The sequence below is a fragment of the Vipera berus genome, assembly GCF_964194415.1.
Source record: "Vipera berus genome assembly, chromosome: 3".
NCBI classification, from domain to species: domain Eukaryota; kingdom Metazoa; phylum Chordata; class Lepidosauria; order Squamata; family Viperidae; genus Vipera; species Vipera berus.
In genome coordinates, this window is record NC_138204.1 from 193,672,318 (window position 1) to 193,816,496 (window position 144,179).

At 38.5% G+C, this 144,179-nt stretch overlaps 4 protein-coding genes across 9 annotated transcripts in view; 2 read left to right on the forward strand and 2 right to left on the reverse strand.

Moving 5' to 3' along the window:
- POLR2K (RNA polymerase II, I and III subunit K) overlaps nt 1–871 on the forward strand; it is a 2,648-nt gene extending 1,777 nt beyond the window's left edge. For both annotated transcript variants that reach the window (XM_081322426.1, XM_081322425.1), the window contains exon 4: nt 745–871. In XM_081322426.1, the coding sequence (XP_081178552.1) occupies nt 745–767 (23 nt within the window). In that variant the 3' untranslated portion in view covers nt 768–871. The remainder of the gene's footprint in view (nt 1–744) is intronic.
- Nucleotides 872–5,541: 4,670 nt separating this feature from the next.
- Nucleotides 5,542–34,930, forward strand: SPAG1 (sperm associated antigen 1; the record flags this gene model as incomplete). Its single annotated transcript, XM_081324060.1, has 18 exons — nt 5,542–5,666; nt 6,219–6,378; nt 7,453–7,578; nt 8,201–8,265; nt 8,533–8,642; nt 12,395–12,500; nt 13,593–13,723; nt 14,800–14,906; nt 20,083–20,236; nt 21,213–21,629; nt 22,052–22,151; nt 24,965–25,117; nt 29,208–29,383; nt 30,031–30,172; nt 30,748–30,874; nt 32,155–32,319; nt 34,213–34,587; nt 34,698–34,930. The coding sequence occupies 18 exons, from the start codon at nt 5,542–5,544 to the stop codon at nt 34,827–34,829; spliced, it is 2,871 nt and encodes a 956-aa protein (XP_081180186.1). The 3' UTR covers nt 34,830–34,930.
- Nucleotides 34,931–37,702: 2,772 nt separating this feature from the next.
- On the reverse strand, nt 37,703–77,933 carry RNF19A (ring finger protein 19A, RBR E3 ubiquitin protein ligase). 5 transcript variants are annotated; one of them, XM_081324065.1, is made up of 12 exons: nt 77,736–77,933; nt 74,260–74,383; nt 61,801–62,579; nt 57,438–57,646; nt 55,456–55,600; nt 53,923–54,085; nt 53,545–53,659; nt 50,266–50,427; nt 48,869–49,079; nt 48,112–48,255; nt 47,351–47,550; nt 37,703–37,795 (listed from the first exon to the last, which is right to left on the reverse strand). In XM_081324065.1, exons 3-12 carry the CDS (start codon nt 62,394–62,396, stop codon nt 37,764–37,766), a joined length of 1,977 nt encoding a protein of 658 aa, XP_081180191.1. In that variant the 5' UTR covers nt 62,397–62,579; nt 74,260–74,383; nt 77,736–77,933; the 3' UTR covers nt 37,703–37,763. The 5 variants fall into 5 exon arrangements, with proteins under 5 accessions (XP_081180191.1, XP_081180190.1, XP_081180187.1 ...); XM_081324064.1 differs by lacking the exon at nt 37,703–37,795 and adding an exon at nt 77,085–77,171 and having other exon boundaries at nt 45,451–47,550; nt 77,736–77,837; XM_081324061.1 differs by lacking the exon at nt 37,703–37,795 and having other exon boundaries at nt 45,451–47,550.
- A 64,284-nt stretch (nt 77,934–142,217) lies between these two features.
- LOC308666380 (ankyrin repeat domain-containing protein 46) overlaps nt 142,218–144,179 on the reverse strand; it is a 15,473-nt gene continuing 13,511 nt past the window's right edge. Inside the window, exon 3 of the mRNA XM_081325174.1 lies at nt 142,218–142,450. Coding sequence (XP_081181300.1) covers nt 142,234–142,450 — 217 coding nt within the window. The 3' untranslated portion in view covers nt 142,218–142,233. The remainder of the gene's footprint in view (nt 142,451–144,179) is intronic.

Genomic DNA, 144,179 nt, shown 5'->3' on the forward strand with positions numbered 1-144,179 from the left:
GCCAGCATTTGCTGTCCCAGTTTAATGTTTCCTTTTATAACATTTTTAAATCAATTTCTCTTCAGGCTTCCAGCCATCTAAGGAGTACATTCAAAACAGTGTGGGTAGGGAATTTTTACATGTAGCACACCCATTTTTCCTCATTGCAATGCCTGAAAATGCCTGGGCTTTTATTTATTCATAATAATAGTAAATATCACAGTTGTGAGATTCTGGCTGGTATTAAGGTAAAAAGTAGAAACAACAGATTAGAACAATATAAAGATGCATACACAATGGACCTCTACAATTGCTTTGTTCAAAAATGTAATAAAATAAAAATATTTTAACTATTTTGCAGAATGTAAGGAAGGAAGTTTCTATTTATACTTCCAGGGGAATCAGATTCCACAGCATTGGGCCACTGTCTCATCCAAGCCCTTTCAGAAACACTTTTGAGATGGGTTGCATGGGCAGAATCAGTTTAATAGTTTTTAGATCTGATTTAGAAAATCTTATTTGCCAGTTTTATCTTTTAGTGAAGAGCAATAGGAAGAAGGATATAAGTAAGATAATGGAATTTATGTATAGGCCTCCAGTTAGGAATAAATTTGTGAACTACGAGAAAATATACATGTGACAAAAGATCAGCTAAGGGACAACTGCACTCTTATTTATAGATTGCAAATTATAAAATTATTTGTCTAATTTTTATTATAGTTGCCATTTTTATACTTTCCAGTCATTTCTTTAACTATGTCACAGTGGTTGTATTTGATGCCCGATGAAGAGAACAGAAGATGCATCTAATTGATCTGAATTCATATCCATTCTGTGTTGATTTTATTTAAGCAAAGATTTTGGTTCTTACAATAAAATTTTATTCAAACATTTTGTTGACTCTGTTTAGGAGCAAAATTTGATTAGAGTTAAACCTACATGTTTAAAATTACCAAATTGTGTTTGGTTTGGAATGAAATAGGGAAGGTTTGGAGGAATGAAGTAGTTCAGGCATGGATCATAAAACAACAGCTCAAGTCTTCCAGCTTTAAGCATTAAGCTCACTAATAGATGCCCAATCATTTATTTTTAGGCTTCTTTATCTTGTTGACTGGTTACAAATATTGTATGCCTAATACTCACTTCCCGCCCCAGTGTTCCAGTGTTGGGGAAACAATATTATGCAAAGTACAGAAAAAGTAACATATCAGTTTAATATGTGTACATATTAAAAATCTTTGATTTCTTGGGAAATGAAGGCTAAAATGACAGAAGGATTTTAAAAGTGAGAATCCCTTTACAGACATTTGGCTTGATTTTTATGGGTTTTTTCCAATTATAACTGCCACCTCCCTTATTTTTAACTTTATTGAAGCTTTAAATATTTACATACTTTATTTTCAGATGGACAATCAGTCTTATCGTTCTAAGACAGGGGTCTTCAAACTTGGCCCTTTTATGACTTGTGGACTTCAACTCCCAGAATTCCTCAGCCAGCAAAGCTGGCTGAGGAATTCTGGGAGTTGAAGTCCACAAGTCATATAAGGGCCAAGTTTGAAGACCCCTGTTCTAAGAGATAGGCTGACATTAGAGAATACCCATTGAAGGAAATTGAGTCTGATACTATATCATACTTTTTCAATAAGCAGATGGATGAATTCTGAATCTAATTTTCCATCTGCTTTGCATTACATTTATATGAAACCTCGTTATCTTTCTTGGATGTACTAAGGACAACAAGGCCCCTCCTCTTAAGTTATTTTTTTTTTCTGCTGAACGACTTAATTTGCTGTGAGCCATTTTTTTTCTTGTTCTGTTCCTTTGCGAAGCTGCTTTGCGTGGAAGGAGGAACGGGAAAGAATATGTAAGCTGAGTAAACTATTCAACCGATTCCTTCTGTTATCTCACGCCCTTCCAATGGCTTTAAAACGGGAGGAGCGGTTTCTTTCCCAGCGTCGCCATAGCGACCGTCCGACGACGCCACTCCCCAGGCTCCTATGGAGGGTTTCCTGGCTGGGGCGGGGGTTTCCACGCATGCTCTTCAGGTACTGAATCGCATGCCTAGCGCTAGAGGGAATCTCTGCCAGGTGCAAGCGCGCGCGTTAATTGGCTGCTGACGGCGGGTGGTCGCTCGCCTCGCAGCATCCCTGGACCGGACTGTTGGGAAGCGGTGGGGGGCGGGCGCTGGGCTTTCATTGAAACAGGTAACCGTCCAAGGAACGAGAAAGGTAAAAAAGGGGTGGGATGCAGAGGAATTGGGGAGAGCGGGAAAGATTCCGGGTGGGGGTGGGATATCAATGGGAACAATTAGAGCAGGGGTCTTCACACTTGGCCCTTTTATGACTTGTGGACTTCAACTCCCAGAATTCCTCAGCCAGCATACGCATACGCTGCATACGCTGGCTGAGGAATTCTGGGAGTTGAAGTCCACAAGTCATAAAAGGGCCAAGTTTGAAGACCCCTGAATTAGAGGATGCCCTCGGAGGGGAGGGAGAGGCTTCCCGTGAACACCGTAAACAGGGTCTCGTTTGGGAAGGAGTGGGGAGAGGCTGAGGGGCAAGACCAGTCCATTCATTTCCACCTACCTACCTTTTCTTCGGGGTCTTGGATCCTAGATGTATTTGAAACAACTCCCAGCATCTCTTGATGTGGTTGGGAGTGGTAATTGAGGGGGGAGCAAGGAGCAAATCTGGCCTTGCCTTAAAGAACGCTAGAACAGTGTTTTTCAAACTCAGCAACTTTTAAGATGGGTAAACTTCAACTCCCAGGATTCTCCAACCAGCATAATTCAATACAATGCTAGCTGGGGAATTCTGGGAGTTTAAGTCCACCCATCTTAAAAGTTGCCAAGTTTCAAAAGAGACAGCTCTAGACAGATTCCTATTTTAGCCCTGATCTCACAGGAGAAGACTGATGCTCCTGTTATGCATAGGGTACCAAATTAGTTTATTTTCTGCATTCACTCTCAAGCGTAGGAATTCCTTTGACAAAAGAGCTTAGTGCAGCCTTGACAAGTTAGATCGGTATTTCTTAATCTTTGGTTCACTCCGAACCTTCCCACTTTAAAAATGATGAAGGGCCTCCAACAAACTTTTGCTTATATGGGTTATATTATCAATATCTATCATATTAAAATTGACATTGTTTGATGGGTTTTAATATAGTAGTTTCATAGAATTTAAATTCTGGCAAATAATTTCAATTTCACAGTCTTGACGAACTCCTAAGCATCTTAGATCCACATTTTATGAAACTGGAGTAGGTTAATGGATATAGTGAAGCTGTGCAAAATTTCAGGAAGCCATACTTTTCAATTTAGTACATAGCAACAGTTGCTAATCATTTGAAAAAAGGCTGCCATATCATTTTTGAACGACAGAGGGCATTTACTTTCTTAACTAAAATTGTGCTTTGCTGCTAGTCTATACATTTCTCCTGTTTTCTTTGTGTGTCTTTGGAGTTCAGTCATAAAAAAATAAAATGGAGTAAATTATTGTACAGAAGAATGAATTCCATCAAGATCCATGAAATCTGAATTTTAAAATTGGTTGATTCCAATTTCATTGGTTTTCAATTAATTCTTTATTGTATCGTTTGTAATGAAACAATTTAACTGCTTTTTGAGTGAAGGATATAGCTTGTGCCAGCACATTTCTGTACTTTAACATCTGTCATAACGTGCAGTAGTTCCAAAGAAAATAAAAAATAATTTCCAAGGTGGCCATATATTATGTTTAAAATTTCATAGCAGAAAATACTTACTTGCAGATGAATAGGCATGTTTGCCTGATAAGGCAAAAGCTACAGTAACATGATGTTCTGCTACAAAATATATAGGATTGTACACAAAGATGTATTATAGGAATTAGTACTCCTTTGATTTAAATCAGCTGTGTAACTTAAGAAAAAAGACTTCTCACTGTACTTCTTTACTCAATGCAATTGTAATTAGAAACATGTACACTGATGATGATACATTCAACATAATACATTTGCAATATAAGAATTCCACACACACTTATTGCATTGTCTTCAGTTCTTTAACTAATAAAGGCTTAAAAGATATAGGCAATTTATTCCTTATGCAACATTAAACCTGAGCAATTATCTTATGGGTAAAAAATCTCTGCCGATGCCAGAGCAGGCAAAGGGGAAAAGTGATAATTGAGTGGTACTTCTCAGCGTGAATAACTTACATTCAGTCAAAGATGACAATCCAAAGAGCAACTGGATCATTTTACACTCTTAAGTTTTGCAGAAACATAAAACTAAAATAAGCTATATAGCTCCTAAAATTCAATATGCTGCTCATTGTGATAGCTATACTTACCTGTAAACAGCAAAAATGAATTTATATGACTGTTTTTCATTTTCAGTTCTTTGTTTGCTAACATCTCATGGGCTTAAGGCAAAATAGTATTAAAATAATTATTTGATAAAATTATTAAATATCTCATTATACAAATTGAAATCTGTACAACTTGTATAATATGATCTGAAAAAGGTGTGCTTTTATCAATAGAACATATTTCTTTTCTGACCATTCATAAATCTACTCCCAAAGATTTAGTGACCCTTCAGATCAGATTTATGGGATTCAGGAAAAAAAGCCCTGTAATATCAGCAATAGTCTAATTGTCTATTTTTGAATAAAATCCAACATGCTGTGTTTAACTCCATCAGAGTCAGGTTATTATCATCAATACTTGACTCTTTGTATGGTTCATACACAGTATTACCTTAATAGAGTGCATCATATCCTCATTTAATTCTAGCTTATTTGAAATACAGAGGGAAGTTGGTAACAATATATCATTCTACTTGGTTTTGGATTATTATTTTTTGGGGGTGAGTTCTTTAAGCGCTGAGCATAAAACAATATGGCTCTAGACTAGTCCCAGAAATGGTTCCATGTGAGTGACTTCAAATAAAAAAGGTATGTATAAAAGAGGTCCATGAGGAAAATCTGAAAGTATTTTGTCCTGTGTCTCTGTGTTCTCTTTTCCTGCTCCTATTATTTTATTTAAATTTTGTTTTAATTAAAAATAAGTGAGAAAACATAATGTAAAGCAAAAGAACCTGGAATTGGTATTGTCTTTATTTATTACAGTATAATTAAGGTCACATAGGCTTCCTTGAAAACATTTGAATAAAATATGCAGTTTTGCTTGACAGTATGCCCAGAATAAAAACTGGAAATAACTTGGAGTAGTAGAAAATATTTAGAGTGGAATATGGAGCAGTCTCACCTGTTTTCCTTGATTGATAAATGGTTGTTTATAATTAATCACATCTATACAGCTGTATTTTTGTGAGAACATCAAGAACATGTCTCAGATTTAGATGGAACTACGGATGCCAAAGGGTTATATACAGCTGTTGATCTAGGTCCAAATTAAGATTGAGATCGACACCTTTCTTCTATATTTGAAAATAGTTTCCAAAAAGCTTGGCCAGATTTATAGCATTTTATTTTATAACTTGGGCAATTTCATAAATAACATTGAGAAAATATATTGGAAATAATTAAATTCTATCTTTTTAGCTATAAGTTCTGGTCAAATGTCATCCTGGTTGGGCCATGAAACGACGAAAAGATACCAAATTCCTATTGACCATCTGGACTACAAATTCATTGAAAAATGCACTGATGTTAAGTATTTAGAAAAGATTCTTAAGATATTAAGGTAAGCATTTAAATGATGTTTCTTTCCCCCCCCAGTAAAAATAGATTAATAAAATGAACTGATGATCCCTGTAATGAACACTTTGCATTTAAGAAGGCCATCATTTACTTTTGTAGTTTATATAAATATATATAAGGATGTAACAATTTGTAATTAAAATTGTATCTGCCATTAAAATGATAGATTTTTAAAAAATTCTTGCCAAACTCATTCGTGGTAGTAAGAACATTTAGGTTTGTACAAGTCTTATTTTTATTTAGTATAGGTGGAAGATTTAAATCTGATTGTTAACAAAAAGTAAAGGAAAATGTACAAAACAAGAACTATAGCAAAAGTAATTGGCAATAATTATAATAAATCAAATAATAATTGACTCTAGATAGGTTTGTGTGTGTTAAGAGTGGCGATGTTACAGAAATTCCCCAAATTGAGGGGTTTTATTCATGATTGGAAGGGAAGGATAAATATTTCATGCTGGTGTTGGTATTTATGCTTTAATTATTGGAATAGTATTGTGTTCAAATGGTTATCTAATATCCTGTTTATCTTAAGGTCGGGTGAAGAGGGGTTTTTCCCTCAGCTTAATTCATTTTGTGAAAATCGCATTGAGTCTTTGGCTCCAAATAGCAGAGTACTTCGGAAAGAAAAACATGTAGCCAATGCTTCTGATTTTACTACTGAAGAATGGAAAAAAATAAATGATGACTTGACGGTAATTCATTCTGTAATTTGAGAATTTTATTTTAGGATTTTATCTAGTCCCTTGTTCAATTCCCCACACACACACCTTGTTCTCCTCAAATGACCACCTTCAGGAGACTAAGTTCATCCCTAGTGAATTACAAAACTTTTATTAATTCTTGGTCTTAAATCTTAAGATTATTGTTAAACAAAGCACTTTGTCTGAGATCCTGTTTCTTATGAGATCTAGGAATATATTGCTTGTCCTTTTATTAGCTCTCCAGCTGTATTACATTGCAAATTCTATATTAGCCAGCAGGTTATTAGAATTGTAGTATAGAATATCATCTCTATATATGCGCACACACAAGCATAATATTGAGTTGGTTTATGTTCTTATTTTCTCTCTTGATGAAACTGCAGTAAAAATATTGGAAAGTCATTTGTGCATCTGTAAAACATGTTACCTAGAGCAGGGGTCTCCAACATTTCTGGGTTGGCAGCCCGGTGGGAGAGGGAGGGGCAGGCACCTTACACACACATGCGCAAAGGTGAATGTGGCCATACGTGCACACGTGCACACAAACAGGTTGCAAGCATGAGCAGCATGCAAATGGGGCTACGATTATGTGTGCAAGACTGTCAGCGACACTGGCACCTGTGTGAGGCTTTAGTGCCTCCACTACCAGGCTCACAGAGATGCTACCACCAGCACAAGGATCGCACTGCCGCCCCAGCAAGAAACTCATGCAGCAGCCCACCTGCTGCTTGCAGTGCTGCTGCCACCCACACAAGGTTCATGGCAATGCCGCATCTGTGTGGCGTGCCACTGCCCACCTGCTTCTCACAGAGCTGCCACTGCCCGTATAAGGTTCATGGCAATGCCGCCACCCACTGCCACTATCCACGCAACACTCGCAGCAATAGTGGCATAATGAGGGGTTAACATGTGCATATGTGCACTGCCCAGCTACTCACGCAGCCCTGTGGCCAAGAGGCCAAGGCCCGGTAGTGGGCCGCGGCCCATAGGTTGGAGACCTCTGACCTAGAGTTTTTAGGCTGCAGATCTTCAATATAGCAAATCAAAGTTATCTGTTTGTTTTAGAGCTGGATTACAGAAATGAAAGAAGATGAGTATAAAACGCAATATGCTACAACTGAAGTTGTCAAGGAAAACGTGGAAAATTTACCACCAATTCGTAGTTCAGAGAACCATCTTTCCTTAAGTCAGGTTATGCAATATCAATATGTGAACTTTATACTGTAAGGGGCGAAGGGGAGACAAAGGGCCATTCTTCATTAGAATATGTGATATACCGGTACTTCTAATTTAAAAATTTTTAAAAGCTCTTACATTGCATGTCTAATTTAATACATGTATATTAAGTCGACTAGCATGCATGTGCTGGGGAACCTTTACCTTTACCTTTTATATTAAGTTGTATTGTTAAAACAAATTCATTGATTCCCCAGAATTGTATCTTGAAACAATTGTTGAACATATTTGCTTATTTATGTTAGATTTATATTCAACTTTTCCTTTATGAGCTCAAGGCAACATACATGGCACTGGATCCTTCCCATTTTTTTCCTTAACCACTAAGAGTTGATAAGTGATAACAACTAAGTTAAAGTTATTCGGTAAAATTTCAGAGGGAGAGTGAAGTTGAATCAGTATCTAACCAGTTTCAACCAATACACTAAACACTAAAGAAACTTAATTTGGATCAAGAATTACTGGCAGATGTAAGCTAGCATGACCATGTAGTAAGAGAGTTGAGCTCAACTTGAGTGAATGTGCTGAACAATAGTAAAAATATATATATATTTTTAATAATGTCTGACTGTTACAGAATAAAACTGCAAAAACAAAGCAAAAGAAGAAAAATATACCAAGGGACTACAGAGAATGGGATAAGTATGTTGGATACCTTCTACTCATTACTTGGTATGGAGAGATGCTTTTAGTTATATGGGTATAACCGTAGACAAAATGTCATCCTTAAGGCCCAGATTCAGTCTCTGATGTTGCTAGTAAAGATGGCTGCCTAGGATTGTGAGGGAACATTGCTTTAATTAGTTGGCAACATGGGCTTGTGATAGATCACTGGCTTTCAAATAAAGGATGTTGTTTTGCCCTTGATTACTGTAATCCAAACATATACTAAATCATTTTGAATTTAAGGTTTGATGTAGAAAAAGAATGTTCCAAAATTGAGGACCAGGAAGACAACTACTCTAAAACCAGCATTAACAATAACATAAAATTACCAAAAGCAGAGATAGACACAACAGGTAAGTAATTTCTAAGAAATATATAGTTTGATGTTAAAGTGTATGAGGTCAAATACCATAAGAGCAGTACTTGTTTGAGAAATAATCAATGCCCTAAAACCTATGGTATTTTTGGAAACTTTGGATAATGATATTGTATATCCAGGGCTTTTTTTCTCATAGAACGCTCAGAACGGCGTTCCGGAACCTTTTTTTTTTTGCAAAAACAAACAACCCAGCTCCCTTATTGGTTTTCCTAAGCCTATTGCAGGGCTAGCAATCTTGGCTCTTTTTTATGACTCGTGGACTTCAACTCCCAGAAATCCTGAGCCAGCCATGCTGAGGGGAAAGGGAGAGGTTTCCAAGCTGAGCCATGCTGGCTCAGGAATTCTGGGAGTTGAAGTCCTTGAGTCATAAAAGAGCCTGCACTAGAGGAGGACATTAAATTTATTTACAGGATTACTTCTTTAGGAACTAAACTTTTAGAATCTAAAACAGCTAATTCAGAAAAGCCAACAGGAAAGAACCTCACATTTTTCATCTGCTTCTGTCTTTTGGAAGGTAAAATTAGATAACAAAATAATCTATTTCTTATGTTAACATCTCTGCAATGAAATCAAAGGTAACAGGAAAGAAATGAGAAACATTTTTCTCAATGTAATATGTCTAATTTAGCTGATTCTAGAAAAAAATAGTATCTTTTGTACACTCTTGAAAACTATTTTGAATCTAAACAATTCTTAAGAATGAAATATTCTTAATTTGGACTTTACTTTTACTGTTTGGACTGTTGTGTGTTTTGAAAAATAGATTATTTAGAATCTAATTATGTTGCACTTCAGTCTTTAAATAATTAACCTAGTATATACATAACAATATATGATGTTTTCCCTGGTGAGCTTAACATCAATAACAACATTTATTAAAAAGGCTAAAATAATTTCTCGGGGTATTATCTGTATAGTAAAATTTTGGACAATCAGTGATCATGTTACATATGTGCATAAGCATAGTCAGTAGCATATGCCTTTTTAAAAATATCAAACATGCAAAGAAACAAAAATAAGTCCAAAATATCTGTATTACATCCAGAAATGCCAACTTTACAACCAATATTTCTCATCCATAACTATGGCACCCTAAGGATACCTGCATACATGCAAATGTTTCTCTGGGATCAGTAACGCAACAGGGATTGCTTTTTCCTTCCAATAACATATACCTAAAACCAGTTTATTGCATTTGGCAATTGTACTAAAAAAAATCTCATTCATTTAATTTGAAAACAAGTGAAAAATTGATTTAAATTATTTTATTAAAACAAATTAATGGCAATTCTTTTATAAAAAGTTGCCTCAAACAAAATGAGTTTGATATGCCTGCTCTAGATAGTTGAATGCTCCAAAATAAATTCTATACCAGGCCTGTACATGCAGCTTACCAAGCACCCTTGGACAGAGCACAGACTTTTTTTAAAAAAATAATAAAATCACCACCACTGCCCTGAAAGTCATGTTGCCTAGTGCCTCCATGGCTTACCATGACCACAAGCTCCAACACTGTAGATGCTTCTCTAGTCACCAAATCATTGATTAGCCCACCAGCATTCCTTTTCAGACCACAAAGATTTTTAATTTATCAGTGTGGGCCTTTCCTTTCTACAAGATAATAATAATAATAATAATAATTAATAATAATAATAATAATAATAATAATAATAATAATAATAATAATAATAATAATAATAATAATAATAATAAAGTTGGAAGGGACCTTGGAGGTCATCTAGTCCAACACCCTGCTCAGGCAGGAAACCCTATACCATTTCGGACAAATGGCTATCCAGTCTCTTCTTAAAAACTTCCAGTGTTGGAGCATTCACAGCTTCTGGAGGCAGGTTGTTCCACTAGTTAATTGTTCTAACTGTCAGGAAATTTCTCCTTAGTTCTAGGTTGCTTCTCTCCTTGACTAGTTTCCATCTGTTGCTTCTTGTCTTGCTTTCAGGTGCTTTGGAGAATAGCTTGACTCCCTCTTCTTTGTGGCAGCCCCTGAGATATTGGAATACTGCTATCATGTCACCCCTCACCCTTCTCTTCATTAAACTACACATTCCCAATTCCAGCAACCGTTCCCTATATGTTTTAGCCTCCAGTCCCCCAATCATCTTTGTTGCTCTTCTCTGTACTCTTTCTAGAGTCTCGACATCTTCTTTACATCGTGGTGACCAAAACTGGATGCAATATTCCAGGTGTGGCCTTACCAAGGCATTGTAAAGTGGCATTAGTACTTCACGTGATCTTGATTCTATCCCTCTGTTAATGCAGCCTAGCACTGTGTTGGCTTTTTTGGCAGCTGCAGCACACTGCTGGCTCATATTTAAGTGATTGTCCACTAGGACTCCGAGATCTCTCTCACAGTTACTACTATTGAGCAAAGTACCACCTATACTATACCTGTGCATTTGATTTTTCCTGCCTAAATGTAGAACCTTACTTTTTTCACAATTGAATTTCATTTTGTTAGATAGTACCCAGTGTTCGAGTCTTCTGGAGTATTGGCTATTCCTGCCAGCTTGGTGTTGTCTGCAAATTTGATGAGTTCCCAATCTATCCCCTCATCCAAATTGTTGATGAAGATGTTGAAGAGCTGCACAGACCTCTTCTAGATTTTCCTCTTGCCTTTCCGAGTTAACTCCTTGGTCTGTCATTGAGCAAGAATTGACTTTGTAGGGAAGCATATTATCATTTGATGTATATTTAACATATGTTCTACTTTTATTTACCCATTATATAATATTTGTATGCAGTCCACATGGCGAGGTTTGGGGAAACTTACAAGAGAAAAAATATATTTTTAAAATCATAAGATTAAAACATCGCCTGGCCCGCACCGCCTCCGCTGCCCGCATTGCACAGCCCCGCCATATAGAGTGGGCTTTGCTGCTCCCACAGCACCAGCCGTGCCGGCTCCGGCCCCAGGGAGGGGAGCCCGCCGCCAACACCCTTCGCACCTGTGACTGCAGCAGCACTGCCCCCCCACCCCCCCACCTCCTGTGTCCGCCAAGATGAGAGTTCCGGCACCTTTTTTTTTAGAAAAAAAGCACTGTGTATATCTTAATGGCATCTATACATATCAGATGTTTACATTCCCATTCTCAAAAATAGGTTCCTGCCACTTTCTTATGCTTTGCCTCTGAAGATATAGCCTTGATCTCAGTAAAACAAATAAACAAAAAGAAAATATTTTCTGTGATTCTATATATTTACTGCTGAAGTAATTAAACTACGTAGTAGTAGAAGCCAGGTACTTTGAAAATGAAATTTTAAAAATTATTTCTAACCTTACCATGTTGCAAATTACTAGATAAAAAAATAAAAGGTTTGAAAGAAGAGCATCAGCTCTTCTCATTTCAGTCCTGACAGAGTTCACTGGCTCAAAACGTCTTAAATACTGAATGAGCTCATAGGCTTCTAATTTGCAGTTCATTGGTTGACACTGTTCTCTAATGTCTCAGGCACAAGTATGTTCCACCTTTGCTACGTGAGAGCCTTTTAACTGGAGATTCTGAGAATTAAACCTATGACTCCCCCCAATGCAAAATCTATATCAAAATCTATATAAAATCTGTAGGATTATTGAAATGCAGGATTACTGCTTGCCAGATCAGTGCACTTTTTATAAGATACCTTCAGCTATGAAAGTTAAAATATTTTTATATAAGTGTTTTTGCCTGCAAATGTTATTCCTCTCATTTATAATAAGAATTATTCTAGGGATGACTACAAAAGAAAAGACATTTGCTGCTCATCGTGAAAAAGAAAAAGGTAATGAAGCATTTGTCATAGGTGACTATAAAGAAGCAATTGCCTACTACAGTCGGTAAGTTACTGCTCTTTGAATTTCCTTTCTGATTTATTAAAATAATTTTACTTTGTCTTTGAACAAAGTAGGAACCTTAATTTGCTTTAAAAATAACTAGTTTCACAGATGGGAGTTCTTATGTTCCATAAAGAGTATCTATCAAATTAATATTCTGAAACTGTAAAAGTTTTAGGACTGAGAAAAGGCTACAGGCTTTACTAACAGACATCACAATATATAGAATCACTGTAAAGATTAAGGGGAGATTTGAGAATTTTCAGTAAAGAGCAGTATTTTTTTCCCTAAGTGCCAAGTGCAAAAATAGGCAGCAAGAGCTTTCCCCTCCAATCTGAAGTTGGACACAACAATGGGAAATTTCTGCAATATCTTGTATGATGAAGCTTAGTCAAATGCCAATAAATGATCTCTGCTCCTTCCCAATTCAGTGTTGGAGATGTCACTATCACTAAATAAATTAAAGATAAGAGATGAAAGGGAATCAAACTAGGTCTGTTTTACACCTTCCTGAATGTTTATTTTGACAAAGCTAGTCAGTAGAACAGCACTTTGATGTGCTTTTCTGAATTTAGTCTTTGTTTTATGGTAAGATATTACATTAATGTTTATATTATGACAGAAATTCCATTGAAAGTTGAATTTATTCAGGCTCCTATATCAAGAAATACAGGAATGCTGATTTCGCTATAAAAAGTCATTTCTATCTTCAGACTTTTATGTGCCCTTTTCAATTTGCTTTTTCCTATTAATTGTTTCATCAGAGTTGATTGCATCCACTCTGATTGTGTCGTTAATTTCTTTCCTACTAAATCTTGCCCTTGAATTGCTATGCGTAGCAATATGCCTAAACTTTTCTTTTGCAGTTCTAAACTATATTGGAATGCAATAACAGTTCCTTTCAACTCGTTCTGATTCTTCTTTCTGTAGTAATTCAAGTAAGGATTTGTAAACTCTAAATAGTGTTGCTTAACATCTATTAAAGTGAATTTTTGGCTATAACATCTGATACAACAGTGAAATTATCAAGCATTAAGCTGCTAGTAACTATTTATTAAAGTGTCTGGACTGATTGATACATTTTGCTTTTTGAAGAAGCATATCTGCCCTCCCTACTGTGGCTGCATATAATAACAGAGCTCAGACAGAAATTAAACTCCAGAACTGGCAGAATGCGCTTCAAGACTGTGAGGCTGTGTTAAAAATGGAACCAGAAAATACAAAAGGTAGAATTTAATATATTTCTGAACACATTAAGTGCTAAAACAGGTGCTTTATAATTATGGAAATAAGGCTAGTATGGTGTATGTGGCAATTTTAAAGAAAGGGTGAATTGTTTTTGTATTGTCTTCGAGCCTTTACAAATAGATTTGGAGAGGGTAAGTGCAATCGCAGGGGGTCTATCAGTGTTTTTTCAAAAAAGATGCATTTTTATCTAACTGTGTCAACAGTTGCTACATGCCTGTCCTCAAATGATCCAAATTACCTTTTGTATTTCAATCTAGAACATGCACAATCCTACAGTCAAATAAAATAAATGTAATACTAGTAATTTATTACACAAATCTGTAAGGTAGAGTAGAAAATGTACATGCTTATTATTTAGAATTAATGAGAAATTATTTAATAGCTGAGATTTATAGACAGTTCCAAATGAAAATTATTTTAAATATTCACAAGTTTGTTGCTTAGTTTTCACATATTTCTTTGATGAGAAAAAGCAGTGACAGCATAAAAATATTGAGCATTTCCCTATTATTATCCTATATTCACTTCAAAAGTTTATTTTATGCTTGATCTGAAACAATACTCACTAGACAATGAAGAGAAATACTCATTTAATACACCAGAAATTCATTTTGGTTATTTGTATAAATGATTTTTTTTAATTGTCCACAGTAATAAATGAAAAAAATTGAGGCCAGATTGAAATATGTGTTTCTTTAGCTTTATGCCAATATTTAATAGTGAGATTGCAAGTTATCATTCATACTTCTTTAATTCAAATGTCTTATCTGACACCCTCATTAGAAGATGAGATGTAAATAGCCATGATATATTTATACCCAAATCTCTTTTCTCCACCCTCTCCACTACAAAGAAACCCCAATCATTTTAATGAAATCTGAGTAGTCTTCAGATTATGCATATTATGTCAAATGAGATTTTTAAAAGCCATTTGCTATTGAGACTGATTGTATATAATGACTACATAATAACTTTACATTTACAGTATATATGCAGCACTAAAATCTTGTCATTCAAAAGAAAGTGATAACTATATTTATTAATTAATCTGTAGCTCTTATCCGTCGTTCCACTGTTTATAATAATCTACAGAATTTTAAAGCGGCTGCTGAAGACTTGAGGAAAGTATTACATATTGATCCAAAAAATGCCATAGCTAAAGTAAGTATTAATACTTAGTTTGAGAATCATAGCATTAATATGTAATGGTACTTGCGTTGCACTTGTTTATTGTTGGACATAGGATTATAGCTGGTATATTAACCTTTATTTGAGTTCTGTTAACTTAGAGCCTGTTGGCAGAATTCTGTTGGAATGTGGAACCTGGGATTTCTGATCAAGATGTATTAGACAGGGACAGATGTATTCCAGGATTCCTTGAAATTCTATTAGCCTGATAACTGTTTAGAATTAGAATAGAATAGAGCTGAAAGGGACCTTGGAGGTCTTCTAGTCCAATACTTGCCCAAACAGGATAATCTATACTATTTCAGACAAATAGTTTTCTAGCCTCTTCTTAAAAATCTCCAGTGATAGAGCACCAACAATTTCTGAAGGCAAGCTGTTCCAGTGGTTAATTGTCCTCACTGTCAGGAAGTTTCTCCTTAATTCCAGGTTGCTTCTCTCTTTGGTCAGTTTCCAACCATTGTTTCTTGTCCTGCCCTCTGGTGCTTTGGAGAATAATTTGATGCCCTCTTCTTTGTGGCAGCCCCTCAAATACTGGAATACTGCTATGATGTCACCTCTATTTCTTCTTTTCTTTAGACTAGCCAAACCCAAATCCTGCAGCCATTCTTCATATGTTTTAGTTTCCAGGCCTTTGATCATTTTAGTTGCTCTTCTCTGAACTTTTTCCAGAGTCTCAACATCTTTTTGGTAGTATGGTGACCAAAATTGGTTGCAATATTCCAGGTGTGGTCTTACTAGGATTTTATAAATCAGCACTAATACTTTGCATGATCTTGATTCTATGCCTCTGTTTACACAACCTAGGATTGTATTAGCTTTTTTGCCTGCTGCTGCATACTGCTGGCTCATATTCAACTGATCGTCCACTAGGACTCCAAGGTCCCTCTCACAGTTTCTGTTTTTAAGCCAGGTCTCATCCAGTCTGTACTTGTGCCTTTGATTTTTCCTGCCTCAATGTAAAAGTTTGCTTTTTTCACATTGAAATTCATTTTATTGGATAGGGCCCATTGTTCAAGTTTGTCAAGATCTTTTTGTATCCTGAGCTTGTCTTCTGGGGTGTGGGCTATTCCTGCCAGTTTAGTGTCATCTGCAAATTTGATGATTTCCCCATCTATTCCCTCATCTAAGTCATTTATGAAGATATTGAAGAGTACTCGGCCTAAGACGAAGCCTTGTGGTACCTCGCTGCTTACTTCTCTTCATGTGGATGTAATACCATTGAGGACTACTTGTTGAGTATGGTTTGTCAGCCAGCTACAAATCCATCTGGTGGTGATGTTGTCTATCCCACTTTTTTCTAGCTTACTAAGCATCAGGTCATAGTCTACTTTGTCAAATGCCTTACTGAAATCTAAGTATACTATGTCCACAGTATTTTGCTGGTCTACTAATTTAGTCACTTTAATTAGGGGTTCCTGTTGGAAATAAAAACTGATTATAAAAATGGCATCTAAGGAGATACTGCCACCATTGTCCCTCAAGAGACAGCCTCATATTGATAAATATGTAATGTTTCTCTTTTTAGTGATATTGGAGTGATATAAACATACAGGAATAAGTGTTAACTCTATAAGAACTTGTTTGGATGTGTCTAAGAATAGAATCTCACTGTTAGAAATCTGAGAAAATCTGTTGTCACATTTATTGTTTTTTTAAATGACCTTGCAGTCAAGACCAGTTGAAGGGTTTAGGAGGGAATAGGGGAATGCAGAATTCCAGAGAATAGCTAGAAGAGATAAGAATGCCTTCTTAAATGAACAGTGCAAAGAAATAGAAGAAAACAATAAAATAGGGAGGACCAGAGATCTTTTCAAGAAAATTGGAGAGATGAAGGGAACATTTAATGCAAAAATGGGCATGATAAAGGACCAAAACGGCAGGGACCTAACAGAGGCAGAAGAGATTAAGAAGAGGTGGCAAAATTACACAGAAGAACTATACAAGAATGAGCTTAATGTCCCAGATAATCACAATGAGGTGGTCACTGACCTCGAGCCAGACATCCTAGAATGTGAAGTGAAGTGGGCCTTAGAAAAGCTGAGCAACAACAAAGCTAGTGGAGGTGACAGTATTCCAGCTGAGCTATTCAAAATCTTAAAAGACGATGCAATAAAAGTGCTACACTCAATTTGCCAGCAAATTTGGAAAACTCAACAGTGGCCACAGGATTGGAAAAGATCGGTTTACATTCCAATTCCAAAGAAAGGCAGTGCCAAAGAATGTTCAAACTATCGCACCATTGCACTCATTTCTCATGCTAGTAAAGTTATGCTTAAAATCCTACAAGCTAGACTCCAGCAGTATGTGGATCGAGAACTACCAGAAGTACAGGCAGGATTTCGAAGAGGCAGAGGAACCAGAGATCAAATTGCCAACATACGCTGGATCATGGAGAAAGCTAGAGAGTTCCAGAAAAGCATCTACTTCTGTTTCATTGATTATGCTAAAGCCTTTGATTGTGTGGATCATAACAAACTGTGGCAAGTTCTTAAAGAGATGGGCATACCAGACCATCTTATTTGTCTCTTGAGAAATCTATATGTGGGCCAAGAAGCAACAGTGAGAACTGGACACGGAACCACTGATTGGTTCAAAATTGGGAAAGGAGTCCGGCAAGGCTGTATACTGTCGCCCTGCCTATTTAACTTATATGCAGAGCACATCATGAGAAAGGCAGGGCTAGATGAATCAAAAATTGGAATTAAGATTGCCGGAAGAAATATCAACAACCTAAGATATGCAGATGATACCACTCTAATGGCAGAAAGTGAAGAAGAACTAAAGAGCCTCTTGTTGCGGGTGAAGAAGGAGAGTGCAAACGTTGGGCTGAAACTAAACATTAAGAAAACGAAGATCATGGCATCCAGCCCGCTCAATTCCTGGCAAATAGATGGGGAAGAAATGGAGGTAGTGACAGATTTTATTTTCCTGGGCTCCAAGATCACTGCAGATGGAGACTGTAGCCAAGAAATTAAAAGACGTTTGCTCCTCGGGAGGAAAGCCATGACAAATCTAGACAGCACACTAAAAAGCAGAGACATCACCCTGTCAACAAAAGTGCGTATAGTCAAGGCTATGGTCTTCCCAGTTGCAATGTATGGCAGTGAAAGTTGGACCATAAGAAAGGCCGAGCGCCAAAGAATTGAGGCCTTTGAGCTATGGTGCTGGAGAAGACTCCTGCGAGTCCCTTGGACTGCAAGGCGATCAAACCAGTCAGTCCTAGAGGAGATCAACCCTGACTGCTCTTTAGAAGGCCAGATCCTGAAGCTAAAACTCAAATACTTTGGCCACCTAATGAGGAGGAAGGACTCACTGGAGAAGAGCCTAATGCTGGGAAAGATTGAGGGCAATAGAAGAAGGGGACGACAGAGAATGAGGTGGCTGGATGGAGTCACTGAAGCAGTAGGCGTGAGCTTAAATGGACTCCAGAAGATGGTAGAGGACAGGAAGGCCTGGAGGAACATTGTCCATAGAGTCGCGATGGGTCGGACACGACTTCGCAGCTAACAACAACAACAAAGGGGAATGCAACACTAAAATTCTGTCCTGGTCCTACATATGGTAGCTTTAGCTGCTTGAAATTTAAATTAAGGTGAGAAGACCAGGACTTTCCAGACCTAATCTAAGTTAGCTCTAGTTGCTATAATGTGTCTTTGGATCTGAATCTTGAACATAGGAAGAGTGAGCTAATAGAATATTCCTTTCCTGGTGTAAAAGCTTATTATAGAGCAAAGCAAAATCAAAACTTCTATAAAATTAGCTCTATCTACCAAAAGGATTTCCTTAGTCAAGCCTTCTCTAGCTGCCATTTTATACAGTTTTAAATCCAATGTTTTTAGTTACTAAAATTATTTGTGTATTTTTAATACTTTTAAGTGTGTATTCTGCTTCAAGATGTTTTTGACTTGGAAAAGTGGTATAAAATATAATAAATAAAAAAGCAATGGGATTTGTTCCTGTGGTAACCTGGTAGAAACTGACACAAAGGACCATATTTTGACTTTTTTTGATTTGGAAAAAAAACTGGGAGAAAGTGGCTCCCAGATATTGATGGTTTATGCTTACTAGCATTGTCAGACAAATGGCTAATATTGAGAATTGTACTTCAACAAAATTTGGAGCCTTCAAATGTAATTTTGCCTAAATTAAATGGATTTTTGGGGGGTGGGGAGCAGCATATAGATTTATTTTTGGTAACACACAAAGTGGCACTAATTACATAGTAACTGGATTTTAATGGATTTAAGACAAAAAGTACAAAGCACATCTTGCTTTTTATAAATAATGGATTCTACCACCATGGTATGTTACAAACATTACAACTTTTTGAAAAAGGGAAAGCAAACTAAACCAAATTATAAAATATTTATGGAGGAACTAAATGGCTGTATATTGTGAGAAAAATTATAGAAATTCCATATTTTCTTGTAAAATACTGGCAGTTAATGGAACTATGATGTCTTATTTACATTAGTCGGGGTACATGTAGCTAAACATTGCAGGAGATTGTTCAACTTAATATTTTTTTTATTTTCTTCTTGATGTTTTTGACTAATAACAAAAAAAAAATCCATCCTTGCTCCACCCAGAAGCAAAAACAAAACAAAACAAAATGCTAGTACCCACTTCCATTGTTCAAAATATCTATGGTTTGATGCAAGGAGAAAGCTATCTGCTTATGAAGATGTGATCTTTCTGGTTATAAATTTCCACTGGAAGTTGCTATGATAACTGCTTTTCTTGAAGGCAAAGCTTTGGATTTGGGTTGCAAAATAAACTTTGTGTCTGTGAAAGAGAGTTCACTTTAGCTCATGAGACTGGCAGACAAAGTGAAGCAAGAATTCAGAATTGATTATACAGAAAAAAAGAATTGATGAACAGGTGCACTGTAGAAATTGAAAAACCAGTTAGAAGTACTAACAATTCTGTCATGATTAAATGACATGGATCCAGATCTAAATTATGCTTAAAGAAACTCCATTAAAAGAAATTAATGTATTTTAATAAGGACTCCTACAAATTACTGGATTTCTATGGGCTTATAACCATAACTAAGTTTAAATCCAGTCCATACTAAGATTTGTACAGTTGAAAGTACAAATTGTAATATTTTGCACTAGTTAACTAAAATATTACTGTTATTCTACAGAAAAAGCTATCAGATATTGATAAGAATCTGAAAGAATCAGAACCTGTATCTCAGACCCAAAGCAAAGGAAAAAGAATATTCATTGAAGAAATAGAAGAATCAGAAGAACAAGAGAGAAATGAAGGAGAATTTGTAAATGGTTCTAGAGATAGAAGTAAGTTTATTGAATGTTTCATTTCAGAAGCAGTGAGTAGATTGCACTGTGGTTTTTAAAACACTGTCATTTAATCTAGTTTAGGATTTTTACGAAGAGTGTAAGAACTCTCCAAGATTTTGGAAATTTCTTTAAACCCTACCTAGTAATATCAGGGACTTGAATCTGAATGTTTCTATGTGCAAAGTATTAATCTCTTCTTGATCTAAGCCTGCGAAAATGATCACATGCCTATCGCTTTGATCTCCTTACAGTTTCAGTATCAATAGTTTTCCTTTGATGACTGTTCACATTAATTGCTTGAATAACATTTGGAATATAAATTAAAGCTAAGGGCAAAGTATTTCTGTTCACATTGGCATATTTAAATAATAGCTAAAAGCGTACAATTCAAAGCAATGATATTGATATATTCAACTTTAGTGTTTTGTGCAAAATAATATTTGAAGGTGATGGTTCAGAATTTTTTTTACTTGATAAAGCTTTTAAAAGCAAATAATTTATCAATAGTGGTATTTTCTTCAATAGAAGTGGGGGGAAAACCTAGATTTTACAAAATAGTATATGTATTAAAATTGCCTTTTCTAGTTGATATAGTTCAGTAATGACACACAGTATGTTTACTAATATAGTTATGACTAGCTAATTCCATATAATCCAGTGAGGTTTTTTTTTTCACTGAATGCCTAGTATTTAGATAGTTAATTCCAGGTGAATTGGATGTCATTCAAAAACAGGGTCCCACTCGTTTTGAAATAATAGCAGACTTGACAGTTTTAAATTTCTGTCAATAGCAGTTGTTTGGATTTTTATATTCACCTACAAGGGATACAAATGTTGGGTTAAGTGCTTTTCAGTAAGCTAAATATATTGTGAACTTTCTGATGAACATTTCGGTTTCCCCCCCCTGTTTTGTTCCGACAATTGTTCCTTCCGATGATGCACAGCCTAACCCAGCTGATTCACTTCCTCGTAGAGACTGCAGTGCTGGTGGGAAGGGAGAGCGCAAGCAAGCCGGCAGAAATGGGCAATGTACAAAAGAAGTTCAGTAGCCGAGGTGCCTGGAAACCAGACCCTAAAGAAGCCCACAAGCCCAGAGACCCTTCAGAGAAAACTATTAAAAAAGGCATATCGGAAGAAACGATACAGGAATCTCTGCAAGGTGGTAAAAAGGAAATAAATGGCTACCTGAGCAGCTGTATAAATGGAAATGAAATTGGGGAAGGAAAACCAAAGGATGTAGAATCATCAGTGGCTGGAATAAACAGTTCTACTCTGCTGCCTGCTAATGCCGCAAAACTGAAAACTGAAGGAAATGAATTATTTAAGACTGGGCAATTTGGAGAAGCTATGCTGAAATACTCCAGAGCAATTGAAAGTGTGCTCAGCTCAGGTGAGATACATATTTTTATGTATAAATTTTTATATACAATGATTGGCAGAGGTGATTTTCAAAATACCACTAAGCTTTTTTTTAATATATATATTTCCTCCTTTTTTGTTTTGTTCTAAGAACTAGCAGATGAAAGGGTTCCTTTGCAGGAACAGCTAATTATAAAACTGAATTCAAATTTGATAAGTGAAAGCGATTTTGCAATGTAGATTTCCTAGAAGCTGAATTAGGGTTACATATTTAAAGTTAACTGCATAAATAAATAAAAAAATTCCTTGGGCCAACTGAATTACTGCAATTGTGCATTTTAAGCACAACTCTATTACTGCAGTGAAACTTGGGGACCTACTGAAGCATATTTTTATGGTATCAGCAACTGCATTTCACTAACCAATTTTCCCTATAATTATATGTAATTCTAGGAATCCAAACTCCAGAGGATTTAAGTATTTTGTATTCAAACAGAGCTGCATGTTACCTAAAAGAAGGGAATTGTGCTGATTGTATTCAGGATTGTACCAGGTAAATAACAGTTGTTAACAGGGAAAAAGAAACCTCATGATTACGACAGTATTTGAAGTAGATTTTTAATCTGATAATTTTTTAATAAATTGAAAGGTGTAGCCTGTATTAATGCTATCACACATTCCATTGCATCTAACTTTTGTAAGGCAAAAGAAGGAAGATGATGAATAAGCTAGTTAATATTTCTTCCAAATTGCATCACAATGCCTAAAAGGTTTTAATGTTAAAGGAAGTTCATTATAGAATTTGGATGGGTATTTATGCATGAATTTCCTGTTTCATATTTAAACCTGCAATCATGTGCAGGGCATCTACAAAGAGTTGTATCATAATTACAACATAGTTGCAAATTATGTAGAAATGTTTCCTGACACACTAATACAACCATGAAGTCGTTGCTGAAAGATAGTGCCATTAGCATCTCCTCTACTCTGGAACATCCTGCCGTGTTCTTCCTATTTTTAAAAAATCTTCTGTTTTTGTGTTCTTAATTGTTGTCTAGTGAATCAGATCTCATGAGGTAGACATACATCAGGGGTGTCAAATTCAATTTCATTGAGGGCCGCATCACCATTGTGGTTGCCCTTGAGCAGGGTGGGTGTGGCTGGGGTGGGTGCAGCCTACTGGGTGGGCATGGCTGGGGTGAATGTGGCCTAGTGGGTGGGCATGGCCAGCTCGACATCACTTGCATCAGGGGTGCCTGTGGGGGCCTGGGCAGGACTGGGGCAGATCTGAGGGTCTCCAGCGGAGGGGTGGGTGGGACCGGGGCGAGCATCGGGCATGGTCCACTGGAACTAACCTGACCACCCCCAGATGACCTCACCTTCCCGCTGGCCTTCTGCAAACTGCCTGGCATCTAGTCTTGTCATCTTGCTTCTCTTCCCTGCCGATGGCCATGGCTTTCCCACACAGGGGCGAGGAAAGAGAAGCGCTTGCAGGCTGTGAGGCCGGGCAGGTGAGCGGGCCATGGAAGTGCTGGTGGCGGGGGTGGCACTGATCTAAACTTTGTGTCGGCCATCCAAAACATGATAAGTTTTAGATCCGCAGGGCCACCCTGGAGGAGGACCGAAAGAGGGGGCCCAGCCCACCCATCACCCAGCCTGTGGGACAAAAGGCAGTGAGATCGGAGTGCGCAATGGCACAAGCCAAGTGTCAGCTGGTTCCTGGTCGCAGTCTCTGCTATGTGGTAGGGCCAGAGAGGGGACCGCTGCACTCACACCGGATGCAGAGCTATTTACACACAGTCTACCATATATTATTAAGAGCAATAGGCCTGCTAACATGAAAATCTTTAGTGCTTTGCTATATCATTCGTAAGTAGAGCAATGTAATGGAACTAGGATATGTGAATTCTTGTTTGTACTTTGCAAATGCAGTCACAGAAATGCTATCCTGTTAATATGCTGTATTTCAAAATATATACTAATGCCTTTATGGATATAGTGGACATTTAATTTAATCATACGGTAATTAAGAAAACATTGAAAATAAAGAAACAAAAAATGAAAACATAAAAGATGGAAAGTAAACAAAAAAATATATAATTTGGGAATGAGTACATTGAATGAATGAATGAACCTTTATTGTCAAAGTACAACATGTGTACAGTGAGATTGGCTGAGCCTCCCTTCGTGCCCCCCCAACTCACAGTGACAACAAACCCGCCATCTTGTTACACCATGTGAGCTAATTGCACAACACACTGGCCGATCAGGAGCATGACAGCCCATGGATAGAAATTGTTCTTCAGCCTGTTGGTATGGCTGGCTATACTTCTATATCTCCTACCTAATGGTAGGAGAGTAAAGAGGTACTGACCAGGGTGTGAGTCGTCCCTGAGAATTTTCCTTTGTAATCTTGTTATATTTGTAATTTTAAATATTTGGCATGTTACTCTAAAAGGTGGAGTAATTTATTAAGAACAATTTTGCTGATGTAACTGTAACAGGAAAAAACAAATGTGAATCCAAAATCTTTAATTAAAGGCTTCTTAAAGGCTTTTTGTTGCAGTGTGAATTTTTTAGCCATGCAATTTCACACTTTAATTTTCCAATGTATCATTATAAGAAACTCTGGTAGTCAGCAACAAATAATTAATTTCCTGTGTTATATCATTTAATAAATCCTAGGGAATAACAACAATAAAGCTAGATTAGCATTAATAGCTGAAAATCTATTGTGCAGTCTTTTTATCCAGAAAGGGGAATTTCCAACCAAAAGGTTTCAGCGTCTTTATACAGTATACTAGCCGACAGAGTTTAGAACTTTGATTAATATAATTTAATGTCATATGGTAACCATAAAGAATTTATCTTTAGAAAATATAGTTGACTTGCCAAAATGCTTTTAAAAATGTTATTCTATAGAGTTTTGAGCTAATTCATCTGCTTCAAATTCCTAAGCTTTATTTTATGTAAGATTTTTATTAACTGTCAAAGGTGTTTCTTCGGTTTAAAATTCTATATAGACACCCCATTCTTCAAACTTTTTTAATGTACTTTGGTAATTTTAAGAAGAAATCACTGCTGCAGAACTTTACTGACTAAAACAAGAGTGGGCAGTTCTGCATAGAACAATTTTATCTTGTGAATAGAGCTCAACAAATTTCAGTAAGAGTATCATGTGAAATGGTAATAACACCATTTACCAACTGGTAAATCATTATGCTTATCCACCCTCCCTCCTAAAATTTATTTCATTAGAATCTTGTGATTAAGATGAAATTAATGTTTAGAAAAGGTTAAACTCTGCATCTTTCCTATATGTTTTTTTTGTCCCTGCATGTAATAATTTTAACATTTGTTCTTTAGTGCATTGGAACTTCATCCATATTCTATTAAGCCTCTTCTACGTCGAGCAATGGCCTATGAGTCAATGGAACGATACCAACAGGCATATGTGGATTATAAAACTTTATTGCAAATAGATAGTGGAATCCAGGTTGCAAATGACAGTGTTAACAGGTAAATATTTATAATGTTTAAAAGAACACCAGTATGGAGCACTTTGATAGATTATGTTATATACACACATTTATACAACAATTACTGTCATTATAATGATATGATTTCTTTTTTTTTATGTAGCTGTCCTGTCATATTTTTCTTTTAAATTTATTTATTTATTCTTGAGATTTGTAAGGCTGCCTAACTCAAATACTGTGACTTTGGGCAATGATACTTTTAGATGTTGGTATTCAGGTACTTAGCAATTGATTTTACACAAAACTGGGAATGCCTATCCATCTATATACTGACATATTAATGCATCTTAATCTGCAGAAGGTTAGCCAAGAAGCATTACTTGCAGTTTCTAAACATCTGGTAATAAAAAGAGAAATGTTGTAGCCAGTTGAATCAGTGATTGTATACTCGTAATATGTATACCCTTGAGTATCATCAAGCCAGTGGCAGAACATTGCTTTTGTTATTTAACATGTCCCATTTTGTGTACTACAATATCCTCTTTGGCATCAGTAGTAATCTAGTATTCAAGAATAGACAATCAGAGTTGCATTACCCTCTGATGCCATTTATCGAATGCCATGTCTGCCAGTAGTGTATATATTTTCATGAAATAGATTCTATAATATGAGAGAGGAACTGTTTTTATGGTAATAGTCTATAGCAGGCATGTCAAACTCGTGACATCATGTGGCGTCGCACGGTGCATCGGGACTTTTTCCCATTGCCGGCAATAGGGTGGCGCGGTTTCGGCGTCACACATCCAGCCCATGGGCCGGCAGTTTGACATGCCTGGTCTATAGTGATTGGGATGGCAATACATTCTATCACAGTCTGCTCGGTATAGTTTTGGCCCATGGAGCTGTTATAACTGATTAGAATCCTAGCATTTCTGCTCTGGGAAAAGCAAATGAACACCTGGTAGGTTTTACAAAACCTTTCATGGATTATGCTGTAATTACAGAAATTTCTGAATACTTCTCTTAAGGTGTATATCATGATATTTTTTAAGTTCATGTCAGTTTAAGAAAGTATGTAGAAATATAAAGCAGTCTTTTCCATCCTTCCTAATTTAAAGAGCTAGAAGTGTGAAAGTTTGTTAGATATATGAAAAAGTAAGTAGAAATGCATAATACTATGGTGAGACTTTGCTTAAAGGCCATCCTTAGATACTACCAATTTGGACCATTTTTGGATTCAGTTTACCACAAATGGTATAGGTTTGACGTAAGAATATACTAGTCAGGTATTCCTGGATGATAGATAATCTGTATTATTAAGGACAAGTATCAAATAAAATAATAGTCTCTTAATTTCCAGTATGATTTTGAGTCAAAGATAGTCTAATTTTCCCTGGTGGATGACTAGAGGGGATAATGTCTCTAGTGATTCTATGGAGTCTCTAGGTGACTTTTGATACTATGGATGATCACATTGTTCTGAACTGTCTAGCTGAGATATGATGGAAAAACAATGGTGTAGTAATGCTTGAAACATAGATTCTGAAGAGGGTACTAATAGTCTGCTTTTCAGTTTCACAATTATTGGCTAATGAAATTGTTCTCCATTCTACTTAGTATTGCTATAGAACAGCCTGAAGTAATCATCCAGCAAATTGGATCTGGGTGTCACAAAATCCCAGTGAGACCCATTCTCCATATTAATATTAGGCACCTACAGAGACTGTAGAAGTCCTGAACTGTTGCCATTTGGTAGCAACGTAATCCAGACAAGATGACAAAATGCTAGTTGTAGAAAAACTAATCTGCAGTGAAATGCCTGGTTTGTGTGAGGTGGCACTTCTCTTAGCAAACCTGTTATTTAGCCCGGGAGCGCTCCTCAGCAATGCTCTTAAATGTCTCAAGATACTTGCTGCTAAAAAGTTTGGCATCAGGCTGGGGTGCCAGGCACACCCTTTCTGGAGTATGCGAACGTATCCAGTGTTACACAAATGCTAATCATATCCAGGTCAAATGCTTTGCTGGGGATTTTGAAACATCAATTGGTGAAAAAACGCAATAGTCAGAATTCTGATTTTTTTTTCCTGAATTCATGATTTAGGTTATTATTTTTGCTGTCTCAGTAATGTAAATGGACTGTGGGTGAAAGTACTTTTAAATTTGAATTTTTTAGTAATAGGCTGCTTGAAAAATATCAAGTATCCCATATGATTCTGATGCTATTGCTGAGTAGAATGGAAAGCTTTTCTCAGGTGGGTTCCCAGCCTTTGAATCTTTGGGCCAGATAGCATTTGAATTTTTGTTTTTGCTTTCTGTTGTTACAAACAAACTACAATCTGCTTTTTAGACTAAGGGGGAAAATATTCTATTTGCTATCATCCCGTGGCATCTGATCTCTATTCCCTACCTTCCCTCCCAAAGACAATGTGAATAACTGATAACTGATGCTAAAAATGATAGGGGGGGGGGAAGAAAGGGAGGCGTGCAAACAACTTTTACATGGATGTTTGGTAGGACAAGCAAAGCAAAAGAATGGCTTAGCTGTATTTGTTTTATTATGTAGTATTTTAAATATCTGGATTTAACTGATATTTAAATTTTGAATTTGTTGATTTAGTAGAATATAAATAATAAATACATTGATATTGCTTAGTTGTTATTTCAATGTGAGTAGTTATTTTTAAAGGATTTGCATTTGCCATAGTGGTAGATTAGGTGGCGTGTTTTTTTTTGCTGTACACTAATCAATCAAGTTGTATTAATATTATACCACATCCCCCAAAATTAAAAGAAATTGTTATAAGCAAATCCAGAGCATCACTTTCTTCTTATTTCCACATATTGAATGTTGGAGATTTAACTGTCTTGACTAGAAAATGTGGCTTCCACCGTGCCCATGATCAATATAGTCACACCTTACTATTAAGTATTATGTAAATAAAGAAATACGCTTAGTCAGTATTTCCAAACAGCATAACTAATTTATATTGAAATAACTTTAAATTCTGGGCTTAGATGTGGTCATTAAGCGAGCACTACCTCTTGTGCCTTGAGATGCACAACTGAAATCGCCATTTGACTTAAATATAATGAAATGATAGATGACTGACTGCATACAGGAATCACCTGAGTGAGATACAACATTATCCATCACCTTTTGAAAATATATTTCAGACTGACCTTTAAACAAAGAAAATGCTTTCTTTAGCATTTGCTCTAAGATCTCATAGCGTTGTGATACAAACTGAAAAATCTAAAGAACATGAATTATGATTTCCAAGTTTTTTTATTTTTATATTTCAATATACATGCTTTCAGAATTGTCCAGAACAGCCTAACTCCTCGTTTATTGACTGAGTTACATTCCAACAACCAGGTCATTAAACAAAATGGTGGCTAAGTGAACATGTGACAAGTAGACGCACTGTGAAGATCCTTGGTTCAGATATTTCCCTACAGCTATACCAGCGTTATTTTCACTCTGGTCTGTGCTGTCGTCAGGCATACAACATTTGTTGTGAATATCTGCATTGGTCAGAAAATGATTTTTTTATTGCTGTCATATTTGCAAATAGTAATTGCTAAATGAAGAATGGGTATATTTCTGGTTTCTGGCTTGTTATTTAAAATTGTTTCTGTCTGTCGTGCTTAACCCAATGACTTTTTCCCCCTTTCCAGGTCTTATTTATACTTTTCCCTTCACTGCTTATTACTCTTTTCTTCCTGGCAACCCATCTCCTTATTTCAGCTGCTTCCTTCTCTTCCTCTTCCTCCTGCTGGTAATTCTTTTTTTTTCAGCTTGCTAAGTATTTGTTTCTGGACTTTGTTAAACAGACCTAAATTAAATTGAAGTGACCTAGGTATCTCAGTATGTTTAAAGTTTTTTGAACTGATGTCTTATGTTGTTCTTAGAGTTTCTTAAATGTTACTATTAACATTTGCACACCTAGTGAGAAATGAGACTAAGCATCTTAAGGATAGCATAATCTAAGTGGCCAATACTGATCTGAACAAAATAAAGGTTGGGAAGACTTTAAATTTGTACATGTATAGATCTGAGGTAACACTGAGTGTTGTGAGCATTTTAAATAAAATCAGTATTATATATAATAAAACTTGTTTTACTTTAGGATAACGAGAACCTTAATAGATCTGGATGGTCCAAATTGGAGAGAGAAGATACCAACAATTCCTGTTGTCCCAGTTTCTGCTCAGTTACACTGGTGGGATGGAGAAAGCTTTACTTCAGAGTTAAAACAAAAGAAAGCTGCAAATATTTGCAGAAATCAACTGTCACAGATTCCAAGTATGTGCATATTATTTTAGTATATCAGTAGAATCGTTAGTGAACTATTAAGGAAAAAAGTCATATTTGAGATTTTGGTTCCATATCCACAGAGATTTTTATGTAGTGTTTCATTGTTTATGCTAAGGGATTCCTAAGCCTTCTTTTCCCTGCAATTTCTCATGCTACAAAAAAGCATCTCAGAAAATCAGAACAAGTTCTGGAGCTGACCAAATCCAACATGCTGTAGTAGTTAGAAGAAGTAGAAATTAAAACAATCTGCTAAATGCAGCATTTAAATGTAGAGTTTTTCGGGATCGCCTTCATATCTCCTTCGTTGGAAGTAAATGTTTACTACTGCACTCCGATTGATCACACACCACTTTTCAGCTCATATATTGTTTCATATTCCTCACGCAGCATTGGGAAGAGTGGCTATATGTATCTGTTTTAATATATCTTGAAAGTGTGGTGCTTAGTTTGACTTTTTGGTGGCAAAGAGGTCTTGTGAGATCATGAGGTTAGCCACACTGATAAGAGAATGTGAAACTCCCTTATTTAAGTAATCAAAGGAATGTTCTGTAACTATTTGAACTTGCTTCCTGACTAGGTAAAAATAGGTATAGATATTAATGAATGGGCATCTATTTATCTTTATTGGCAAATAGGTGATAATGCAGAAGAGAAATTCAAGCTATTTAAGAATCAAGGAAATGAATTTGTGAAAAAGGGTAAATATGAAGAAGCATTAGTGAAATATGACGAGTGTATAAAATTAAATTCACAGGAAAAGACTATCTACACTAACAGGTAACAAGATATCTAACTGCATCCAAATCCTAGCCAGCTTTGTTCAGATTGTTAGGCAGTTATCATTAGTTTTAGTGGAGAAAAGCTGTTTATAGCTGTTTCATTTTTGTTAATGAAATTTAATTCCCATTTTGTAGACACCATAGTTTATATTTCCTGCAGGAGCTCCAAGTAATATACATGGGTTTACTTTATCATTTTAATATCCCTTATAAGGTCAGTGAAGTAAGAGATAATAATTGGCCCAAAGCCATTGAATGGACTTCATTCTCCATGTAATATACTATCTATTATATTGCACTATTGCAAATTGTATATTCATATTACTTATAGCACCATATATCAATAGGAATATGGTATTTAGGTCCATAATTTGTTCAGCTGAAAATACTCTACAGAGTTGGGCAAATGACCACAAAATGCATTCTAATTGGAAATGTGACACTTAAATTCTTGCTCTTGAAATATACACATATTTATTTTTAGGTATAAAAAATAATAGGAGTATAAGGACCAAGCTGTTTTGAGTGTTGTAACACGATCTTACCCTCTTGTTTCTGATTGTACTATATTAGGGCTCTTTGTTTTTTGAAACTACTTAAGTATGAAGAAGCCAAAAAGGATTGTGATTATGTTCTCCAGATAGATGGCTCTAATATAAAGGCTTTATATAGAAGAGCTCTAGCATACAAAGGATTAGAGGTAAGAACAAAGAGTAATATATCTGTTAACCCATCAAATGTATGTAATGGATATGATAATAAAAATGATGCATTGAACATAGGTGATTATATAATAAGTAAACTTAGCTTGAAGATTTAAGAATGTCAAAATGAATAATGCTGAATTTGGGTGCCCATGACGTATTTGGGTGCCCAATACAGTAAGAACTATTTTAATATAAACCAGGTGGGAGACATTTTTAAGGAAGTATTGGGAAGCTGCTAACATCAAATATCTCCAGGACTTGCCCTTTCATTGGCAGGAAGGATTTAAGAGGCATAGCCATTACAGGTTCAATTGCTAGAGTTCAGTAGAAACCAAAAAGCAGTGGATACATTTGGCTGATTATATATGAAGAATTCCTGCAAATGGAGCAGCTGGAGTCCATAGGAGTGTAATCAGAGGCATGTAATCGGATTGGAGGCATGCTAGATAATAATTCTCAGGATGTAAAAGCCAAGGAAAGAGAGCATAGTGACAGGGCATTATTTGTAGAAATAATTGCTTCTACTTTCACATTTTTAATTATTGCTCTACAGGTAGTTCTCAACATTTGACCACAACTAGGAATGGAATTTAAATTATAAGTTGTTACGTATTTAAGTACCAAGTCACGTGGTTGTAAGTGGAAATCCAGCTTAGCTAATAGCACTTTTCCCTGGCAAAACTAGCAAAAAAAATCACAACCACATGACAGTAGGATGCTACAATCAGTGATAAATGCATGCCAGTTGCCAAGTGCTCAAATTGCAATTGTCACCATGGGGGCAGGGCAACAGTCATAAGTTTGAGCTCAGGTCATAAGTGACTTTTTTTTGCAGACTTCTGTTAATTCAAACCACTAAGTGAATAGACATGTCGAGGACTATATTGCTTTTGGAATGATTGTTGGAACCCTATCTTAAATAAAATGAACCTTTAATATATTTGCCAGGGGACCTGGTATATATTTTTGTAAATTCCATGAGGTTTTGGTAAGAACAGAGATATGTATCTTCCTCCTTACTTTGATAACCAAAACCTCGTATAGCAGATCACTCATCACAGTAATGGATTCTTTAAGAACATAAGAATGCCCCTGCTGGATTAAAGATTAGTCCAGCAAATAGTTATAAATATAGTAACATTTAGAAAATGTTTGAAAAAAATAGAAAACATGAAAGTAAGAATCCAGTTTATTTTTTTGACCATTAAGTAAATAAGGTAACTTTTCCAACAATTTCTTATTTAAGCCAATGTTCGATTTTTCTAACTTTCAGAACTATGAAGCTAGTATTGAAGATCTGAATAAAGTCCTTCTAATTGATTCCGGTATTGGTGAAGCACAGAAGGAGCTAGATGAAACAACACAACTATTTAAACTTAAACGTGAATTTACAGCCAACAATCAGCCAAAGCAAAGGAAAAAAATTGAAATCCAAGAGGTATTTAAGAAAAACCACAGAAACTTAAAAGCTTTAGATTAAATTGCTAAATTTTATTCTTAGCTTTATTTTTAGCTTATACATTCTCTGAATACATTTGGCAGTTTGGAGATATTTTGTAAGAATGTACAGCATGAAATATAGAAGTTAGTTTGAACTGCACTTTTATAATTTTCCCCACCTTGTTCATGCTCCAGACCTACTGTGTTCAACTAGTAAAATTCTCCACTGGGAAATAAAATCCCCATGAAGAGTATACAACTTTTCTGTTGTGAAATAACCCGAAAACAAATTTTCAGTGATAGAATGTTTTAAACACATTTAGATGATACAGCTGGAAAGCATTCCTGGTTGGAGACACTAGTAGTTGACTAATGACCTTGATAAGATGTAAGCAGAAACTGCCCTCCCTTCAGTCTGATTTTAGAAAAGTGGTGATGGATGATATTAGTCATTTGTCTATGATGTCTCTCAGGATAATACCTTGCCTTTGTTTCCCTGATATTGTTTAATGTATATTGAAACTGGTAAGTACATTTTGGATGTGGTATTCCCCATATGAAGGTGACAGTCACTTCCATGTTTTTTTACTGAAATTAGTGAGGCTATTCTAAATTCTGCTGCAATGGCTGAGATTAATAATGGACTAGATCAGGGTTGTCAAAGTCACGATGTCATGTGACATGTCATGACGTATTATTACTTTTTTTTCCATTCCTGGCAAATGGGGTGGGCGTGGTTTCGCAATGACGCATCCAGACCATGGGCCGGCAGTTTGACACCCCTGGACTAGAGGAATGCAAACAAAATGCATCCTAATCCTGATAAGACAGAATTTGCATATACCTGGTCATGAGGGATTCTATCTATTTTAGAGGAAGTTGTACTTCTCTTGAAACCTCTTTCATAGCTAGGGAGTCTGTGTCTGGACACCCATTTTTTATGGTGTTCAGGAGTCCACACTAAAACTAGCATGTTTATTCCTGTGCATGTGAGATTCAGTCATAATGTATAGATCCTGCTTACATTCCAGTTGTACTATTTTAACGTACTGCATGTGAGACACACACCCGCTCGAGAAACTTCAGTTTATACATAATGCAGGCTCAACTGCTAACTATAGCCAGTTATAAGCAGCTTATACTCTGTGATCAAAATAGGCACTAGTTTTGTTTCTGATCTGGCATGATTCAAAGCTGATGATGCTTTTTATGACTTGGGAACCAGACCTTTTCAAATATCATATTCTAACCTACTAATCTGCCTAAGATTTAACATCTTAGAAATGGTTTGTTTGTTTTTGTTAGTTATTTTATTCCTGACAGAAACAAATTCGGAGGAAAATAATAGATGGCCTCTGATGATTTTACCCAGACATTGATCTTTATTAATGCTCTGTCTATTCCTCCGAGCAGGACTTTGGCAACAAAACTGCTGAGTTGATTTTTTGGTTTGGTGTTTTATGGATGCTGTATTTATTTTTAATGTTTAGCTTTGCTTTCAATTAATTTGTGTATTTTTATTGTTATTACTGTTAGCCTCCTTGATTGACATTTTTGGAGAAAACTGAACTATAAATAAGTGACTACTACCAAGTCACTTGAGACATATCATATGGATCTTTTCCATGAAATTAGAGAATAATACAGTCAGCCTCTGTGTGATCAGCTGCAGGTTGTATATATGAGCAGGAACATTTTGGAAGATAATTTAGGAAGGAATAAATGAAAATCTGATCATTATGAATGAAATTTTCTTCAGAGACACATTTAAACCACAGTGGTGGCTGCAAAAGTTCTTATGGCTTGCCTCCTGCTTACTGTAATTATGAAATATTTTATGTTGAGTGTATTTATCAAGGCTGACCAAATGCATGGCTATTTCTTTGTGAAGGTAAACGAACAAGAGGAAGATGATACAGAAACGTGTTCTTCGAAGAATACAGCAATACACCCTTGCAGAGCTAAAGAGGAGCTTGAATCAACCGTGCCGTTGAATAGCTCAGAAAAGCTAATCATTTCTAAGCCATCAAATGCCTATGAATTTGGGCAGATAATGAACATTGTGAATGCCAATAAGGACATTGCTGCTTGTGCAGAGCTCTTAGCAATGATTGAGCCAAAAGATTTGCCAGTATTACTAAGCAACAAATTAGAAGGAGATATTTTTCTCATCTTTATTCAAGCTCTGCAGTCTGATGTGTTCAGCCAAACCCCTAATCTGGTATACCAACATCTTTTCTACCTAAGTAAAGCTGAAAGATTTAAGGTGAGCAGAGTAATGTCTTCAGTGTAAATGATTTTTCAAATAACAAAGGTATTTAGATAAATGTTATTCCAAGTACTAATTAAGTGCACATACTTTTTTTCCCCCCTCAGGTGGTGCAGACACTTCTTGGTAAGAATGAAATCGAACAGGTTCAGCAGCTCCTGGCTTCTCTGTTTAATGCGCAAGACCAACAATTTTCTTTGAATGATCTTGAGAATCTTAAAAAAAGCTTTGAACTGTAAACAGTTTTTTAAATTACTCCATGCAAATATGCATAGTGTTTATGTCCATCTTACACCAAGGGAAGGCAAATAGTTTTACCTGGGTTGTTTAATATGCTGCATATTTTACATACACTTCGATAATCAGCTCCTTCATCTTGCTGTAAATGTTTAATTCTACAATTGTTTTATTTATGAGAATGTTCCCTACTCTTTGGCACCTGCACTTATATCAACAAATAGATTAGAAGTAGGACTGGGGCTTGAACAACTCATTTAGATAGGAAAGAAAAAGAATGAAAAATACTCTCGGTTTGCTTGAGGAAGAAAACCTTGAGCCCTAAAGACACAGTCCCAGAAGGCCAAGCAAATAGTCTAAAATGTTCCTTTTATGAAGGGATATAAAGCAAATGATAATACTTATTTGAAAAGTGTTCAGACAGTTATCTGTAGCTGTTTTTGATTTGCTGTTTTTGTTTCATTTTCTTCTAGCATAGGGGATTTTTCTAAAGAAAAACAATGTTCAAAAATGGTGACTGACACTGCAATGAAAATGTCTTTGAATAAGCCCCATTAAATAAGGAATTGTGATCTTATTTTAATTGGGCATGTGTTGAAAGACTTTAAAAGTGTAGCATGGTGATAGCACTTTGTTTTTGCAGCTGGAAAAAAACCTACAGCATATTTCAACTTCGGTTTTGCTGTTCCAGACAAATTCATCTGGCTTATATTGAGTATGGCTTTCAAGAAACCATGAGTCATTTCTTGTCTTACTCTTACAGAATTAACATGCTGGAGGGTTCTGAATGTGTACAGCTGTGTGAACCTTTTAGCAGCTGGTTGCAGCAGGAGATGTTTGAATCTCCTCTGAATTCCTTCCACTGAATATAATGGAGATTTCTCTGAGCTAGTGACTTACTACAGAACAGCAAAGATGAAGCAAAATATGTAATAAATAATAAAGTAATAAACGTTTTGAAGCAATACAGCTATTATATTTTAAACTGGAAACTAATTTATTAATAGTATGCAACCCAAATTATATTACAGGAAGTCTTATTTGGTACTTCTGCTATTTTGAATTAAATGTTTTCTTGGATTAGAAACTATAAAAAAAGGTTAAGAGTTTATCCACTTGAATTGTTTCCTTGAAAATTTTTTGTAATAAGGCATTGAGCTGATTGATATAAAAATACTTGTAATGAATAAATATTTTAAAAGAAAGATATTGGGCATATTTTTATTATTTGTTAACAGCTTTGTTTTCCACAGTGCCCCAAATTATTTTTGTAAGATACTGCAGTTCTACAGTTCCTCTGAGGTGAACATTTGGCCTCTAACATAGAAACTGGTTTTGCTGCTTATGGATTAAAATATAACTTTGCTTCACAAAAATTGGTCACTTTAATTTGATACGGTAGTACCAGTTGTTTGTGGGGTGGGCAACTATGGCCCTTTTATGACTTGTACAGTTCAACTTCCAGAATTCCTGAGTCAGCCATACTGGCTCAGGACTTCTGGGAGTTGAAGTCCACAAGTCATAAAGGGGCCATAGTTCCCCACCTTTGTTTTAGGGGAGCCATCATAACCTAGTAAAAACACAATATGGACTATTAGGATTACTTCAAACTTGGCCTTGGCTATAGTAGTCTCTCCTAAATCAATGCATCTTTGATGTTCCATACATTAACATTGTGGCTTGTGAAACTTGTCTTTCCAAAGATGTCTTGTCTTAAGGTAGTTAAATAGGCAATTTTATTAGTAGCAAAGTTAGAACTTAGTATTCTTTCAAAGGCCCCACCATGGTTATGAGCAAGTTGGCTAATCCCAACATCTCCTGGTGGTCAAATCTATGGAAAATCTCTGTCCTGAGGTTTCCTTGTAAGAAGGAGTCTTCTGGAACACATGTGGGTGATCTCCTGTCTTCTCCGTCTCCAGAGAGGTTCCAAAAACAAGTATACTCGCTGTTTTTTGTTGTTGTTTTGTCTTGCTGCAGTTGTCATCTCTGCTCTCCATGGACAAGTACTGCTTTGCTTTCAAAAATAATATTTCTATCCTAACAGCATCCCTAAATCTTTCAGGCAGAGCTCAGCGAAGTATCAAAACCCAGAGAAAAATGGTTTCGGAAACAGCTAGCAGTAATATCCAATGTAATTCATTACTCATTCCTTGATTTATTAGATGCCTTTTGGGTTCATGATCATAGCATTTTTGATCGGTTGGAATAGAACCCTGTGCTTATTTTTTGTGACTGCTGGAGAAGAGGAGAGAGTACAATATTTTCCTTACATAGTTTACAGTATAAATCATCTTATTTACATATCAAGAATATCCAGATTTTAGCATTTTACATTTTAAAAAATTCAGTTGCTTTAGGCAGCATTTCTCAACCATCATCTTTAAGCTGTGTGGATTCCAACTCCCAGAACTGTCCCCAACATGCTGGCTGAGGAATTCTGAGAGTTGGAGGCCATGCATCTTGAAGTTGAGAAACACTGCTTTAACGAGTCCATTCCTTAAAGTTGATATGACTCCTCAAAATAGCTGCAGGAGAAACTGGAAAGTAGAGGGGCACTGTTAATGAATCACAGAATGTTGCCGTGCTCACATGAGATCTGTCTCTTGTTTTCAAGGTATGCACACCTCAGCCACAAACCACAAGATTCTTTAGATAATGTAAACTATAAATATTGGCTGACCAAATACAGCACTGAAGCAAGAATAAGTTTAGGAGCCAAACCTGTACTTGTTCTAAAACATGACCTTACCAATCCAAGGTATTTTCAGAACAGCAGTTTTAATGTATAGCTTTGAAAAGCATGGGATGGAAATAATTGCTTAAAACAAATCCAAATCAAGAGCTATAAATTCAGACTCAATGCATTCTAGCACAAAGTCACGTGTCCTTCCATTTCGTCAGAGTAAGAATGAAGAAAATACACAAACGTTTTCCAATTATGGCAGCAGCTTCTTTCCTAGCTTGGATCCTGCAGTCACATAAAAGTATACGTTTGTTTTAATAAAAATAAAGATATGTACATTTTATGATATCAAGTTAGAGATCAAAAACTAGGAATAAATAGCCAATAAATACCAAATGGGTGGAAATTTGTCAAAAGGAAGCCAATTCTTTATTGATATTCCGAGCTGCTTTCCAAACTTTCCAAATTATGTTATTGTATTAACTTTCTTATGTGATAAAAGAAGACTAAAACAAAATTCATCAGACCAGCTTGGGGCATTTAACAAAGGAACAATTAGAAGAAGCCTTGTTATTTCAAAGAGAACAATGGAACAACTCTTGGAGGAGAGATTCACCAGAACAAGTTTGACATTATTAAGTTCCTAATACAATTATATAAATGAATTGTATTGAAGAAGGAAGCTGTAAAAAAAACTGAGGAACTTTGTTGAAATTGGGTGACAGGTAAGTGAAGTAATATAATTGGTCGGTTTCCATCTGCAATGGATTCAAAATAAGAGTTTTTTTTAAAAATCCCATTTATATCCCGCCCTTCTCCGAAGACTCAGGGCGGCTTACAATCTAAAGCACAAATCAATGTGCTTAGCAATAGCCTTCATTCTATGTATATGCCTGCTTATTATTAGGGCTTTCGGGGGGGGGGGCAAGCGGCATTATTACAAAATCAGCTTATTGCCCCCAACAATCTGGGTCCTCATTTTACCTACCTCGGAAGGATGGAAGGCTGAGTCAACCTTGAACCTGGTGGGACTCGAACCTGCACTAATTGCAGGCAGCTGGTATTACTTAAGGAGGCATTAGCCCACTGTTCCACCAAGGCACTAAGATACTTCCTTCTTAGTATCTAAAAGGCTTTCTCAAATTATAAATATCTGTTACAAAAATATGTAATATTTTTAAAACGATGAGAGGATGCTGTATGGAGCCTGGAAAGATTACATATTAATTCCCCAAGATTTCACTTAACAGTAATATTTGAAATGTATATATTACTGGGTGACAATAGTCATTTAGCACAAACATAAGGCTCTATAGTCCATAGATGTTAAATTAACTACAACCTCAAGTGAGGGAGTGTTCCTAGAAGGCGAGGTATTGCCTGTTTCTGACTGACAAATGATTGTGGCTTCTTACGTTTGCTGTGAAGTGAACTTACACAATCAGGACAGGATATTACTTGAACACCAGGAGGCACTGTGCAAAGCAAGATGTGTCTAATTGCATGCTAAGCCTTAGTAGCCAAACAATTCTTGGTCACCAAAAGGAGCCAATGGAAAAGCATTAATGGCATCTTTTCTAGTTGAATTGTGTGTTATTTTCTGCCCCTTATCTATTTCTGCCTCCTAAAAGGAGCAACAGTTTATTTCTTGGCTCTACTTTGAGGACCAGGAAAAAAGAAAGAACTGTGGCCAAGGAGTTTCAAGTACATATCCAGAAGATGGATATTCTGGCAGCCAGAAAAGTTACAGAAGCCATGTGGGCAAGCCCAGGCAGGCAAGTTGCAAAGTGTGTGGGAGATGTGCCAAAACATAAATGTCAAAGAACCAGCACTACAAAAATCACCAGGAATGCAGACAACAGACTCTGTCAATTCCAAGCACCTAAAAGGTGTGGCAAGTGGCATGCAAGAGGGACCGAAACAGAACAGCCCCAGTTGACCAATCCAGCAACTGTTTCCAGACACCAAAGCAAAACAATGGTCAATGTACCAGCTGGTATCAACTGCAGTGGCTTTCCAGCAAATATGAACATTGGGCAACATCAATAGAGGAGACCCTTACACATTGGTTCGTATCAATAATGGCAACCATCTTACAACAGGATTCCTTGCAGAGGTTAACAAGACAGCATAGGAGTGGCAAGGATATGAGTTGGATCCTCCCTCTTCTTCTTACCAGAATGGCAATACTAGAATTGCTGAATATCAGGGATGGTGAGAGCCCTTTGGAGTGTAGACACAATCCAGCTTGATGGCTTTCATGAAATAAGTTCCTGTTGGGCACATCTACTCACACAAGACATGGGAAATTTCACCTTCATCTTTCTCCACAAGTAAGGCAGTTTCAACAGTAGCAGTATAACCAATTAACAGGGAACAACAGCTGTTCCAGAGCATACAGGAAGAAAGGCAAGGAGGCTGTGTGCAGAAGCTCAAGTGGATCCGGCCCTTTTGCTACCTGTGCCTACCTGCAATCCTTTTCATTCCCATTCAATGGGAAAACAAAGGAAGGAATCACAAGAGACATCAGAAGCCTAATTTTCATGACGCTTAGACCAAGAGGAAAATCCATTTACAGGTGATGATCACACAACCGGCACCTTCACATCAGTCACTGTACTAGTACTAGAATATTCGGAAGGAATCTTGGAGATTATTGAGTCCAAAGTCCTTCCCTGTGTAGGAATCCACTACTACAGCATGCCCAAGAAAGATCATCCATCCTCCATTCAAAGCTTCCAGTGAAACAGCCTACCACCTTCCAGAAATTCTATTCCATCATTCATTTAAAAAACTTTACGTCCATACAAAATTTGATTGGTTGTCATTCAAACATGTTCTAGTTTGCTAATGTGCATTCTGAATTTCAGTGTTCTAAACCGGTCACTATTTTAAGCAGGGAGTAATACAAATTGAAAGGAGCAATGGTTTCTCTTGATCTTTATATTAAACTCCATGCAGGCTTGGATTTCATTTCCCTTTCAGGAAACTGCATCATTCTATTGGCTCATGTTCAGCTTGTGATCCACCAGGACACCAAGATCCCTTGCGGCATACTGTAAACTGCTGCCTGGTATGGTTTCTGCCAATCCATTCCATTCTTGTCTTTTGATTTTTTTTTCTTCAAACACAAGATTTTTTGTTTGCCCGTTGAAATTCATCTTGCTAGATTCTACCCATTGTTCCAGCTTGTCAAAGTCCTTTTGAGTTTCCTCTGAGGGGTTTGGTATCTATATTTTTGTGTCATCTGCAAATGTGACTATACTTTTTAACCCTTCATCCAAATAATTTATAAATATGTATTGTTGTTGTTAGTTGCAAAGCTGTGTCCGACCCATCGCGACCCCATGGACAACATTCCTCCAGGCCTTCCTGTCCTCTACCATCTTCTAGAGTCCATTTAGGCTCACGCCTACTGCTTCAGTGACTCCATCCAGCCACCTCATTCTCTGTCATCCCCTTCTTCTCTTGCCCTCAACCTTTCCCAGCATTAGGCTCTTCTCCAGTGAGTCCTTCCTTCTCATTAGGTGACCAAAGAATTTGAGTTTCAACTTCAGGATCTGGCCTTCTAAAGAGCAGTCAGGGTTGATCTCCTCTAGGACTGACCGGTTTGATCGCCTTGCAGTCCAAGGGACTTGCAGGAGTCTTCTCCTGCACCATAGTTCAAAGGCTTCAATTCTTTGGCGCTCAGCCTTTCTTATGGTCCAACTTTCACAGCCATACATTGCAACTGGGAAGACCATAGCCTTGACTATACGCACTTTTGTTGACAGGGTGATGTCTCTGCTTTTTAGTGTGCTGTCTAGATTTGCCATTGCTTTCCTCCCCAGGAGCATCTTTTAATTTCTTGGCTGCAGTCCCCATCTGCGGTGATCTTGGAGCCCAGGAAAATAAAATCTGTCACTACCTCCATTTCTTCCCCATTTATTTGCTAGGAATCGAGGGCCGGATTCCATGATCTTGGTTTTCTTAATGTTTAGTTTCAGCCCAACTTTGGCACTCTCCTTCTTCACTCGTAACAAGAGGCTCTTTAGTTCCTCTTCACTTTCTGCCATTAGAGTGGTATCATCTGCAAATATGTATTAAATCAGCTAATAGGCTTGGTACAAAGTTGGCCACAGCCATAATAGTAGTAGGGACTGCAAAGTGGTATGGCAAGCTGCAATTGTATTTTCTTATCTAAAATCTCAGTGTCATGGTTCCGATTAATGAGACAGTTCAAACAGCATTCAGGCATTGTTTTTTCTAAAAGTCTATAATAATGAGAACGAAGCATCGGGACTCATGGATGCCAGAATCTGAATTCTCCTCCCCTTAACACATCATATCATACAGAATTCCCTCCCTTAATTACACATCATGAATCACATTCACCAATTAGTTTAACACACGAAGTTTCACTTCCCTTCTGAAGCGCACTATCCCTTATCTTCTCAAAACATCCGGGTTGAATCCCTCCTGCGCTTTAGTGATTCTAAGCCAAACAGTTAAAGCAAAAGGCTGCCTCTTATATTGTCAGTGCAAAAACATGTCAATGTTTGCAGCATTGACACTCAGATTTAGATTGTCAGCCAACTAGATGGATTGGGGGAGTCATATATTCAGCTGGAGCTTCCTGATTTCCCTAGAAATTTGGAAGCAGGCAAATCTGCCATTTATTGTAAGATTTCTTAGAAAGTTTTGTGCTTTGGAATCTGCTACAGATGCATCATTAATCTCTACTGGCCCTCTCTAGGGATGCTATTGCAGAACATTCCTTTCCTGACAATTCCATCTTTGGTGATTGAAAACAGTAGAAGAACTTACCATGATCTACCATTCTGATCACTGAATGATAGACCTATTAGTCTGATCCTGCAGGAGAGAGAATTCATCAATGCGAACATTAAAAATCCACATTATTCAATCTTTCTGTTTTATTTTTATATATTATTTTTTCATTTTTCTGATGTTTTGCAATAATTTTTATAAATTAAATTTAAACAAGTAATCCTCATTGAGCAACTGCCTCATTTAGCAACTATTCAGTTGTAGCAGTGATGAAAAAGTAATTTTGCTATCAGTCCTCATGTTTACAACTTTTGCAGGTCTGTAAAGCAAGGAAAGCTGAAGTAAGATCATAACCACAAATGCAGTTTCACTTTGCTCCCACTTCATTTAAGATTCCAATCCCAACTGTGATCACTAAATGAGGACTATCTTGTCCTAACTCAGTATTCATGAATATAAGGGACTTTCCTTCTTAGAAGGATTTTTAATACCTGTCTTCCAGATCCATCCTTTAGTGATTCCAATGGTACTTCCTGTAACTATTGTTTTTGCTGTTTAATTTGATTTAAATTAGTTGCATGAATTAGTTCCATATGTAAATTAGAGGATGTTGTACATACAGCTGGAAGTTACTTTGATTTCTTGTTGAAATAGCTCTTAATTCTCAATACTTACCGTATTTTTCGGACCATAAGACGCACTTTTTTCCCCCAAAGTGGGGGGGAAAACAAGGGTGCGTCTTATGGTCCGAAGGTGATCCGTATGGCCAGCCCCAACCTCCGCAAATGAAAGCAAGGGAGATTGCAATTGGCTCCTGCAATCTCCCTGCGGCCCGGCTTTCTCTTGCAGAAGGCAGGCTGAAACGGAGCAAGGAATGCGAATCGGCCAATCTCGCGCTCCTGCATTCTCCTCCGCTCGGTTTCAGCTTTTCTTGCTACAAGAGAAAGCAGGCTGAAACGGAGCGAGGGAATCTCCCTTGCTTTGTTTCAGCCTGCTTTCTCTTGTAGCAAGAGAAGCTGAAACCGAGCGGAGGAGAATGCAGGAGCGCGAGATCGGCCGATTCGCATTCCTTGCTCCGTTTCAGCCTGCCTTCTGCAAGAGAAAGCCGGGCCGCAGGGCTGCCTCCGTAGGTACTGCTCTAATGCGGAGAGGGAAGGACAAAGAGGGAGGGAAGGAAGAAAGAAGGAAGGAAGGAAAGAGGAAGGGACAATGGCAGAGGGAGGGAGAGAGAGAGGGAGGGAGAAAGAGAAAGAGAAAAATAGAGAGAAAGAGGGAGAGAAGGAGAAAGAAAGAGGGAGGGAAACAGAGGAAGAGGGAGAAATAGAGGGAAAGAGAAAAATAGAGAGGGAGAGAAAGAGGGAGAGAGAAAAGCAGAAAGAAAGGGAGGGAAATAGAGGGAGAGAGAGAAAGAGGGAGAGGGAAAGAGGGAGAAAAAGAAAGGGAGAGAGAGACAAGGAGAAAGAAAGAGGGAGGGAAATAGAGGAAGAGGGAGAAATAGAGGGAAAGAGAAAAATAGAGAGGGAGAAGGAGAAAGAAAGGGAGGGAAACGGAGAGAGAGAAAGAGGGAGAAATAGAGGGAAAGAGAAAAATAGGGAAAGAAGGAAAGGGAAAGAGAAAGAAGGAGAGGAGAAAGAAAGAGGGAGGGGGAGAGAGGGAGAGAAAGAGAAGGAGAGAAATTAAATTAGTAACATGATTGTTAAGTGAATCTGGTTTCCCCACTAACTTTGCTTGTCAGAAGGTTGCAAAAGGCAATCACATGACCCTGGAACAATGTGACCATCATAAATATGAATCGATTGCCAAGCATCAGAATGTAAATCACATGACCCTGGGGATGCTGCAACGGTCATAAGTGTGAAAAATGGTCATAAGTCACTTTTTTCAGTGTCGTAACTTTGAACAGTCACTAAATGAATCATTGTAAGTCGAGGACTACCTGTACTTTATCATTTTTTTCCTTTTTTAGGGGGGGGGGCGTCAGGTTTTTGACACGTTGCTGGGTGACATTGCCTTGTCCTAAAAGTGGTACAATGGATGAAAAGGTTGAAAAGCCCTGTTTTAGTATACTGGTACTATTTGGTTCAGAATATTTTTTTCTTGTTTTCCTGCTCTAAAAACTGGGTGCGTCTTATGGTCAGGTGCGTCTTATGGTCCGAAAAATACGGTAATTCATTTATTTCTTTGGATATGGGAGATGTTGCAGAGAAATCATAATTAAGCCTGAATTGTAAATGAAACTTGCATAAAATTACATCTGACAGCAACCTAGTATATTAAGATGCAAAATATATTGTTCATTCTAATGTTGTTTCTGAAATGTGTTTAGATAGGGATATTTAAGAAGTTAGCATTTTATAGTATTAAAATATATTATTGATAATTTATAATTTACATATTATAAAATATCATTTATCCTATGACCGGAAACTATTACAGAATAGTATTCTGGCCCAGATTTATTGTAGTTAGCAACTTTTTAAGAGTAAAATACATTTAAAATGTGTTTTTTAACCACTTTATATGTTCAGCTGGTATGACACAAGCTGAAATTTTGCTCTACTTTTTCTTAACTTTTTATCACAGCAAAGAAACTTTTGAAAAAATATTACTTTCCAAATCAAGACAACCAAATATAAGACGTAAGATAAAATAAGACTGGCGGACCTTTTACAACAGAATGGATCTGGAAATATGGGCAACTAGTGAAAATCGTCTTCTCCCTGCAGCCAAATTTCAATTCAATTACACAAAGAAAAGGGTGGTGATGTACATAGAATGGCAAGTCTGGATCCAATTAATTCCACGTCTTATGAGAGTATACTTTATAACAAGTATATGCACTCATCAATTCAGTTTGGCAAACTGGGTAGTGATCTTTTATTACATCTAACAAGGCATCTTCATAACACTAACAGTGGACAATTTTAACTGGAAAGAGCTGGAATCTGGGCTGTTTCACTTTGGAAAGCTTATGTATGCTGAACAGTCCTTCCCCAATACGAAACCTGATTCTTATAGAGAGGTTCTGCTCTTCTGACACCAATAAAGTAGATGTGAAAGATGTCTGGAGGAGAGAATATAATTCAGAACAATGCAACATAACATCAAAGTCTACAAGTGTTCCATGCATTGTAAAAAGCCCTTTGTTCTAAGGAGAGAAGACAATAAAATAGTACTCAGACATTTATTTCAGGTATGTAGTTTACACACTCCACTGAGCAAACAAAAAATAGCAAATATACAAATATCATAACAAGCATTACCAAATAATGTATCTGACTCTAGTGTTATAAGCTGATTAAAGAAAATAATCGAGGAAGCCAGAGAAGAAGGCTGTGGCCCATAACAACCTTCTTCTCATAAATTTTCAGTAGCACCATAATGGCAATACTTACAAAAAAATGCCTCATTCACACATACACACACAAAACCAAATTACTGAAGGCTTCTGTGCCAAAATCCAAATCATTTTCTCTCTCTCTTGTAGGAGGGGAAGAGAGCATACATCATTATGACTTGTGTGGCAAACATTTAACAGTGCAGGCGCTTAAGTGAGCTTCAACTCGTGTGCAGCTGAACCATAAGCAGGACATGTGGCCCACCCCTTGCTGCAAGCCAGCCATTTTTAGAGCCCATTTTCAAAGATGTGCAAGCTCTGCACTGTGCTTTTTTTTCTGTGCATGTGATTTGCAAAATGATGTCAGAAAAGTTATCTGCTAAAAGCCTGAGTGAATCTTTGGTAGGCTAATACTTCAGTATTATGAATCCTATTAATCTACCACAGTTAGTTGATTCGCTGCAGTTTTCCTCTAGGTTCCAAGAAGGTGGCAACTGACAACATTCTGGAAAACTTAGCGGTGAAATCATGAGACCAGGCACTTATAAACCCAGTCTTTTTTCAAAGGCACCAAGAATTAAACAGCATAACTGAAGTCCCCTGGTGAAGGTGACTATATCAGGTTCTCTACCATGATAACAAATTAATTGCTCTTACATTGTACAAAAACGTTATACACCTTATATCGTAAACCTTTTATTTTGCTGTCAATTGCAAATATAATTAAATTACCCCCACTTTCTGATAAGGAGACGTCACTTTGCTACCTATTGTATATCAAGTACCAATTTCTTTTTAATTTAAAGTTATGCTATATGTCATAACCTTGCTTAAAGAATGTGTTTCAACATTACTTAACATAATGATATTCTTCTCCACACAAAATTATCAGAATGTATTTTTTGGTATGGTTACAGCAACTCATTTTGACCAGAGATTGGTTTTTGTGCTGTATACCTGAAATCCATACTGAGGTTTTATATGAAGCCTACAAGTGGCCAATTTTTCCCATTCAAGTTCACCAAATACAGACTTTCAGCAAAGTTATGGCAAAAATACAAAACATCAATATAATGTTTTATTGTAATGCACTTGTTATAATCTTCATGTCACTTCACAAAGTGCCACGCAAGCCTTAATAGAGACATATATCCAAATGTACGTTACGCTGAGGCCTCGCTTCTTAAAGTGGCCTGGCAAGGCTCTTTAGTGGTAAATACATTTCTGCAGCACATAACAGGTTTAAATCTCAGTCTGAACTGAAGTGCTTAACTCCACAACCTGGGGTGAATGGTTGTTGTTTCTTTCTTTCAGTGTTTCACCATGATTCACCCCTGCACTATTGGAAGTCCCCTTGCAGGTGCATTCTTCAGCAATATAACTCAGCTGGGGAACCTCTGAGTATGGAGCAATTGGTGTAAACAGCAAACTGCTCCCCTGCTGAGGAGAGTTTTCTAGGTGGTCATTTTCAACCTCTGGCAGAATGCTCACGGTATTAAAGCGGCTGTGATAATCACTGGAACCGTGGCTGCATGAGGTTTTCATACTCTCCAGATCAGAACAACTAAACTCAGAAAAATGACTTGAGTGAGAGTCAGCTACAGATGGGACACTATCACTGAGAGAGGGAGAGTCAAATTCACTGGAGTTGGTGCTTTGCTGCTCCAACAACTGAGCATCCATGTCCTCTCTAGTTTCATTTATCTTCATGCTATTCTTTTTTCTGAGTTTACCTTTGCATTTCTTCCCTGCTGATGATTCTTTGGACCACTTGGGAACACTTGATTTGTTATCAGACAAGCAGGCGGAAGAGCTACAAGTGTTACCGCGGCCTGCAGCACAACCTTCATCCACGCTGCTGCTCCCACTGTTGTGTCTGAATTTTGCAGGCTTTGATTCAATGTCTACTTGTACCTCCATGCTGCTACCATCTCTAAGTAAGAAAAAAGGATAACAGTTCTGTTTTAAGGTAGAACATGTCCTAACTCATAGTTAAATTCAGTTATAAACAGCATTTTAAAACATATGTGCAACAATTAGTTCAAAGTTTGGAAAAAGATGCCGTATCTTGCTAAGTATTCATCAATACTACTTTTAATACTTCTTTTTCAGAAACTAATCTGCAATGATATGTGGATTCTATATTATAGATCTGACCAGACTTCAAGGCAAATTTTGACTTTCAAATCATGATTTGACTTCAGAAGTTGACAGAGCTGAAATTTCATACAATATGATCCAAGATGCCTGAACTTCTGCATGCTATTAGACAAAATGCCTTCCTAGATATATGGATGACAGAAGCTCATCAATTAAATTAAATTAAAAACCAAAATATACTCTGCACTTGACATGGTTATTTATTGCTTTTACCAATATCTATGGTCATTTAAGAGTCAACATCAACTTGACAGTAAATAATCAATTATAATCATACCAGAAATTTCTTACACAGCATATAAATACTGATTTTACCAACATAGTTCAAACTTACCTGTCCAATGGGACATATGAATTTATAATGGACCCAGCCATTGCTTTGGTGCTGGCATTGTCACTCGCTGTTCCTAAACTAACAGTGCCAGATTCGCCACTCAAACTGCATCTTTCCTTCTGCACATCTGCTTGGACTTCCAACCTTGGTGAAAATTTAAGATTAAGATAAAGATAAGATAAACCTTTATTGTCATTTTTTTACTGTGGGCACGGCACACATCAAAAATGAAATGTAATATTAGCTCAATAACTAACTTGCATTTTTCATATCATGTTGAAATCTTTTAAATGTTTACCAGCCACCCAGTGAAGAAAATAATTCTCACAGCAAATTAAGTGAAATACCCCTTTAAAAAGTATAGTAATAAATCCTCAAAAAATTACATATGAGAAATAGCCAGGATTAAATTATTTCCTTCTAAATAATATAAGCAGTTAACTTCTAGTGTAGTAGCATATTTACAACAATCCCATTTTCATGCAAGAATGTTTTATCCTAAACCATAATCCAATACTAAATATAAAAACCAAATATGCTAGAATTCCTATCCCTCCACACAGATTGCCATCATTGGAATTGGAGTTCTCCTTTAGTCCAATTCAATTTAATCACTTTCAGACCCACAAACGGTCAAAAGACAGATATTAGAATTTACAACAGCTGGCTAAAATATATACTTATTATTCCATTGTTAATTACAGCTTATGCATCAAATAGTCAATTAGAGTTTAATACCTGGAATGCATTATCTTACCGGTTGTAGCAGTTGACCATTGCACTTCCTGAAAGACTTCCTGTTATGCTAGCTCCAGCCAAGGCCATGGTGCTGGCTGTTTCACTCAGATTGTCTCGAATGGCTCCTATTCTGTCCATATGGCTACCACTTGCACTTAGGCTTCCAGTCAATCCAACACTTTCTTCCCCTATACTAGGATTGTGACGTGCCTCTGCTACTGATGTAGTGTCTAAAATGGAAAAGGAGAGGTAATGCAAGTCACTAAGGATTTATCATTTACTAAAGTTTCACATTATAGAAAGCTTTGCTTTTATGGAAGCTACAGTAATAAAAACTGTAGTTTTTCAATTGTTGAAGAATTGATGGGATGTTGGTCTTGGATTGATACAATTATGACAGAAAGAAAAAATGCTGTCATCTTTTGATTGTAGGCCTAGGCTAGTATAATGAGGAAATTGTATAAAATAATTTCCCAAATAGAATCGGATTTTCTCTTGAACAAGAAGAATACCAACTGCAATATAATGATCCTTAACATTTTCTAATTCTATTGTTATTCCAGAATTGCTACTGGGAAATAATAAAGTTGTTCTCTAAAACTAGATTACAATTTGGGTCAATTCTATTTTCTGTCAGGAAAGTAACATTTCACTAGTTAACGTTATTTTATCCCCCACTTTCAATCAAAAGTTACAAAAACAAAATCACAGCATGGCAAATGACAGTAATATTGAATCAATGGAATTAGAACATTAAGAGAAGAAATAGTATCTAGAAAATGATTTTATCTATTAACTTTCCTGATAAATTAATACCAGGAAAGCTTAAGATACCATCAATAAAGGAAGGTATCTTTTAAGGCTGCTACTAACTGTTTTTTTTTCTTGGAAGTCTAGGATTATGCAAATCACTATAAAACACAGCACACACTGCAAATAAAAAAAACCTCTGGATATTGACTATATGTGAATAACAGTGAATATATTTTTCAAATATGCACATTTACATTCAAATATATTTTGAGCTGTGTATGTGTGTATACACATACACACACACACACACACACACACACACACACACACACACACACACACAAAACAACATGGCTATCTGTGAATTATGCTCTATGGAAGCCTGAAACTGGCTAATTCTAGCGCAGCAACTATCAAAAACATAAATATGCAAAATATTTCAAATCTGAAACTCCTCATTTCAAGGTGTGCTCTTTTTTGGTAGGATAACAACAGCATAAGAATGCTTCCTATGATATCAAAAAGCTATTTTAAGACTGAATTATTTGCAGTTCAAAATGTTTTCTACATCTCTCCGAAAAGGTCTCTACACACTCCAAAATGCTTTTGTAGATAGAGCAAGCCAGACGAATATGATAACTAAATAAAGGTCTTCTTTCTTACCTACTGCTGCATTTGTTCCACTCACAGTTATATCATTTTCATCATCAAATTCTATTCTGACACCCTTCCCATTGCCAGCTGATACTCCACAACCTCCACTTCGACAGAGAGAAATGGGAACTACTCCATACACATAGGCCAGCATAATAGGGACTCCTATGCCTACAGGGAAACAAAGTGTAATATTGTGATTAGCACAACTGTCTTTTTTTAGTGATTGTATTTCTTAGCTGCCAGTTTAGCAAAGATAGAACAATAGAACAAAAAGGTAATTCTTATCATAGAAATTTAATTTTCATCACGGTTACAAAAAGATAATCAACCCAATTCTGTAAATTTATCCTGGTCTCAAGAATTCATATTTACACTGACGTCTTCTGGTTCTCTATTCATTTCAAACGCAATAAGGTCTGCATTCACAGTCTTTTATCCATGGATCAAGACTTTTAGTTTACATTAATAAGAATATAGATTTAAACACTACACAGACTCTAGTTTTCCAGAGAGGATTCTACCAAATTTGCACACCCGCCTTCTAAACCAGTTACCCCAAACCTGAGCTCTGGGGGGCTTCTAGGTCTTAGACTGCTGTTGATCAATGCTGGATCTATGCAAAGTAAGATCTCATCCAGCCATAATATGGTGATAGCGAGACCTGGTTGGGCAGAGTTGGGAACGAGCAATGTGCTCTCCTGGGTCTCAGTCACAATGCTGAGGTTGGAGAAAATTTTATTTAAATTTATTGGTAACCGAACTCCAGTGAATTCTAGATGGAGGATTGTGACTGGTTATAAGCAACCATGCATGAAACATAGTTGCAGAGATAAGCTAGGGCTGGTTATAAATACCATCTTGGAGTGATGTTGGAGCTCCCAAGGCTTCTAATCTTAGGTGACCTAAACATGGGAAACTAGGGCAGTTTTAGAATTCATAGCTTCCGTGGGGGCGGGGGAATGCTTGTTTTTTTGTTTTGTTTTTTACTTTGGAGCAGATAAGATGGAAGACACTGAAAATCTGTCCCTTTACCATGGCCAGATCACATCTTGGTCAATCACAACAAAGGCAATGGGTTTATGAGAATGATCCAACACAGGCAACTAATGGATCCAGAAACTTTCCAAAGGGCACTTATTATCTCTCTGACAATTTGGTGGGTAGTTCTCTTATGCCTGGTCATTTCTAGAATGTAGAGATACGCACATCGGTAGTTTGAACTTGTATGTTCAGTTTTACATCTCAAGCAGTTCCTTACTTTAATGGTTTGCTGAGGGAAATAAAGTGATTGAAAAGTCACCTAGAACAACTGCACACAATCTAAAGTGGAAGCAGTTAAGCACTGCTAAGAACTCGCGTTCATGCCTAGACAGTGATGACAGAGGCAAGCATTGATTCTTTTCTATATTTAGTGTGCTTATAAATTCTTGCTAAGCAATTTTATTCATAATTACGCAGATCCTTCTTGGGAAGAATGGGTGGAGCAAAATGCCTGAAGGCTCCTGGGACGGATTTACAGGTTTCCTTGCAGATGAAGTAGCTTATACCCTCTCTGATTTTGATCCCATTGGGCAGAGAGTCCTCTAAGATGAGCAAAGTAATTCCTTAGGATTTGATCTTGTGGAACATGATTAAGTGGAAAGGTTTCCTGTAGAGTGGGTCCTGAAATATCTATGGCCCTCCTGGCTTCTTCAAGCTGCCAAGCAATGTTTTGTGTTTCTAGACGTCTCCCTCAAGAAGATTCTGGATTTGCCAGATTCAAGAGATAGGTAATGCTTCTTACATATTATACTGGCTGGTAGCACTGTTTCCTGAAGGCGGCTTTGCATTGTTGATGGGGAAATCAATTACAAAAGATTCTAGGGGAAACAGATTTATTCCAGGCAGGTTCAGGTCCAAGCATGAGACAGAAATGGTATCAGTCACAGCATGTTAGGACCTTGGTGAGGGATGCTCCCTTCCTCCACGTTCCTAAAAGATTCTTTAGCAGTATTCAGTACTATTTAGTTTCCTTCTAGGTCACCTGTAAGAGTTGAGTACTATTTTTTTGTGGTTCCACTCCTATCAACGTGGACAGTTTCAAATGGTAGTCATGGGGAAGAATCAAATCATTTAACATCTGTATGAAACTACTAAAACAGGTCATTCATCCATTTTGTGTGAGGCAAAATTAGTATGCAGATGGAGATGCCACAGAAATCCTAAATCAATAATTAGAGACTGTTAGGATGAGGCGAACCAGTAAGATGGAGTTCCTGTGAGTCAGTCCTGTGGGGCACCTGAAAATTTTGGTACTGGCAGTTATTCTTGAAAGATTAATGCTTCCCTTGAAAGAACTGATCCACGTCTGGGGTTTTCTTGGACTTGCAGCTATTGCTTAAGATGTCCCTACCTAGAGCAAGAAGACTTGTCAATGATAATTCACAACCCAGTCACCATTCAGGTGGACTACTAAAGCTACCTTTAGAAGTGCATATAATACAGAAGCCAGAATGCTAGTAAAACAACCCTGCTATTATGGGGTAACTTTTAGCCCTACATAGCAGAGCACTGGGTTACAACTAGACATTAGCTTCTAAAATGAATTCTGCCTGTCTGGTCTGAACTTCTGGGGAAACTCTGTTAAATGTCCACCACCAATGTGAACTTAATGGGATCTGGATCTACCAGCCCTTGGGACATGTTCCCTCTGCACAGCCATAACTGGGTTCTTCAGCCCTTACATTCTGCAAAGTACTTTAGACCATTTTATTCTACTTTGTCTTTTGTTCTTATTAATGCTTAGTGACCATAGTTAGGATGTTGCTGCTGCTTTTGCTCTGGTATTTATTGCTGGTTGCTTAGCCACTCAGTGGATAGTGGTGATTGGCAAATATCATGAAATAAACAAGCAAACTTTGGAGGAAGAATTGCATTTTTTAAACTATTCAAACAAAAACTTTAAAAAATAGTGTCACTGGTAGTCCTGAATTATTCATCACTAATATTATTATCAGTAATTTTTTAGTAAAATATAATGGTTTTGTGGTGATGCAGTAGTTAGAATGCAGTATTGCAGGCTAATTCTGCTGACTGAGGACTGACGGCAGTTTGGCAGTTCGATTCTCAATAGCTCAAGGTTGACTCAGCCTTCCATCCTTCCGAGGTCGGTAAAATGAGGACCCAGATTGTTGGGGGCAATACGCTGACTCTGTAAACCGCTTAGAGAGGGCTGTAAAGCACTGTTAAGCGGTGTGTAAGTATATAAGCATTGCTATTGCTAGACTTTTCAGAAACTATACTTACCCACAGTGACTGCAGCTACAACTGGTGAAACAATTACAGATAAGGTTACACCACCTGCAATGGCTAAGTTCCTCTTATGCTTTGACATGTCTTTGCCTTCGTAGCGATTATGAATCTTTATGAGAAAGGAAAAATGAAGATATTTTAGAGCAAATTCCATTTAATAGCTGGTAGAAGAAATGATATACAGGAGCGATCAATATTATCTTTATCTATTTACTTGCCATTTTAAATTAATGAATTTAAAGATCCAATTGGTATAATTAAACAGAATGAGTAAACAAAGCAATGTAAAAAAATCTGATTTGGATTTATTTTCCTTTCCTGTTCAAGTCCCATTGAAAAATATGCAAATTTCAAAATCAATTCGGTTCTTACCTTACGTCCCACATACACAGGAATTCCAATAATCATTGCTGGAATAGCAATGCCTGCTATTAAGGCAATTCCCACAGGTGCACCTACAAGTGTCCCAAGTTGCCAAAGAATTTTCTTCTTCCGACTCCATGGTTTTTTCCCCCAGAATGTACAGCCTGATGGACTGAGAATTTTCCAATATAAGATTAACCAGTGAACAATCTTACGTAATCAAACCCTTTAACTTAGACTATTACTAACCCACATGCTAACATATGAATATCCAATATCATCTCGATACGTAAGTTCTCAGAAAACAGCATTTTAAAATAGGGACATCAAATCATATTTTTTTGTCAGCTACACCCATTTCCAAAATTCAGCCCAAAGGTAGATTTTTTAAGTCACATTGGCCTTCCTCTATCTGGTGCCCAAAGACACAGGGATTGCAATTTTCAAAACTCTCGCCCAATATTAGGCAGGCTGGTTTGCAACCTAAATAAAAATCTCTTTAAATCTGGATAGTTAGTTGAGATTGGATTCGTCTAAAATTTAACCAATAAACAAGTGGCATGTTCTCAACCAATTCTCAAAATTTCTAATACTGCTTCTTGAGGGATGAGATAGGGTGGGGAGAATGGCCCCGAGTCAGTGTTTACTCCTGGCAATTGCGCAGACTAGTTCTTGCAGGTTTTTTTAGGTACAATTTCTGGAAGTGATTTGCCATTGCCTTCTTCTTAGGGCTGAGAATGAATGACTGGCTCAAGGTCATCCCGCTGGCTTTGTGCCTAAGATAGAAATAGAGGTCATATCCTCAGTTTCTAGCCCACTGCCCCAACCATTAGACCAAACTAGCTCTACCCCATGACCTCAACATTGCCATAGTCTGTTAACAGGAAGAATGACTAATTTGCAAAAGATTTCTCTGAACATGCAGAACAGGAATTCGAAGGGAAAGTATTGTGACGTACCGTATTCCCCTGCAGGAAGTTATTTGCGTATGTTCTGCTATAAATAGATGGGCCTTTCTGCATTTGCTCATCATACTATACAGCACTTTAATACACACAAAATCCTCAAAAACCACCATGCTTCATTTTACTAAATGCCTATGCAAAACAGATTTAAGAGACTTAGAGGCCTTGGCCTTTTGCATCTTCTTGCAAGCTGCTAAAACCTGGCTTTCTCTCCAGGCATTAGGGAGAGGATATTAGAAGAACCCAATATTACATATATATTTCTGTCAGCCTGATATAAAATGGACAACTGTACAAATATTTTAAATAAATATGTTGCCTCTATTAAACTTTTTTGTACTGAATTATTTTAACTTTGGTATTAGAGTTGCTATGGGAGAGAAGCTGTAAATTGGTTGTTAGCTGCCTAGAGTTATGTATTAAATGGGCAGCCATAAAAGTTTTCTAAATAAATATTTTATCTAACTTCAGAAAAATAGCAGTTTTGAATTAGCCTAGCGTAGCTTCTATTACAAATTGGAATAAAAAGCATGTTAAACTTCTGTTACCAGAAAAAAAAATTCTTTCCCATATATACCTTAAGTAATGCAAGTCTGAGATCTCCTTCATGCATAACCAACAGAATTCACAACCACAGACAGCACAGGTCATGTGATTGCAACTTCCATCATTCATCTTTATTATATAAGCAGCACAGCGGGGGCATGGCTTTATGTCATCAGCTGTTTAAAATACAATAGCAATATTACTCCCTAGAAAAATAAAAACTGAAAAAATATCTCATCAGAGATTCAACAAAACCAAGAAAGACCCAGTACAGAAAGGTAATTAAGTGTACATAAATAAAACAAATATAGACATTACACAGAACTTTACAAATTATTCTGCTTTAAAATAATACTCAATCATTTAATGCAAAACTACTCTGATGAGATTTTTCAATATCCAATGTAAAAGCATAAAAGTTACAAAGGTGATAGTGCAAGCATGAAAAAACCCCTCTTTCAAAACAGTAAAAAATGCTTCTCATTCTATTTCAGTCAGGCCAGATAACATCAATTAATAGCGATTTTAGAAGGGAGTTTCAGTTCAGGTTATTTCCCATCTTTCACTCATTCATAGACAAAAGATTCTCTTAATGTCTTATTTCCTTTTCTTCATAGAGAACTTCTGCTGAGTTATATACAAAGTAACTACTCCCTCTTTTCATGTTTTAAGTGGGAGTATGCTCAGAGGGTTAGGACACTGAGCTTGTCGATCAGAAGGTCGGCAGTTTGGCAGGTCGAATCCCGAGTGCCGCGTAACAGAGTGAGCACCTGTTACTCGTCCCAGCTTCTGCCAACCTAGCAGTTCGAAAGCATGTAAAAATGCAAGTAGAAAAATAGGGACCACTCCGGTGGGAAGGTAACAGCGTTCCGTGCGCCTTTGGCATCTAGTCATGCTGGCCACATGACCACGGAGACGTCCTTGGACAAACGCTGGCTGTTCGGCTTTGAAACGGAGATGAGCACCGGCCCCAAGAGTCGGAAACAACTAGCACGCATGTGCGGGGGAACCTTTACCTTTATTTATTTTAATTCCATTTATATCCCGCCCTTCTCCGAAGACTCAGGGCGGCTTACAAACTTAGCAGTAGCCTTCATTCTATGTATATGCCTGCTTATTAGGGCTTTTTCACACACCCCCAAGCGGCATTATTACAAAGTCAGCTTAATTGCCCCCAACAATCTGGGTTTTACCTTATAAACAGATCAAGGGACTAGATTAGAAGTCTGTGTGTCTAGTGGTTCCTTATCTCAGCTATAATAGGCTCTATCTCTTCAAATTCCTTCTTATTCTTATAGTTTAAACAACTCACTCCCCCATAACAAAACTTAAATTTGGGCATTAAGAAACCATAATTTTTTAGATTCACATAATAAATGAAGAGTGGAGGAAAAAAGGCCTGATATTCATATACCTCCACTATAAAGTGGTTTTCTTTTCAGCTTCTGGCAGAGTTTAGTGGACAAAGCCAATGCCTTAAGCCTTCCAGATAATTCAGCCACACATTTTAAGGCTGAAAACATTTCCTCCAGTAGAATCTTCGTCTTGCCTCACCTGTTGAATATGATTACTATTATGCTGTGCAAAACCTAGGGGTGCCTGGGAGCTAACATAAACTTTGCAATCTTGTTCTGAATCAGAAAGTATGTTTTATAAACCTTCATGCTGGATTTATGCAACACGATAAGCCAAAACTAAGCAAACCATGTGTTTTATCCTAACATCTGAAATCAGCCAGTGTGTGGTCTGTTACTAGACATTTCAGACCAGGAGTTCTATCAGCAGTCAGATCTTTTCACCGATTGCATAAGCTAATTATATCCACCATGCCAAATACTAGCAGCACATTATTTCAGTACATTCTACATAACTGTACAATTTTGCATTAATATCAACATACGGAAGAAAAGATTTACATCTTCCTTTTTTCAGGGTCAGTAACTGATGAGTAATCTAGCAACTCAAGATATAATATAAAAATATTTCTAACATTTAGATCGAAAGAATAAATACCTGCAGCTCCAGATTCCTGACTATAGCTAATGGATGAAGAACGAATGGTTCGCAAACGTAGACTTTGTGCTCTTTCCTGACGAGCAGCATCACAAGTCTGGTTAGGATGCCAAATCTGCTTACAGTGGTAGCAAAATTCAGTTCCACAGCCTTCACGCCCACACATAAGTTTAGGACAGCTTGCACAGCCAAAAGCAATGACTGCATACCTTAAATATTCAAAAATAGATGGAAGAGTATTTATTCTCTGTACTAAGATAAAGCCTCCCTCAAGTCATTCTAGACATCTGGCAATTATGTGGATAGATCCATGTTTTCTTGGCAACAATGTATAAATAGTCAAGAACTGCCTTCTTCTAAGATTTCCCCAAATCCCTAGTCTTCTCTAAGCCTGGAATTTCTTTGTAGTGTCTTATCATTATTAACTAGTTTTTTTCTTCTTAACTCTTCTGAAAACAGCCAAAGTCAACCAGATATTGTCGTACGCTGTGATTTTCTCAGTTCTACATATTGCTAATTAAAATAGCTGAGTTGCTATTAAGACACATCATCCTTTATAAAAGTAGAAACACAACAACATTTATAGAGCTCTAGTTAATCTTGTATGGTATATTTTAGGCTTAGATCCTATAGTAGAATTTAGCAAACTTCAAGTAACAGGCATCACTGTGCTATTCTGCAAGATTGAATCCAACTCTATTGTTTCAAATAAAATAAATTGAAATACAGTCTTCACTTAATGAGGGGCTCATAAAAACGTATGACCTGTTCTTGAAATTACACACCACACACACCCATGGTCAGCACCATTCCAAAATACAAGGGCTCATTGAATGGTGGCTATGATCATTCCTTGGAGTTTCAATCCCCCAAACACCCTCCCAATCACATGATTGAAATCTGGATGCTTGACAACCTGTTTGCATTTATGACCAGTTGACATAGGGCCTTGTAAACATATGATCACAATCTGCAACATTCCCAGAAAGTCAATGTGGAAGGTTGCAGGTCACCGGGATAATCTTCCTCATCTACATACCTTCCCGTAGCCCTTCTGCTTGTCCCAGCCAAGCACACCTTCATACATCTCCCTGACGTTCGCTGCACCTTCCTTTCACCCACTCTGGCCTGCACAGCACCTCTTGCATACCCCTCACACCCTCACCAACTCACATGGCACCTCTCATGTACTCTCACCAATGCATGCCTCTTGCATACCCTTCACACAAATATGCACCTTCTCCAACTCATGTGGTGCCTCTCATTCACCTACTTACATCCTCCTTGACTCACGGCTCTTGCATATCTCACATCTTTACCAATTCATGCCATAGCTTTTGTGCACCGGATCATATCTACCCTCACCCTTCCTCTCACCTTGTACACCTTCCTTCCCCACTCAGCAACAGCCATTTATCCACTTGTGGGCCTGGGACTCACTAATTTTGTAGGAAGCTGGCCGGAAGTTGCCTCACCTAATAACCAGGGGATTCAGTGTTTGTAACCAGGACTTCAGGAAAGGTCATCGCTAAGCAATGTGGTCATGTTTTATGGACTGTTATCAACAGATTCCAATTGCGGTTATAAATCTGGTTATAAATCAAGGACTGTCTGCAATCAACTTCAGCCTTGTCAATGACAATCCAGTATATTTGTATATTAGTGACTGCATAACCTCTGTAGATGCCACTGGCTAAATAAAACCAAAAACTGAGAATTCTCATACAGGCATACCTGGTATTGTTATTGGTTGAACTTTAATTAAAAGTTCTATGAAAATATTACACAGTTCAACATACTAACAATAATGCATACATACATGCATTATTATTTATAAATGTCTTTATCTGAAATGTGTTAGATAGCAATTATATTTTATCTACACTACAGTAGTAGGATTTTGCCTTAAATGTTATATCAAAATAAAATATTAAGGAACCACAATACTTTGGAACAAATTAACAAGTTCTCTTATAATTGTGTGCATGTGAATGAAATTCTGTGAATAAATTCACATGTGGTATTAGAACCATACACAAATGATAAAAGCACATAATTGCAGATCTGTGCAATATTTTGAAACAAGTATGATTATCTGAAGAGAAACGTGGTATACAAAATATAGGCAGCATGGATATGAATGTAATTTAATTGCTCTATTCAATCTCAAAATGTATTCTTTGTCATTCTGTATTTAAAAATCCTAACCTTCCCAGTTATCAATGTACTCCACATTTTATATACTTCTTCACACAGCTTCAAGAATTTTCTTTCCATATTCAGCTACACTTACCGTATATACTTGAGTATAAGCCGAATTTTTCAGCCCACTTTTTGGGCTGAAAAATTCCACTTCGGCTTATACTCCAGTGAACAAAAAAACTTACCGAGGACTTGTGCGCGGCCGAGGCTTTGGTGCTTCCGGGATCGCGCGCACCTCTCCCAAGCCACCGCCGTCCGGAGACCTGCCGAAGTTTGGGGAGGTTTGGGGAGGTGCGCGCGCACCTCCCCAAACCTCCCCAAACGTCGGCAGGTCTCCGGACCTCCGCGCCCTGCCTGCCTGCTTCTTTCCACTGCCTGGCTGCCCTACGATGTAACCCGCTTCATGATCGAGTGCGACGCCTGCAAGGACTGGTTTCACGGCAGGTAACACAAAGCGATCGGGCCTTTCCTCCCCCCCCTTTCCCTCCCCCCTCCCGCTCTAGGGCAGAGATCCCCTTCCTGCCGTGAAACCAGTCCTTGCAGGCGTCGCACTCGATCATGAAGTGGGTTACATCGTAGGGCAGCCAGGCAGTGGAAAGAAGCAGGCAGGCAGGGCACGGAGGTCCGGAGACCTGCCGACGTTTGGGGAGGTTTGGGGAGGTGCGCGCGCACCTCCCCAAACCTCCCCAAACTTCGGCAGGTCTCCGGACGGCGGCGGCTTGGGAGAGGTGCGCGCGATCCTGGAAGCACCGAAGCCTCGGCCGCGCGCAAGTCCTCGGTAAGCTCCGGGCGGTCACTTGCTTCGCGTCTCCTGAGGGAAGGGGGGGCGACTGGAGCGGGCGTGTTTCCTCGCCTGCTGGGTGCCGCGATTTGCCCGGGGAACGCGCGGGCCCCGAATGGCAGCGTGGAGCGAGGAAGCGGACAGCCAGGGCTTCCCCGAGAGCCGCGGCCACACAGGGTATTCCTGTGTATTCAGGCTTGCAAAATGGCAGATCGAGCCTCTGCTGGCGGCAGAGGCTTGCAGAGCGCGGATCCAGCCTCCGCCGGCGGCGGAGGCTTGCAGAACAGCAGATCCCAGCCTCGGCTTATACTTGAGTCAAGAACTTTTTCCAGTTTTGGGGGGTAAAATTAGGGGTCTCGGCTTATACTCGAGTCGGCTTATACTCAAGTATATACGGTACCTTTGATCATATGGCGCTTCTGGACTTTACATGTGCTTTTAACATAGGTTAGATCAAGGGTCTTCAAACTTGGCCCTTTTATGACTTGTGGACTTCAACTCCCAGAATTCCTCAGCCAGCATGCCTGGCTGAGGAATTCTGGGAGTTGAAGTCCACAAGTCTTAAAGTTGCCAAGTTTGAAGATCCCTGGGTTAGATTAACAAGTTTCTTAATAAAAATGCAATGTGTAGATTAAAACCTAAATAGTATGTTTGAACTTGGTGAAGATAAACATGTTCTTTTAAAAAAAACCTCTTAAGTGGTAAATTATATAATTAAGACCAAAAAGAGTTGCAACAATATGTAATATGTTTAATATTTAAATAAATTCCTCTGACATTAAGGAAAAAGCAGATTATGATCTCTTACATTTTTACTCAGAACTAACAGTTGGCTCTTTTATATGAATTTTTTGTTGCCAATTACAATTATGCCAACTTTCACAATTTATATTTAAAAAACTTTAAATTTACTATTTAAAAATAAAAAATGTGAAGTTAAAAATGTTTAAGCACTAAAGGTAAGCTAAAATACCACACAGATGAGGAGGTGGGTTGGTACAGTATATGAAGTACAGGAGAGGCAAATCCCTTTTTATGTGCTTAGTGTAGAAAGACCTTCCTCCAGAATGCACCAAGTTAACAATCTGCATTGAAAGCTACCTACTTTGGAGGCTGCATTAAAACTTGACAACCCCCTTTAATATTCTGGAGTGTGAGGTACTGGCATTTGAGAAGATAGGAGAAGATAGGAATCTGTTTCTCAATTCTCTAATTTTTCTGCTATTAAAGTAACAACAAACTATTTTTGAATGTCAAGAGACAAAAACCTGAAATAAAAAATAAAACACTCTGGTAAACAAGACATTATATACTGTACAAGCAATTTAATAATCAAGAAAAGATAAAACAGGGCTATGGATACAAAAACACATCACTTACCCGCAGTCTGGAGCAGGACACCACCTACAATCAGGGTCTGCAACAAGCCACCGTCTAAGCATAAACTCTTCATATTTTTCCATCAAGATGTCGTCATTTAAAATTAGTCGAATGTCATGGGGATTAAATCGCTCAGAGCATTCTGGACAGCTGATATTAACTCTGCTCTCTGAGATTTCTATCCGGAGATACTGACGCAAGCAATCCACACAAGATCTATGGTGACAAGTCATTATTTCCGGAAACCTCTCCTTAGAGTGCCGCAAAAGGCACAAGGGACATTCTATGAAGTCTCCCGTCTGCTTACTACAGATCGCAGCTCCACTGTCTGATGACATATAGGCAGATAAAATAGAGTTCTTGTCTGGGCATATTTCTGAGTGTATAGTTTCAATACTTGCAATCCCATCAACACCACCATTTGCATCCTTGGCTTTATGTTTCGTATCTCTTTTCCTTCGAAAGAGAGATCCCAGTGAGATTCTTCTTTTCTTTGGGGCCTTTTTAATTGAAGGCAAGCTTACAGAGGAGGCAGTAGATTGCAGGTCCCTATCAGATCCCATTTGCCGATGTAAACTCATGGCCATAACATTCATCAGAAACGGATCAAAGAATACATGCAGCTATGACCGTTGTAAAGACAAAAGCACTATTGAAAAGCAGCATATTTAAGTCACAAAAGGAAAGGCAGCTTAAGTCTTGTTATGCATGGTCAGATCTTGTTCATTCAGCAAATTCTTCACAATATGTAATCCACCTCAAAATGCTCCTCAGCAATTCTGAAAAAGATGGAAGAGATACATAAAAATGACACCCCATTCATTCAGACCCATTATTTGCAAAGGACTGGTGTTAGTCTGCTTATTCATTTTACAATTACCTAATATTCAACTACATCTGGTTTGCTTCATCCACCTGTTGCATTTCGGTCAATTAGCAAGAGAGCAAGTAAACGAAATTTCCAGATTCCCAGTTGTCATTTTTAAAAAGGAAACCTATAGTCTTGGGCCAACATATATAGGTACTGTTCTATTTTGTAAGAAAAGGTTGCTCTCCCTTTTCAGGATTTTTAACCAGTGAACTGCCAATCGCTATCAGAGGAAGAAAAAAATCCAGGGAGACATTTCTTAAACTTTATAAATGGGAAATGTTTGCAGCATTAATTAAAATAAAAAAAATATCTAGTGTTCTGGCGATATGCCTAAAGTTAAAGACATCTTCAAGATTTCAATACTGCACCAATGCAGTATTCTTGGTAACGATATGAAAGTGGGTTGCCACAGCTTTCTCTCCAAAACTGAACAGAATGGGACCAAGTTTGGTGCAAACCAGAAAATGAAGACTTGGGGGGGAAAAAATCTCCTAATGTGTTATTATGTGACAGGCAGTTGAGCAATGGATCAGAAGCCTAGCAGCTTTTCAATCTACCCCGCCCCCCAACCTGCTTAACCCTTCACCTGGACAAAAGCAGAACACATGTAGCCTATCTTTCATTTACCAGTACCCACATATTAGCAAACACTTAGAAGTCATGCAATAGGAAACCAGAAACAAACGCGGAGACAGAATAAAATACAGATGTATTTGATAAAGAGGATGGAAAGAATTCCAGAAATTGTGCCCTGCATTATTTGAGATTTTTTGACAGTATAATTGGTTTTTTTTAGGTGATGCTTTCCTGAAAGATTTTCCACAAACTTACACAAAGTAATGTGTACATTTTTAGTTTCTGGCTTGTGGCTTTTCAGGTCAAACTATCATTATAAGGAAAAAGTGATGTACAAGAAATAAATTTAATAGCGCCATCTAAAATGTCTATCATATAGTGAAAAAAAATTAAACTACTGATTTCTTCTATTACTCCTTCCAAAACAAAACCATAAAAATGTACAGCTATGAATTTGTGAAGAACAAATGTTTAGTTTAATTCTCTATCTATGGAGGAAGGAAGGTAATTTAGAAATTCTAAGAAAGACACAACATGCTTCTAATCTAAAACAGTAATTAATCTTTACTTCTTACACCTAAAAATAACAGAAAATGTTTCCCTGCATTGGGATACAATAGATTACTTAAAGAAGTTAAACTTCCAAATAGTTCAATTGTTACAGTAGTAGTAATTGAAGTTCAGAAGTAAAGGGAGGAGACTACCATAATACATCCTTCCATACTATAGCCAAGAAATTACAAAAGCAATAATAGATAAATCGTATTTTGTGCAGGAACCAGATTCAACCTGCGAGAACATCTCCACGACTATAGAAAAGCTATTTGGCACTTATTTTAAGCCTGTAAGCCATGAAGGCTTGTTATATTTTCAGGAATAAATTGCACTCACACACACACCCCATTTAAAGTTGCATTTTAAAAGACCCCTTCATACACAATACATTTAATGTTGACATTTAATTACTATCTTAACATGCAGCATTTTAGAGTCCCTGAAACAAAATCAGAAAGGCTTCCATAGAAATGGGATGATGCAATTATTTTGATTCTTAACAGGCAAAGTGTAATTTTAAGAAGAATCTGCATTTAAATGTTCCTGTTCAAATTCAATGCAGCAGAAGCCACAATTACTAAGTGATAATTGCTTTAGAAATCACAACAATTCACTTAATACATTGGATCAGACATGTCAAACTCAAGTCTCGGAGCTTTTCTCCCATTGCTGGCAATGGGGTGGGTGCTGTTTCCTGATGATGCATCCGGCCAGCAGTTTGACACCCCTGCATTAGATTAAGTCAAAACCAAACATGTTTCTTTGTATTCTACAGCTAAAGAACTGAATAACTAGAATTAAATTGAGATCTGAAACTGCTGTAGTGAAAAAATAATTTTATTCAAATTGGAAGAATTTAAACAAGAGGGGTATAAGAGAACCATGTGGAACTCCTAAACAATAGTTAAGATATCTAGCATCTGTATTAAGTAAAAAGGATAAACATTAACCAGGTATATTCACTTAAAGAACATTATTCTTGTCTTTTGGCAGAAAAAGTTCTAAAAGAGTTTAGGAGCTAAAATAGTTAAGATGGGCTAATAAATCTGCTGCAGGTTTATTATTGCTGTTTTATATGGTGATTAAATATGAATAATTTTACTGTATTAATACAAACAAGCCTGAATCAGCTCAAACCCTTAGAATAGATCAAAAAGAAAAGCAGATACAATTTTAAGATATTTATTTTTAAACAGTGTTACAAAACATGAATCTTGTAAATATGAGTCCCTATTTAGGAAACTTAAATTCAAACCAATGTAAATATTGAGAAATTAGTACAGGCAAAAGAACAAAATTTTAAACCATTATTCAAATCAGTTTAAAAATCAAAAGGTCAACCATCACAAAAAGGAACATGAAAGGTAGACACCTATACTAAATAACTAAACAACCGTGTTATGTTATTTAGTTAACATAAATGCTTGCACATTAATAGAAACTATTCAATAAGAACTACGTTGAATGGATTGTAACTTATGAAATACAATGTCCCTGTGATGTCATATATTTTTTTTAGTAAAACAACAAATAATTTTTCCCCTTAGGAAAAAAAAATTAAGCAGAAGGTAATTGAATATTATGCTTCTATTTGTTGAGTTCAAACAGATAATACAGATAATCCTTGAAATAAAAGTTTATCTTTCAAATTGGTGGATAAATCAAATGCCGTGCAAATACAACAGAATTTTCTCCTCTCCTGCCAAATTTATTTCCAATCTTAACCCGTGAGGACATGTTTTGAATTGCAGCCAGGGGGTGCGATTTACAGAATGCAACTAACCTGATTCTTTTTTTATAGTATTCTACTTCAGTATATTTGCTAAAGTGATTTAAAAATTTAAAATGGTGATATCCCTTCTCTTAAAAATCTACTATGTGCAACTGTCTGAATATTTAAATTTTTATATACCCCAGGTTCTTTTAAATGATTGGAAAATCCTTTGAGCAATTCAAATGAACAGTTTATATATCCGCTCTATGTAAACAGCTTGAAAACATCATATGCAATTGAATTCTATGACTAGCTAAACCTCTCTACTTGTGCAGTATAGATCAAAGAAACACAGTTCTCAGGCTAAGCATATTTCAGTAGTATGTGATAATCCTTTGGCTAATATGAACTGAGATTATTTGATATTAGAATACTCTTAAATTACAATACATAAAAAGTTTAGAAAGCTTTGCAAGCTCTTCTATCTAGATATTAATTTAAAAGAAAATCTTGAATTATTAAATTGCAATTTAAGAAACACTCAACAGCCAGCTATTATAAAGCAAGATTTTTTCTTAAAAAGAAGAATGAACCAAGTCTTTCATTTATGAAATTGTCTTGTGAAGGAAGTCAGGGCTGCTCTATTCCTAACTTGATTCTGTCTTTGATTTTAATATTAGTCTTACAGAATTATAGAATTGGAATGTTCTTTAGAGGCTATCTAATCTAACCCCAAAGGAACGCGGTGGCTCAGTGGGTTAGGACGCTGAGCTTGTCAATCAGAAGGTCGGCAGTTTGGCGGGTCGAATCCCGAGTGCCGCGTAACAGAGTGAGCGCCTGTTACTCGTCCCAGCTTCTGCCAACCTAGCAGTTCGAAAGCACGTAAAAAATGCAAGTAGAAAAATAGGGACCACTACAGTGGGAAGGTAACAGCATTCCGTGCGCCTTTGGCGTCTAGTCATGCTGGCCACATGACCATGGAGACGTCCTCGGACAAGCGCTGGCTCTTCAGCTTTGAAACGGAGATGAGCACCGGCCCCTAGAGTCGGAAACGACTAGCACGCATGTGCGGGGGAAACTTTACCTTTACCTAATCTAACCCCATGCTTGGAGAATATGACACTAAGCATCTCTGAGAGATGATTATCCAACTTATTTGAAGACCTCTGGTGAACTTTCATGTACAACCTCTTACACCAGCTCGTATAGCATTATACTATTGTTTTGGCTTGTTTAAATAATGCTTTGTTTTTATTTGTGCTTTTTTGTATTGCTGATTTGTTAGTTCTTATTAAATTGCTAATTTATTAATAATAATGTAGCTCAATTATTATGTGACACAGGTTACTGCTGTAAAAGTACATTCTTACCTTTTCTGTGCATAGAAAAAAATAGGTGGAAGATGGTTGTGTACTCAACTACTGTAGTCTACTATTAACACCGGGTATGATTACTACATAAAGGATAGAGCAAGCTACAAATTCTGCACATTCATCATAACAAACGCTTTTGAACTTGAGGCTGCCAGACAAATAAAAAGTCTGAAGTTTAATAATACTAACAAAGAATTAGGCATTCAGAGGTTAAAAGAATACTTTTAACAAAAATCAGGCTTCTTTGTTCTCATCTACTTTATTCTAATTTTAAGATTATTAGTTGGCACTTCTAGTGAATCCCATTTTAAGCAACACTTCAAAATTAAAAGACAAAACAATCATTAGAAATTCTGTTCACAATTAACAGTACAGTATTACTTGTAAGGTCTTTAAAAATGGCTGACCAGTCAGTTTCTACTCCTGGCAGCATAACAGCAGAAAAACAGGAAATGGCTCAGACTATAACTATTAAACCTAAAACACATGGATTGGAAAGCATGTGATCAGACATAAAAAGAAATTACTTTTATAAGGAAAGTGTTGATTATGAAAAAGAATATAGACAAGTGATCTATGAGTTATTTACAGTCAGATGCTGCTAAATCAATAATTAAGAAATAGTCTACTATAGATTGTTTCAGTCTTGTCTTTAAACCCCTGCTTCAGAATTCTACAGTGGGGAGCATTTGAAACAATGTAGTTTCTGGTAAAAAGAACAATCCAGCTCACCTTTGCAAATTCACTCAAACAAGCCACAGAAAAATAACATTCTCATCTAGGACAGAAGGTTATTTCAGCTTTGTCAGCCCAAGCAACCTCTGTAGTATATATGAGTATCACATATTTTATGTTCAAAGGAAAAATGAGTTATGTACTGTAATCCCAATAATTTCTTACAATGGTCACACTGGAAGCAACACAACTAAAATGAATTCCTGCCACAGGAGAAATGGTTGCTGTTGAGGCAGTCAAAGATAGTGTTCTATAAAGCAGTGTTTTTCAACCACTGTTCCGCGGCACACGAAAGATTTTTTTAAAAAAATGTCAAATTTTCGCCCACTAGGCGGGCGCCGGACTGTGTCCTGGGTATGGGGGGGTGGGGTTTTGACTCCGCCCTCGGCCAGCAGGGGCGCCGATTGGCGCTCCTCAAGGGGACACCCTCCACTTTTCTGATGTCCGGGCTGTGATTGGTCCAGACTCCAGCCTGGACCTATCACAGTAGGACATCATCTTCCGACTTCCTTCCCGCCCGAGCACAGTGTGCGCAGCAGCGGAGAGAAGATGACGTCGCGACTCGAGTCACCAGGAGGACCGGAGCAGGAGGAGACGGACGGAGACCAGGACTCGGCGGGAGTCGGCACTGCAGAGAGACCGCATCCGGATTGCTATAAAAACTAAATACAGAGAGAAACTGAGAGCTGTTGACGAAGAGCTACGTGTGTGTCTTTCTTCGATTCCAGTCAGAATATCAGCTTTGTGTTCAGCCAAACAGGCCCAGGTTGCGCACTGAATAAAGTATTTTATAATTTTTCATATTTCTGTTTACTTACTATTTCATAATAAAGTAATTATAAAATACTTTCTTTGTGTTTATTTGATTCCTATTCAAGAGAATTACTTTATATATAGTCAATATAGGCACAGAGTTAAATTTTTTAACATTTTCTAATGGTGGAGTGCCTCGTGATATTTTTCATGAAACAAGTGTGCCTTTGCCCAAAAAAGGTTGAAAAACACTGCTATAAAGAAATGTTGATAGTATAGCTGCAAATACAAGGCAGAAAGCTGGAGGCTAAAACATATAGGGAACGGTTGGGTGAGGGGTGACATGATAGCAGTGTTCCAATATCTCAGGGGCTACCACAAAGAAGAGGGAGTCAAGCTATTTTCCAAAGCACCTGAAAGCAGTACAAGAAGCAACGGATGGAACTAGTCAAGGAGAGAAGCAACCTAGAAGAAAGGAGAAATTTCCTGACAGTTAGAACAATTAATCAGTGGAACAAACTGCCTCCAGAAGTGGTGAATGCTCCAACACTGGAAGTTTTTAAGAAGAGACTGGAGAGCCATTTGTCTGAAATGGTATAAGGTTTCCTGCCTTAGCAGGGGGTTGGACTAGATGACCTCCAAGGTCCCTTCCAACTTATTATTATTATTATTATATTTAAACATCCCTGGTCAAACTATATGTTTCGATGAATTCCCGAGTAGCAGAAGGTGACACAACTTCTGCATGCGACAAAGTTAAACACAACTTTCTATACATTAAAATGCATATTTATTACTATATTTGTGTTTACTTGTTTCAAGATTCAAAATAAAAAAAACCAGTGAATAAGGTAGATGAAGAGATTTATACACTCTTTGAGTGAAATACTTCCTTTGGAAAAAATAAGAGGTTCCAAAAATTTCCTTCGGACTCTATGATATTTTTTTTATACTTGCTTTTGAAAGTTTTCTTCACTGTTCATTGTAAAAATCGTCTAGCTCTGAAAAATTCTTAGGTCTCATGATGTCAGGCAACTGGAAAATCACCTACAGCTCTTTCTAATAAATTTGTCCCTTATACAAAGAGTATGGCCTCATTGTCAATTATAATGATCAGAGTATAGCTACTTTGATAACAATCTTATATGATGCCATTATTGGAAAAGTGGTAGTATTGATAACAACCAAACTAAGTAATTCAAATACCTTGGATTTTCTTTTAAAACTGACATCTTAGAACAAATAGCCAAGAATAATCTATCTTCAGATGTGGTAGCTAATCAGGACCAGCTCTAGAGAGCTTCCAGTGTTTTCAAAAGAGAATATGCACCCCCACCACATATGTGGCTCAACAGAAAACCAGAAGATTAGGCAGCCACAAGCAGTAGCGAGCTTCTGGCAAACAGGAGGCATGCCGGGAAGGTAGATAAGATCATCACCCTCAATAGCAAGGCAGGTGAGGAGTAGTGATATTTTGTATCGAGATCTCATACATGCATGAAAATGGGTATTGCTAGTATACCTTTCCTCCTTGGCAAACTCCCTTCCCAACCAAGCTCCCTCTACCCTTAAAAGTTCAACTAGTCTCGATATTATTGGGATTCAAGAGACCAATTAAAACTTGGCTACTTTAACAAGCCTCGTGGGAGATGATAACACAGTAATTTCTTTTATTTTTAGAAAAAGCTCATATCTGATCCTACTCTGTGACAAAGCATTAATATGTCTCTATGCTGTTCCCATTGATATTTCTTTTCAGAAATGTGAGTCCAGAAGATCCTACTGCTGGACAAAATTGCTCACATTCTGTTATGAGTTTGATGTTGGATAACAGGGATCTCAAGAGATGGCTGAGGTAAGATCATATGAACACTTTTTTTGAACATGTGACAACTGAAGAAGTGGACAGAGTCCAGCCATCTGAATGTTACATTCATGTCCCTATCTAATATAAATGACCAGCAAAGAAAGTACAGCATGGATAGAGAAAATGACAAATGCACCTTTAAAAGAGGGATGACACTGTCAGTCTTGAAGGAGGTAATGGTACAAAGCTCTTCAGGAAATAAATTCAGCTATCCTAAACAATTTTCAATCACTTCTTAAAAGTTTTAGAGAAACTCTTTGGAATACACTCTTTAAGATGCTCAGAGGTTTGAAGAGTCAGGTGGCTTATAAATCATACAAACAACAACAAAACCCTAAATATCTAAAGAGGCCCGATGGCCATGTACATCATTCTTATTCAGAGTACAGATTGAGGCATGCAGTCTGAGCAGAAAATGCAATAGAAATCTTAGCTCGGTGCCCTGAAAATTGTGATGAACTGGTGGGTGGAATAGAATCATACAGAAACTCAGCAAAATAGATATGTTATTAAGAGAAAATCCAACCAGTTCCATGGAAGTTCCATTTATTACTGTTAATAGGGATGCACTCCTCTCAAAGAGAACTTTGATCCGGGAGTCCTTTCAGACTTAAGATCCTGATAGAATAGCAAGTGGAAGCCATGCCCAGAAGATGCTTTGGCAGTTTCAGTTGCTCAGCCATTTCAAATTTGTCCTGGAGCAGATGATGATAAAGACACTGACTCAGACTATTGTCATGAAGAAGACAGTGACTCATGCCCTTGGGTCAGCTTAGATTAATGCAATTCATTCAATATGGGACTGCCCTTGAAGATGACCCAGAAGTTGCAAATGGCACAAAATGCAGCTGCTCACCTACTGGCTTGCATTAATCAATTCAGTAGAATAATCTCTACTTTGGAGAGGGTATATCCGTACTAGCACTTAGATTTATATACCACTTCATAGCGTTTTACAGCCTTCTCTAAGTAGTTTACAGAGTCAGCATATTGCCCCCAACAATCTTGGTCCTTAATTTACCAATTTCGGAAGCCTGGAAGGCTGAGTCAACCTAGAGCTGGTCAGGATCGAACTCCTTGCTGTGGGCAGAATTAGGCTGCAATAATGCATTCTAACCACTGCACCACCAAGGTTCTATTCAAGGTGTTACTGGTTACCTATATAGGTTGACATCACTTGGGTTGGTACCTTTTCGAAAGATGTCATATCAGTTGCATCTGCCTACCTGACATGGTCTAAGCCAGAAGAAGGATTGTGGGCACTTATCCAAAACATGAAGGAAACAAGAAACCAGAGGACAGCTTTTTCATTATCTCTACCTCTCATGCATCTTAGTCTGCCCATTAAAGTCAAGATATCTGCTAACCTCATTTAGATGTGACAAAAACAGTTCTTTGTTGTAGTGTTTTTAGACTGGAAGGTCCTTAGTAGTTGACAGTAGGGAAAGATATTTTGGATAATACTTTATTTTATATGGAATTGTTTTATTACATTTTCTACACACACAGAATTGGCATGCTCCAGGTGCCATTCATTAAACAGAATCACCTGATGGGCCTAGGAAGGATGCCTTCTGTTAAAGCACCTGCCCTCTAGTCCTTCATGGTACTTAATGGTACTACATCTAAATGGAGGGAAGTAAGCAGTGGGGTACCACAAGGCTTCATCTTAGGCCCAGTACTCTTCAATATCTTCAAAAATGACTTAGGTGAGGGAATAAAAGTAGAACTCATCAAATCTGCAGATGATACTAAGCTGGAAAGAATAGCTAACACCCCAGAAGACAAGCTCAGGATCCAAAAAGATCTTGACAGACTTGAACAATGGGCTCTATCCAACAAAATGAAATTTAATGTGGAGAAAAGCAAGGTTTTACACCTAGGCAGGAAAAACCAAAAATACAAGTATAGATTAGGCTAAACATTGGCTCAAAAACAGTAACTGTGAGAGAGACCTTGGAGCCCTAGTGGAAGATCACTTAAACATGAACCAGCAGTGTGCGGAAGCAGCCAAAAAAGCTAATGCAATCCTTGTTTGTATTAACTGAGGCATAGAATCAAAATCACGTGAACTATTAGTACCACTAATACTTAACTAAATCCTTAGTTAAGACCTCACCTGGAATACTGCATCCAGTTTTGGTCACATTACAAAAAAGAAGTTGAGACTTTGGAAAAAGTGCAGAGAAGAGCAACTAAGATTATTAAAGGCCTGGAGACAAAAACATCTGAAGAACGGTTGTAGGAATTGGGTATGACTAGTCTAGAGAAAAGGACTAGGGGTGACATGATAACAGTATTCCAGTATTTGAGGGCCTACCACAAAAAAAGAGGGGATCAACTTCCAAAACACCAGAAGGCAACACAAGAAACAATGGATCGAAACTGACCAAAGAGAGAAGCAACCTGGAATTAAGGAGAAACTTCCTAACAATTAACCAGTGGAACAGCTTGCCTTCAGAAGTTGTAGGTGCTTCATCACTGGAGGTTTTTAAGAAAAGACTGGACAGCCATCTGTCTGAAATGGTACAGGTTCTCCTGCTTGAACAGACAGTTGGACTATAAGACCTCATCCTTCCGAGGTAGGTAAAATGAGGACCCAGATTGTTGGGGGCAATAAGCTGACTTTGTTATAATGCCGCTTGGGGGGGGCGAAAGCCCTAATAAGCAGGCATATACCTAGAATGAAGGCTATTGCTAAGCACATTGATTTGTGCTTAGATTGTAAGCTGCCCTGAGTCTTCGGAGAAGGGCGGGATATAAATGGGATTAAAAACAAAGTTCCCTTCCAGCTCTATTTTGATTGACTTATACCTGCAAATCCTATACCATCAGTTCTTAACTTAGGACTAGTTGTTTAACAACTGTTCAAAATTACAATGGCCACTAAAACAGATTTCGTAAAATCTCGCTCCACCAAGCCCGCCATGACCTGACATTTTGGGCGCTTGGCAACTGGGTCACATCTGCAACCTGTTCCCAAGCACCCTGAAACCATGTGATCGCCATTTGCGACCTTCTCTATCAGCTTTCCCAGGAATTCAATGGAGAAACTGGTAGGGAAGGATGCAAGTGGAGGGGACCTGAATTCTTTCTACAAGCTACAAAAATAAAGTTCAAATCTTGTGAGGAGGGGAAATTCTTGGTGGGCTGGAGGATCAAAACTGAAGTCCTGAAGATTTCAGCTGGTTCCTGTAGCCCCATGAATGATGTTTGCAAAGAGGGGAAGGGAAATCCTTCATGGAATTGCAGGAACATTTCAGGGTGAAAACCTCTGGCATGCAGCTCTTTCCTCCATCTGCTTCACTATCCAGGAGTGGTAGGATTGTGGTTGCTGAGCAAAGCAATGATGCTTAATAACTGCTTTGCTCAACGACTAAGATCCTGGGCCCAATTATGTTATTAAGCAAGAACTACCTATAATGCTATAACCAGACTTGATAAGATGTTGATAGGGTTGAAAAGAGTAGGTTATAGGTATTTTATTTATTTTTTACAATTTTTATACAATTTTACAATTTTTATACAATTTACCTATAAATATGCTAAAACTGTTTCACTTTGGGCATTGAATGAAATGCATGGTTCTTGTTGGATATAAAGGAAAGCTTGAGTACAGGACTTAAGAATTAGAAGAATGCTTGCTCAAAGCACCACAGTTGCTTTTTGATCATTTAGCTTGTGAGTTGGAAATCTAAATTATGGCTCTATATAGAGATTATGAGAACAACAAGGTGGTTAGTAAAATTTTGTTAACAATTTATTTTTTATTTTCTAAACTGTATTAATAACATTTATTCTGTTTAATTACTATATTATCAGAGACCTTGAAAAATTTTAAATTACAGAAAAAACTTGAATGAGAATAAATTTCATGTGTTTTGAACACAAATGTGTCACATTTTAGAAAAAGTACATTTACTCAACATATATCCTTTATTTCAAAACAGAAAATATAATATTTCTACATTCATGAAAATTAAGTATAATTAATATAATTAAATCAAGACATTACCTTAATGAATGAAATAAGCCTCCATGTGTCAGCCAGCAATAGAATCTTAAAGATCATGCTCAAATTTGTAGTGCAGCCATCTAATAAATTAGTTGGTTGTGTTTTAAGTTAACAAATCTTGTATCTGAAACAAAAACAAAGAAGTAAAATAGAAGTTTCCTTCTATTATTAAAAAATATTTGGATTGCTTTAAGAAAAAAACTGTCAAGTTACTGGACCTGTCAAAAGTTTGCTTTTTTAAAATTCTATACCTTATTAATTTTCCAAGCACAGACTGCAAGTGAAAATAACTATTCAGATAAAGAAAAAAAATCCAAACAATACTGAAGCAATAACTTTATTGGTCCAGTTGGATAGCATTCAAGTTTTGAATAATTCTCTATCAGACAATATAGTAAAAACAAGGCAACAAATGCACACTGAAAATATGGAAAAAGTCATGACTGGTGTTCAAATAAACACTAAGTAAAACCTTTCCTCTTTTTTTCTTGGCATTTAATAAAAATACAGATTGTGCTCACATTATTTTGAAGAATGGAAGTTTGAAAATGAGGCCTAAAAATAATCCTATCTTTCTGCAAAGTTGGCCATCTTCATCCAATCAAGCAAATACCTGTCAACAACCATGAAAAGCTAAACAATTAAGAGAAAGAAGGCCATAAACAGATGTGGACAATACAATCATGTGTCACATCAGAAAAAGATAAGAAAATGTGCTGTATCTTTCTACAGTTCCTCTCCCATTTGCCAATCACCTGATAAGGCTGCAAAATGAAGGAAGAGAAGAGAAAGACTATTCCATCTCCATATTGCAAACACCCAGCTTTGGTTCTCCATCAGCTATTACCTATGGACAATAATTCTAACAGACTACCTGTTTCCATATGTGGCCAGAATAAACACTGGTATCTAAGCTTCATTTCCCCCCTCCTTTCCCATTCATTTAACTTTGTCATGTCTTTTAGATAAGCATTACAGGAGGGGCAGTCATATTGTACAGTGGGCATTAACCAACTAAAAACACTCTTTAATAAATGTGCAAGCAGATTTATTGTGCAAGTAGAAGGTAATACAAATTTAAAATAAAATGCATATGTCTCCAAAAAGAGATGTAATCAAATAACTGCTTCCAATTCAAACTTCACAATTTCAGTATTTTAATTTCTTTTCATAAGTCTTTTGTATTGTAGTTCTTAATAATGTAGTTCCAAAGACAAAGCACAGAAACATCCACCTTAAGAAATTCTTGCTTACATTTCCTTACAGGCTATGTAGGGAATTCTGACCACAATGACTTAAGTACAAATCCCAAGTATTTAAGACAATGTTTCTCAACCTTTCATTTCTTAAATCCCACCACCAATATCACTGTCCTCAGAACAAAAAGCCACTTTTCCAAGAATGTTAACATTCTGTTCTTATACTTATTAGTTACACTAAGTTTCAAGGGCATTTGTGTCAACAACTTACCCCCATTATACAGTTTTTTTAAGCCCATCTGATTATGCATGCCACCAACAAACAAGGATTCTGAGATGTAGAGTTGATACTACAAATATGCTAATTCTGATTTAATTACTGTATTAACATATTATGACAAGTGTAAATAACTAGTTTGTAGTTTGAGACTCATGATAGAATGTTTATTCCTGGGTACTCTTAAACTATATAAGCATATGAATCCCACAGGGAACTGGAATAAAGAAATGATACACACTTGGCTTCAGTTCTACTATAGCAATCTGACAACAATCACTACTGCAAGGTTGTCTCCAAACCAACTACAAGTTTCCCAATTAACTATTCAAATCAGTAACTTGGTTTGAACCAGGCTTTCCACTTCTATTTTTCAACAATGCTTTGTCACTTTTAAAAAGAATGACAGGAACAAAACCATTTAAGATTAACCCTCACTCCCACATTTCTAATCCTGCACAACCACCTCTGACTTTTTTTACCCACTTCTTTTACTCTTTTCTCAGTGACTATCAAGATGACCTATGTTGAGGAATTGACGTAATACACCAAAACTTACATTTTAAGGTGGTAAGGTTGATCTGCCAACAATAAGTTATACAATACTATTATGTGGATTTTCTCACTTACTCATACGCATACTCCGATCACTGAAGGTACTTTCCTTAAACTTAGGTTCCTAACACAGAAGCTAGCAATAATTCCATTAAGCAGAACAGTCAATAGCCAACAGCTGTTGACTAATGAAAAGGAAAGGAAAATTCCACCTTATTTTATGCTGACATCCTTTGAATTTCAGAAACAGCTTTTTTGACCTAAGCTTTAAAAAACATTTACTGTAATAGTAGCATTAAAAATTCCCACACTGCATAATCTCTCTCTTGCCTTTTCAACTCTGCTAGCCTGTCTCTGTAAAGCAATTTGAAACCACTACCATCTAAACCTGTGAAAAATATATTCAATTAACAGCATAGTAAAATGTCAACTATTGCAAGGGCTGGTCATAATCTATTTGCCTTTTGAACACCAAATATTTCTCCATTAAAGTGTTACGGTACAATTCCAGGAAAATATCGTTATTTAAGCATGCCCATTAGAGTTTAGTTTTCCAAAGAAATTACAACGACGGTTATACGTCGTTTTTTTAATTGGGAAAGTACCTGAATTCCTTTCAAGTAATTGTATTTTTGGGGGGGAGGGGAAGGAGAAGCCGTAGTCTTACAGCCTTTCTAGACATAAATGATTATTATGTCTCGCCCCCCCCCGCCCATTAATATCTGTGGCTGAATGTGGAAAAAACATTTCCCCCCGTCAGTTGGAAATGGACTTCCTTTTTTGGCCTGGGTTACCTTTCTATTTTGTAGGAAGCGCGGCTTTCCCACTTACTCGGAGGCTTCGGTTTAAGGTGGCGCTGCTTTACGCCGCCCTCCTCCTTTCTAGACAAGCGAGAGGTGCCTCAGAGACTCGGCCGGGAAAAGAGGGCGTCGATTGCTGAGAAGTTCTTTCCGGGAAAACTTATCGGGGGGTTCCCGCGATCCGCAGGGACTGCTCGGTTTCCCCGAAGAGCCCCCTCGCATGCTCTGAGGGGAGGGTCGGGGCACAGCCTGAGGAACCTCTTCGGGACGGTCTGGGGGGAATCTGCCCGGCGGCTTACGGCTAACAAGGCTGGCCCCGCGGTTCGCGGCTGGTCCCCCCTCTGGCCGCCCAGCGGGCAGCTCAGGGGAGACAATGGCCACGATGACTTCACTCCCCAGCAATGTGAGGAGCCGCCGCCGCCGCCTAAGCCAACTCCGCGCCCGGGAGCCGAAAGCCAAACGTCCCTCCTTCCCAGCCACCGCCGCCGCCCGTTGGCTCGAGCAGCCCTCCTGCCTTCGCTGCCTGCCAGGCGGCTTCTGCTGGACTTCCCCCACCGCCCCGCGCCACCGTCAGCCCCGGACACCGGTGCAGCTAAGCCCCCGAAGCCCCGTCGGCATAATCCCTCCCGCCGCCCTTCCCGGTACCTTGAACTCGGCGGTGGCGAGCCCCAAGCGGCCGGGCCCTCCTCGGCAGACCCGCGCCGCACAGGAAGGGCCTTTGAGGGGAGAAGAAAGCGAGCGTGTGAGGAAAGGAGGGAGAGCGGCGGGGAAGGGGGAGGAAGGGGAGGGGGAGGAGGAGAGGCTACCAGGCCCCAGGCAAGGAAGGGTTGGGCTTGGCCCGCAGAGGGGGAGATTTCCGCCTCGCTCCCCCGCTGAGCTCACAGCCGAGGCGGAGCCGCCTGGGGGTTGAACCCGGTGTCTGTCCGCCGCCGCCGGCGAGGAAAGAGGAGGCCTGGTGCGCAGGGGAGGTAGCGCGGGCGGCATTTTCTCTTAAAGTTGCCTTCTCCCTGCAAGGCGGCGCGTCCAGGGGGAGGACTTGGGGCCCCTTCGGGAACCAGGCAGCTCCGCTTTGCTCCTCAGGAGGAAGGGGACTCGGGTGAAAGCGACTCCCTCGCGGAACACGGCCCTTCCCGTTGCCGACCGGCCGAGGGTCCCCCCGGGCAAGAGCAAAGCCCTGCTTAATTCTTGCGAAGATCAGAGAGAAAGTGCCTTCCGGAGACCGTGGCTAGGCTCGTCTCCGCTCGCATAAATATAGCTAGGAGCTTTTGTGGGTTTAATCTTTGGCCAAGAAAAGAAGAGGGGGCTACAAAGGACGAGCTGGCCCGGAAGCGGAGGCCTTCGGGGCCGCTCCCGCTAGTAAGTTGTGTGGTAATATTTGCTCCAGGGTGGAAAAAACCGACAGGCAGTGTGAAATTTGCTGGGCCCTTTGCACTTGCTTTCTGATTTTCTTGGATCCCAGTAAGGGCTGGTAGCCTGATATTCTTCCAAGATAAGGAATGACAAAGCCTAATAGATTTTAGAGAGCATGGAGCAGACCTTATGGATGGCACCTGTGGAAAATATTACTTTAATCCAGTGTTTCTCAACCGTAATAACTTTAAGATAGGCGGACTTCAACTCCCAGGATTCAAGCGATATTGCTGTAATTCATGGGTTGGGACGAGAGGAAGGCAAGATCATGGAGAAATGACAAAAAGGTTTTAACAGGCCAGTTTCTGGTTTGGTAAAATGCAACTAGAGATGCAGCCTAGTACACGTGTCTACTTATCCTACATTAGAATTTGTTCACCTTTTAAAAATATATACTAAATATGTATATTTTATACCCTGGCAACTTTGGCTTTAATCTGTATTATGTTAATGTATTTATAGTAGTGTGATCCTATATATTCTATATGTATTTACAAATAAATCTTGTAGTATCTTTACAATTGCAATTGCAAGATTAGGTATACTGAATGCCAAGGACCATCTTGTCTCTTGGTAAAAAAAATTGGAATAATTCTCTCTTCTTTCTTACCTTCAGCTTGAATAAATTATTTTATCACTTATCACTTATAGCTTGAATTTTATTTATCACTTGTTCTCACCCAGCTGGATGAGAAGAGAAAAAAAGGAGCAAATTATAAATTGACACTTGAAATAGCTTGACTGTATTTTATTTAGTTATTAGCTATACTGTTACACTAGTAATTATCAGTTTTGGAACATGTTATAGAAACTTTCAAAACAGTATTTTCTCACATTGATCTGAAATTGTGTTGCTTTTCTCATAAAAATATTAATTCTATTTAGGTTCTGCCTTTCCCTATCCTGAACATTTTCTCAGGAACTAAAAAAATCCAGATTATAAATTAAAGTCTGAATACTATTCAAGTCTAAATTCCCAGTACTGGGAATTGAAGATTTGAAAACACATTTGAATCCTCTGATTTATGAATAATCAACTATACAAGAACCCAATAGCATCTGATTCTTTATCTGGAAATAAAGTCCTAGTAGGATTTGTGCTGAATTTACATTTTTAGACCAACCTATCCAATTCTCTTATTGGCAGGGCAGCATCAAATTTCTTCATATAAATTAATTAAAATAACATAGTCAAGTAGCAGATCAGCAGTTTCTTATCTGATATCCAGCATAACTATAGTCCTGCCTCAACTCTCAGTTGCATAACAAATAGGGTTTACAGAATTTTTTGCCAAATTTTCTGTTTTTATTCCTACTGAAAAGGATGGAGTTAAAGATTCCGTTGTTCATTTTTCATTGTCTTAGCCCTTCAACAATACCTGGAGTGGCCATATGCCCTACTTTCCTGAAGGCATACCTCTGCTGGAGAGTCTTTAGAGAACTCTCCTTTATTTGACAGCATTTTCTATTTTGAGTCCTGTCTGAAGTCTTATATAAAAGCATAGGCAGCAGATTAAGGAAGCACCAAAATGATCTAGTCACAGTCTTCCTCCACAATGGTGAGTTGTATTATATGTAAGTTATATTTATTCCTCAATTTGCATCTATACACAATAAATATTTGCAAATTAGGTAGAAATATGTGTCCTCTTTTTGTTAACCCATTTCCTCTTGGGCAAAGCAATTTCTGTTTTAGGTTTAGTTCAGTTAAAATGGTGGTTCAGCTGAAAGTTAATTGTGAACGAGTCATCTGGATAATCCCCCAAAATTTAGCTGTCAGTTGTTTTTATGGAATAAGATGATAAAGGTAATTAGATATTTCTTTCATTAGAACAGCAAGGGCAGTTTAGGAGATTCTAAAGATGGCTAACTTTATCTTGCCAGGTTAGAATTAATATATCAAATTCAAAGCCTGTATTTGGTTCTTACTACACTAACATATTTCAAACTATTAAAATAAAGGGAACATTTTCCTCCATTCCGCCTCACCCCTCCTATTGCTGCTTTGAGAGATTTTGAGAAATGTTGATGTTAGTTAAATATATAGCTTATTTGTTAAACACAATATTACCAGAGATAGCAAGAATTCAAAGTAGCAGAGATTATTTTATGGCTCTGTCCTCTGAAATGTAGAAGCAGGATTAATTATTGATACACTTCAGTGAGGCAGCGCATTTCTCACTCAGGGCAACTCCATCTGGTTGCATTAATCCAGACAATCATTCGAGGGCAGAAACATAAACACTTTCTTTGCTGCCATCTAACAGTCAGTAGAATTACTTGCAACCCTATCCAACCTATTTTTAAAATTCTAGTTGCATGTTGTATTATATGTCACTTTTTATTCTTCTGAATTATATTAGTAAGCAAAACATTTCAGAATTGTTCTGAAAGTTTGTTCCTTTAGGATTTTACTTGGACCACAGAATCAGATTTAATAACAAATATAAAAAGAATCAGATTTCTCAATAAAGGTTTGTTAGAACTATTTTTCCTTAATAAATGAAAAAATCATACAAAAACTACAGGACTAATGTATTATGGTTAGATTTTAATTTTCATTTCACTGCAAATATCTTAAAAGCAATTGTTAAGTATAGGAATTAACTGATAACATGAATATGTACTGTTTTAGAGCTGGTGATGTACATGAAGGGAGAAATAGCAAGATAAGGGACTTTTGAGTAAATCATGCATGATTACACTTTGAAATAACTAAAATCAGCCAAATTTATATTTCTAAAGAATGAAAGAAGGTTTAAAAGAAAGCCCAAATAGTATCAAGACAAAGCAGTAGTGTAAGGGCAGGATATTACAAGCCACACAATATTTTAGAAACTCAAAAACAATATAAATTCATTTAAAAAAAACATTATAAAGAGAAGAAAGTAAAATCCTAAACTGCATTGCAGAATAGCTATAAGGGAACAAATAAAGCAGCAAAACAAGTAAACATTCACTCATGTTTGTAATCAGACTGGCATGTTTTACAAAGATACAGGCCATCACAGATTTGTTCGCAATCCCAAACGTCCATTGTATAACTTATTTCTGGATAACATGGGACTGCATGGTGGCAATGCAATTCTACCATATGTTTACTCAAAAGTAGCAGTTATTAAGTCCAAGATAATTTATTCTAAAAACCATTATAACATTGATTTTCCATTTTTTAAAACTAGTAAATTTATTATGAGCTGTATGGAAAGAAATTGCCATGGTTTGGCAAATCCTTATGTACCATCAAACCAATAATAGTAGAAAAAATTCAGAACAAAGTGGCATTGGTTAGAGCCACAATTTTAGATTATAGAAGACTGCCATAGTAATCAAAGTATTGAATGAAAAATGTGATTGGTTTATTATACAGTTGAAATAATTTGTTGGATTCATAATATTTCAGACTATTTTTGCAGATTAGTTTTAAAAAGTTGAGTGCTAAAAGAAAAGATAAAATACATAAAATTTTGAACAATATTGTAGTTCTGTTGTATTGTAATAGGGTTGTATTATTAACAGGAATTTATATCACAGTCATGTTTCCATATTCAGCAAGATTTTACCCACACATCCATGACTTCTTGACTATTTAGGCTACTGTGCAAAGATTAAGATATAGCTGGAACAACATTTTTATTGCTCATTTATCTAACCAAATAAGTAAGATTTACCGAACCTGACCATTGTAAGTTTTACCAGATTTTTTAAAAATATTAAAATAAAAAGTGGGGAGGGGGAATTGTGAGCCAGACCACTACTACAAAATTAGTGGGACTTTAAAGCAACTAAAATAATTTCATTCTAGTAAACTGGGTAAGGTAAGACCTTTTCTCATGAATTAAAATATGACTCAGCATATCATACAAACATGTACAGTATTGTAAAACCTTAAAAAGAATACACCTTGTTTCAGTTGCCACAGCATAAATTCAACAGCAGCTAAATAAGAGTAAGGATAAGGCGTGGTTTTTTTACCATGAGACGCTACTTGAAGTAATTTCACAGGAAAAATTGCTAGTATGAATCTAGAAAAAGGAAAGATACCCTGGCATATATCTTCCTGGCATTCACCTTTCTATAGCAATATAATAAGAGGAAATTATAGATGAAAAAGCCCAATGTAAGGCATTTAATTAAAAATGGGTAGGGCACAGGAAATCCTTCAAGTAACTTGTAATTAACTTGTGAAGTAAATACACTGCACTGGCCATTGTATTCATTAATCAGATATTTGGAGACATATATAAAGAACAATCTTATCCACTCCTGCTTTGTGTAAAAGCTAAAAATTGAAACACTGCTATTAAAATATCTATCTGGTCACTAGGAGTCAAAAATGAGCTGATGGCATACAATACTGATTCAAAACTAAAAGTAAAACTAATATGCCACGTTTTGTGTAAGAACAAACTTCCCAGATTATCCATAATCACACAAATATGTATCTATGATCTTCTGATAAAAACAGCTAATTTTAAGGTCCACTGCTATTGTCTCAAAACATTGCATTAGTTAACTCTCGTTTATTTCACCCCAATCAAGTCTTGTGCTTCTTTAAAAAAAATATGCATCATTTCTGCTATTCAGACTAATAAGTTTATATTGCAGTCTGTAGTAAACAAAAAATCAAATACACCAGTAGAATGTATGGGTGGAGTCATCCATTATCCTGAAGTGCATCCTTCTGGATATCCTATGCCCTAGATATGGAAACAATTTAAATAGTGGCTTATTTTCTAGATTCATTCATATGCCTTACTGGTGATTAAAAACAAGCCCTGAGGTGATTCATTCACATACCCAACAAAAGGAATGAAATTTACTTGAAATGTCCATGAATTTTGAAAGCATGTTTAGTTTGCAAATGTGCAAAAGACAATTGGCTTAGTCATATTTCATATTAAACTATAACAAAGAGTGTTTGATTTTGGCTTCATGCTGTGAAAGTCATAAGACTGTTCAACTGCTAGACTAGGTAATTGCTTAATCTTTATTGCTGTGAGCTGTTTGGGAAAGAATTCTATTACATGACAGTCTACAACTGTCATGTTTCCTGCCTACACATTTCATTATGTTCTTTCTGCAAATAAAGAGTTATCTTTCTTAAATTCATACATTTCTCAATGACTTGAAAAGTAAAAAATCTAGCCTGCACTTCTGCTATACATGTTGCACTTTCTAACATTTACTGATTGTTACTCTTATACCTTTTCAATCAGAATTCTACCAAATATCTTCTCAGGTTCAGCTAAGAAACGTCACTTTATTTTTTGCATGCACTTTAGCTATCCTTCTTTTTCTTAGAAAACAGTAAACTACATTTATGAAGTCTTCAGGTAAAGATGCAGCCTGCACACATATGTTAAAAATTAGTAAAGCCACTCTATTAGCAAGCCGTAAACTTATTTTAACAATTCTTCAGCTACACCATCTACTCCTATAGCCTTATTACTGTTCAACATTTCAGTATTTATAATTTCCTTTTCTTCCATTTGGACAACATTTATAGTATTCATTTCAACCTTTTCACATTTCACAATCATTCCCTTATAATTTCTAAAATACTTTACCAGCATTTGTTCATTCAATTTCATCATAAATAATTTAATCACTTTTACTTTCAATTCCATTTGAGTTGCTAGAAGTTCCTTATTAAGGCATGTTTATCCACTTACAAAAACACTTTTTATTTCAATCAAATAATCAAATGTTCTGTATTTTTCACTGCCTTTTAAAATAATCAGTCTCTTGCTCTTACTGACTTCATTCTTTGCAACTGTTTTTTCCTCTACAATTTATGCAATATTATTCCTTTATCCTCACTTTTTGTAGTATTCTCTCTCTTACAGTGATTTTTTTCTCATTGCTAGTCTCTTTAATTCTCTCATTCCACACAGCATCCTTTTTCATATTTTCCATTAGCATAAATCAGCACACTTCTATGGCATTCCCTAACATAATTATTTAAGAAGCTTTTCTTATGACCACTTTCTATTAATTCAATTGGGTGATTAATCTGCTTCTACATATAGGATTTGTACTTTCTTTTTCTTCAATAATTTTACTTTCATTCTATTTTTTTTAAAATTCTTGCCCTCTTATTCCATATTCCAGTTATTTCTCCCAAGACCTTCTCCTGACACTAACAAAAAATTATCTGTCCCATATTTAGAACCTCTTACATTGTTCCCTAATTCTCTCACTTTCACCATAAACAATCAAATCAGTTGTGCTTTTGTATTTACACCCACTAGTACACTAGTATTATGAGAATATGCCAAACAAATCCCATTAGAAAAGATAAAGCACACAGTTCTGTAAAAGGGGGCGGGGGAGGGGGAGAGGAAACCAGAAAGTGTTCCTGAATGTATTAGTAAATTTAGCTAGAGGGCTATAATTAAGAATGAAAAAGGAGAAAGTCCTTTGTGTGGGAAGAAAATTCTGCAGGAAATGAGGGGGGTCTTGGGGGGAGATTGCTGACAGGTTTGATTGTTTTCCACAGTAACACTTGCTGTGGGCAACATGGATTAGTGCTATCATACTGTGTCTGCACCCGCTTTAAAATGTTGGCACTGTTAAGTACTAGTTCAAAGCCGTCTCTGAGCCAGCCCCAATAATCTGCACTAAATCATGAGACAATTATGCAGTGGATATGTGGTGATGTGCAAGTTGATCCCAGATTGATGTGATTATTACTGCATGCATGACACTAAAGCCCAGGGTGTAAGGCTGTCCACAATCTGTCAGCTAGCAAAAATATCATAATTTGATCCACACATTATATTACAAAAAAGGTCCTGGTTTTGCTTGCTGTTTTTTTAGCTTAACGTGTTGAATGAACCTACGTGTAACTACTGTGGGGGTTTTTCCCCCCACAGAAATTGATTTATGGATTAGCATTATGTATGAACGCAGTCAGCTGAAATGTAACAGAGCTGTCTTTAAAGTCAACTTGGAAGGTACAAATGTTTCAAAATATAGCTGCCCGCTTGCTAATCATTCATTCCAGTACAACAGAATAACACCAGTTCTGCAAGAGCTGGTAAACTTCCATGTCAAATTCAAAGTGCTATTCATTACATAGTACCATAAACCTCTTTATGACTCAGAGTCTTTATTATCTTCAAGACCATCTGATCCCACCAGATTCTTCCTGCCCTCTTCACCCTGGGTAAGAGGACAGACTGAGAATTCCCTCACACAAGATGTGAAGGGGAGGGAATCCAGAAACAGTATGTTCAGTAGCAGACCCATTCCTTATTATCTTCTTAGAGAGCAGTTAGAAACATGCTTTTCCAATGGAACTTTGGGATGGAGGATGAAACATCACTGGAAGGAAGTGCATCTAAGAGGTACCATTTTACATTTAGTTTAGAGGTCAGTGTGTTTTATTTTGTTTGAGAATGTTTTAATGTTCTCATTGTTTAATGTTTTAGTGTGAGCCACCAGAGTCTTTCAAGGAGGCAGTATATAAATATACAGATAAATAAAATAGCATTCAGTTAATGTCAGTTATACCACCTATGACTCTAGGAGGCTTACAGAAGGCTAAAAATAATAAAAATAAAATAAAATAAGAACAATGAGGTTTTTTTAAAAAGAGACAAAGGAAGGGATGTGGGAAATAGAAACAATCTTAAATGGTAGATTATTCCAGCTGAAGGCCAGTGGAAACAGTCAGATCTTTAAGAGTCTCTTGAAGGCCACCAGGACATACGGCCTTCAGGATGATGATACTCCAAAGGGCAGGTATAGTAAAAGAGAAGGTCTGTCTTCTGCATCCCATGAGATGAATAACAACAGTCATGAGACGATTGAACAAATCACAGTTTAAGTGATAGGAAAACAGATTGATTAATAGGTATGATGGTAGAAGGTAGCTGGTTACATGCATTGTCTCCTTTAAAATAAGTTCAAGCAGCATTGAGTCTTGGGTGCACAGCGTAATGATGGCCAAAGATAAGCCCTTCAGAGATACATGGTCTGAATGAGTAAGGAAATAATTATGGGCAAAGAGAAGGCAGGTGAGATACATGGGCATTGCATGAGCATTGCACTTAGCAGTATTGCTGAATAATTCTTGGTAGTCTAAAAAGATCCCTCATTTAGACAACCATATATTTTAGTGGAAATATAACACTTTATTTTGCAGAAAATCATTAAAAAATCTAAAAGCAATAAAATGGATTATGGATGGTTATCATCCAATTCATGGCTATAACCTGTCTTTTTAAATAAGAAAGTAAGGTCTTTAGCAAGTTTTAGACTCAATGTCAGTTAGCATATCTTCACATTCTCATAGTATTTTATAAATCGTAGTACTTCTATGTCTTTATAGTTATCAGTTATCTGTAGCATTCAGACTATTGATTTTAATTTTATACATCTCTCCCAGGTTTTAATCCTTGTATCTTGTAATTTTGTGTTAATGATTTTATTTTTATTTTATTTCATCTATCGTATGTGGGTTTTTTTTTATTTCTGTTGTAAAGTGAATGTTATGTTATTACAGTAGTTTTATGCTGGTCTGTGACCAAAACAAATAAATAAGAAAGATACTGAGGCAAAAGTCCTAAAAGCCCCAGCATGTTCATATTACTCCAGGTTTCTAATCACTTCTGGTGTATGTGTGGGGTGTCTCTCATTGTTTACATACTAAGTGCACCATTGATTTCAGGAGGTTTTCTGGAAGTACCATGTCAGCTTTTGCCAAGAGATATAAAAGTAACAAAGTGCAGTAAATAAATAATAAGCCAAAAGAGTCTTGGCTCAGAGTCTGCTACCCAAAATCGTAACCAAAATGTATCAAATGATCTCAAACAAAAAGGCATATAATTTTAAACAATTGTCTGAATATCAAAGCAATCATTGGGTCAGATGATACATCATACATAGCTGTTGGGTCCAACCTATGTTGATACAAATAATTGAAAACAAAACATTAAACTAATCAGCAGTATTTGTTTGATTTTTGTCTCAGAGTGATGCAGGCAATTTATTTTAAATGGCATTGTGTTATGTGAAAAATCTTGTCATAGTGTCCTGTTTATCCATAGTATGATGCATAGTGCATGGATCTTTGAATGACAGGCAATTGATCTTTGAACAGTACGCAGCTGACAACATTCCAAAAATTAAATGAGGGCATGCTAAAGAAGTGGGCAGGGTAAAGTAAAAAACTAGATTTGACATCACGTGACATCGCGAGTTTTACATGTGTGCTCTAAAATGATACAGTACAATAAACTGTGTTAAGACTGAAAATCTAATTTAAAAGCAAGTGCAAATCAAAGGATAAAAACAAGCTTTTCTAGTGCTCTTCCCCCAACCTACCAGGCCAAAAGGAAGAGATGCAATTTTTGCAAATAATAGTAAATAAAATAAAATAAACCTGGCATTGTAAGAAACATTTAACAAGGACAGACTTAGGCACTCAAAAATTATGTTATGCAATAAGTGTGTCTTGATGTGTGAACCTGTGCACCTGTATTCTGTATTCTACTTTCGCAGCTGTTTCCATTATTGCTTTTTTCTAGCTGAAATATATTTATTCCTCCTCCATTCTCCTAAACCTTGACACAGCAGCTGAAAAATTTGAGGGAGGTTATCATGAGTCAGAATATAACATTTCAAAAGGACAATAATTATTCCAATAGATTGCTGGATTTTGGGGAAAAAAACCTTCTAGGTTTTGATTCTCTTCCAATAAACATTATTGTTGCTTTTAGATATTACTGTATTACTTTGTGAAGTGGAGTCTACAAGGTCAATGATTCAGTTATAGGATCTTTTTGCAACATGTAATTGAAGTCCAAGTTAGTTGGGAAAGGCTGCCGTATATGCAGGACCCATTCAGCATACAGTAATTAGTTTTTTAAGGTTTGAAGCAGCATGCCAAACACTGCTTGTCTCAGTAACAAAGCAGCAAGTGGTTCTGTCCATGCAGTTTCACGTGGAATAGATTAAGGAAGGTAATTAGTGGATTCCCCAACTGTTTCTCCACCCAGCAAGTGTCACTCTGGTAGGAAAAACTGCCCAATTATATGCCTTAATATGTGATGGAACAGGATTGGGGGAGTGTAGACAGCTGCCTGTGGGTCCACATCTCCTTTACTGGGGGGGAACAAGAAAAACAGAATTATTGTTGATTTCATCTAAGCCCCCTTCACCTGGACATTTATGCATACTGGATGGTTGATCTGCACAGAATAAGAAGACAACTCAAGAGTAATTCACAGACTCATCAAACCCTAGAATGTTGCAGCTGGAAGGGACTTTAAAGATCATCTAATCAAACAGTCTTGCCAATGAAGGAATCCAGTAATAAAGCAGACAGCAACCTCTCAAGAAAAAAAAAGTCTTATCACTTTCCAAGGCAGTTTGTTCCATTACTGAACAGCAATTACCATTAGGAACATTTTCCAGATATCCAACAAAATCTTTTTCCTTATCATTTAAACCCATGATTTCTTGTCCTGCCTCCTGAAACAGGTTCTGGACAGTTACGCCTTATCTTCTGCCTGACAGTCCTTCAAATATTTGATGACAGCTCTTGCCTCCCCACAGTTTTATCTTCTCAAGGCTAAACATACCCAATGCCTGTGCCTCCAACCAATCCTCTTTTCTTTTTCTCATCTTGACTTAAATCTTCCAGACTTTCTTGAGTTTCTTGATGTCCTCCCTTAAACACAGTGTCTACAACTGCATGTAATATTTGTTATTTGACTGTTGCACAACAGAGAGGAGCACTGTCTTATTTTCATTTTGACAGTATACTTTTGCTGATGAAGCCTGATTGCTTTTTTTTTGAGAAGCTGCTTCATACCATTGGCTTCTGCATTCAATCTAGAAAAGTATCATATTATTTTTTTTAATGTAAATATAGGATTTTGCATTTTTGCATTACATTTGCTGGTTTCTGCTAAGCTTGTCAAGATAATCTTAAATCTTGACATTCTTCTTTATGATGTTTGCTATCCCCTTTGTCTTTATGTTATCTGCAAATGTGATCCTATATTTTCTAATCTATCAGCAAAGTCATTTATAAATGTGTTAAATGGCACATACCATTCAACCTTTGCTTCCAGTTTAACACAAAGTCACTGGCATTCGTTAACTGGATACACTTTTTCAATAGTTCTCTATTCATGGTGGTATCTTACCATTTTTCCTACCAAAAATTCATATGAGACTTGATTGAATGTTTTACTGAAGTTTACATCCACCATATTCCAGTGGTCGGTTAAAGTGGTCACTCTGTTAAGGAAGAAAAGTAGTTTGCCATGATTTATTCTGTGGAGTCTTTGATGCTCTCTGAATTTGGCTGTTTACTTCTATGCATTTCATTACCCAAGTAGGTAATATCCTCAGTTCTACTGAGTGTGGGTTTTGCTGTCTATTTATATATACAATAACCAAGCTCAGAGAGCATCAAGGACTCTACAGTTCAACCCTGAGCCACATATATTTTCTTCTATTGGATGATTTATTCTTCCTAAATCTATGCTAGCTTTTGCCAAGGAATGCATTCTTTTCTAAATGCTCACAAACTATCTGTCTAATAATCTGTTCCCGTAATGAACTCAAGATGAGACCAAGGCAACTTCAGGAATTTATATTATTTAAAAATGGTTCATAGAATTTTATGCTCTGGTAAGTGGGACATGGAGATGAGCATTATTTCAGCACTGAAGCTGCTTAGATTTCTTCTGTAAAGCAAGCAATAGACTTTCTTATAGGCTTTCATTGAGATGACTGTCCATCCTACTAGGTTAGGTAGGGTGAACACAGTTCAGATGCCTTCCCCAAGCATTGTCATTTTGTGGAACCTTGAAGCCATGCCTCCTCTATGGCCACTCCAGTCCTTTGGAACCACTTCCCACCTGAGGTCTGAGGAGCCCTACCATTTAGCCTTCCAGAAGACTATGAAGACCTAGCTCTTTACCCAAGCATTGACTAGGATAGGAATGAATTAAGAGGCTAGTGGTATGGGTTGCCAGGGTGTCTTAGTGAAAAGTTTACGTTGTGTTTTATCTTAATGTTTTTGTTTTGCTTTGAGCCATCCAGGATTAGTCTGCAAGATAGATGACCATATAGATTATCTAAATAAACAAATACATGTGTAATTATTTACTTGAACTACCCTGTTAAACATCACTATCTTGTTCATTAACAAGCTTTCTCCCTCACAATCCCTGGTACAGTTGTGGTGCTTAAAATAATAATAATAAAAACCCAGGAGCAGTAAATATGCTGTAACTAGAACAGATCGGTTTTGTGGCTAGTCTAGCCTCCTACCTTTCCCTCTTTAGGTATGAATCATAAATCACAAAAAAAAGTTTGTATTGACTACAAATTGGAACATAACATTTTTTAAAAAAATAATGAAAATGTTAAAAGAAAACCAAAACATGTTCATCATATAACTTACTCAAAGCTAGCTCCCAGTGTGGCTTAGATACTGTGTGAAAACACAGTGAGGCTCCTTCCACGTAGCTGCCAACAGGCTTTGCCATTTTAATGGTAAGCCACGTTTTCTCACTGGTGAACTAGACTTGGCAGGTGTCCTCACCTTCTTTTCCCTCAGTCTGGTTCAAGCTGTTCAGATCAAGGGGGGGGACATGAAAAGCAAGGGGTGGCCTCTATACCTATACCTGCTCTTTTTCAAGAAGGAAGGAACCTCACATCCCCCAACAGTTGGCCTCTTCCATTTGGTGAAGAATGATAGGCTAGGACAGGGGTCGGCAACCTCGGCTCTTTTATGACTCGTGGACTTCAACTCCCAGAATTCCTGAGCCAGCATAGCTGGCTCAGGAATTCTGGGAGTTGAAGTCCACGAGTCATAAAAGAGCCGAGGTTGCCGACCCCTGGGCTAGGAGAAAAAAAACAAGGGGAGGTGGAGACAGAAGGCTTCTGTAAGAGGAAAACCATAGAGAAAGAACAAGGTGGGAGATTCTGGGAATGGGATCTCCCCACACACCGCCAGAAGTGTTACAGATTGTATCACACATTTTCCTCTGGTTTGAAAGCTAAGCCTGTTACTTTTTATGGCATTTACCAGCTCAGCTGTCATTGAGTTCTTAAAAGTCCTGCTGCTTCACGTGGACACACAGAAGGTGGCAGATTGTTGCATTTCTGGAGTGTGACAGAATCCTATGTGGATGCCTTTTGTACTTGGCTCTAGGTGGCAAATTCTGGCGTACAAATAAAAAAGCAGTTTAAATCTGGCACAATTAAAATCAATATATCCCTAGAATTTTGTAAAGAGAAAAAGACTAAAAGTGGCTTTGGTCATGTATGGAAACAGTTCTAATGTGGAAAAGTAGCTATGAAAATACATGTTTGTTTGATCATAGATGCTCCTTGCATAATTTGTCCCAAATGAATGAATAATAATTAATTTTAATTAATCGCAGCAGAAACACCTATAAAAAAATCATGTAGCCAGCAGTCACTTATCCTTGGTCTTTCTACAAATGAAAATGGGGAGAATAATATGCTGACAACATGCTATACTCAAACCACAAATTACTGTTCAATACCTCTCTGCCTCAAGAGCATGCATTGTTGTATTATTTGCCTGTGTCTTGCTGGGTTCTGAAGCAAGAAGCAAATGCTGAGATGTGAAATCAGCTGTAGCTACAGAACAGGGGAAAACCTGATGGAATCTGGTATCCAGAATTCTAGGCTAAAAAAATAAGTTCTCAGCTACCCTTCAAATAGTACTACAAGGAAACACAAGAGCAAAATGCAAATGATTCAGGTAATTAGCTGCTATGGTCCGATGAATCATAATCAATTAAATTATTCATTTCAGGTTGTGAGTATTTGTGTTTGTCCATACCCAGTCTTGAAATTCCATATGTGACTTTTCTTCCTGTTCAAAATTCAAAGCTTCCTCTTCTGGCAAGCTATTACGTTGCTCAGGGAGAAATTACTGTAGATGAAATATCTTGAAACCAAATCTGGTTCACCAAGTACAACTCGTTAATGTGTGGCCTACAGAAAATGAATATTTTGCAGGAGTTTTCCCCTATATATCCTTTGAAGACCAAGAGCTTATGTGAAATACAAGCATTTTGTAGAAAATAGCAAGAGAGAGCAGGGAGTTCTGTTTCAAAATAGTGGTTGTAAAATGAATCCGCATATTTTATATCCAGCAGTGACAATTAGCAGGCTGTAGAGATAGCGTAAGGCAAAAACTGGACACAAGAAAACAAACTTCAAGAGAAAGGGAATTGTGCACAGTTGTCAGGGTTGTAACCGGCAATCTGGGTAAAAGAACTAATGTCCAAACAACAACTTAGAAGGATTCAGGCTATTCTAGTATAATGGAGTCATTAAATCAGATTTTACAGCCCATCTGAGTATTTAAACATAATTGTGCTGCAACAGATGTTGATATTACAAATCCATAAGGAAAACACAGATATGATGAAGAGATATTAACATCAAATAAACACTTTAGCCCTGAAGCTGAATTTGATAGGAATTGACCCTGAAGCTAGATTTAATTTTCCCTGGGCACTGCTCAGATTCGGACTGGTTTGGACTCTGACTGGGCAGAGTCTGATGGGGAGGAATCGAGCGGTCTTGAGAGTAGTATTATCTGGACTGAGTTTGATCCTGTGACTCCCGAGGAGGTGGACAGGATTATGGGGAGGCTGAGCTCTACCACCTGTTTATTGGACCCGTGCCCCTCCTGGCTGGTTTATTCAGCTTGGGAGGAGACACGAGGTTGGTTCCAGGCAGTGATAACTGCTTCTTTGAGTGAGGGTGTCTTCCCTGCCGCCTTGAAGGAGGCGGTGGTGAGACCCCTTCTCAAGAAGCCTGCCCTGGACCCAGCTATTTTGAATAACTATTGTCCGGTCTCCAACCTTCGCTTTTTGGCGAAGGTTGTTGAGAGTGTGGTAGCGCATCAGCTTCCTCTGTTCCTGGAGGAAACTGATTATCTTGACCCATACCAATCGGGCTTCAGGCCCGGGTACAGCACGGCATTGGTCGCGCTGATGAATGATCTCTGGCGGGCTCGGGACAGGGGTTGCTCCTCTGTCCTAGTCCTATTAGATCTCTCAGCGGCTTTTGATACCATCGACCATGGTATCTTTCTGCGACATCTCGGGGTTGGGAGTGGGGGGCACTGTTTTACGGTGGTTTTCCTCCTACCTCCTGAGCCATTCGCAGTCGGTGTTGACGGGAGGGCAGAGGTCCGCCCCAAGGCCTCTCGTTTGTGGAGTTCCTCAGGGGTCGGTCCTCTCTCCCCTCCTGTTCAACATCTATTTGAAGCCGCTGGGCGAGCTCATTTGTGGTTTCGGGGTGGGGTATCATCAATACGCTGATGATACCCAACTTTTTCTTTCCACCCCGAACCAACTCAGTGATGCCCTCGACGTGATGTCCCGTTGCCTGGAGGCGGTTCGGGTTTGGATGGGGAGAAACAGGCTCCGACTCAATCCTGCCAAGACTGAGTGGCTGTGTGTACTGGCATCTCGAGTGAACCATTCTTCTCCATCTTTAATGATGGGGGGTGAGGTGTTACTCCCCGTCGATAGGGCTCGTAACTTGGGCGTCCTCCTGGATTCACGGCTCAGTTTGGAAGATCATATAGGAGCCGTGACCAGGGGGGCTTTTGCCCAGGTTCGCCTAGTGCGCCAGTTGTGGCCCTATCTGGACCGGGATGCCCTGCGTACAGTCACTCATGCGTTCGTGACCTCCCGGTTAGACTACTGCAATGCTCTCTATGTGGGGCTGCCCTTGAGGACCACTCGGAGGCTTCAGCTGGTGCAGAATGCAGCTGCGCGAGTAGTAATGGGAGTTTCCCGATACTCTCATGTAACACCTCTTCTCCGCGAGCTGCATTGGCTTCCAGTTGCCCTCTGGGTGAGATTCAAAGTGCTGGTGATGACCTATAAAGCCCTAAATGGCATGGGTCCGGATTACCTTAGGGAGCACCTGCTGCCAGCATCAGCTTTCCATCGTCCTATGCGCACCCATAGGGAGGGCCTCCTTAGGGTTCCACCGGTTAGAGATTGCCGGCGGGTGATCCCCAGGGGGAGGGCGTTCTCTGTGAGTGCGCCTGCCCTTTGGAACGAACTGCCGATGGAGCTTCGGACTGCCCCCGACCTTCGCTCGTTTCGCCGAGATTTAAAAACTTGGTTGTTTGAATTGTCTGGCCTGGACTGAGGGTTTTTAAATTATATAATAATAATAATAATAATAATAATAATAATAATAATAATAATAATAATAATAATAATAATAATAATAATAATAATAATATAAAGTTGGAAGGGACCTTGGAGGTCATCTAGTCCAACCCCCTGCTCAGGCAGGAAACCTTATACCATTTCAGGCAAATGGCTGTCCAGTCTCTTCTTAAAAACCTCCAGTGTTGGAGCATTCACCACCTCTGGAGGCAGGTTGTTCCACTGGTTAATTGTTCTAACTGTCAGGAAGGTTCTCCTTAGTTCTAGGTTGCTTCTCTCCTTGACTAGTTTCCATCTGTTGCTTCTTGTCCTGCCTTCTGGACAATTAAATTAAATTAATTTTAAATTTTAAATTTTAATGTTATCTTAATTGTGGGCTGTATTAATTTAATTTTATTTTATTCTCTCTTTTGTATTGTTTTTGACTTGCCCTGTGAACTGCCCTGAGTCCTTCGGGAATAGGGCGGTATATAAATTCAACTAATAAATAAATAAGATTCACCACCACCACCACCACCCATCATTTATGGTTGGATGTAGATTCTTACAATGAAAAATATATAGTATTCATTTCTTCAAAATATTGCCCTGGCACAATTCTTGTATTTGCATTGAAAAAGTCTATTTCTCATTTCCAAACATTCTCTAAATTTACTTTTAAATATATTTATTCATTAGATTTCTCTCTCTCCTTTCCTCTAAGACTTAAAAGTGGGTGCATACCATCTCCAACATTTTCCCCTTCCACAACAGTATGAGGCACATTTAGTTGAAAGACATCCATTGCCTCTAGTGTACTTCCACCCCACAAATGGCCCTGAAAACCAATTCTTCCCAGTCCTCCTGTAGAACCTTAACCATTACAATGGTTCTCTATCACATTCCTCCAGAATTGAGCAGCAACCAATGTTCAATTTAACCACTGTGAAATCAGCAATGTTTTGTAAGGGCTGAAGTCCATTAACTTATATGGGCTTCAGCAAGTAAGCTGGCAATGAGCAATCCTGTGAAAACGAACAGCTGCATTATGGAATTATAGACAGGTGCTAAATGCATGTCTTTATGTATTTCAGAATACTTTTTCCCTTCAAATCCAAAGTACTGCATACATATAATTTGCAAAATGTTGAATCCTACAATTTTAGAGAAGGAGGAAACCATAACAATGATCTAGTAGTCTAACCTCTTATTTATGCAAAATGTGTTATGCAGGACAGACCTATGATAGTCTTTCACAATCTGGTTTGCTCCATCTGTGGTAGACCTCAATCCCCTTAATCTCCAGATAGCATGATACTAACTTCACAGCACTTCTTTCTCTGCTTCAGCTAAGCCAGAAGTCCATTAGTTCAGTTGCACAATAGAGTCAAACATGGACCACAGCAGTGAGAAGCTGATCCAACAGTAGTCCAAATGTGCGTGTGAAGGTACTCAATGTTTTTATATAATCATTTCATCTATCCATTCTATCCATAACCCTTCAGCTAACAAAATCAGCATATCAAACAGAAGGAGCCTAAATTGCTTCGAAGTTCCAACCTTCAGAAGCACCATTGCCTTCACTTCTACTTATTAGACATGCAGAGAACAAGGACAAGAAATTAGTATACTGTGTGAGAGAGAAAATAGCAGGACAGTTTGCACCATTTCTCCTACACTAAACAAAAGAAAAAATGTCTCATTTGGGCTAATAATGGGGAGCTGCAAAGCACTCAAATTAGCTGTCTATGGAGATTCTCAGTCATCCAAGTCATAATTGTCTCAAAGGTGCTTTTTCAAAAGGCAACTGGACTGCTTTTTCCTTGAAGAAGAAGTTTGACTTCTCATCTAAGAAGCTTCATCAGTTGTGACTGGATGGTGGGGGGATGGAAGCAAAATACCTTCTTCATCATCCTCAAGGCAAAACAGTCCAGTTGCCTTGTGAAAAAGCACTTTGAGACACTCAAGTTAGCATTTCCCTTGAAGGACCTGAAGCTTAGACACAGGAGGAGAAATGAGGTTAAAGTTCTGTCAAAACAAAAACTCCATGTTCTTTTTGTTTTACTTCAATTTCAATTATCCAGGAAATGTCTCAACTGAAACAACAATCAAGCACATGTTAACACGTGCACCCTACTTCAAGATATCTCTTCAAAATTCTCTAGTTCCTGCTGCTATCTGCATAATCGGTCAGTTTCATATTTTTCCATTTGTTAACCAAGTTCACTCTGTGTAACTACTGCAGCTGAGCCATTAATAAATTTATCAGTTTTCCACTCCTGCTTAATATTGTGGCAAAACAGAAATATATTCAAGCACTGTGGCAGCCACTGAAAAATCTAGCAATACACTCTGAGCCCCACATAATGTAGTCCAAGGGACATTTCTGGAAAATGATACATGGTGGCTTACTGTCCATATTTTCCATAATTAGCTGGATTGTTAGTAGGGTTGTTCACATTTGTGTGAGGGGGGGAAGGATCGAAAAATTTAAGATGGCAGCTGAAATCCCCCAATCAAAGCCCCACCTCTTTTTTTATAAGTGGGACATTAAAAAGTGACAGGATTTTTATTGCAGGGTGATAGCAACCAGCCCCACCTCTGCATAGATGCTGCTGGTTGTTAGAGAACTGAGTGTGCACTCTAGAAATAAAGAGGAATTGGCAGAAAGCCATCAACCTCTCCATCTTGTGATTAGCCATGACTGTGTAAGCGTGTATATAACTTGCTCTTAAAACTCCAAATGAAGTTGAAAGTTACCAGCTACTCTTAGATTCAAACAATTCCTTTCGGCAGTACTGACTTTCACACTTTGGACTGATTAAATTTGCTTTTCTGGTTATTGTTATTTTAAGATTGCTAATATTTCCTTATACTGAGAAATTACAAATAGTTTTTAAAATATATCTGGTGTGGGGCATGAAAACTGGAGTCCAATGTCTCCTGTTCAAATGTAAAAGATTCACGGATGTGTTTATTTCACAATCAGTAAGAAACTGCAATCCAGTTGTAGTTTGTTTATTGATACTGCTATCAGTTGAATAGCTTTTATGTCCTCTGGGACTTTTCCAAAGCATCTTTATAAATGATATGTTGCTATGTCTGGGGAGTATTTATTGCTTGTGAAATAGTTGTGTGTCCAATTCAGCATTTACAAAACTAAATTTAATGCTTGTTATTGTGGAACTATATTTCTAGATTAGATGTGGCCAGTGAAAAATCATGAACACACTTGTCTAATCTGTTGAGATAGATGATAAAGAAAGAAAGAAAGAAAGAAAGAAAGAAAGAAAGAAAGAAAGAAAGAAAGAAAGAAAAGAAAAAGAGAAAGAAAGGGAAGGAAGGAAGGAAGGAAGGAAGGAAGGAAGGAAGGAAGGAAGGAAGGAAGGAAGGAAGGAAGGAAGGAAAATAACTGGGCAACAGTCAAAATACTTGCTATTATTTTTGTTTGATTGTAAAAAAAAATAGTTCACTGTTTTTTCCTTTCTCCTCGTGCTTAGAAAGAATAAGGCTGGGGCACAGTACATACAAATATTGGTTTGTCTCTGGTTTAGTGTTTTGGATGAATCTATCCATTGTGATCAATGAACATCATTCGTGGTGAAATATGTTATATGAATCAAGCCATTCACAGCCTTATTTATGGAAACAATAGCTTATAATGTGAATGCACCCTTGTAAGTGAAGGAATATTTTTTTTATTAAAGAGTTTTACAAAAAACAAAATTTTACAAGTGAAGGAATATTAATATCTGTTAGTAAAACAGTTTAAAAAACCCTTCATAATTATAATCTGAATTCTGAGAGATGAGGGGGGCACAGTTTAACAAAAACATAGGCAAATCATTTAATTTAGAAGAGTTATGGCTTAGTTCATGTAACATAGAATATACAAACAGTGTTGGCTTCTTCTATTAACCCCTAAAGTGACTGGTTTGATGTATTGGGAGAAGCTGGTCACTGTTTGTAACAGATTGTGTAAGGAGTAGTTTATTCAATCATCCAAAGTTCCAAAAAGCAAAGAATACCGTATATACTTGAGTATAAGCCGACTCGAGTATAAGCCGAGACCCCCAATTTCACCCCCAAAAACTGGAAAAAGTTGTTGACTCGAGTATAAGCCGATCCGCCGTTCTGCAAGCCTCTGCCGCCAGCAGAGGCTCGATCCGCCATTTTGCAAGCCTGAATACACAGGAATACCCTGTGTGGCCGCGGCTCTCGGGGAAGCCCTGGCTGTCCGCTTCCTCGCTCCACGCTGCCATTCGGGGCCCGCACGTTCCCCGGGCAAATTGCGGCGCCCAGCAGGCGAGGAAACACGCCCGCTCCAGTCGCCCCCCCTTCCCTCAGGAGACGCGAAGCAAGTGACCGCCCGGAGCTTACCGAGGACTTGCTTCGGTGCTTCCAGGATCGCGCGCACCTCTCCCAAGCCGCCGCCGTCCGGAGACCTGCTGAAGTTTGGGGAGGTTTGGGGAGGTGCGCGCGCACCTCCCCAAACCTCCCCAAACGTCGGCAGGTCTCCGGACCTCTGCGCCCTGCCTGCCTGCTTCTTTCCGCAGCGGAAAGAAGCAGGCAGGCAGGGCGCGGAGGAACGGAGACCTGCCGACGTTTGGGGAGGTTTGGGCGCCTCCCCAAACCTCCCCAAACGTCGCCGGGTCTCCGTTCCTCTGCGCCCTGCCTGCCTGCTTCTTTCCGCAGCGGAAAGAAGCAGGCAGGCAGGGCGCGGAGGAACGGAGACCTGCCGACGTTTGGGGAGGTTTGGGCGCCTCCCCAAACCTCCCCAAACGTCGCCGGGTCTCCGTTCCTCTGCGCCCTGCCTGCCTGCTTTCCGCAGCGGAAAGAAGCAGGCAGGCAGGGCACGGAGGAACGGAGACCTGCCGACGTTTGGGGAGGTTTGGGCGCCTCCCCAAACGTCGCCGGGTCTCCGTTCCTCCGCGCCCTGCCTGCCTGCTTCTTTCCGCTGCGGAAAGAAGCAGGCAGGCAGGGCGCGGAGGTCCGGAGACCTGCCGACGTTTGGGGAGGTTTGGGGAGGTGCGCGCGCACCTCCCCAAACCTCCCCAAACTTCGGCAGGTCTCCGGACGGCGGTGGCTTGGGAGAGGTGCGCGCGATCCCGGAAGCACCAAAGCCTCGGCCGCGCACAAGTCCTCGGTAAGTTTTTTTGTTGACTGGAGTATAAGCCGAAGTGGAATTTTTCAGCCCAAAAAGTGGGCTGAAAAATTCGGCTTATACTCAAGTATATACGGTAATTAAATGGGTTTTTTAAAAGACCTTCCAAACTATGCAGTTGATTATTAATTTATTAATTTATAGATCTTATAAGCTGCACCATTCAGCCAGCTCTGTGAGGTATACAATTCCATAATACATAACTGTGCATTAAAACAATATAAATAAAATTGTATGCACTATAGTAACCTAAAACAAAACCAAAACCATACATTCTAATAACATAAAACCAAGAGCTTGATGTATTGCTTAAGGCACCAGGCTAAATACCAGGAGACTATGAGTTCTACTCCTGCATAAAGCCAGTTGGTGACCTTGGGCCAGTCACTCTCTCTCATTCCTAGGAAGCACGCAATGGCAAACCACTTCCAAAATCTTGTCAAGAAAATTCAGTTTTACAATGTTTGATACCATAAATTCTTTTATCTACTTTAATCTTTAAATCTTTCTGATGCAAAGAATCCTTCTGAACTGCATAGAAAAATAGCTGTGCAGGAGGGAGCAAGAAAGATGTAAGGGGAAGGGAAATGTGCTGACAGGAACCAGAGGTGCCAAACCGTATGATCCAGTCACCTCGAGGATGCCTGGCCTGGAATGAATGAAAAACCTCTTCAAGACATGCCTGACATCAAAGCAGTTCTCAAAACATTGCACCAAGATGCTATTTCACGTGGGAATACTCAGATCTAGCCTTACTTTTGCTGCAACCACTAATCCTTAGTAAAATAACCTATCACTTCAACCAAACAAGAGTCAAGTCTTCACCTTAAGGGCTGATTTTGCACAATATTAGCAAGGAAAACAATTTCCTCTTGAAAAAACACCCTAGGAAATCTAGGGGGGGTTTGTAGTTTACACCCAGCAGGGAGAACAAATGAGAACAACTTCTTATCTACAGAGCAATAGAGAAACAGAATGTCATGCAGGTATAAAAGTACCCCCCCCCCAAGGCTGGAGATTAGTACTGTCAATGTTTATGCTTGTGGTAATTCCTATATTATCTCTCTCTTGCCATGTATTTCCTGGGTATTAGGTCAGCAGAAGCAAAGAGGTGCCAGACAGTGTGGTCCAATCCAGAGGAGATCCAAATTCAAGATGGTGGATGCAACTATATTGGTTGAAGCTCCACCCTCTTTTTACACCTCTCATATCATATCTTAAAAGGGGGCGTGGCTTCAATCATGCAGTCACAACCACCATCTTGACAAATTTTACCTTCTGCCTTTGGTACAGTGTGAGGGGAATTAGGGGGTATTTCAGTACCTGAGCCTTTGGGAAGATCACACAGTTGTTGAAGCCAATGAATTTTCTAAAACTTAGTTTAGTTATTCCCTTATTTCACATAATTAACAAAGCTTCCTGTTTAGAGAAGATATATTTTTCCACCAAACTAGTTTACAAAAGTAAAATGAATGGCCATGTGTACTCAGTGCTGACTTGGCTTCATATAAAATATATAATATAGTTAATGGATATCAATAAGCTTCCCTTATTATTATTATTATTTTTGTATTTTTTATTATCTTGTGGAGCCGCATTACTAGCTGTTCAGGGCCACATGTGGCCTGTGGTTTGCAGGCTAGACATGCCAAGCTTAAGTGCTCAGGTCAAACTCTTATCCAAAAGTATTTTCTTTTCAAAATCTTATGTTTCAGTCTGCTCAAACAGAGCTCCAAAGAAAAATCCAAGGCTTCCTTGTCTGTGGCTTTCTCTAAAAGCTGCTTCTGCTTTTCTCCCAATATCATGTCTGTCTGGCACCACAAATCGTAAGGAATGGAGGAAAGTTTGCAATAACCAGCAAGGAAGAGACCCACTTGCAGCAGCTGAAAGTAGCCTGACAACCCTGCTCACTGTCACACAGCAAGCTCAATAGCAGGAGAAAAGGAAGATGCTACTTCCTCAGAGCATCAGAAAAGCACTCTGGCCTCAGCTGTGGGCTGGGACAAAGGGGAGGCTAGGTCTTGCAGCAGTTTCCTTAAAACAGTTAGTGAGAAAATTTTGGGCTGAAATTAGTGGGTCACATGGATGCACCCCAGTCCCAAACTACAAACTCAGGACTGAGTGAGGTATTCAACTGAGGAAGAAGGTGAAACCAGTATTTTTTAGTGAAAAAGTAAGGAACTTCAGCACAAATAGCTGTATTTTATGTCTGCTAACAACAACTAGCTACTCCATCTTTTCTTAATATTCTTATACAAGTACGGTAGTTCTTAATTTATTACAATTGAACCTGAAATTTATGTTGCTAAGTGAACCATTTGTTGAGTTTTGCCCCATTTTACAACCTCTCTTGCCACAGTTGTTAAGTGAATCACTGCAGTTGTTAAGTTAGTAACATGGTTGTTAAGTGAATTTGCCTTCCACATTGACTGCTTGGCAGAAGATTGCAAAAGGGGATCACATGACACTGGGACACTGCAACCGTCATAAATATGAACTAATTGCAAAGCAATCAAATTTTGATCACATGATCAATGGAACGATGCAACAGTCATAAGTGTGAAAACAGTCATAAGTCACTTTTTCAGTGCTGTTGTAACTTTGAACAGTCACTAAATGAACAGTTGTGAGTCAAGGACTACCTACTTTCGCAAATGGTGGCAGCCTTCTAATTGACTTTTGTAATACTTCCAAAATAGCCATAAATGACAGATCCCTCCACTTGATAGTTATTTAATCTACATTCTGTTCAGTTAGGTGAACTGGCTGCAAACTGGTTTTTGCATTGTTCCTATTTTACCTTCAGCATGAAATTGCTGTCTTTGCAAGATCTGTTTATCTACTGTTGCCTTAACCATAGTTCACTAGTTTCTGATTTTACATTGCATACTGAACCACAAACTAGGAAACTACATTAGCTTAGCATGTTGAGCAAATCCAGTCCATCTAGTAATTTATAATTCAAGTATGTCATGTAATAGAAAAAAAGTGGAATGAACCATGATTAAGTTAACCATGGATAAGTGGTATGTGAATATACAGTAGTCCGCAAGATAGTTCTGACTAGCATGCTAGGTTCAAATGCAGCTGGCCAGTTTTGGGGGTCAGAATATATCCTGTAAACCTACCTGATCTCAAGCTGCTTTGAAACCTTTGCATATGTTGCTTCTTTTGCCAAGCCCCATTGGTTGATGGAAATGTTGCTCAGACAGGGAAATGCATTGTAGGACAAGATATTTCATTAGCCTGTTGTTATGCAAAGCCAATTTATGATTAATCTTGCAGAGAACTGAAATTCAATCTGCAAAAAAGTTTCTCCTGTCAGATCTTGCCTCTTTTGACCTCACTGAGTATGCATTGGACATATTGTCCATTAATCAGTAGCCGATCTATCTTACTACCTCCTGTGCTCTCCCAATCATATAAAACAGCACAAATGAGTAAACTAATTGCCAATCTTCAAGAAAAGCTTTGATTAAAGAAACATCACATCCATTTTTTGTTGTTGTTGTTAGTTGCGAAGTCGTGTCCGACCCATCGCGACCCTATGGACAACGTTCCTCCAGGCCTTCCTGTCCTCCACCATCCTCCGGAGTCCATTCAAGCTCACGCCTACTGCTTCAGTGACTCCATCCAGCCACCTCATTCTCTGTCGTCCCCTTCTATTGCCCTCAATCTTTCCCAGCATTAGGCTCTTCTCCAGTGAGTCCTTCCTTCTCATTAGATGGCCAAAGTATTTGAGTTTTAGCTTCAGGATCTGGCCTTCTAAAGAGCAGTCAGGGTTGATCTCCTCTAGGACTGACCGGTTTGATCGCCTTGCAGTCCAAGGGACTCGCAGGAGTCTTCTCCAGCACCAGAGTTCAAAGGCTTCAATTCTTTGTCGTTCAGCCTTTCTTATGGTCCAGCTTTCACTGCCATACATTGCAACTGGGAAGACCATAGCCTTGACTATACGCACTTTTGTTGACAGGGTGATGTCTCTGCTTTTTAGTGTGCTGTCTAGATTTGCCATGGCTTTCCTCCCCAGGAGCAAGCGTCTTTTAATTTCTTGGCTACAGTCCCCATCTGCAGTGATCTTGGAGCCCAGGAAAATAAATCTGTCACTACCTCCATTTCTTCCCCATCTATTTGCCAGGAATTGAGAGGGCCAGATGCCATGATCTTGGTTTTCTTAATGTTTAGTTTCAACCCAAGTTTTGCACTCTCCTTCTTCACTCGCAACAAGAGGCTCTTTAGTTCCTCTTCACTTTCTGCCATTAGAGTGGTGTCATCTGCATATCTTAGGTTGTTGATGTTTCTTCCGGCAATCTTAATTCCAACTTTTGATTCATCTAGCCCTGCCTTTCTCATGATGTGCTCTGCATATAAATTAAATAGGCAAGGCGACAGTATACAGCCTTGCCGGACTCCTTTCCCAATTTTGAACCAATCAGTGGTTCCATGTCCAGTTCTCACTGTTGCTTCTTGGCCCGCATATAGGTTTCTCAAGAGACAAATAAGATGGTCTGGTATGCCCATCTCTTTAAGGACTTGCCACAGTTTGTTATGATCCACACAATCAAAGGCTTTAGCATAGTCAATGAAGCAGAAGTAGATGTTTTTCTGGAACTCTCTAGCTTTCTCCATGATCCAGCGTATGTTAGCAATTTGATCCCTAGTTCCTCTGCCTCTTCGAAATCCTGCCTGTACTTCTGGTAGTTCTCGATCCACATACTGCTGGAGTCTAGCTTGTAGAATTTTAAGCATAACTTTACTAGCATGAGAAATGAGTGCAATGGTGCAATAGTTTGAACATTCTTTGGCACTGCCTTTCTTTGGAATTGGAATGTAAACTGATCTTTTCCAATCCTGTGGCCACTGTTGAGTTTTCCAAATTTGCTGGCAAATTGAGTGTAGCACTTTTACTGCATCGTCTTTTAAGATTTTGAATAGCTCAGCTGGAATACTGTCACCTCCACTAGCTTTGTTGTTGCTCAGCTTTTCTAAGGCCCACTTCACTTCACATTCTAGGATGTCTGGCTCGAGGTCAGTGACCACCTCATTGTGATTGTCAGGGATGTTAAGCTCATTCCTGTATAGTTCTTCTGTGTAATTTTGCCACCTCTTCTTAATCTCTTCTGCCTCTGTTAGGTCCCTGCCATTTTGGTCCTTTATCATGCCCATTTTTGCATGAAATGTTCCTTTCATCTCTCCAATTTTCTTGAAAAGATCTCTGGTCCTCCCTATTCTATTGTTTTCTTCTATTTCTTTGCATTGTTCATTTAAGAAGGCATTCTTATCTCTTCTAGCTATTCTTTGGAATTCTGCATTTAATTGGGCATATCTTTCTTTTTCTCCCTTGCCTTTCGCTTCCCTCCTTTCCTCAGCTATTTGCAAAGCTTCCTCAGACAGCCATTTTGCTTTCTTGCATTTCTTTTTCTTTGGGATGGTTTTGGTTGCTACCTGTTGTACAATGTTGCGAACCTCTGTCCATAGTTCTTCAGGCACTCTGTCTATCAGATCTAATTCCTTAAATCTATTTGTCACCTCTACTGTATATTCCACAGGGATATGATTTAATTCATACCTGACTGGCCTAGCACTTTTCCCTACTTTCTTTAATTTAAGCCTAAACTTTGCAACAAGAAGCTCATGGTCTGAGCCACAGTCAGCTCCTGGTCTTGTTTTTACTGACTGTATAGAGCTTCTCCATCTTTGGCTGCAGAGCATATAGTCAATCTGATTTCTGTGTTGACCGTCTGGTGATGTCCAAGTGTAAAGCCGTCTCTTGGGTTGTTGGAAAAGAGTGTTTGCTATGACCATCATATTCTCTTGACAAAATTCTATCAGCCTGTGCCCTGCTTCATTTTGTACTCCAAGGCCAAACTTGCCTGTTATTCCAGTTATCTTTTGGCTTCCTACTTTAGCATTCCAATCCCCCATGACGATAAGGACATCATTTTTTGGTGTTAGTTCTATAAGGTGCTGTAGGGCTTCATAGAACCGGTCAATTTCATCCTCTTCAGCACCGGTGGTTGGGGCATAGACTTGGACTACTGTGATATTGAATGGTTTGCCTTGGATTCGAACTGAGATCATTGTGTCATTTTGAGGATTGTATCCCAGTATTGCTTTTCCTATTTTTTTTATTGACTATGAAGGCTACTCCATTTCTTCTGAGGGATTCTTGCCCGCAGTAGTATACCTGATGGTCATCTGAATTAAATTCACCCATTCCTGTCCATTTTAGTTCTCTGATACCTAAGATGTCAATGTTTAGTCTTGTCATCTCTTGTTTGACCACGTCCAGCTTTCCTTGATTCATGGATCTTACATTCCAGGTTCCTATGGAGAAAAAATCTTTACAGCATCGGACTTTCCTTTCACCACCAGACATATCCACAGCTGAGCGTCCTTTCGGCTTTGGCCCAGTCGCTTCATTCTTTCTGGCGCTACTAGTACTAGCCCTCTGCTCTTCCCCAGTAGCATATTGGACGCCTTCCGACCTGAGGGGCTCATCTTCCAGCGTCATATCGTTTTGCCTTTTGGTACTGTCCATAGGGTTTTCATGGCAAAGATACTGGAGTGGTTTGCCATTTCCTTCTCCAGTGGATCACGTTTTGTCAGAACTCTCTGCTATGACCTTTCCGTCTTGGGTGGCCCTGCACGGCATAGCTCATAGCTTCATTGAATTACGCAAGCCCCTTCGCCACGACAAGGCAGTAATCCATGAAGGGGATCACATCCATACTTGTATCTAATCCCGGCCCAATATACCATGGCAATATCTTTTTTTCTACCATGTCTCCATGAAGTTGCCTTCACCTCATCCCCAACCTATGAGAAGGACAGATTGATATCATAATTAACTGTTTCCATGTTAAAATATTTACATCTTATCCTGACAGGCAAAAAGTACTCTCAAAATATGTGTATGTTTGGCTTTGTCACCTAATTTTAGAGTTTTAGTATCTGTTAATACCCGACAACAGAGGCACTAGAGACACAATGGGGATTATCAATGTCGACCACAGACTTTATGCCACTTTTGTTTTCCAATGACTAATGTCTGGGAATGTCAGTTAATATCAACTTGATAGTAGAGAGAAGAAGCCCATAGAGCAGTGGAAGTCGAGAAGATGACATTTCTGTCATTGTTGTGATATGGCATAATAATGGGTGATATGGGAAAAGGCCATAATATGATTGTAGGTTACTCAGCAAATCATAGCTAAACGAATCCTGGCTTAAATATATGATTTAGTCTTGGCCAGCCTTTCCCAATGTGATATCCTCTAATTATGGATGAAAATTCTCATCAAGACATGTGTCCGATCCATATATTCAAACAAAGTGCCATGCTTTCAGACTTTAAGATATTATAGAGTTAATTGTAAATATCCTCTTTATGGTTGTAGAACAGGTTCAGTGTCTTGGAGAGACTGACTCAGCTTGTGGTAGAATGCAGGGCTGTAGTTAGTTCCCCAAATATGTACTGTGCCTCATAAATTGCTCAACCACATATATACATCCTTGTGAAAGTTAACAGTAACAGATCATAGGGCCATAAAAACTGTGTGTGCTATTCTAGGAGTACATATAACTGCTGCATTCTGGATCAGTTGGAGCTTCTGAATACTCTTAAAGGGCAGCCCTGTGTAAAGTGCATTGCAGTAGTCCAATCTGAAGGTAACTCGGGAATGAGTGACTGTAAGCAGGGCTCTCTGATCCAAAACAGACAGAACTGGTGGACAAGACAAAAATGTGCAAAAGCTCGTCTAGCCATGATTGCCACTGACTCATCAAGCAGCAGTCATGAACCTTGGGGGAACTCCTGGGTTACACACAGGTCTGCCCAGGATAGCACAACCCCATTTAGCATCAAAGATGGCATAATCTTGAAATTAGTGGGCCCGAAAACCCAAAACCACTCGGTCTTGTCAGGGTTCAGCTGAAACTTGTTGTTTGCCTTCCAGACCCTCCCAGCCACGAGGCACTGGGATAAGACAGTCATAGCAACACTTATTTTGCCAGGGGTGGAGAACTACTCCTCCCCAATCATCACTGACTATAATCACCAAAGGAAGGAGGCAAACCAGCATAGCATGTGCTGCCAACTCCAGCCATCTGAGTCTATCCAGAAAGATACCATGGTTGTTGATATCAAAAGCTACAAGAGGTCAAGAAGGGCAAGGATGGATGCACTGCTCCAATCCTGTCCATACCAGAGGCCATCCAAAAGTGCAACCAATGTTTCTATCCCGTACCTGGATTTGAATCCTGACTGAAATCTGGATCTGCTTCCTCCAAAGTCCTCTGAAGCTGTTGTGCCACCATCTTTTCTACTGCCTTTCTCAAAAAAAGGAAGGTGAGATAGTAGGTGAAAATTGTCCAGTGTAGTGGAGTCCAACAATGGCTTCTTGAGAAAGGAAAAAAAAAACATGGCCTCTTTAAGAGATAGAAAAACAACTCCCACACTCAAGGAAGAATTAACCATTGCCAGAACTACTCACACAATATTTTCCAGGAGGGACATGGAACTAAAGAGCAGGTGCTCTGCTCTGCTGTGCTCAGACTCCTGAGTACCCTGTCTACTTTCTTATTCACATGTCACATAAGTTACATTAATGGGTGTAACATCCTTCTTGCATTACCAGAATAGCATTATTTCTCAATAAACTTGAATTATTTTGCTTTTGCAAAATATATCCAAGTACGTGGGGGGAAAATATCTAAATCATTCATTAGATTAAGAGACACTAAATAGAGAATGGTTTTGGAACTGCTCTATGGCTTTTGTTCCGATTCTTGTTCAATGCAAGTAATTAGGCTTATTTCAAGAAAACTCAAACCTCACTGCCAGATTAAAAATCAGTACATTTTTGGGGAGAAATAAACTGAAATAAACACGGTAACAGGATTTATGATAAATTTATGACAAATAGGATTATTGAAACTATATACTTGTTAATTAAAATAATGAGAATCTTAATCTAATGTTTTGCAAAGAAGGATACTTTGGGGAAAGGGGAAATCAAATGAAATTAACATATGGAATATAGATTATGGAAACTAATTGTTAAGGACTGTTTTATAAATGTTACCCAGACAACATACTGTTTACAAATAACTGAATGACTTATGTTATGTTAAAACATTCTAATAAAATATTGGGGGAAAAATAAAAATCAGTACATTTTCAGGTACATTTTATTAAAAGAGATAAGCTTTGTAACTATAGTGCACTGCATCAGATGAATATGGCTAAACTGTTGTAGGATTTAAATTGGGATGAGGGAAGAAAGTAGAAGACAGGATGGTTATGTAGATGCAGGTTATATGCGAGATAGCTTACCAGTATCTTATCAAATAACAACTGTAATGTGTTAAATATCCATTATGCTTGTGAAGACCTGAGATGTCCTGGAATCCTTTGATGTATATGAGTTCAGCATCTTATCATTTAGTTGTGCTGTAGTGTTTCTTCATTCCAAAATAGCTACTGGAAGATATGTAATGGAGTGTCCTGTGAGGTTCAAATGCTCTGATGTCTTTTTGTCCTTTTGAATCCTGATGTCAAACTTATATCCAAACTTTTTCATAAAGATTGGGTTGTTTGTCCTACATAGAATCTAGAATGCTTATAGACGATGGCATATATCACATAAGAGATAAGTATGTGAAGGCAGCTCTAATCTACTGTATGAAGTGATTGAATAATGGTAGTGTTGGTGTAAATGTGGAAGCAAAGTAGATCCCTGGATGTTGTTACAAGATCTGGTTCCCATGTTGTCATCATTGTTCTGTTGTTTCTTGATGCTTGTGAGAATCTGCTTCAGGTTTTGGGCCATCAGAGCTGAGAAAGCATCGTTCCCAGCCACTGCAGGACAAGAAGTAATGGAAGGAAACTATACAAGGGGAGAACCAACCTAGAACTAAAAAGAAATTTCCTGACAGAACAAATAATCATGGGAATTGTTAAGATACTGGGTTCGTTGCTTGATTGACAAGATGAGGTGAGTGAGTTCAGCAAGATCATTGTTTATTTGGTTGCAGGAACTGAACTGAGAAACAGGGCTGTGAATGCAGCATTTTATACCCTGGCCTCTAGGCGGCGGCCAGTAGGTTTAAAGCAACCTATTGCTGCCCTAGAGGCAGCCAATGGCGGCGCTGGGGACGGGTTGTCTGAGGAGCTGAGAGCCATTAGCCAGCTTCCCTGCTTAAGCAACCTTCCAGCAATTAACCCCACGTGATATTCTTAAACAAGACAAAGCCCAATACATTACAGGAATAACTTGCCTCCAGAAATTGTGCATGCTCCAACACTGGAGGTTTTTAGGGGTGTTTTTTTTTGCACAATCATTTGTCTGAAATGGTGTAAAGTTTCCTGCTTGAACAGGGGGTTAGACTAGAAGACCTCCAAGGTCCCTTCCAACTCTGTTATTCTGTTATTGTGTTCTAGGTCAGTCATGAAGATATGCATGTCCATGGCTGTGACATTAATTTACAACTATAGGTTCTTGCCAAAGGTAAAAGTTATGAGTGAATACAGTCACACACAATATAGTAATGATATTCCTAATGTTTTAGGTCCATCTTTGTGGGAAGTGTTGATGTATAGGGTCTCAGCATCCATGGTAGCTAAAATTGTGTTGTTGGGGAGACTGCCATTGGATTTCAGTCTTCTTAGGAGGTCTGCTAAAGCACTGGATCCATCACAGTCAGATCATCGGAGTTCACAGACTTGGATCACCAGCACTCTCACGTAATTGGTGTATAAGGGCCACCATAGATTATCCTAGAAGACTGAAATCCCGTTGCAAACCTCTTTAACAATACCATGCCTGTTTAATGGGGCCTCAAATAAAGCCTGCAGTTTTTTTTGAGGTCCAAACTCCTGTGGTTGTTAATTCCAATAGCCATCTGTTCCAGCAACTCAAGTTTGTCTATTATGAATAGTCAATTTATCAACAAAGAGAAAGACATTTACAGAAAACAAGACAACTTTGATAAAGCAAATTGTGTTGTGGATTTAATTTGGGCAGTGTTTCGTTCATCACTCATTTCAACCTTGGAGTCTGTTGTTCATTTTTCTCTTTTCCTAATAGAACATTATTTTGATTTGTAGTATTTTGCTACTGTGCTCCTCTGACAGTGAGAATCCTTTCTCTGGAAAATTGAATCACTCTCTACTTTTAAGTCCTCTCTTCAGTGACCTTTCCTAAATTCCCATTCTCCAAAAGTAAACTGTATAGAGTACTACTATGGTGAATTGTGTTAATTAAAAATAGCCATTCCTCAAGCTTTTATAAACTGTAAAGCAGTTCATTATATGGAACAGAATTCACCAATCCAATATTTTCTTTGACCTGCTATATTTCTAGTGCTTCTAAATAGGGAAACAGTCTTTGACAGTGGTTTAGGATTTATTTATTTTTTAAAAAAAACTCTCATTCTGGCTGGTGACAGATAAATCCAATTTGTTTTCAGATTGTTCACTGTGCATATCTATACATGAATTAGAAATAAGGACCTGCAACCAATTTTAATGAATAGGTTTTAATGTAATGAAGAAATGTGTAGCTTTCAAGGGAAGACACAAATACCTATTAGTTGGTTGGGTCTATGAAAATTCAGATTTAATCCATGCCTGTCCAAAGAGCAAACTGGATCAGTCACTCCTTCTTAGTTTGGCCTACATTGCAGGATTGTTAATGAAGAAAAATGGAAGAGGAATGAAGGTACTATGCTATCTTTGTCCTTGGATGAAAAGGCAATATATAAATATAATTAATAAATGAGAAAATCATGGGGCTTTAAAATCAAAAATGTTGGCAGCCAACATTGCTGGCAGACTTGATAATACATTCAAATAATTATAAACCTTGAGTTTCATAGTTTCTAGACAGTTATGTTTTACTTAAGAATAATTTTTATTGAATATGGAGAGTTAAAGTGTGATAGAATTTAATGTTTTATTATTGTTGTTAGCATATTTTAGATTATGCTTGTTTGTATTATTATACCCTGTATTCAGCTCTGGGAAGTCGGGGAGGGGGGAGGGTAGGGTAGGGGGGGGTTGGGGAGAGGGGAGGGGGAGGAGGGGGGGTTGTATTCAAAAATGTATTGTAAAACTTTTCAATAAAAAAAGAATAATTTTTATTTTATTGCAGAAAATATTGATATATTTTGAAGTGTAATACAGAGCATCTGAAACTGTATGCATGCTAATTCAGGTATCCTTTTTTATTGTTTACAACTGAACAGAATTTGAGGGGGGAAAATACCCAAGGGCTCAGGACTTTGTCAGTCTGTCCATCCATGTCAGTCTGTTTATCTGTCTGTCAGCAGGATAATTTGCCAAGAAAAGCACAGAATAGAACAAGATTTGATTTGGCAAGAAAAGCCAGCGAAAAAACAATTATTAAGGGTTGGGGAAGAGAAATCTTGTACAGTATGTTTTCCCTACTTTTTTATTCTTTCCAACTCAGCAGAACACTGGAAAGAAATTATATAAAGCTGCTCAGAAGAAGGAGGAAGAGGAGGAGGAGGAGGAAAGTAGGTGGAGAACTTCTGAGGGAGAAGATAATCAGAAATAAATCTCCCATTTCATCCCTATGGGAGACACTGCTAGATAATGGCTCAGAACTGTTGACTTCTCCATACTCAGCCTTCTCCATTCTAGTCACATGACTCCTAGCAGTGAAGATGCATCCAGTTTCCACTTTCCAGTGTACACATTCACATTACCAAGCAAGATGAGGGAAGCACGGATACATATGTACACAGGCACCATACACATGTACCAGTGGTGGAATTCAAATACCTGAACAACCTGTTCTCTGTGTGGACACCACTTCCAGAAGTCTGCTCGGAGCTGGGCAGGCCTCCCAGGCATGGAACGGTCCACCAGAAGTGCATGGATGCCACTTCCAGAAGTCTGCTCTGAGCTGGGGAGGTCTCCCAGGCACAGACCGGCCGACGCACTTCCGGTGGTCCGTTCTGAGCCAGGAAGGCCTCCCTGGCTCAGAATGGACTTCCGGAAGCGGTGTCCATGCACTTCTGGCAGTCTGTTCTAGGCCTTGTGAAAAAGGGCTAGGGCATCAGCCAGTTCACCAAAGTCAACAAAAAATTAGCTATCAGTTCTACCAAACTGGTGTGAACCGGATGAATCCCACTACTGATATGTACCCATTCTAATTAGTCTCTCTTTCATTCCAGCCACACCTGGAATACTGCATCCAGGTTTGGTCACCACAATGTAAAAAAGATGTCGAGACTCTAGAAAGGGTACAGAGAAGAGCAACAAAGATGATTAGGGGGCTGGAGGCTAAAACATATAGGGAACGGTTGCTGGAATTGGGTATGTGTAGTTTAATGAAGAGAAGGGTGAGGGGTGACATGATAGCAGTGTTCCAATATCTCAGGGGCTACCACAAAGAAGAGGGAGTCAAGCTATTCTCCAAAGCACCTGAAAGCAGGACAAGAAGCAACGGATGGAAACTAGTCGAGAGAAGCAACCTAGAACTAAGGAGAAACTTCCTGACAGTTAGAACAATTAACCAGTGGAACAACCTGCCTCCAGACGTGGTGAATGCTCCAACACTGGAGGTTTTTAAGAAGAGACTGGACAGCCATTTGCCTGAAATGGTATAAGGTTTCCTGCCTGAGCAGGGGGTTGGACTAGATGACCTCCAAGGTCCCTTCCAACTTTATTATTATTATTATTATTATTATTATTATTATTATTATTATTATTATTATTATTATTATTTATTATTATTATCACACACTGAGGCAATATGGATGAACCCCTCCCTGATTAGTCTTTAGGGAAATATCATGTGCATACATATGTGCAGTATGCATACAACTATATTGATGCAACTTGTTATTACACTGTTTCCAGTGTTAAAGAAGTGTAAAAACAGTTCTGGAAGCTGTTCTTTGCATGCTTTCCTTCCTTGCTAAAAAAAAGGGGGGGGAGATGTGTTGCTGAGGAGCATCAGATCTGGAGGCCTGCCATGTTCACACCAGTATTAATAATGGGTCTGCTGTTTCAAATCCCCCATCAACCGTTCTCTGGTTTTAATTTGGGGATCCAAATTAGAAAAAATTGGGATTCTTTGCCAATGTCACCATTAGGCGTATTGCATTTGGCAAGAAGAGTTGTGAGATTTGGGTTCAGCTCTTCTTTAAGTCTGAGTTACATTCAGTCCATATGATCTTGGACATATTATAGTTGGGAAGTCTTTTTTAGAAGCCTTTTGTTTCTGGCCATATGCCCGAAGTGCAGAATCAGGATCTGATTTCATCCCTAGCATTGGAAATAAAATAACTATTTTAACATGCCTCCTGCAGGAAGAAATGGCTGCCAGTTTAGCCCGCAGCCTAATTTCTGCTATATTATTTTTTTATTTTGAAATACACTACATTATGCCTGGTTAAATTATGTTTCTTGAAACATTTCTTGATACTAGAGATTTTTGCTTGATATTTTCAAAAATACTGATCATAAGAGAGAAGGAAAATAGGGCTGATCGAAGTAAAATCCTTTCAAGTGCTAATGCATATAGCATGTGCAAAATAACGTGTAGAAAACTCTTACAAAATAAGATGATTCAGAGAAAAGCAAATATAGAACAATTGATATGGTGGTACTAGAGAATCTTTGTACTTTATGACCAGAAAAGCACTGACACACTTTTAAAGCAATTAGGTTTTAAATGTCAATTTTGCTTTGCCTGAGTAAAGTTAATGGAATGAGCCTTTGCTCTCAAATATATTTCAACTGCATCTACAGATAGTAATTGACTTACAACCAAAACTGAACTTGGAATTATGGTTGTAAGTCATGCTGGTCTTTAAGCAGGTCATCACATGTCTCACCCGATTTTACAACTTTTCCAGCAGTCGTTAAATGAACACTAAGTCATTAAGCAAACCCATTGTTTGCACAGTGTTTTTAGCTGGAAGTCATGAATTGTAGCCATGTGACTGTGGGTCACTGCAAATGAGGGCTGTTTGCTGAGTACCCAAAATGCAATCACACGACCACAAGAATAGGGAACTTCAAATTGGTTTCTTGAGTATCTTTTGGGAATCTTTTGTAATTTTGAACAGTTGCCAAGCAAGTGATTGTTAAGTGAGGACTACTTCTAATATGGATGTGTGCATTCCAGTATATGTTATATATTGAAAGATGTAATGAGTGGCAGGATATTAACACTTTTTTTTTTTAAAAAAAGTAAATCATTAGTTTTCTCTGTAGACAAAACCTGGCTTTAATTCCCCTCTCACTATGAGAGTTGCATTTGGACAATGCTTACGAGATGAGTCATAAACTTCAGCCTCTTTTGAAGAAAGCTAAGACTCCATCCTCTTAACAGAAGCTACAATTGTGCGTATGATCACGCACTGGGGAGTGGAGATTCATCAAGGTTGGGGATCCACTATCTTCCCCTCTCTCCAGATAGAGATAGAAATCATAGGGAGACTTCTTCACTGAAGATGATTATTGGCAACCAGATCCTTGGGCTTAAGCTCTGTTCAGATCAGATCACAGACCCTGATCATATGGGAATCTAAAGACAATTAGTGACATCTCGACCCTTTTTGATCAGGATTCAGACCCAGGTTTAGGACTAGGATGGTTCTGGACACTGTTCTGAATTACTTTTATTGGTACTTAAAGATAGGGATAGTTGTTTTAATTCTTTTCTCTGCATATTGTATAAACCAGGGGTAGGTACCTTGGGTCTTTCATGACTCGTGGACTGACTCCCAGAATTCCTGAGCCAGCATGGCTGGCTCAGGAATTCTGGGAGTTGAAGTCCACGAGACATCAAAGAGCCAAGGTTGCCTACCCCTGGTATAAACTATTGAAAGTTGTAATGCTGAAGCAAGATATAAATTCAATCCATCAGTCAATTATCAAGGTAGGCCAACTCCTCACTGTAGGGTTTGGCCATAGAGAAGATTTTGACCAGATGTTGGGAAGATTCTTCTCACAGAAAGAAGTTATAATGGCAAACATCCCAAGCTAAGCTGTTTTGAAGCTCCCACCAAGCAGTGGTGAATCAATTGACTCATGAGTTGCTTCACTCTTCCCTCCAACTTCACCATCAACAGAGGAGATGGTGGGTTTCTAGCAGCGGGCCCGTGGACTCCATTTCTTTCCCAGGCTCTTCATCAGAGAGAAGAGAAGCAGTAAAGCACATGGACATTAGTTGGGGGGGGGGAGAATGGCTTCACCCCACTTTGTAGAGCTTGCAATAAGTTGTAATGTAGGGAATGGAGATCTTGCCAAAGTGATACTATTTTGGGCAATATCTCATCAGCAAAGTGGGGCAAGTATTCCGTAATTTCTGCCACTATTAAAAGCTTCGGCTCAATTACTTCACTGCAGTGTTTCATTTGAGAAGCAGTTTGCAGCAAATGGATTCTTTCCTTTTAATATAATGCATAACATCACAGAGACTTTTTAAAGTGTATTTCTGGGTTTTGACAGAATTCCTCTTTTACATGTGGTAAGACTGCTTCCCATAGAATTGAAACCACAAACGTGTTTTATTTGGTCTTTATAGACTCAGAAGTTAATGCTTGAGAAATAATCCCATTTGTTTATTTAAACACATGAGAGGCTCAGTTTTGGCTGAAAGATAAACAGAAACAGAGCGGGAGTGCACATTTCATTTTTCAGACTGTGCAACTAACCCTTTCAAATGGAACAGATAAGCACTATTGAAGAACACCATGCTTCTTTTACTCTTAAAACAGGACTTGAATAAGCCTTGGTGGAGCAGTGGGCTAATGCCTCCTTAAGTAACACCAGCTGCCTGCAATTAGTGCAGGTTCGCATCCCACCAGGCTCAAGGTTGACTCAGCCTTCCATCCTTCCGAGGTAGGTAAAATGAGGACCCAGATTGTTGGGGGCAATAAGCTGACTTTGTAATAATGCCGCTTGAGGGGGGGGGGCGAAAGCCCTAATAAGCAGGCATATACATAGGATGAAGGCTATTGCTAAGCACATTGGTTTGTGCTTAAATTGTAAGCCGCCCTGAGTCTTCGGAGAAGGGCGGGATATAAATGGGATTAAAATAAAAAATAAAAATAAATAGATACTTATGAAACAGATTCCAAGGGCATGAAATGGGTGTTTACATTTTTCTTCTGTGCTTCTTATTCTCAAGTGAAAGCAGTTGAACATACTTTCCTTGGAGAGACAAACTAATTATAAAGCATTCCTGAACAGAATGGGCTAAATAACGCACAACTCAAAGACCAAGGATAGGTTCTAGGCACAGCTATGTAGGGAATTCCCAAGCTGAGTTCTTTTAACTCCTCACTTGATCAACATGACAGATGCCGTCTTCTTTTTCTAGCTGAAAAAAAAATAGTTCAAGATTTCCTGGAATGTACAAAAGAAGAATAAATGTCTAACTCTTTCCAAATAGAACCAGACTTTAGCATTCTCTCTCATTATGGAACAATTGTCCAAATTCTGGAAGAAACTAGAACTGAAAATGAATGTGCTGTATCCTGAAAGTTCATGAAGGAAATCAAAGGAAAGTAAATAGAACAGAAAAAAATGAAATGTAGTTATATTTAATTAAAGCTCAAGTTATGCTAAAATAACATGCTATTATTTTCTAGAGTTGTATGATGTCAGTTACATTTATCAAAGAGAAAAGATTTCAGTCGCTGAAAATAAAAATGCTACCATTAATTTCAGTTCCTGAGAGAAAAACTGAAAGAGTGAAATGGCTTTCTAGAAATAAGATTCAAGAAACAATAAGCAAAGAAAGCTTGCTCCTTAATGCTAAAGCTTGGCCCATCTTTCAGGCTGAGGTCCAGTGTACTATGCCATAGTCTGCTTTTGCTATACCTAAATTCAGTGTAGTAACTTTTACTGTACAGCATGACTTATGCAGTGGTGGGATTATTTTGCCTTAATCAGGAGGCATCTTTTCATGCTTCCTAAGAGAAATCTTATTGCATGTCTTTGCTTCTTGTGAGGCTTACTGGAGGTGGGCCAGGCAACAGGAGACCTTGGAGATATGGATGGCCCCTATTCTAGAAATATTTCAAAAACAGACCAACACAGCATTGTTCCAGGAAGAGTTTAGCCCTAAGGTGAATGGCAGTGATGGGATTCAGCCAGTTCGCACCACTTCGGCAGAACCGGTAGCTAATTTTTTTGTTGCCCAGGCCCAGAATGGACTTCTGGAAGTGGCATACACACAGAGAACCAGTTGTTCACATATTTGAATCCCACCACTGGACTTATGGCTTGGTGTATTGGTCAAACTGAGCTGATTGTGGTTTATTATGAGGAAAACAGAATCATGGAGTTGGAATGGAACAATGAAGACCAACTCCCTGCTCAAGCAGAAATTCAAATTAATGTATCCTGAACAGATGGATGTTTAGTTTTTATTGACACATTGAAAGAGGACCTCACCATTTCTTAGAGCAATTGGTTCCACTGTTGTTGAACGTTGCACAATATTTATTTAATCGGTTTACATAGTCACCTCACAATTTCAACTCTGGGTGGTGCATGTAGGTTAAAGAAAATAAAATACAGTAAGAAAAATAATGATGGCCCAACTAAACTTCAGTCTTGAAAGACAAACTATCAATGACAGGCTCACCATCCATTCCAGATTCCATGACCAAGCAAACATCCAAAATGCTAGCAGAGCTGCACTTCCTCAGGGAAGGTGCTGCAACAGAGAAGCCATACACTTCTTGGGCCCTGCCAGTTGGCAGTGCTTAATAGATGGAACTGGATCCAATGGAATGGGCAGAAAAAACTGGAAAGAGGAGGTCCCCTAAATAACCGCATACCATGTAAAGATATGCAGGTGACCTTTAACTGGACATGGAAATCCATTGGGAGCCAAGGCAGTTCACAAATCAAGCATGTAATATGAGGAGAGCAAGGTATGCTCATAACTGCCTACATCAGTACATTTTGGACCAGTTGTAACTTCTGAGTGATTTTTGAGGGTAGCCTCATGTAGAGCATATTACATTTGTCCTCTTGGGAGGTAGCAAAACATGAGTGAAGCTGAGTAGTGTGAAGAGTCTTTGTCACTGGACCTATCAAAGCAGATTCCATATATTCATATATTTTCAAGTTAGTAGAATCCTGCCCTTCACATTTTGAACTTTTATTTATGCATTTGAAATTGAGGTCCCTTATGCTTGGCAACATTGCTTTACTTTAGCGGACGTCCAATGTGAGCTTAGTTTGGACACTCACCAACTTTGGATTACATTCTAAATGCATGTAAACTAATAAATATATCATAATGATATTCTGTGAGGTATGAAATGTGACACGTGGACAAATACAAAATACAGTTGCGTATACTATGCTAAAGGTAAAGGTAAAGGTAAAGGTTCCCCCGCACATGCGTGCTAGTCGTTTCCGACTCTAGGGGCCGGTGCTCATCTCCGTTTCATAGCCGAAGAGCCAGCATTTGTCCGAGGACATCTCCGTGGTCATGTGGCCGGCATGACTAGACGCCAAAGGCGCACGGAACGCTGTTACCTTCCCACCGTAGTGGTCCCTATTTTTCTACTTGCATTTTTACGTGCTTTCGAACTGCTAGGTTGGCAGAAGCTGGGACGAGTAACAGGCGCTCACTCTGTTACGCGGCACTCGGGATTTGACCCGCCAAACTGCCGACCTTCTGATCGACAAGCTCAGCGTCCTAACCCACTGAGCCACTGCGTCCCTATACTATGCTACTAGGGACTAAATACTAAATAGTTAAATAAAAAAATATTGAAATCAAAAGCCAGAATATTAAATTTAATTATATTTAAACTTAATTTTTCAGAAAATGTCTGAAGCATATTCATAAGGACACATGGTTAAATGCTTCTTCAAACAGTTACACTACAGTGGATGCAAATCTGAGCTACTCTGTTCCTGAGCTCTGTACTCAAACACACAGCACAAATTTGATCCTTTCTTTTTTCAGTTCAAAGGTAGGGAATATGTGGTCTCCCGCTTATTGCTGAATTACAGCACCCTCTGTCAGTCTTCATTTTAAAATGAAGAGTTATATCTTATACATACACTGCCACTCTTCTAATCACATCTCAAAAGTAATTATTCAAACTTACTCTAAGTTTTTGAGAAAGAAGGCTTATTTTTCCTCATAGGTAGTTGCTACAGACCTTTTTAACAATCAAACGTTTCAAAATTGTGGTCACATCAGAGTTGAGTCTCAGTTTTTTCAAAATAATGCCTGGAGTTCTATAAAAACTTATTTGACCAGAGGCTTTTCAGAGGCATGAGAAATAAAGCATGTACTACACCTGTCATTACTCTGTAACTTTCTCCAGAACTACTATCTCTGTCCAGCTTATGAAATATAGGGCTCATTCTCATGTCTCTCTAACTATGGCATGAACATGATCCATAACCATTTTTATATTATGTCCTCATGAGGTTACCTTCATCACAATGCCAGCTGAGGTAGCTTTATGTTGTCCTAGCTGTTTCCACTTTGCAGTCATGCCTTCTCGTCTGAAAATAATAATTATTTTTTTGTTGTGGTCACAACCTAGAACATTTCATTAACTGGTTGCTACCACAATCGGGGCTGGAATCTGCCCAGCTGTGATTAATGCAATTAATATGATTATGGGGGTCTCCCGATACTCCCATGTAACACCTCTACTCCGCGAGCTGCATTGGCTCCCGGTTGCCCTCCGGGTGAGATTCAAGGTGCTGGTGATGACCTATAAAGCCCTAAATGGCTTGGGTCCGGGATATCTGAGGGAACACCTGCTGCCGGCATCAAGCTCCCTTCGTCCAGTGCGCTCCCACAGGGAGGGTCTTCTCAGGGTGCCACCAGTAAGAGATTGCCGGCGGACGACACCCAAGGATAGGGCCTTCTCAGTGGGTGCGCCTGCCCTTTGGAACCAGCTGCCAGTGGAGCTTAGGACTGCCCCCGACCTCCGTTCATTCCGCCGGGACCTGAAGACCTGGCTCTTCGAGCTCTCTGGCCCAGGCTGAGAATTTTAATTTTAATTTTAATTTTAATTTTAACTGGGGTTTTACTAATTCAGGGACGAATATAATTTTTTTAAATTTGTTTTTAACTTTTGTATTTTTGTTTTTAATCACCCTGTAAACCGCCCTGAGTCCTTCGGGAAAGGGCAGTATATAAATGTAATAAATAAATTAATTAATTAATATGAAAGGTAGTTTTACTTGGTTTTTCATTAAAGCTAACCCACAATTCAATCAATCCAACTATACAAAATACAAAAAAGTTAAAGCAAAAACAAACCATAAAATATTAGAAAAGGAAGTAGTACTTTACCTTTCAAAACCATTACTCTGGCTTATGATAACACTGCTTTTTTTGCAAGTCACTCCTGATGGAGTCTGATGTCATCCTTGCATATGCAGTGTCTGGACCAGACAAATGAACAATATTGAGGTCTGCTCTGGTTATCCCAGAAGCAGCCATCTTGTTTCCTACCTCATGAAGTGACAGTCACTGTTGAGACTGTCATTTCTGTTTTGTTTTTTTTACTATTTAGATAAAAAGTGATAATATCAATGTGGCTCACAAAATTCTGGCGTACAGTGGGATCAGGGAGGGGGAGGCAGGTATGTCTTCTCACATCACCCATCTATCCTGCTTTGTTCTTACTCCCCATCTATCCAGAACTCTACCATACGGAGATCCTGTCTCCATTAATAGACCTAAATGAGAGGGGATAAGATCAGAATAACCCATCTGAGTCCAGATGAAATAGGAAGCCCAAGATGAAATAAGCTACCCAAGAAAAATCCCTAAGTAGCAACTGTGTTTAAGATAGGTGCCAATTTCAAGGTTGCACAATGCACAGGTCATAAGAGAAAATAAATTCAGACAGTAATTCTTAAATTTATTTATTTATTTATTTATTTATTTATTTATTTATTTATTTATTTATTTATTTATTTATTTATTTATGGGACTTATATCCCGCCCTATCTCCCGAAGGACTCAGGGCGGCTAACAACAATAGCATATAACAGAAATTAAGATAAAATTAAAATTAAAGTCATCTGTGCAATAAATTAAAATTAAAAATTAAAAATAAATTAAAAATTGTAAACATAATTAAAATGCCTGTCAGTCCAGGTCAGCCAGGTGGAAAAGGAGTGTTTTGAGGCTGCAGTGAAAGGACCGGAGATCTTGGGCCATCCGAAGCTCAGGGGGGAGCTGATTCCATAGGACTGGCGCTCCCACAGAGAAGGCCCTTCCCCTGGGATTCGCCAGCCGACATTGTCTAGCCGACGGTACCCTGAGGAGGCCTTCTCTGTGTGAGCGTGCTGGGCGATGGGAATTCGTTCCCGGTAGCAGATGGTCCTGCAAGTATCCCGGGCCTAAGCCATGTAGGGCTTTAAAGGTAAGTACCAGCACCTTAAATCTCACCCGGAGGGCAACCGGTAACCAATGCAGCTCATGGAGCAGAGGTGTTATATGGGAGTACCGGGGAGCTCCCATCACTACCCGTGCAGCCGCATTCTGCACCAGCTGAAGCCTCCGGGTGGTTTTCAAAGGCAGTCCCATGTAGAGAGCATTGTAGTAGTCTATACGGGAGGTAACGAGTGCGTGGGTGACTGTACGTAGGGCATCTCGGTCCAGAAAGGGGCGCAATTGGTATATTAGGCGAATCTGGGCAAATGCCCCCCTAGCTACGACTCCAATATGATCTTCAAAACTGAGTTGTGAATCTAGGAGGACGCCCAGATTGCGTGCTCTATCAACGGGAGGTAACATCTCTCCTCCTATAATCAAAGATGGAACCTCTTGGACTAAACGAGATGACGGTATGTAAAGCCACTCAGTCTTGGCCGGGTTGAGCCGAAGCCCGTTCTTTCCCATCCAAATCTGTACCGCTTCCAGGCAACGGGACATCACATTGAGGGCATCACTGGGGTGGTTCGGGGTGGAGATGAAAAGCTGGGTATCATCAGCATATTGATGATACTTCACCCCGAAGCCACGGATGATCTCTCCCAGCGGCTTCATATAGATGTTGAACAGGAGGGGCGAGAGCACCGACCCCTGAGGCACTCCACAACTAAGGGGCCTAGGGCTTGACCTCTGCCCCCCCTGCTAACACCGTCTGTGAACGGCCCGAGAGGTAGGAGGAAAACCACCGCAGAACGGTGCCTCCCACTCCCAACCCCTCAAGACAACGCAGTAAGATACCGTGGTCGATGGTATCAAAAGCCGCTGAGAGATCTAATAGGACCAGGACAGAGGAATAACCTCTATCTCGGGCCCGCCAGAGATCATTCACCAGCGCGACCAATGCCATCTCCGTGCTATACCCGGGTCTGAAACCCGATTGGTACGGATCCAGATACTCAGCTTCCTCCAGGACCAAAGGGAGCTGCCGTGCCACCACGCTCTCAACGACCTTCGCAAGAAAGCGAAGGTTGGAGACAGGACGGAAGTTGTTTAAAATAGCTGGATCCAATGCAGGTTTCTTAAGGAGGGGTCTTACCACCGCCTCTTTCAAGGCGGCAGGGAAGTACCCTTCACTCAGTGAGGCATTGATAACTGCTAGGAGCCAGCCTCGTGTAACCTCCCGAGATGCATAGACCAGCCAGGAGGGACACGGGTCCAACAAACATGTGGCGGCACTTAGTTTCCCCATGATCTTGTCCACTTCATCTGGAGTCACAGGATCAAACTCTTCCCAAATGTTCTCGGCCAAATTCATCGTTTTCCTCTCGTCAGATACTGCCCAGTCACAGTCCAGACCAGCCCGAATCTGAGCAATTTTGTCCACCAGATATTTACTAAATTCCTCAGCCCGTCCTCGTAAGGGGTCCTCTCCCGTCCCTTGATTTAAAAGGGAGCGGACCACTCTAAATAGGGCGGCTGGGTGGTTATCTGCGGACGCAATGAGGGTGGTGAAATAAGCGCGCTTTGCCACCTTCATTGCCACAAGATAAGATCTGGAAAAGGATCTTAACTGTGTTCGGTCAGACTCGGACCGACTGGTTCTCCAAATGCTCTCTAGGCCCCTTCTCCGGCGTTTCATCTCCCGCAGGTCCTTGGAGAACCAAGGAGCGATTCGGGACCTGTGCCAGGTCAGAGGCCGCAAAGGGACAACGCGGTCGAGAGCCTCCAAAGCAGCCTGTTGCCAGGCATTAAGTAAGGACTCGACCGGGCTGTGGGAGAGGGAGGTGGGAATCGATCCAAGCGCCATCTGGAATTTATCTGGGTCCATCAGGCGCCTGGGGCGGAACCATCTGGTCGGTTCCGCCTCCTGACAGCGGGGGGTGACGTGACGGAGGCCCAACCGCAGGAGATAATGGTCTGTCCATGAAAGGGGTTGAGATGTATGTATGAGTAAATGTATGAGTATTTGGAAACTCTTGAAGGAGAGATGGAGCTGGACCATCTTAGAAATATAAGACTAAACATGAGACTAAAATGGACGATCTGAAACTTGAGCTGGTCACGAACAAAGAGTGTATATCGGAGGTAGTGACCCTTTGAGAGCTGTATGCAACAAAATTTCATTTTGATGTATGCTGATTGGTGTACATTCAAAGTGACAATAAACTTGTTTTTGTTAAACTCTACAGAAGTATTGATAATAGACACTAGAGAAGTATTGACTATGGCTTTTATCTCTTCTATCAATTATCTGTCCATCTCTCTTTATCTATCTACCTACCTATCAATCACATTTCTATCTATCCATCCATCTCCTGGCCAAATCCTGTTATAAAATGGATGATAAGGTTTCTGGAAGATTCTAGAGTATTTTATCTAATATCCTTCCCTAAGCCCAAAGGGAAGTCTCCTGACACAGTGAAGACTGGCTCAAAACCAGTTTTGTGCCGTGTAACAGAGTGAGCGCCTGTTACTCGTCCCAGCTTCTGCCAACCTAGCAGTTCGAAAGCATGTAAAAATGCAAGTAGAAAAATAGGGACCACTACGGTGGGAAGGTAACAGCGTTCCGTGCGCCTTTGGCGTCTAGTCATGCCGGCCACATGACCACGGAGACGTCCTCGGACAAGCACTGGCTCTTCGGCTTTGAAACGGAGATGAGCACCGGCCCCTAGAGTCGGAAACGACTAGCACGCATGTGCGGGGGAACCTTTACCTTTACACGTTCAGAATTAACACAAGTTGGCATCTTGGTCAAGGCATCATCCAATAGCAGCTTCGATTGCCAGTGTTATCCCTCAAATTCAGCAAGGTGTGTGTTCTGCAAAACCATTTGCTTCAATTCAGCTGTGTTACAATAGTTACCATCCATTTGCATTCCCTCCATTTGCATTAACAGAGAAGGCAGGCATTTTTAGATAGGAAAAAAAATGCTTTCTTGGTCAAGAAATAAGCTATTTGAGACTTTCCCAAGAGTCTCTAAGACAAAACAAGCATGACTCAGCTAGCAGAATTTGTTCTTATCCCAGGCATGGAGCCAGGTGAATCAATGGAAAAGGAAAGGAATTTGATTCTCTTTTAAGATCTAGTACAGTCTCAGGGAACAGTGGAAGAATTCACTACTAAAAACTAGGCGCCTCTTCTGTTTCTGTTTTGTAGCACATAATAGGTAGTAAATTATGATGACTACCAAGCTGCTCTTATATTTCCTGTTCTACCTCCTTATCCAAGCAAGATAGGCGGTAAGTGAGCCAATGGCTCATCCAGATTTTATTTCTAGAGGTTGAAGAAGTCTTTTTTTTTTTATTGAAAAGTTTTAAAATACAGTTTTCCTTTAGAAAACCCCCCTTCCCCCTCCCTCCTCCCCTCCCTACCTCCCTCCTATCCCCCCCCTCCCCCTCTCCCTCCTCCCTCCCCTGCCTCCCCCCCCCTACTTCCCCTCCTCCCCCCCTCCCCCCCCCGACTTCCCAGAGCAAAATACAAGGTATATATCTAAAAAGCAATCATAAACAATCATATACTAACAATTATAAACTCTAAAATCCATCACTCTCTAGCTTATATAGAGTAAACCAATCCTTAATAATACTAAATATGTATAAAAAACTAAAATAAAAGAAAACTAGCGTCATTCCCATCTATGTTCTTCCACAATTCACTATTTCCTAAACATATTCTCATTTACACATCACAAGCACCTATCCCTATTAACCTCTCTAGCCAAAATAGGCTATAATAGATAGTTCTTACACAAATTAACCCACATTAACCCACAAAACTTTCTTCCTCTTCCTCTGTAGTAAATTGTCCATTAATTCCAAATTAAAGATTCTATTACCATACATATCATCCCAAAACTCTTAAAAACACAACTACCACTTGACTATCAGTATGTTGTGGAAGTTCCATAGATTTCTACTAGTCCTATTTTCTTATCTTTTTTGAGCGTTTTAAGGCAGCACGCGTCACCCTCTGTTCTCTAGGATCATCCAAAAGAGTTGCAGCTTGATCTCCTCCTGTACCATTCTCGTCTATCTGTCCATCTTCATCCTCTTGATGTTCTCCTTCTCCAGATCCCTCTGCAGCTTCCAAAAGTGTTGATGGGGTTGCTTTTAAGACATTGTTGTAAAAATCATGCGCTTGCTTCACAGTACCCAAACAGTACCTTTTGCCTTCATACATGAAGCTCAACCCAACCGGGATCTCCCATCTGAACCTTATATCTCTTTGCTTGAGCTCTTGCACAAGAAATATAAAGTCCTTCCTTCTCTTTAAAATCTTTGGAGGAATTTCTTTTAGAACCAAAACTTCTTGACCAGCAATCACCACTTTAGTATCATAGGCAGCTTGTATAACTTCATCTCTAATTTCCCTTTTTACAAAATAAACCACCACATCTCTAGGCAACTTTCTCTGTTTAGCAATCCACGAGTTCACACGAAACACTTTGTCCATGCCTTGTTTTATTTCAGATGCTGGATGGTTCAATACCACCTCAAAAGCCTCAGAAACCAGCTGCTTTAAATCTTCCTTAATATTCTCTTTTAGGCCTCTAATTCTAACAGCAAACTGCATCTGGTAAAATTGAGCCAGACTCAGTTCGCTATCCATTTTGTCTTTTAAATCTTCAATTTCCAATACTTTTGCTTCTAATATAGCATTCTTTTGAGTCAGTTCTTCCACTTTGTCATCCAGCACCTCCACACATTTAGCTACTTTATGCACTGAGGACAAAATGTCTACCTTCATCTCTCTGAGTTTCTGTTCCATCCTTTCTTCCATTCTCTGCTCCAATTTCTCCAATTTCTCCTCCATCTGTGCAAATTTAACACCCATTGACTCCAAAATTAACTGGGTATGTTTTTCAAGATCCTTCGATGTCAATACATCTGGAGAATGCAACGCCTGCAGTAATGATTGTTGTTGCACCGGAGAATTTCCAGCACTCCGAAAAGTTCTAGGGGGAGGTTTAGACGCCATCTTTTACTTACAATTGTGACGCACTTTCACTTTAAGTTTTAAGCAAAGTCCATCAAGCTCGAGAGTAAAATAAAATAATCCTCTTCATCTCTTCATCTTTCCCTCTTGTACTGCTCTGCCTGCTCTTTTCCTTTCATAGTCTCTCCTTCAAGCAGGGATGGTCGCAGACGCCTGGCTCTGCTCCATGAAGTCCGGAGCAGAGACGCTAGCCAGCTGGGAGCAGCCCAGGCTGCGGGGGAGTTCGATCCTTCAGCCGCCCAAGCTCCAAGCTCAGGCGGCCCCGGAGAACTCAACCCCTACCTGGGGGCTCACCCCCTCCTCTTCTCCCGAGGAGGGGGCTTCAAATTCGCCCGAACAGCTGATCGGCGCTGTTTCGGGCGAAAAATCACACAGCTGAGCGGCGGGCAGCCCGGGAAGGCTGTCTCCGGCGCCGCGGAGCCGCCGGAAGTCCGAGGTTGAAGAAGTCTTGTAGATCTTGTAGTCTCTGTGCATAAAGGCTGTTAACAGAAAATTGATTTTTATTTTTCCTCCAAAGAGTAGAATATATAAAGGTAATAAGAAATAATGGATTAATTTTCTGAAGTATTTTCAGTATATAATTCAAGTACTGGTGACTTCACAGATACCACTCTGTAGTTTTCTTGATAATCACACACGAGGGGTTTGCCATTGCTTTCTGGATTTTCAAAAATTAATATCCAGCTTAAGAAATGAACAGACATCTCCAGCACTGCACATCAGGGAATATATGCGTCTGTTGTTCGGGGATGGTTGCATAGGTGTTCCATTTATATTTCTGCAAATGTAACATTGTGGCTAAGGGTCACTCAAACAGCAAAGCACAGAACAGGAAGTCAGATCAACCAATCAGCACACAGGGTGCACACCTCCAAACAATGCCCAGTTGGAATTTGGGAGGTGTGCATATCAATCCATTTGCAATCATCTGTAACCTATGCTTACCCATCAACCCCTTCATAGTGTAGGTATGCGGTGACGCCTATGTGCAGTTGTGGACAATTGTAAATCAACTGTAAATCAAATCAACAGGGCTTTAACCAACAGCCCTATTCTTTTTTTTTTTGGCGTATCCCCATCCAAATATCAACCAAGACACATGTTTTAGCCTCCAAACTTCTGTCAGTCAAGTCCTCAAATTATTCACTTCTAACCTGGAAGGGTGTTGTGATTCAGGGTCAGCCTGTGGGTTCGGCAGTTGGGTCGGACGACTCAGAGGAGGAGGGGGGTGTTGAAGATCTTGCTGATGAGAGCCCTCAGCCAGGCCCCTCCCACTTGGTCACCACGGAGACCCAGCTGTGTGAGCCTGACAGCGTGGATGAAGATGACCCACAGCTGGCCCTGTTCAAGGACGCCCGACGCAGGAGGCAGTCAATTAGGAGTAAACAGAGGAAGGCAATGGGGCTCCTCGGAAGGAGGCAGAGAGAAGCCACGCCCTGAACTCTATATAAGGGGAATGTGTGGGAGGGCTGGTTTGCTGAAGGCAACCGCTTGGATATTTCCTGTTTCTTAAAGCTCCTGTTTCTTGGTTTGTCTTGTTCCGTTTGTTTTTGTAGCAATAAATTTGGCAGGCGTAATTCCAGCCTCTTGCCTTCTTGTAAAAGGGGTTGTCCCTGCCTTTTCTGCAGGGCCGGTAGCAGGCTGGTACAGAACAAAGGGAGAGAATTTTTATGTCTTGGGCTTATATGAGTTGATTTTGAATTTTGATGCATTGATATTCAAAATAATTCACATGTCAAAGATATAAGAGTTATTGTCTTCTCTAGCTCCTCTCCATAACTTAAGAGATTATGCAGAAGCTGGAAAATGAATGGAAGAGAAAGCAGACATAAATAGGCAAGAAGTTGTAGGTTGTTAGCAAGAAATCTGGGAATATTCAAAATGACTCCACCTGGATAAACTCTATAAATGGAGGTAGGGAATTCTTCTTATACAGGTAGATCTTGGCTGGTCACATAGTGACTGTTTAAAGTTGGAACAAATCCCCCAAAAGGTACTTATGACTAAGTTCCAAAGATCCAATGGCCACTTCCCTCCATGGTCATGTCACCGCATGTTGGGCACTCGGCAATTGGCACACATTTATGGCTGTTTGCAGCACCCCATGGTCACATTACTGCAATTTACAACATTTTTGTTAAAAACGAGCATTTGCTTTCAGTTTTTGGCAAAAACACCCTTAGTGAACAATGGGTTCGTTTAATGACCATAGTGTTCAGTTAATGAACACTGCAAAAAAAATGGGTCAGTCACATGATCACCTGCTTTCTGACTGTCACAAGTTATGATTGTAATTGGCAGAATCCATTAGGGTTGCAAGTCAGAGAATACCTGAACTTTCTAAGATTCTGTCTGTATCCACCCCAGACATAGCACTAACAAGTCTTTACTAAAACCTATGTGGCTCCTGCTTCTTGATCTTGCCCAAAGAATGGAAGTTTTTATCTAAAACTAATTTCGAAATTAGAAGTAAATTTGAAGCAAACACAAATAATTGTTGGATGACCTATTTCTATTATTTAAAACATAGCTTTCACAGTCTATTTCACATTGTTCTAAGCCTGTGAAACCTGTTTTCCACTCCCACCCAACATCTGAGAGTGGGAATTTATTTGTCATTTTCTTAGAACGTTGATGAATAAGAAGATATGATCCTTATACTTCAGTTGGGATGACTGAATTCTTTGCATATTGACCTAAATCCACTGAATCAAGAATTTTCCTCCAAATAAACATATGTACGATTGAGCTGTCAGAGGTCGCTCAGTCCTGCCCTCTTTTGCTAGAGCAATATTAAACGGCAGCCAGACTTCAGGAATCTACACTGATTTTCAGGAAAACAATGACATTCATCAGTCAGAATGTGTCTATAACATATATTGTGAGTCACCAAATGTGTTGTGCAAATAAGAAATGAACAGACATTACTTTAGTTCCCCCACATTTTCTTCATTTCGGAGTGATGTAATTCAGACAATGAATATGATTGCAAGACTATTTTGTTTAGCCACAGGTAGTCAAAGACTTTTGCAAATCAAATGCAAAAGACAGTGATGAAATCTATGTTTATTTTGTGTCTATGCTTCAATTGTCTGACAACTTTTTAAATAAATATTTCAAAGTAGGTAACAAATTAGCAAATTAACTGATGGCAGAATTTTGTGTATAAATGGACATTCAGTTATGTATAATTTTTGGATTAAACAGTCAAAGTAGGGAGATACCTTATGGCCCTGGCTGCATGTGTCACTACAAGAGTTGCTACTGAATTGTAACCTTTAATACATATTGCAAATAGTGGGCATTCATATAATTGTTTTTCTTTAATACAATTACGTAACTACTCTGTACATATTTTGCATCTTATTAAAATGTATGTTAAAATAATTTTTTGTTCTTACCTTACAGACTGAATAGAGTAAAGCAGAGCAGAGCAGAGCAGAACAGAACAGAATGACAGAGTTGGAAGGGACCTTCGAGGTCTTCTAGTCCAGCCCCCTGCTCAGGCAGGAAACCCTATACCAGGGGTGTCAAACTCAATTTCATTGAGGGCCGCATCAGCATTGCAGTTGCCCTCAGGGGGCCGGGTGGGTATGGCCAGGGTGGGCGTGGCCTACTGGGTGGGCGTGGCGAGAGTGCGTATGGCCTACTGGGTGGGCGTGGCCAGCTCTACATCGTTCGCATCAAGGGTGCCTATGGGGCCTGGGCAGGAGTGGGACAGATCTGAGGGTCTCTGGCAGAAGGAGGGTCTCTGGGCCAGGGCCAAGGCAGTGGGGGCCGTTCCCTCACTGTTTCCAGGATGTCTTCGTGGGCCACATGAAACCACTTCGTGGGCCGGATCCGGCCCCCGGGCCTTGTGTTTGACATGTCTGTCCTATACCATTTCAGACAAATGGTTGTCCAATCTCTTCTTTAAAACTTCCAATGTTGGAGAATTCACCACTTCTGGAGGCAGGTTGTTCCACTGATTAATTGTTCTCACTGTCAGGAAATTTCTCCGTAGTTGTAAGCTGCTTCTGTCCTTGATTAGTTTCCATCCATTGCTTGACTCCCTCTACTTTGTGGCACCCCCTGAGTTATTGGAACACTGCTAGTAAAATATGACCATCAAATTCATCAAATACCATCAATACCACCAAATATAAATTGTATCTCTCAGATCAAATAGAATTGGGCATTCTTGTTTGAGAGGCAGGAGATCTTTCCCCTAGGAAGTCCCACTTGTTCAGTTCCAGCATCCATTGGGTGATTTTTCATAGGAGAACATTTATACTTATGCAGTGTTTTTAAGTATGTCAGATGTGATATCAAATTATGATTGCTATAACACTTCTATAAACAAAGCCAATAATTGTTAACCCTAACACTAACACTACTTTAAAAAGAGAAGAAAACCTGGTGTGATATATATTTCTTGAATGATTTAATTCGGTGTTTTTCAAACTTGGCAACTTTAAGATGTGTGGCCCTCTATTCTCAGAATTCCCTAACTAGCAGGAACGTAATTTAATATTTTATTCATTTTTATTATTTTATGTCCACTAGCATTCCCTTGACTGATGGATAAAGATTAAGAAGAACTTCAAGGAATATATAATCCAGTTTCTTAAGCATTTTATCTGCATGTTCAATTCTGTGCTCTCAGTTTCTCAAGAAGCATGGAAAATGCAGGTTTTATTCAGGTAGGGAAGCACACTACACTATATCAGCAAGTAGTAGTATTTCATACCGTACAATATTATTATTTTTATTCAGTAAACAGTTGCCTTCATTCACCCATTATTTCTTGCCATTTCTTCTGCTGTCTACGTTATAATACAGTTCGTATTTTCTTATCTCCCTCCCCTGATACCACTATCATATTTAAGAAGTCTTGTACTTATCTGAACCAAGCTGATTTCCCAAATGTTTCTCCAGAACACTTTCCACTCCAGATATGTGGCTACAATATCATACAAATTGATTCTGGAGACTGCTAAACTATTAAAGCCTATTCATACTCTGTTTCACAATGAATGCCTTGTGCTAGTAACTCATAATAGGTTATAATGCTTGCACCCTACTGCTGATAGTTATGCATTTAACTGACTATATATTAGCAAGAAATAAAGATATGTATATAACTAAGGAGCTTTATTAATATCTCCCTCTATGTGAGTCTTTGGTTAGTTTCCAAAGTGGCTCAGAATTCACCATAATGTTCCTAGACTTTAACAGTTCTTTCTGAAAATCTCAATTGGTTTATAATGTTGCATTATTTATATGATTAAAAAGAAATGAAATGTATCCAGGCTTTTAATGCAAGGCTGCCTCAAGAACATTTTTTCCAAGTTAGACTTAAAAATGTCTTACAGAGTAAAAATGCTTTGTTCACAATGTTGCTGTTGTTACTTGGATACAAAAAGCTTGCAAATGAACCTCTGGCTATGCCTTAAGATGGCTGATGTTTTGCTTCTGATTTAGTTAACTTAATTCATTAAATTTATATGCCACCTGATTCCAGAAACTCTGGGCAGTTTACAATTATTAAAATTTTAAAACAAAGAATAATATAAAAAAGGCAAAGAAAATAAATGACAAAAAAAATGATGATGACAAAAGTGAGAGAGAGAAAGAAACCCCCCCCCCCGACAGGAACAGAAGGGAAGAAAGAAGCAACAGATGTCCTCTCAAAAGGCCTGAGGGAATAGTCAGGTCCTTAAAGTCCTTCAAAATATTAGTAGGGTGGAATCTCATTCCAGAGGGCAGGGGCCACTACAGAGAATATGCACTACCAGAGTCCAGACAGATGGCATTGCTTATTACAACCCAGAGTGTGTCAACCCTGTAGATCAGGGGTGTCAAACTGCCGGCCTGCGGGCTGGATGCGTCATAGCGAAACCACGCCCACCCCATTGCCGGCAATGGAAAAAAAGTCGTGATACGTCGTGACATGTCACGTGACATTGCAAGTTTGACACCCCTGCTGTAGATCAAACTGTCTGGGCAGATACTTTGATGACAGGTGCCCCTCAAGTAACCAGGCCCTAGGCTCAAAAACAATCATTGTATCTCACAAAGTAGAGGGGTTGCATCATTGTTCTAACTGCACATATGTATTGATAATGTTGAAAAGATATTATATGGGGTTATGCATCACTTCCTGAAAGGACTGAGACCTTAAAAGACGTTTCCTACAAAAGGAACCAGATATCAAACAAAGTAAAGTTGTACTTGAACACAAAGCTCATGGAACAAGCTTACAGTTATAGGAATTCTGTACAAGACAAGAAATAAATGTGCCATGATGTTGGCACACATATCTTGACATTGTCATGCAGATGGTGTAAGCTAAGTACTACACATCAGTTATGGTACATGTTACATAATTCATATTATTTGCACAAAGATGCCATGGCATCCTAGATCCTCATTTATATTAGATACCTACTCTTAAACCGGTTGAGTTTGTACCATGTGCTAGGGCAAAAAACCTTTGCTTTATAAGACAAAGTAGTTGGATTAGCACAATATACTTGGTCTAAATAAAACAAACCATGTTATGCGCTCAATGTGACCTGTGAATTCAAATGAAGAGACTTGCATTATCAGCGACATGCACCTGTTTAAATCCTAAATTTTGATCTCTTGCATAGGGTCCTTTTTAAATACCAGAGTTTAGCTGCCTGGGCAATGTAACCTGTCTATCCTCATTATAGCATCTATCGGACAAAAATCCCTTTGTATCTTCATCTTGCTTCTCTTTCTGTGAACCGGCTCTGCTATTTTTTACCAGGTCCTGATTCCTGTTTCCTGAATTTTGTTTTTGGTGCTCAAAAACACAGCTGTACGGCCAGCAGCCATATGGCATTAAGGTCAGTTCTAAGGCTGCTGTTCCTTAACCTCTCCTTCTTCCTGACCTTTGATGTCTGCTCTGTACAGCTGCATCAGACAATGTATTGAATTGGCCCATGAAGAAGAAACAAAACTCAGTGATAGAGAATTTGCTTTCATGGTTGGATATCCACAGCAAATTAAGTTTTCATTAAAATCATGAAATACAGTCATATCACAATATGTATCCTGCATTTGATATGTAAAAGGTTGATGTAAAAACATTTTAAAAAATCAAGTCTAGAGTAATACAAATATCTACCTCAATAACTCTCTAAACCTGGGCTCACCTAATTTTTTCCTTAATTACATGGAGGAAAAGCCATCTTTTTAATACCTTACAGAGGGCCATCAGGGAGCAAGTCATCCAAATCATAAGTAATAAATAAGTAGTAGTCAAACTGTTTTTAAAAATACATTTTTAAAATAAAAATCTGGGCAACTACCATTCTGAAAAATTTTTGAGGATGAAATCTAAAAATTATCCTTATAATCCTTGGGTTCTAACTGTATATATTTCTTCTCCCTCAAAAAACTCACCCAGATGTAGGAGCCTTTGAAAAATGTAGCCATCCATCTGCTTCTTCATACCAAACACCATAAATGGAAGAAGGTTTAGAAAGCTCTACGGGAAATGAGATTGGCAAGATAACTGGCCCAAATAAAAAATGTGGTCCAACTGTTTCTTGTCCTTGTTTTTCCCCATTCTAGGATAGTGTAAAGCTTTCTCTCCCTTTTCCTACACCAGCAAAGGGCCTACACAGTTGTTGTTAACTTCCAAAACACAGAGCAAGGAGGAGTGGTGACTAGGAAGTGCTTCTTACATGGGATATAGACTTTTATAAGCATAGTTAGGGTGTGAAAGCACTTTTTGCAATGGCATGAATTTATGTTTTAGCTTGACATGCAAGCCCAGCTAATTGTAGTTTATTCTGAAAATGTTGGCTTAGTACAATATTTGAACAATCTAGAACCCTTTTAAATTCTAGAGGGAAGGGAGACAGTCCATGATTGTCGGCAAGGTTAAGTTTATATGTAGACAATACAGAATTTGAAAAGATTAATTTTAAAATAATTTTAAAATAACCCATAATGATCTGCCTAGAATTAATTTAACATTTTGGGCCAGGATATTCTCCTGCCCTGTAGTATGATTGACTAGGCTGGGTCATGTGAGATCAGAAGAGATTTTACAGACACAGGATCCAGGCTCCCTTTTTTCACATACTTTTTGGCTGGAATATTGTAGCTTTACACCAATGACAACTGTTTGTTGTAAGTTTAAAGAATGCAAGAACTAAGGTGCCAGATGGGAGCTGCAAAAATCTGAATGACCAAAGGATGATAATGAAGAGTTATGGCTGCTATCTAATGGTCATTCAGATCTTTATGCACCAAGAGGCTTGTTCCGTACCCTATTATCTCTGGTAGTCAAAATATCTAAAATTATTTGGGGTTTTTATCCACCACAATACTGTACAGTACAGGCACAGATTTAGTTTTGTTTCTGCTAAGCTACCCCAAGATATGAAAACGGAATGCAATGTTTTGTTTCAAGTTTCTGATTTGTTGATTCTGTGCACACTTCATTATAAACTCTTCTTCCATAAGTGAAGAATCCCATTGTGGAATTGTTACATTAAAGATTTTATAATGGTCTTTAATGGTCTATAATATAGTGGTCTAGCACAGAGGTCCCTAACCTTTGGGGCATCAGGGACCGGTTCCGTGGAGAGAGGTTTTTCCGCGGCCTGGAGGGGGCGTGGTTTTGTATGCTGCCTGCATCCCGCAGGTGGGGCTTTGTTTGTTTGTGAAGACCGGTTGCTGGCATGCCGTGGCCCGGTACCGGGGGTTGGGGACCCCTGGTCTAGCATATATTTTCTGACAATAGGAATTAAAGCTAATCAGTTCAATTTCTAATTTAGAACGTAATTAAAGTACTAGTCTTCAAACAATGTTAAGATTACACTATATATATATTTATAGAATAAACTACTTTGGTTCCAGACAAAATTGCTCCTGAATAAACATGCATATTCTGCAATATGTTTTACGTTTTTACAGCTGAGAATTCAGTAATCCAACCAAAGTATTGATACTAATTTATTCAACTGATTCCAAAAGAAAATTGAGATATATGTGTTAGTTGAACTAAATGGTTAAAAAATAAATAACATATAAAAAATAACATTCCAGGAAGTTATGGGTTTTTTAAATGTGATAGCAAATGTGTGTGTGTATATATATATCCATGGAATATTAGGAAAATATTTTTTGAACAGCTAACATGATGTTATGCATGTTAGCTCTTCAACTCATTTCATTTGTAATATATATGTATGTTATATTCCATGTGTCATATTAACATAGATTAACAGTAGGTTGTTGAATAAATAATTAGTTTTATTTCACAATTCACTAAATTAAATCCAGGTACAATTGCCTGGTCCATACAACATGGTAAGCCATAATTGGTTCGATTTTGGTTTAGAATCTCATGTAAAATTCAGCTACAATTCTATGATTTAAGTTCATTTGGTTTTGATTTTTTCATTAAACACTGTGATATAAACAAATGCGATGAATGAACCCAGTGAGTTAGCATGATGGTGTGAATCAATATAACTTGAAGATTGTTACCAAAATGATCTAAACAACATTTTCTAGCTATATGGGAATAAGTACCAGTGAGCTTAATGAGGCTGAATTCAGCCTAAATATTTTTCAATGAATATATTTGTAGATACAGCAACTGGTTGTACCTAGGTAACTTAAGTACTAACCTGGCTAGTACTTGACAAGAACACCAGGAAATTCCATTGGTGAGGCTAGACTGGGAAGTTATAAAAATCCTGATAAGAGGCAGGGGGAAATACTTTCCTATTGTTATAAAGAAAACTACATGGATGAAATCCTCAGGAATTAACCTCAGCTTTTTCAATGATTTATTTGAATGAATTACACCTACTTCCTCCCCAAATATAGTTTAAAATTGTATGATTCACCTTTTGTTAATTCAAGCAATTGAGTTTGTCAATACCTTCCTCGAAATTTTTGGGAACATCATTTTATGATTTAGGGCAGTGTTTTTCAGCTTCAGTGACTTTAAGATGGGTGGATTTCAACTCTCATTATTCCCCAGCCAGTAGCCCACACATCTTAAAATTGCTGAGATTGAGAAACACTCATTTGGGGAATAGAGGCTAGAAACATGAATTAATGTTATGATAACTCTGGAAGTAAAACACTCATCTCTATAATTCCATATGGCATATAGATGTTTGGAATAAACAGGAAGAGGTACCAGGAAGTTCATAACCAGAGCAGGAAGGATGAAGATGTGATCTGCTCACATTTTGTATAACCTAACCAGGAAACATTGTATCATAGTTCACTTCCAAGTCCAATTTAAAAAATAGTATGCATTTTTCTTTCCTTTGGAAATTTGTCCTTTAATACCCATTGGTGTTGAAATAATTTTTTTCTAACTCAAATAGCTCTTGCTTATTTTCTCAATTTAAGGCACTTCCCACAGCAAACATGTATATTCTAACTTCCTTGGAAATTGTTGTGCAATAAACAAAGAATTAAATGTAGATGCTTGAGTTATTGCTCAGGAATCCAAAAATGGTGTTGCAAAGCCAAAAGGTCAGGCAACAATATCCAAGGAAAAAGAAGCAGCATAATAAAAACTGTGAAGGATAAAGCAAAGTCACCCTTTAATTACAGCTGAAACTAATAGACCTGTTTGTTACTTTGATGGAAAAATGAAAGCCTAATATATCACTGGGCTATTTAATTCCTTGGTTACCATAACAAATACTCATTTAATACCTTAATTGGAGTGACTAAAAACATAGCTATGAAGATGAGATATACAAGAGTGGTTAAACTTTAGCATTCCTGACAGCTAGTTGCTTCTGGTTGAGGTTTCTTACAGCAGTAAAACAGAACTAGAAGTTCATTAAGACTTATCAGTGCAAAACTGAGGCTACATATTGTGGTAAACTGGTTTTGACATAGGATGAAATGAGTTTAAAAACCAGAATTCAATAGCTTAAACACCAAGCAAAAACTAAACAGCAACTAGATTTGTTGCAAGTCATCAATATGACAATTAATGTAACTGACGCCTGTACCGTCTTTTGCTTCTTTAGTGTTCATATATTGCCAGATTCAACAAGAAATACCTCCTGGCAATTTTCAATGTAAAAATTTAAAAGGCAATAAAAACCAACTATAAAACAGTAAGTGTGATGGTGTAACAGTTTAATCTCCAATGGAACTAAAACAAGCCCATCTACTGCTAAGTTTGTAAGCCGCCCTGAGTCTTCGGAGAAGGGCGGGATATAAATGGAATTAAAATAAAAAAAATAAAATAAAAATAAAAATATGTGCTTCCAGAAGGCCAGCAATGAAGGTGCTAATCTAGTCTCAAGGGGGAGTGTTCCATAATATGGAGACCACAATCAAGATTGTTTGCAAACCTTGCGTCCACTGTCCCCACCTGCAAGTTCATTAGGTGATAGTGAGAGATTCACCCTGGATTAATTGGACAGATTACCTTTATGCAAAGAAGGTGATCTCTTAAGTACTTTAGCATCAAACCATATAAGGCTTTACAAGTCAGAACTAGCATTTGAATTGTATCTGGAAATTTACTGGCAACCTGTCCAATGATTGTAAAACAGGTGTCATGCAATTATAGTGACATTGGTTTGCATTACATAGCTGGGCTTGAATTCTTACAGGAGAAATGAAGGCACCCCCTTGGAAACTATAACCCAGGGGTGTCAAACCGCCGGCCCACGGGCCAGAGCGTCACGGAGAAAGCGCGCCCATCCCATTTTCGGCAATGGGAAAAAGTTCTGATACGTCACACGACATCACGTGACGTCGCGAGTTTGACATGCCTGCTATAACCCATGGGAGATCCTTGCTCTGAAGGTTCCATCTTAGTTTCAAACAGAATCATGGCCACTAACTATAAGGGCTTGGTATTAGCTTTTCCCTTCCTAATAAGAGTTGTGTGGGTCAGCTAATAAATCAAGTAAATCATTGTAATACTGGTATTTAATTCATTATATTGTGAAACTTCCTCCTGCTGAGGCAGTATCTTGAAAATGTGATGTGGATTAAGGAAAAGTAGATGATAAAGACATTTTCAATCTTTAAAATTATATCCTTCTACTATGCTATATGCTAGTTTAGATAATAACCTTATTTTGCAGTTAGATGTTAAATATTGTTTAGTGTGCTATTTGCTTTAGAATGCGGAAATTGGTTTAAATTGGTGTTTCCTTGAATCCCTTGTCAAATACCTTTCCCTTCCTTTCCTCAAGAGGATAATCTAACACCGGGTCCACAACCTTGGCAACTTTTAAGACCCGTGGCGTGCAACTCCCAGAATTCTGGGAGCTGAAGTCCACAAGTCTTACACTTGCCAAGGTTGGGGACCCTTGATCTAACATGTTCAGATTACTCATGAATATTCTTGCTATCAGGGCTCAGCTTTAGCCTTCTGATTTCATTAGCTAATTGAAAAACATTGGGGGTTTTTGGTTACTTAAAGCATTAATATATTTTCAAAAAAGACAAACTCTATGAACTCTATAGAGGGACTTATGATTGTAGAATTGATGCTTAGTGTACAAAACAAAATACATCAAATTGTTTTCATAATACTAAAAAGAAAAAAAATGATTTTTTTTAACTATGTCAAAATCTCTACTCTGTTACTGTTTATAAATATTAGAAAGAAAAACAAAAAAGAAGTGGCAAACATCCCTAAAGATAATATAAATATTTGATTTTTGACTTCCCTCTTCTTTGTTCTCCAACTGATTCGTGGTATCAAGCGATGTAAATTTCAGAAACCCTGCTCTGAATGTTTGTACTTGCCTTGCTACCTAATAAAAGCAATCACCTCTACAACTGATGCAACAACAAACTTCACTAACCACATAGCCACCACCTTAATAACTATGTCACTAAGTTCCTTAGCAGATTTTACTATTTACCCCTTGCTAATATTTGCCTTATGCCTGAAGAATAGGTAAATCCCCAGAAGGTAAACAAAATAGAAAAATAATATCCTTTTAACTAATTTTTCAAATATATTGTAAATACCCAAAACAGGTTCATTGGAAAAATCTACTAGATTCCTAGAATTTGCTAGTATCTTTGTTTTATGTCTTGTTTTGCTTATAATCTGGACCAAATAGTTAAATTCATATTATTCAGAAATTACTATGCATTCCTTCTAAATAAAACTGGATATGTTAATATTTAACTATGTGTTTTCTTAAAATGAACCTTAATAACCATAAATTACTGTAATTTGATGTTTGAGAGATGAGAAATCTGTAATGGATCTGTGCAAAAAAGTGACCATGAAGAACTAGATCTTATTACTTGCTTTCTTGAGTTTTCTTGATTTAAAATTGTATCATAAATAGAAGCATACGTGTAGTTTATACAAGTTTATTTGGAATATCTTGGCATGCTTGGAATACAATTAATAATAGCTATGCAGTGTAAAATAGAAATGAAATAACAGAACATGGAAGTTTTTACAAAAAGACACCCCAAATGTATAATTCTTCTAATTGTTTATATCTTATTTCTGCTGCATTCGTTAATTTGTTCATGTTTGCAGTCTTGAATTTGTTATTATTTTAAACAAGATCCTACGAACTTCAAGAAAAGAAATGCTAAACTGAAAATCCATATGTCCTTAAAAAGTTAGAACTTTGGCTGGATTGTATTCAGGATGTTTTCTTAACATTAAAAAAGATTCTAAAACTGGGGTACAAATAGTCCATTTCCAACATTTCCTCCAATGTTAAATGAAATGCAAAATATATTACAAAACGTTTTACACAGAAGACTACAACTTAGCATAAAATTATATTTCATTAGAAAGAATATGAAGAACTTAGTGTGAGATAAACAAATCAATCACTTGCTTCAATTTCTAGATTTTAAACATGGTTTATTAATTACTTATTTGGATATAGAAGAAGAGAGATCAGCAATCATTTTCTCTCTTGCCTGGATATAAATAGAATTCTATGAGGAAATGTATGCTCCAGAGCATCTGGATTCATTTTCAGAAACAGACATTACTTCCTGTACCACTAAGTGCCTGAACCATCAATCTTAGTTAGATAATCTTAATGAGGTTATTAATGAGATCCTATATTTAGGTATATTACTAATTTACTTCAAAGAATAGTTTTAAGTCGGGTTTCCTTTTACATAAATAATAATACATATGTTAAGAGATTAGGACATTCAAGTTAATTGCAATTAAATTACTTAGAACATTAGTTTGAAGCTTATAGTATTTTATAAACATCCAGGGAGTATAAACCTTTCCACAATCATGCCACAAGTTTTACACAATACTTCTACTCAAATTTTCAAGCCATTAAGATCATTTTTGCTTACTTGTTAAAAAAAATTCTCCCGAACTGAAAGAAAAATTCCTAAAGTCAAAAAATGTTTTATTTAGTTCTTATTAAAACAATAAGTATTGATATTTCCCAATTCATATGGATTAATTAAATATTGGTCTTGTTCCAAAGAAATGAAAAACTGTTAATATTTCAAGTGAAGATTATGGAAGTGCAAAAATTCTCAAGCGTTACTTCTTGAAAAATGATAATATATTTTCTTTACCAAAGAAATACAAATGACTTTATTTTTCTGCAGAAAGCTAATACCAGCTAACACCCTGCAAGTGACCACCTTTAAAGACCCACAGCATAAAACTTAATTCCATAACGATTTTTGGAGACATTCTGACAAATAAGAAGGAAAAGCTTTCCAGCATTCCTTTATATTATCGTATTTTATTAGCAGAGACTACAACCAATGATAATCCAAGAACATGTTAGACGCAGTTATTGGGTACTTTAACTCAGTAACGTAGCTAAGACTAATGCATCCTTATTTTTGGAAGGGGTTCTTTGCAATGTCTAGGCGGGGGTGTCGTGTGTATAAACCTTACAAGCAGCAGCCAACATACGCCCAACAGAGAACAAAGTGAGACATTACAAATAGTAGTAAAACACTATTAATTTACACTGCCTTTAATGCAGCAACTCAGGCTGATTTTCCACAAAGGGGAGCACTCCACTAACGTAGTATGCAATTCCAAGAGACAGCAAAGCAATGACAACAAGCAAAAGCAGCACTCGCCAAAAGCCCAGGTCTTCTACAAATTCTTGCCATGTTGTTCGGAAGCTGGACAGAACTCCTTCCCCTTGCTGCAGGTTGGGGTTGAGGAGAGAATGGCTTTCCATGGCACTGTGAAAACAGAAATAAAAAGGTCACTGAAGACAGAATTCGGACACCAAACATCAATTCTGATTTACTTATACCAGAAACAGACGAAGAGGTGGGTAACAATAGGTTTAGAAAACCTAAGCTTGATCAAGCCTCTTTTTGCTTTAGATGGCAACTGTGTTTTGCCAGCATTACAAATGTTTCCATGGTATTTCCAGCGGTAAGCATGCTGTACAGGAATTCAATTTATTTAACTAAAAATAATTGCGTAATTTTTATAAAACTGTTTTATGCCCCAAACCCCACACGTAGACACACTTTTAATGCTCTATCACATAGACCAGTGTTTCTTAACCTTAGCAACTTTAAAATAGATGCACGTCAACTCCCAGAATTCCCCAGCTGGCTAACATAGTTGATAGGCCTCTTATGAGGAAGGCATAACTAATCTATTTTAAAATTTTCTTTTTTAAAAAAAGTTTCTAGGCTGTTTGTACAGCCAAAATCATTGCAAAACAGAAAAAAATCCAGTCCTATAGTCCCAAATCCAGTAAAAATAATTCCAAAATGAAGTAATATCCCAATTCTTAATACTCATAATGCGTAAGAAGGAAGGGTAAGGGTAAGGTCTATTTAGAAGAAAATAGAAATATATGTGAACAAAACATGTACATCTAGAACGGATCTCTATAAACGAGGAGCCACCACTGAACAAGTCTTATTTTGTATTGTCGACAATATAATTGTATCTGCCACACTCCAAGATGGACCACAGCACTTTGACAGCTCCATATATGTATAGAGAGGTAATCCTTCCATACACCTTAGGCTTTATTGGTCAAAACCAGCACTTTGAACTGGGCTTGGTTGTGGAAGGCAGACAGTTCATTTAATATAATATTGGACTGACATGTTAGGAATGCTAAGCTTCCACAAGTATTTGGATAGCTGCAATTTGCAAAGTGAGAAACTTCCAAACATTTTAAAAAATCAAATCCATATGGAACATATTATAATTCTCTAGCCTGAATGTTTCCAAGGCACAGCAACTAAAATAAAATCTTTCATCCGTAGATCGACTCACAGCTGGCATGCCGCCCTAGACTGAGAAAAGGTAGTCTTATTATTGTAGCAATCAATGCTTTCCCAAATAGCTTCAAGTCCAGCCTTATCCCCAAGCTACAAATTTAGGTCTTCTGAGGGTCTGGAACCCCATTCAAAGATAGTGGTACAACACCAAACAGGTTAATCAATTTGTCTTATTTGGACTACGTTTCAACTAATTCATCCTCATTTACTCTAAACTGTCTCCAGACATTTATGATCTTTGGCAAAAACAAGAATTGGGAACCATCTACTGTACATATTAATTTCAGCACTGCCTTCACTGCCCTTCTTCAGCAACAGCATCTAGACCAGACATGTCAAAAACAAGGCCCGGGGGCCAGATCCGGCCCGCAAAGTGGTTTCATGCGGCCCGCGAAGCCATCCTGGAAACAGTGAGGGACCAGCCCCCACTGCCTTGGCCCTGGCCGAGAGACTCTCCTTCTACCAGAGACCCCCAGATCTGTCCCACTCCTGCCCAGGCCCCCATAGGCACCCTTGATGCGAACGATGTAGAGCTGGCCACGCCCACCCAGTAGGCCATATGCACTCTAGCCACGCCCACCCAGTAGGCCACGCCCACCCTGGCCATACCCACCTGGCCCCCTGAGGGCAACCGCAATGCTGATGCGGCCCTCAATGAAAT

Bases quoted from the DNA above. Each gene is read 5' to 3' on its own strand.
- RNF19A (XM_081324061.1), bottom strand. From the start codon at position 62,396: ATGAATGTTATGGCCATGAGTTTACATCGGCAAATGGGATCTGATAGG. The intron at 49,080-50,265 runs GTAAGAAAGAAG...TTTCCATTTTAG, and splicing joins TGGAACAAATGCAGCAGTAG to ACACTACATCAGTAGCAGAG. The intron at 48,256-48,868 runs GTAAGATAATGC...ATTTTCACCAAG, and splicing joins ATGGTCAACTGCTACAACCG to GTTGGAAGTCCAAGCAGATG.